The following is a 109,985-nucleotide window of genomic DNA, read 5'->3' as shown; positions in this document are numbered from 1 at the left end:
TTGTCAAATAAACATGCATTCAGTGAATCCAGTGAAGAAAGTGTATTGGCCTGCTGTCCTGGAAACAGGTTTGTGTTTGAATCCTCCAGGCCAATACATATCAAGAGGGAAGTTAAACAGCCCAAACACAGATAATAATAGCCGATTAGGGTTTTTCCTGAAAAGGTCACTCTGTAGACTGAGGAGGAGGAGGAGGACTGTTGATCCACTCCACAGGAGAGAAGACTTTACGTTTACACATCGCTTTTCACACAAACACACACTGGAAACGGCTAAATAAATCCCTCTTTTCTGAAAATGAAAGGAAGACACATATGGACTTTGTTCTTCAGAGAGAGATTTGCACATCTTTTATGAATAAAACATTTTGCCATTTAAAACAGTCTTCAGTAATGCTGCATTAAGTTCCTCCACAGAGAAAAGGTCCAACATGAACAGAGCTGAAAATCATTGACTTCCAGTTGAACGTGTGTATAAACATAGACTCATTCTGGGTTCCCTGAGAGGTCAGAGGTCGTACAGATACAGCGCTCAAATAAAGCTCAGATAAGACATCCAAGCAGAGTCTTGAGAAACTGCAAACTTTTGTAGAGTTTTGCAGCACAGACTCACACATGCGACGCTGGGAAGTACTGGCTCAGGCTGTCATTCGTCATCTTTGGCAGTTCTGATAAGCCCTATACTCTAACATCCTCCTCCAGGCCAATCCTTTTATTTGTACTTGAGCAATACGAGGTTATACGACTCAGTGAGTGTTTCTCAGTGTTTCCAAAAGAAGTCTCTTCTGCTCAATAAAGCTGCATTTATTTGATCAAAAATACAATACAAATATTACAGTTTATTCAAAATTTTTTTCTGATGCTCAAATCTGATTGGCTGATAGGAGTGCGATATTAGAGTGATATCAGAACTTCACAACAGCTGTATTACCGTTTGTAATCGAATCACTCCGCTTGCGTCCTTCTTACAGCGAGTATCACGGCGAATGCCTTAATCCAGGATCATTTTGTAAATATTAATGTTTTTGTGTCACAGAATGTAGTTTTCAGGCGAGAATGTAGCTACTTGTTTATAGTTCAAATATGCAGTTTGTCCATAAAGATAACGTCTACTTGAAAAATTTTCAACGTTTTTGGACTTGCGAGCTCCAGATCATGATCATGAATCCGCACAAGAGCACCTCACCTCAGCCAGATCTTCTGGAATTTACTGCTGGCTCTGAGGGTACAAAAACAACAACTAATAGTTATAATCTTACTTACCCAGTTGATTGATTACATTGATAATTGCAAACATTTTTTGTATTACAAGTTTTCTAAAATGTTAGGTTTAAATATGCAAATGATCCATTATTTAATGAAATATGCGCTAATTTGCATACATTTCTAGTACAAAAATCTAAACACTGGATGAAGTCAGTTTCAAAATTTAAACTTTTGAGTTTAGAGTTAAATGTTTTTACAGAGTGGATTTTGGGTACCTCTTTTTTTACAATTCAGAAAATATTAGAATAGACAGAATAATAAAATATAAAAACAATATATTTATGGGTAACAAAATGTATAAAATCAAGCAAATTATATATGAACAAATCCCTCTGTAAAAACCTTCAGGAGATAGTCAGGAATAAAACTGCTCAGTGTGGTGTGTGTAAGTGCTACTGAAGTGGAGATTTGTGGCTCAGTGTAGGAGAAAAAACTCATTTTGAGAAAATGGCCTTTAAATTTTTTTATTGTAATTCAAATCTATTGACACAAATAGATGAAGTGCCAAAAAAGAAACACTTAAAAGTGTCTTTTGTATGTTTTCTTGCCACTAGTCTGAAATAAACACTTTATGAAAAACCAAAAAGCCCAAAATCTCAAACTTGACAGGTGCATGAAAAAACTGTTTTTGCCTGCAGTGTCTCTCCTTAATCTATTATTTCTTCCAGAGGAAATAGTTATGGAAAAAATCTAATGTTTATGTAAATTCACTGCTGCCTTTGTACTTTTGAACTGAATTGCCTAGCAACTTTTTTGATGGATGTTTTTGTTGTTGTTGTTTATTAAATAGTCTTATTTAATAAAAAATATTTTATATAAACAATATTTTATATAAATAATATATTTAATAATAGTGTTTAGTATTGGGAAACGTTCGTGATGGTGATTTTAGTTACATTGTTCCGCCATTAGACGGCGATAAGAGGCAACTAAAGAATTTTATACTGAAAAGTTGACGCTATAAACAGAAGTTATTTTAGTTTCAACAATAGTTTGACGCAACGAACAAATGCACTGAGAAGCAAAATCACCCTTAACTAATGAAAGGATACTACGACAAAGATAACGCTTTCCTCAGCAGACATTCAAACTAATGTTTGTGGATAAAAGACAAGACCGATCTGAATAATCACACTCAGACCATCTCTCTCATAATACTCTAATACTTTTACTGCAGTAATAAGCTGTTAATGAAGTAAGTCATTTGTTCGTTACTAGTTCTAAAGTGAGGTTTTGTAATTAGTAACAGAGGCTTGAGTTCAGCTGTTCAGCTGTCAAACTGAGATCTGAATTTGTGGCGGAAGGAAGTAGTTCTGCACAAAAGATGACTTTTAAAGACACTGTGGTTATTTTGTTTATGTATTTACACACTTGTGCTGTCGAACTGTTGTATAAACGCATTCTAATATGCTGATTTGCTGCTTATGATTATTATCGATGTTGCACAATAAGAGCAGCATTAATCTGAAACATTAATCTTTTGTCACATTATAAATAATGAAATGACATTATTTATCATCATTGTCAGTGTTGTTCAGTGATGGACTGGTCCAGTGAAACTGTGGATCTGTTCTGTCCAGCAGATCTCCAGTCGTCCCCTTCATTCAGCATGATCTGTGTTCATTTTTCCATGCCGTTCCCAGTGCTGTACTTCCCTTCTGCTGTTACGCTACACGGCCAAAGTATGTGGACACCTGAGCCGTACGCTCTCATGTACACGCCGAATATGTCATTTTGTCAGTGAGATCCGCATTAATGTCTCCCTGCGCTGCTGTAACAGTCACAGTCTGTGGACGGACAGAGATGATGAAGATGCTGGAGCATTGGCTGTGTTCAGGTGATGGGCTCTAGATCAGATTCATCCCAGAGGTGCTCAATGGGCTTCAGCTCAGGGTTTTTCAAGTTCATTTATACCAGACCCAGTCAATTATTTTTAATGGATCTTGCTTATGGTCAGATCGTAATAGTTCTGGCCAAGTAGTGTATCGACACATGAGTCACTGCGGCTAGGAGCCAAACATGCTGGAGGAATTAATGTTGTCATAAAACAATACAAAATCATGAAACGAATGCAGCTAGTTACTTCTGAAAACTGATGTGTAATCATCTGGAAATTGGGTTTTTAAACTAACTGACTCCACCAAAGTATTAAATACTGTATTTCTGCTCCAGTAAATCAAAATGACATGATCTCCGAATGAGGCAAACGAGAGGCATGAATCTATAACAAGATGTTAGGCATATTTAAAAGTATTTTAATTGTTTTGAGAATAGTGCATGAGAAATAGAGCTGTGAGGGTGTGCCGAAGCCTTTATATGTGGCCCTGGAGCACAAACCAGTGTTAAGTAGCAATAGCCAACAATACAGCGTATGGGTCAAAATGATCAATTTTTCTTTTATGCCAAAAATCATTAGGATATTAAATATATATCATGTTCCATGAAGATATTTTGTACATTTCCTACTGTAAATATATCAAAATGTAATTTTTGGTTAGTAATATGCATTGTTAAGAACTTTATTTTGGACAACATTAAATGCAATTTTCTCAATATTTAGATTTTTTTTGCACCCTCAGATTCCAGATTTTCAAATCTCAGCCAACCACGAATGTGTTCAATTTAAAATAACTGTTCTGCGTGATACATGAACATGATACATTTGATTTCTCAGGATTGGCAGATGTATAGAAAGTTCAAAAGAACAGCATTTATTTGAAGTAAAAAAATCTTTTGTAACATTATAAATGTCTTTACTGTCACTTTTGATCTGCCACATGTTTCAATCATACATGAGCCGGTCCTCAGCACAGCAGCAGCTCTTTTGTCCTTAAAAAAACCTTAAATCAATTTTAATACTTCCAGATTCTCATCTGATCTCACTAACCATGAATACCTCACACCAATAACAATGCATTCCAAAAAAACTCACTCTGTGTGTGTGATTCTTCTAGAAGCGTCTGACCCACCTGAGCGTGAGCCGCTGTAAGAGCTCTCAGACTCACAGACTCCTGTGCCAGATTACGCTCGCTGACGCAATGGAATCACACGCGTGTCGTATAAAGGAGTAGCTGGCTCTGTGGAAACATGTAGCTGGACGTGTTTAACCACAGCGAGAGGGAAATACCCAATAACCAAAGGACTCCTTGTCCACAGTTGAAGGTAACTCCCTCACTGCAACACACCGCCATAAACAAAACCAAACACTTCCAGAAGCTTCATCCACAGGGATGTCTAACAATCTCAGAAAAAAGCTTCAATAGCTGTCACTGGAGTGGAACCCATTCAAAGACACCCCCTCTGGACCTTGTTTACCACTAAAGGCTGTATATCAGTACATTTTAAAAGGGATTCCACCCCAGTGGCAGCTGAGAGTGCACAAACACACTTAACCGGAATACTGGAATAAAAAGCATGCTATGAAAGCCTGCGGAATGCAAATTTAGTGTTTTAACTGTACAGGATAACAAGTTATAGCTGTCGAAAGAGCAGATTTACATTAAAAATATTCCAGAGCAAAGCAATTCTGCTTATCGTTATACAAACACATATTGCAAAAACGTCCCACAACCATCTAAACAAAGCAAGACTCTGTGTTTGTGTCACACCCTGTTTTATTCTCACTAAATCACTGATGTAAATGCGTGCACGTTTCTAATCTTTTGAAGTCATTTCATGCAACACTTTGTAATTTTTCCATGTGGATTTAATGGGATTTTTTAAAACTGGTTACAATTAATGAGTTGCACATCTCACCCCATCTTAGAGAGATGAAATAACCACGAAGAATAACAGACTAAACGCTGTCTGAACATCATGAAACCCAACGCACATCAAGAGCTGATCTTTACCTCTGCAAACACATACACTGAGTTCTTATGAATCTATATGTGTTCTGCACTCTCAGTTTATCTCACTCGTACTGTAAATGATGCCAGAAGAAACACAATGAAGCAATTACTTCAGCTAACGAGCTCATGCATTGTGAAACACGCTGGCGTTCAGGTCTGAGATGCAGGTGACGTCAGCGCCGGAGGAACGTTGATCATCGGATCCAGCGAGGCCTTCAGGCACTTTCACATTAATGTACATGTTTCTCATCAGTGATCTGAAATCATCTGGCCTCAATTCAACAGGTTTCACTTAAACATGAATGTGTTATTACTGACCTCTCTCCTCCAAACATTTCTATCATTGAACAGATGACTGGCTCTGAGGGAGGATTCATTTTCTTTATTGTCTTCTCTCCTTGAGAGCAGCAACACAAAAACAACAAACTCCAAACAGTATTGAGCAAGAGATCTCAAATAAATGTTCTAGCTAAGTATTGCAGTTGCTATTGTGACCAAAATAGATGGAGAAAGCTATGAAAAGATATCACAGGCATTATATTTCAGGAACTTGCTCCTATGCATCATATTTTAGGGTCTTCAGCATCAGAGGGTTTGGAAACCTTTGTGCTATGAAATTAGTCTGCAAAATGAGAACATGACCATTCAGTCCAAAACTAAAACATGGCATTCACAAAGCTCTTAGCTTTTAGCTTTCCCTCCATTTTGTTAATATATGCTTAATGAAGTCTTTTATTGTCCGTTCCATGTTTTTGTATGCAATATCTGGCCAGTTGAGGAACAGGTTTTGGCTCAGTGGTCGTCTCTCATGGTCACTCTTTAATTATTCCATGAGGTCCATGAGGATATGCTGCCAAAGAAAGACTTTACAGTCCAACACAGATGAGAGAAGATCAGACTGGGCACATTCATTCACACAAGCATTTGCCCCTGCAGAGGCTTTTAAAGGCGTTTCAGTCATAGTTCCTCACACACGCTGTGGAGAATCACAGTAAGGGTGTATAAACTGCTTTGCGCAGCTTTGTTTTCTCCCATGACGTCATTGTGAGAAGAATGTCTGCCTGGAGCCTTTTAATGCTCCTTCATTAAAGCTTGTTCCCCTTCTAGGGAACTTGTGCTGCGTCCTCTAGAAGACACTATGGGGATTTCTCCCAGCAGGACATCTAACTCCCCATGGAGTTAGTGAGATTGTGGGACAGACCTATTCGGTTCAGATGCATTTTCAGCATGTGGATTATGTTAATGTTGTGAGCGGATACGGAGGAGATGCTCGCGAGCTGTCTCTCCCAGGGTAAGTTCTTTAAAGACTTGTGCCCTGACATCTAGGGAACTTCAGACCACCTTACATCTGAATGGCAGTGCATATGTGGCAGCGGGTAAAGCTGGTGGAGCCTTGCACACTATGGCAGTGTTACAAGCTTACCAAGATGACTTACTCAGAGACCTAGATGAGGGCAAGGGTTTGTCCTCTGAGGAAGTTGAGAAGCTGTGCCGCATCACAGACTTGGCTCTTCGCACCACTATACCATGGTGGCTACAGAGAGGCATTTGTAGTTAAATCTTGCAGATATAGGGAGGAAGGAGAAAGACATACTTCTTTATGCTGCGCTGTTGCCTTCCAGGCTTTTCAGCATCTCCACTGAGCCAGAGACTGAGAAATTCAGGAAGGCGACGGAGCAGCCCGCTGCCTTCTGAAAGTTCATTCCCTGCCATCCCAAGGCTTCCTCTAAAACAGGGAGGTGTCAAACTCAGTTCCTGGAGGGCCGCAGCCCTGCACAGTTTTGTTCCAACCCTGCTGCAACACACATACTATGCAGTTTTCAATTAAACCTGAAAGACAAGCTCATCTGGTTGACATCCACGGCTATTGAAGTCATCTCCAGGTGGTGATCCACGATCTAAGCTGGGTACGGACTGGATCCGGGGGACTGGAGTGACCATCTCATCCGGATACAGGCTGGATCTGGTGGCTACGGTGACCTCAGAATAAGAATGAAACAGACTAATATTAGCGTAGATGCCATTCTTTTTACGATGCATCGAGTGCATCAGGTGTTATGGAAGGTGTTTTCGGTTCCGGCTGACCTAATTAATGCAGCCTAACAATCCTTTAACGGATTTGAATTATAGGAATGTGTTAATGTTTTATGTGTAAGCCAGGTTAAAGAGATGTGTCTTTAATCTAGATTTAAACTGACAGAGTGTGTCTGCCTCCCGAACAGTGTTAGGTAGATTGTTCCAGAGTTTAGGCGCTAGATAAGAAAATGATCTGTCACCCGCAGTTGATTTTGATATTCTAGGTATTATCAAATTGCCAGAATTTTGAGAACGCAGCGGACGTGAGGGACTATAATGCGATAGAAGCTCGCTCAAGTACTGAGGAGCTAAACCATTGAGGGCTTTATAAGCAATTAGCAAGATTTTGAAATCTATACGATGTTTAATAGGGAGAGTATGCAGTGTTGACAGAACCCGGTTCTAATATGGTCATACTTTCTGGTTCTAGTAAGAACTCTAGCTGCTGCATTTTGGACCAGCTGGAGTTTGTTTATTAAGCAGAACAACCACCCAATAAAGCATTACAATAATCTATCCTTGAGGTCATGAACGCATGAATTAACATTTCTGCATTTGACATTAACAGTTTAGGTCGTAAAAGAGGAAGTGAGTGGATCTTATGAAGGTGTTGGATGAGAAGCGTTCCAGTTCTGAATCGCGCTCTGAGTGTAACACTGCTTGATACTTAAAGAGTGTTTTTAGACCGTTAACATTGGGCACTGAGACTGGACTAATGTAGTTCTTGTGTGTTTCACTTGGTGGCAAACCATTGGCTAAAGGTCTGCAGGCTTTTATCAGGTACTCTTATCAGGGTTTTTCGAGTAGACAGCCCCAAGAGTCCTCTAATTTAATAGGGTTTTAAAGGGGTCATCGGATGCAAAACTAACTTTTCCATGTTGTTTGAACATTAATGTGTGTTGGCAGTCTGTGTACACAACCACCACACAATGATCGAAATACACACAATGTTTTTTTTTTTTTTTTTTTTATCTTTAAAAGTAATATCCCCTTTTTAAAATCGGGTCATTCTGAGCTTCTTGTCGGTGTGACGAAACAGTTGATTGACATGAGCGTCTTACCTTAGCCCCGCCCTCACCGAGCTGAAACAGTCCGACTCTGATCACCATTGTGTGACTCAGGTGCAGATGAAGACTCTAATTGAGCGATTGAGGTGTTCTGTTGTTGGATGTAATAATGAACATAGCAGTCATTTACTCCCGACATCTGAGCCGCTGAAGACGCAGAGGATTAACGTTACTTTCATTTTTAAAAGGAAAGCGCTGATCCTGATCTACATATGCGTCTATGTTCGTGTGAATCATTCCTGATGCAGCTTCACCCACAGCAGAAGTGAGTATAAGGGTTTTTGTTCATCTTTGCAAATGGCCTTTCTTAATAATGTGCTTGTTGGCAAGTTTTGCAGAAAAACGCGGCTAAATGCGGTTAAATGCGGCTAAAGTAAACATTACAGCTCCTAATCCCTCAGCAGAGAGGGGCGGGTCGAGCAGAGATCATTTGCATTTAAAGGGCCCATGCGTAAAATAAGCTGATATTTTGCAGAGCTGATTTTGACAAGGTAAAAGGGTGTTTTTTTTTACACTACTATTGAGAATTTTTAACCAAAGTATATTAGAGACTTTTCATTAAGACCCTAAAGAATCATATGAACTTGTGGAAAATGGGCATCCGATGACCCCTTTAAATAGATGGTCTACCTCCCTTTACCCTTCAAGCTTAGTCAGGAATAAGGGGAGGGCTTCCACCCCCTTCCTACTGGGTTTTAAGTGGGCTGTCCCCCTGGGCTCTATGTCCCTGTTTGACTGGGTTCCCTATTTTTCCCAAGGTATGATAGTGGCCCCAGGCACCAGTGGCTTGCTGAGGGAGGATTTGCTGTCTGTTGATGGTTTCATTCATTGATGCTCTTTTTACCAGGTAAACAGGCAACGCTGAGTGGTCTCCGTAGTGTCCGATAGAAGTTGCAGTGCGAGTTCCCTAGAAGGGGAACATCTTGGGTTAAGCATTTAACCATGGGGTCCACCTGTGACGTCACGGGCTAAGTGAGCCAATGGGATTGGAGATGTTTCACAGGTACTTCAGACACCGGCCCTGCTGGTGGCAGTCCCCATAGTGTCTGATAAAGGACATTAGCGTCTCGTTCCCTCTTGGGAAACCATGGTTACATGTGTAACCTAAGACATTTTTGACATTTCTTTTTTACTTGAAATTGCATTCAGAATCCACTTAAACAACCTGATGGAGCAAGAATCATTTTGCTTTTGAGATCTCCTTTTCTTTCTCACGTAATACGAGGCGTTGTTTATGTCATTGTTGATTATACGAGTCCCTTCAGTCTCCTGAGTTCCTCGAGACTGACCACAAACTCCCAAAAGAGCTTCATTGAGCTGTGAGGCCCTGCCCTGTGTGAGAACATATGAAGCTCATGGAATCAAGCGGCCCGCCAACACTCTGACATTTTAGGGAAATGCCTACAAAAATCATTTACTTAGTGGATTAACCTGCCAGCTTCAAACAGCTGCATCATCATCATCAGAGCAACAGGAAGAGGAAATGACCTGCATCTGCTGACCACAGACTCACAGCCATTCCATTACACACGATCATGAACACAGGCACAGCTCATTCCATGCCAGGTTTTCTCCATGTGTTGCTGTATGTGTACATGGTAACCTGTCCGGCACAAATGACAAAACAACAAACACTATAAACTCTTGGAAAACTTGATTTTACTTTAATGTTTTAAATCCAAGGGTTGTACTTTCATAAATGTTAATTACTTTTTAAAGATCATTGCCTTACTGTGTCCAGGTGTCTTATTTAATTTGTTGTTATTTCTGAAAACATATTTCATTACATAAATAAATGACAAAATAAATAACATTCATTATTTTATTTTTTTTACTTTGCAAAGATCCTTGCCTTAACGTGTCCCAGTCACTTATATTCAATTTGCTGTTTTTTTCTTTCTTTCTTTCTATTTATTTATTTCAGTTATTCAATGAATAATATATATGTGTTAATATTACACATAATTGATCTCAACTGGTTTGGGGTGTTTCAGTATTTAAAAATGTTGTAGGCCTACATTTGTAACATTTTTGTAAAGTGTCATCATAAGCTCTTGGGATTGCAGGAAATGTTTTATCTATCATGACGTGATATGATGCAGCTCTATAAAGTTGACATGTGGACTGAGTTACTGTATAACTAACACTCAGGGTCAGGTTAACACATGGACACTAGACCACCAGAGCTGGACACAGCAGAAATAATGATGTCAACTGTGCCCATCATCTCATGAGCGAATATGAAAACACTTCCTCAAATGATTAGTCAGTCCCCAATTATAAAGCACTATTAATGATGTTTTGTATATTAGGATGTCTGACCACATTCACTACAAAATACTACTTGTGTTTTATCAGAAGACAATCAGCGGAGCAAATTATCTAAATTGAATACATTTCACTTTTCTGTAGACACCATTAAATGGGTAGAATTATATTTAACACATTGGACTCAGTTGTTTAAAGTGAAGAATCGTCAGTCAGGTGTTATTTCCTTGTCAGCAGGTGTCTTGCAGGGTTTGATCTTGGGCCTGCTGTTATTTTCTCTGTATGTAAATGATTTGCCAAATGTTTGTCTCAATTCCTACATCCAGATGTACACTGCAAAAAATGCTTTTCTTACTTAGATTTTTTTGTCTTGTTTCCAGCCAAAATATCTGAAAATTCTTAAATCAAGATGGATTTTCTAGACGAGTAAAAATTATTGTCTTGTTTTCAGAAAAAAAAAACAAGTCAAAATGAAGTGCATTTTTGCTTGAAACAAGCAAAATAATCTGCCAATGGGGTAAGAAAAATAATCTTGTTTTCTGTTTGAAATAATATTTTTTTGCTTACCCCATTGGCAGATTATTTTGCTTGTTCTAAGCAAAAACACACTTCATTTTGACTTGTTTTTTCTGAAAACAAGACAATAATTTTTACTCGTCTAGAAAATCCATCTTGATTTAAAAAATTTCAGATATTTTGGCTGGAAACAAAACAAAAAATCTAAGTAAGAAAAGCATTTTTTGCGGTGTATGCTGACGATACAGTAGTTTTTGTACAGCTCAAGCTGCTGATCCGCTAACATGGAATGGTTACAACAAAATTGCCTTTTTCTTCAGAAAAGCATCTTTGTGTGGCGTATTGTGCTTCATCCCAGAACACAAGAACAGGGATGCATTTCCCCAAAAGCAACCATTGTCACAAGTTCCGTCTTTACCAATAGAGTTGAATGGAATTAACAACCATAGTTAACAAACAATGCTTTTGGGAAACACATCCCAGAGCAAGATGTTTGTACTTTGAAACAAGGAGCCTCTCCTCTGCCACTTCCTATATTTGTTAAAAAAATGAATTATTTATTATTCAAAAAATATCTGTAGCACGAATGTGATCCTGGACCACAAAACCAGTCATAAGGGTCAATTTGTTGAAATTGAGAGTTATACATCATCTGAAAGCTGAATAAATGAGCTTCACGTAGGACAATAGGACAATATACAACTATATACGAGACACAACTATTTGAAAATCTGAGGATGCAAAAAAAAATCACCTTTAAAGTTGTCTGAATGAAGTTCTTAGTAATGCATATTACTAATCAAAAATGAAGTTTTGATATATTTACAGAAGGAAATATGAAATTATTATATTTCTGTAAATATGAAATTATTCAAGAGTCCTAATCATGTCATTGCTGTTGTAGTAAAACTGGGTTTACAAATGAACGTTTGTGTATTCATTAATTCATTTGTTTGTTCATTCATTCACCCCGAATGAGGAAAATGTAACGCTGTGACACATTTGCTAAGTTTCAGTGAATTTTTGAGAGTGAAATCCATTCATTCTGCACTACACCACTGACTACATGCACACCTTTATAGAAGTAAATATCAGTGGATGGTTTGGGATGGATGTGGAGTGAAAGCAGCTGCTACTCTAGACCCCTGTTTGACAGACAGACTGGCCCACACACACACACACACACTCTCTCTCTCTCTCTCTCTCTCACACACACACACACACACACACACACACACACACACACACACACACACTCTCTCTCTCTCTCTCTCTCACACACACACACACACACACACACACACACTCTCTCACACACACACACACACACACACACAGACACACTCTCTCTCTCTCTCTCTCTCTCACACACACACACACACACACACACACACACACACACACACACACACTCTCTCTCTCTCTCTCTCTCTCACACACACACACTCTCTCTCACACACACACACACACACACACACACACACACACACTCTCTCTCTCTCTCTCTCTCTCACACACACACACACACACACACACACACACACACACACACACACACACACACACACACACCCCTCAGGGGGCCGATCTGAACTCCCTCAGTGTTTGTTTGAGGATGTAAACATGGGGCCGGACACACACATGCTGAAGACAACAAACCTGCTGAACACATGTGTTGTCTGTAGATTTACATTTGCATTTATTCATCAACAGACGCTTTTATCCAAAGTGACTTACACTGAGGAAAACAGCAAGTGATTCATCATAAAGAGGCAGATAAACACAAGTGGTTCTGGTAATACAAAGTTTCAGCATCATTTACAATAGAACACGCTAAAACATGGAGGGGTTAAATAAAAATCTAAAAGGTTTTTTTTATTATTTTCTATTAAAATGCACTTATGAGTGCTGACAGTAGAGATGAGTTTTGTCACTTGCATGTTGTCAGAGATTCTGGATAAATCATTACAACAGCCAGGAATGGTGAACGAAAATGGAAAGTTATTTTGTGCCTCTCTTTCACTCCTGGAGTCTCATGCCTTAGACTGGCTCACTTTAGTTTAGTTAACAACTGACTATAGCCATCACAATAATGCAATCAAAACCTCAATAGTGCACTATATTTGTCACAGGGGAGAGTCAGAGACGTGCGGATCCATTTGCAGCATTTATTTAGAATCGTCAACAGGCCTGAATAATCACCAGAAAACAGGAACAACGTAGGTAATCCGGGAAACAGTTCAATAGACAGGCAATGGTCGCAATGGCAGGAAGCAGGAATCGTCAACGGGGTACACAGTCCAGAGTCATACACAGATAATCCAACACAGAGAGAAACGCTTAGAATTACGACCATATGGAACGATAAGACTTCGCAAGGTGGCTGTGTGTGTGAGTGGCTTAAATGCATACAGTGTGATGAGGTGCAGCTGTGACCAGTAATCAGTAAAGTGAGAGCAGGTGAATGCAGTGATTAGAGCAGTGGCTTGTGGGAAATGAAGTCCATGATGTGTGGTGCAAGAGTTCATAATGACAGGATAGACCAGATATGTGACAGAGCCCCTCCCCAAGGAGCGGCTTCCAGACGCTCTAACCACCTAATACAACCTGGAGGGTGGTGGAGCGGAGGCGGAACAGGGGGAGGGATGGAGGGCCAGGTCCATGTAGGGGTACTGGAACCAGGAACTGAGGCGGAGCCGACGGAGGGAGAAGCCATGATGGAGGAAGGGTTGGCTCCTGCATGGGGCCGACCGACGGAGGTGGAGCCGGTGGAGCCCGAGGCGGAACCGGAGAGTCGATGGTCCTGGGTGACACAGAGGATCCGGAGGGCCAAGGCGGAACCCAAGGCTCTGGCGACCCCGGCGGAGATGGAGGTCCGGAGGTACGCAGCGGAGCCGGAGTGACAGAGGATCGAGGCTGTGCCCACGGGAGGGAGGAGGTCCACAGAGCCGGCAGGACGGAGTGACGAGGCGCAGCTGGAGGAGTAGAGTCCAGAGGCGAAGGTGGGGCGACGACTGACCGGGGCGGAGCTGGAGAGACGATGGAGCCCGGAGGAGCTGGTGGGCCGACGGCCGACAACGGAGACGAGGGAGCACAGAGCCGGGGTGGAGCCGCAGGGTCGGAGGGCCGAGGTGGAGTCCAGGACTCTGAGACTGGAGGTGATGGTGAGGGGTCCTTCAGTCTGGACACCGATGGAGACTGGCAGTCCCACGGCAAGTCCTCTGCACCGAAGGTGGGATGTGGGTGAGCAGAGGGACTGTCAGGAGACAGAGGTGGCGGAACTGGAGCAGCAGGGAGGGTGGGTGGGAACAGTCCATGCATGAGCTCCGTGACCAGAACCGGGCAGACAGGAATCTCAGGACGACTGGATGGAACCAGCGGAGTCTCTGGAAGGCTGGGCGGAACCAGCGGAGGCTCTGGAAGGCAGGGCTGAACCAGCGGAGTCTCTGGAAGGCAGGGCTGAACCAGCGGAGTCTCTGGAAGGCTGGGCGGAACCAGCGGAGTCTCTGGAAGGCTGGGCGGAACCAGCGGAGTCTCTGGAAGGCTGGGCGGAACCAGCGGAGGCTCTGGAAGGCTGGGCGGAACCAGCGGAGGCTCTGGAAGGCTGGGCGGAACCAGCGGAGGCTCTGGAAGGCTGGGCTGAACCAGCGGAGGCTCTGGAAGGCTGGGCTGACCCAGCGGAGTCTCTGGAAGGCAGGGCTGAACCAGCGGAGTCTCTGGAAGGCTGGGCAGAACCAGCGGAGGCTCTGGAAGGCAGGGCTGAACCAGCGGAGTCTCTGGAAGGCAGGGCTGAACCAGCGGAGTCTCTGGAAGGCTGGGCGGAACCAGCGGAGTCTCTGGAAGGCTGGGCGGAACCAGCGGAGTCTCTGGAAGGCTGGGCGGAACCAGCGGAGTCTCTGGAAGGCTGGGCGGAACCAGCGGAGGCTCTGGAAGGCTGGGCGGAACCAGCGGAGGCTCTGGAAGGCTGGGCGGAACCAGCGGAGGCTCTGGAAGGCTGGGCTGAACCAGCGGAGGCTCTGGAAGGCCGGGCGGGACCAGCGGAGGCTCTGAAAGGCCGGGCGGGACCAGCGGAGACTCTGGAAGGCCGGGCGGAACCAGCGGAGACTCTGGAAGGCCGGGCGGAACCAGCGGAGACTCTGGAAGGCCGGGCGGAACCAGCGGAGGCTCTGAAAGGCCGGGCGGGACCAGCGGAGACTCTGGAAGGCCGGGCGGAACCAGCGGAGACTCTGGAAGGCCGGGCGGAACCAGCGGAGGCTCTGAAAGGCCGGGCGGGACCAGCGGAGACTCGGGAAGGCCGGGCGGAACCAGCGGAGACTCTGGAAGGCCGGGCGGAACCAGCGGAGACTCTGGAAGGCCGGGCGGAACCAGCGGAGACTCTGGAAGGCCGGGCGGAACCAGCGGAGGCTCTGAAAGGCCGGGCGGGACCAGCGGAGACTCTGGAAGGCCGGGCGGAACCAGCGGAGACTCTGGAAGGCCGGGCGGAACCAGCGGAGACTCTGGAAGGCCGGGCGGAACCAGCGGAGACTCTGGAAGGCCGGGCGGAACCAGCGGAGGCTCTGGAAGGCCGGTTGGGAGACCAGCTGCTCGAGCCGACAGCAGCGCTGGGTCCTCCACGCTAGATATTAATCTTTGATAAGTCTTGGGTGCAAATTTGGGCGTGGCGGCTTCCACCTTGGGTGCAGAGTCTGGAAGGGCGGCCGTGTTGTGAACAGGCTCTGGAAGGGCAGACATCTTGTGCTGTGGCTCCTCTAAAACACCCACAGTTAACGGTGAGCCACAAAGCAACAGCGCATACTGCATACAGTCCTGTAGTGAGCAGTTATATTCCCCTCCAGGCAGCATTGACTTGGCAGGTTCATTAAGTCCATAACGAAATAGGCCCCTAAGCCACGCTTCATCGTAAAATGGTAGTTGGTATGAAAACTCACGGAACTGGTGAACATATTCCTCAATGTGTAGATCTCCCTGTCGCAGATTAAGTAGCTGATTGACTGGGTCCATGTTTGCACTGGTGGTGGGATAAGGCTGCTGGATCCTGGTGCGGCGAAGTCTTCTGTCACAGGGGAGAGTCAGAGACGTGCGGATCCATTTGCAGCATTTATTTAGAATCGTCAACAGGCCTGAATAATCACCAGAAAACAGGAACAACGTAGGTAATCCGGGAAACAGTTCAATAGACAGGCAATGGTCGCAATGGCAGGAAGCAGGAATCGTCAACCGGGTACACAGTCCAGAGTCATACACAGATAATCCAACACAGAGAGAAACGCTTAGAATTACGACCATATGGAACGATAAGACTTCGCAAGGTGGCTGTGTGTGTGAGTGGCTTAAATGCATACAGTGTGATGAGGTGCAGCTGTGACCAGTAATCAGTAAAGTGAGAGCAGGTGAATGCAGTGATTAGAGCAGTGGCTTGTGGGAAATGAAGTCCATGATGTGTGGTGCAAGAGTTCATAATGACAGGATAGACCAGATATGTGACAATATTTTTCTACAGCTGTGTTTTTTTTCCCTCCATTTTTTATACTGACCTTTTCAGCGCTGCCTTTATGCTTTCTAAAATCCATGAACCTATTTTTTTTTTGCTCATTATCTCCAAAGTATTTGTACTGAACCACAATGTGCCTGTAGTTAAAAAATTCTCAGAAAATCACATTTATTTTGCGTAACCTGTTTATGTACAATTATTCTAAAAATAATTCTAAGGTTATACAAAAAAAAAAGTAAATTGTACCATTATAGATGACTGCACAAGTAGTGTAGTAATTTAGAAAATGAAGATACTGTGAAATTACATACAAATGGAACGTACAACTGAACGTTGTTTTAAACAATGACACTTTTTTGAACTAAAATAGGCTATTATTGCAACCATATAACCTATGAATGAATGAAAATGCATATTTTTCATTTAAAGAAAACCTATAGAGTGTGTTCTGCTTCTGGTGCTGGGATTTCTACTTTGATATAAAGCGGTCCAAGTTCAAGAATGCGCTAGAAGTCAAAAATTTTGTATTAAATTTCCCCCCTCTATTTAACAGCATTAAAGGAACACTCCAGTTTTTCTGGAAATAGGCTCATTCTCCAACTCCCCCCGAGTTAATAAATTGAGTTTTACCGTTTTGAAATCCATTCAGCCGTTCTCCTGTTCTGGCGATATCACTTTTAGCATAGCTCATTGAATCCTATTAGACCAGTAGCATCACGTTCAAAAATGACCAATGAGTTTCCATATTTGTCCGATTTAAAACTTGACCCTTCTGCAGTTATATTCCGGCGGAAAATGTAAAGCTGTGATTTTATAAGCGGATAAGATTAGGAACTACACTCCCATTCCGGCGTAATAGTCAAGGAAGTTTGCTGCCGTAATATGGCTGAAGCAGGCGCAGTAATATCACGCAGCACATGTGCAAATGCTAAACTAGCTGGAACTAATTTCAGGCGCTGCGTGATATTGCTTCGTTGCTTCGGCCATAATACAAACGGCTACAATCACAAATTAAAAAAAAAAAAAAGAATTTGTGCAAAAAGAACTATCAATTATCAATTGAGAATCTGTTATTCATATGGACCTAAACCTAACCCATATGGCGTATACATGCAAATACAGGACAAACGAGATGCTTCTTTGATGCCTTAAATACGGGCATCCATATTTCAACCGCAGTGGCACAAAAACAAACAAAAAAACAGACCAGCTCACCAGGATTTCTCTCGGTGCTCCCAATTAGCCAATCTGGGCCTGCTTTCTGTGATGGAACCACAAGACATTGGTCACTTGTACGTCTCAGGCTTCTGAAGGAGATGTAGATTCGTAAGAGTGAGTGGAAGTAGGAGGATGCTGAGCCTGAGGCTGTTTTGTATGCAGCACCAATGTCTTGAGCTTGATGTGAGCCTCAACTGGTGGCCAGTGCAGGGAGATCAAGAGAGGTCTGACATTTGGCCTTGTTGAAGACCGGTCATGCCGCTGCATTCTGGATCATTTGTAGGGGTTTGATTGTGCATGATGAAGGTCCAGCCAGAAGAACAGTGCAGTAGTCCAGCCTAGAAATCACAAGGACCTAGACAAAGAGTTGTGCCACATGCTCTGTTTGGAAGGGCCTGATCTTTCTGATGTTGTGAGATGCAAACCTTTTGCTAAGTGGTGTCTGAAGGTCAGCTGGTCATCAGAGATTACTCTCAGATTTCTGATTGTAGATGATCTTGGCTGTATGGTATAATCGTGCTGTAGATCCAGGCTCCACTCGGACCACAATAACAGAAAAAATAAGTTGCAGTGGAAACTTTTAAGGGCTTAAACGATCTCAGATGGAACGACTGGGAAACGTCTAGACCGTCAAATGGCGAAAATGCACTCGCATCAATATTCTTCGATGAAATGAATCTGTCTTGTATTTTGAGGCAGTGTGTGCCATGTAAACACCATACAACTTTCAAAGTCTGCTGAAAAGCCTTGTGGGTAAATAAAACCTTCTCATCTGGGCTCAATTTAAACAGCACTGGTCTGTAGAGGCTGACGCGGGTTACTTCAGGTTTGCTGCACTGCAGGTCACTCTATATCCAGAAGAACATTATTCATTCACAGTAGTCCAGGATTAGGTTTATTCTGAGATTAATGAGGACCACTGGACAACAACTGCAACTTTATGTCTTCAAATTGTGAATTTATATCTGAATACAACATAAAAAAAAAAAAAAAAATTCTGTTATTGAAAGTGTCATAATATCATGTGGTGTGACTGTCCGGCCAGAACTTCTGTTTTGGAAACATTTAAAATGTATTCAGATTAATCTTCTGCACTATTTGGCATGATTTCCAAAGTGTTTTGTAATCCTGTATAAAATTGCTAAGCTTTTTTATTTATATTTCCATTATAATATACAAACAAACTTTGTCTGATGATATGAGTTTATGAAATATCATGTGGTGCGACCATTAAAAAACGACTATTTGGGGAAATTTATGTTGAAATCCATTCAAAGGTAGGACATTGCATCATATACCAATTTGCCAAAGACCCATGGAAGCATTAAGTTTATAACTCGCTTTCAAATATAAACTTTTTAACGACTGGCATGTAGTTAACACATTTGGATATCATGTGGTATGACCTAAAAAAATAAAAAAAATAAAAAATAAATATTAAGTTATTTCTACAAATATTTATTTTTATTATACATTTCATAGTGACCTTTTGCGGGAAGCTAGCTAGTTTTGTTCAGGTGGCCAATTCTGTGCTTGTAAATTTTGACTTAACTTCATTTCTGCAACTTTATATCTTCAAATTGTGAATTTATATCTCAAAATATGACTTATCAGCTTACAATGTGAGTATATATTTTACAATGGCAACTTTGTCTTGTGACTTTGTATCTAGTAATGTGAGTTTATATTTCACAATTACATTTTTTTTCTCATAAATGTGACTTACATCATGGAATGTGACTGTATGTCTCTCAATGTGAGTATATATTAGATTGCAACTTTGTTTCTCATAACTGCAACTTATCTCAATTGCAGTGTTTCTTGTAATTGTTACTTTGTATCTAGTAATGTGGGTAAATATTTTACAGTTGTAATTTTTTCTCATGATTGCTACTTTATTTCTCACAAAGTGAATTTATATCTTCAGAGTAACTTTAGAACTTGCTCAAAGCTCATTTATGAATTGATCAACTCCACCTGACAGCTGAATCTGAACAAACAGGAAGGGATGAAAGTCTTTTCTTCTTTGTCTTCTGAGGAAGATGTGTGCTTCTAAAAGAGCTTCTAAATAGTTTGTGTAATTTAACGTTAACAAGTCACAACTGGGAGTACAAACTCACAAATCACTCTGAGCGATCCGGCATGGAGGAAATGAAAGCGAGTTGTTTGTTCCTGTTAGTTCTGTAGCGTTAGCCATTAAGATGAAAGAGTCTGAGGATCTGCTGAGATGCTGGGAATGATACAAGACACCGGCAAACGCTGGGACATCCTGACCCATCCGCACTACAGAAAACGCCTGCATACGTCTGCAAATGCTTCAACAACAAATACGTGCAAACCATAGCAGCAACTACAATCCTTATTTGGTTAAAGTGCATGTTATATTTAGAAAACCTCCTTTCTCGTGTACCCAAAAGGGTTAAGTGAGTGTGACTGTGAAACGGCCCCTGAAACTCTCACATGTGAATGTAAACAGCAGTTTAACAGGAGCTGGCGCTGCAGATGTTCTCACATTCGAGAGTTGAACCTCTAAATGTGTGTCCTGGAGCGAGGTTATAAATGAAAGTCCATCTAGTTCAAAGACAGATGCAGATTTGTGGGCATAAAGAGCTCCATTCAGCAGCCTGAGATGCAGTTCCTCTCTCCAACACTCACTGTCAACGGGACGAAACACGAGCTTCTCAGAGGTCAAAGGTCAAAGCCAGGTATACAGACACACTGTACTGACACAAAACACGAACAGGTGTACACGGATCTCTGAAAACATCCATCAGTCCTGACAGAAAATGTGCTACAACTCAGAGAAACATACAGACTGATTTTCCAGTAAAATATCAAAACATCCTTTAAACAAAATTATTATTACTTGACAAAAAACAAATAAGACTTACTTCTGAAAATGTACTATAAATATTCTACATTTATAATATATATATAAATTTATATATAATAAATTTATATAATAAATTGTATAAAAAAATCTAAATATTGAGAAAATCCCCTTTAAAGTTGTTCAAATTAAGTTCTTAGCAATGCATATTACTAATCAAAAATTAAGTTTTGATATATTTACAGTAGGAAATGTTCAAAATATTTTAAAGGAACATGATCTTAATATCCTAGTGATTTTTGGCATAAAAGAAAAATCGATAGTTTTGACCCATACAACGTATTTTTGGCTATTGCTACAAATATACCTGTGCTACTTAAAGGGGTCATCGGATGATATATTATTGCATGTTCCTTTAAATGCAAATGAGCCCTGCTCAACCCGCCCCTCTCTGCCTGTGATGATGAGCCGTAATGTTTACTTTAGCCGCGTTTAGCAGCAAAACTTGCCAATAAGCACAGTATTAAGAAAGGCCATTTGCAAAGATGAATAAAAACCCTTATACTCACTTCTGCTGTGGATGAAGCTGCATCAGGAACAATTTGCACAAACATAGAAGCATATGTAGATCGGGATCAGCGCTTTCCTTTTAAAAATGAAAGTAACATTATCCTCTACCTCTTAAGCAGCTCAGATGTTGGGAGTAAATGACTGCTATGTTCATTATTACAGCCAACAACAGAACACCTCAATCGCTCAATTAGAGTCTTCATCTGCACCTGAGTCACACAATGGCGATCAGAGTCGGACTGTTTGAGCTCGGTGAGGGCGGGGCTAAGGTAAGGCGCTCATGTCAATCATCTGTCATGGGAGGGGCCTCTGTCTGTGTGTCGTCACACCCACAAGAAGCTGAGAATCAGCTGATTTTAAAAAGGGGATATTACTTTTAAAGATTAAACAAATAGCACTGGGTGGATTTTGATCATTGTAGGGTGTTCACAAACTGACAACACACATTAATGTTCAAACAACATGGAAAAGTGAGTTTTGCATCCGATGACCCCTTTAAGACTGGTTTTGTGGTCCAGGCTCACACACGTTAAATCTGAACACTGTCTTTTTACTAAATTAAAACTAGCTCATGTAGTTTCTCTCTGCCAGCATGATATTCCTGAGCTCCTCTGGTGTCCTGCAGGAGGATGCTGTCATTCGGTCAGTCTGTGGTGAGTGTGTTTCTCTGGGACTATCAGCGGTCACACGCCGCCAGGATTCATCACACGCTATTATATCATCTCCTGATGACACCCGTTTGATTTGAGGAAATTCCTAAATCACCCCTAAGAAAATAATTGAACTGTAATTATGGTTTTAAACGGCCTACTCTGGGAATGAATCATTTAACTATTCACTGAGGAACATCTCCGTTTTTCTAGCTCACACACCTCCAGACACTCACAGCTTCAGCCTGATGCCATCTTACAGCCAAACATCTCAGTCTGGAGTTCATTCGCCTCAGTGGATCACAAGACTGAAGAGTTTCCAGCAAACGTGTCCCTTGAGATCTTCAGCTCATTCCAGTCCAGGAGGATGACGCTTAATGACTAAATGAATTCAGACCCACTGTGGTGAAAACACTGGCCTCGTATGTGTTTGTCTCTTTCATGCACAAATGTATTTAATCAAAAGGACTCCTCGCGCCAGTTTACAGTGCCCTGCGAAATTATTCATACCCCTTCATTTTTTTCACATTTTGTTATGTTGCTGCCTTATGTTAAACTACTTTAAATTACTTTCCCCACATCAATCTACACTCCCTACTCCATAATGGCAAAGCAAAAAATAGGTTTTTAACATTTGTGCAAATGTATTAGAAATAAAAAACTGAAAAGACCCCGTTGCATAAGTATTCATACCCTTTTCTGGGACACTGTAAATGTATCTCAGGAGCATCATATTGCTTCTAGATGTTCCTACACTTGGAGTGGAGTTAAACTGTGGCAAATTCATTTGAATGAGTCTGATTTAGAAAGACACACACCTCTCAGAAAAGGTCTAACAGCTGAAAATGCAGATCAGAGCAAAAACCAAGATAACTGCCTGTAGAGCTCAGAGACAGACTTGCGTTAAAGCGATGATCTAGAGAAGAGTTCAGAAACAAATCTGCTGCATTGAAGGTTGACAGAAGCATTCTCCATAATGGAAGACGACTGGAACAACTAGGACTCTAGAAAATGTCCAAGCTGACAGAGATGGAGAGGTGAAAAGGTGAGGCAAAGAATGGCAGATAATTGACAAATGCAGATGTGCAAAGATGCTCACATCAGACCCAAAAACACTTGAGGCTGTAAAGCTGCTTCAACTATGGACTGAGTTAAGGGGATGAATACTTATGCAATCTACTTATTTCAGTGTGTTTTTTAATACATTTGTCAAATTTGCAAATCTGGTTTGTGCTTTGTCATTATTATGGTGTATGGAGTGTAGATTGATGTGGGGAAAACTCATTTAAAGCAGTTTAACATGATGCTGCAACAAAACAAAATGTGAAAAAAACAAAGGGGTATGAATACTTTAGCCAGGCACTGTAGATATTACAGGGTCAAAGGTCAGGAGAAATCCTCACATGTGCTTCAAATACTGGATGGCAACAAGCGAAGCAGTGAAAGATGAATTTACAACAACTATGCATCTTTGAGTAGTCACAGATTACTCGTTTTTTCCACATATTAAAGCAAATATGATACAGAATCAAAACAACTGATTCTGCCGTCCATATGTGCACAAACTGACAGATCTGACTAAAGACCAGGAGCACAAGTGGTTGCTGTTTACTCACTTCATCAGAGAACAAAATAAAGCTGCTAACTCTGAGATGAGGCACTGCAGGACAGTTATAGTCATGTGAACCGAAGACTGGAGGAATGACGATGAACATTCAGCTGCGCATCACAGCAATCAATTACAGATGAACAGATATTCACATCCAAAACAGCTGTTTTACATCGTACTAATGCTTCACTGTTTTTACTCTATTTGTAATCAAATAAATTCAGCTTTGGTGAGCAGATCAGACTTCTTTCAGAAACACTGATCTAAATATATAACTATGACAATGAGAATAAGAGGAATAATGAGGAAACACTGAGTCACGCTTCATTGTCAGATGTTTGTGTGTCATAGTGGATCTGATCAGGATGGGAAACACTGAGTCTGTCAAACAGACCAAACAACTAACCAAAGGGATTTCCTTCCTGCAGTAAACAATGGGTCAAACACCAATTCCTGCCATTATGATAATCCAGGATACATGCAGTATTTCTGAATGACCATATTCTCAAACATACTATTAGACAATCAAGACCAAACATGACAGAAGAGAGGATACGAATGCCGTGAATCTATGAATGCTGTGATTTGACCTAAACATGAAATGGAAACAGCAGAACAGGACGAAGGTCAGTCAGTGGCTTAAAAACACATCCTGAATGTCTTCATCTTCCTTCACACCAAGACTGAATGCTAATCAATGTTTCCATCCTCAATCAGCACAAGGTTCATCTGTAAAATCCCTATAAGTTTGACAATGAAATTTAAGCATAATTCCACAAGCATAAAAAGGCTTTCAGTCAGCATGGAAACAGTTCAGATCACTGGATTTTGCCTAAATATATGCTATAAATTGAAAACACTTTGATTAATCCAGTCTAATCAAATCAAAAACTTCCAAACTTGAAATGAAACACAATAATGCGTGTAAACAATATCATTTGTGCACTAAATGCAGCAGAAACTCCTGCACAATCGGCATTATTGTAAACACTCATGTCAGGCGTCACCACCTGAACCTCTGTCTGGTGTATTTTGCTGCTTATTTACATAAAGTTAAACATTTCTCAACTTTCTCCTTCTTTTAACTGGGCTGGTGTCAAAAGCACATCCCGCCACCTGTTTAATATACTATCATCTGTCTTAAAGGCACAATATGTATGATTTTTTCAAGCTAGTGACATGCTTATCATACTAGAAACATGCTAGCAACATGCCAGTAACTTGAGCAACTAATCATGCTAATAACATGTTAATCAAGCTGGAAACCCTGCTTCATACTACAGTGGCCTTAAGAAGTCTTTAATCCACTAACTCATCCATAGACATGATTTTTTCCATAAATCCACACTCAATCACAGCATCATCAATCTACGCCTTTGTTTCTCTGTTTGTTTTGAATATGCACCCTCTAGTGGCGAAAACATACATATTGTGCCTTTTTATCAAAAGTCAAATCAAACATACTGTGCATTTATCCAAAGTCTAACTCCATCAGGACACAGGTGTCAGCTGGTTTTCCCACAGAATTGGGGTACTTTCATACTCTTGCTGTGGGTTGTTTCTCATGTCCATGGGTTGAAGCAACCCCAAATAACATAATAGTTAGCCCATGGAATATGGAAGCAGATTAGTCTCATTAATAATTCACGCACAATACACGATGCACACATGCGTGTCCCAATTCACGTGCACGAAAAAAATATATATATTCACAAAAAAAATTCACGTGCAAAAAATAAGAATATAAATTCATACAATACGTTTCACAAGTTGCAAAACACAATTCACAGATTTACAACTGTGTACAACAATTTTGAATGTTTAAAAATCACGAGTGTATCACGGACTGTGAGTGTGTGAATAGCTTTTTTACGTGTGTATTTTTTAGACTTGCGTGTGTGTTTTTGAGACTCTCCTGGCAGCGAACTCCTCCCATGCGGGTCACTCGTACACTTTAGCCAATCAGATTTGAGCCTGTCGATCGACCAATCATAACCCGCTGTGGGCGTGCCTATCTTACGTTACGTCATCAGCGCGAGTCCAGTTCCAGAATTCAGATACGATTCAGCTGTTTATCGTCTCATTTTGTTTTATACTGCATGCTTACTTAAAAATCGGTCGTTTACACACACTCGTTAACGTGACCAGTGTAAGCCAGCTGCTGCTCAGAGTGTATTATGTTTTAATATTTATCGATTGTTATGTTTATTTAATAAAGAATCATTCACGTGGATACCATACCGCATAAAGATATTAAAATTATAAACTTAATGTAAAGCATAAAATACGTTTTTTACAGATGGGACATGTAAATAAATAGAAAATGAAAATTATCTATTTGGATATTTTCAAGCAGTCTCTTGTGGTTTTGTTTTTTTGATTGAAAACAGGAAAGAGCTGTCAGAGCCAAACTTGTCTTGTGTCTCAAATCCTACGATGGCACGCATTCAGCTGATGACGATTTAATAACACACATTGTAAACCATGTACATTTCATTTAAGTTTGTTTACGCTGCAGCCTGCAGATATTATTTATTTCAGAATTGTGATGCTTATGATGTACAAGTAGCTGCTCCTATTTCAACCTCTGCCACAAATTATGAGGTGATGTGAATCTAGAAGTTTCATTTGGAACTGTAACTCTTTCAAAACAGTCATGCTGCAACCCATCCATTTTAACAGTTTCAACTGATTCAACTCATGCATTATTACTACATTTCTTTTAGAATGGTACCCTATGACTTTGTATTTGTTAAGGCATAAAGCTTTGTTATGCATTGTTAAATGTTCTGGTTGTATGTCAGAATTAAAACATTCAAAACAAGTCGGAACTTGAATGAAGTTTACTGAATAATCTTTGATGCATTCCTTTATGTGATCAGTCTGTCTGACTGACCAGCAAATTCCAGAACTGTTAATACTAAAGCAAATACAATTGCTGCTAACCAACATCATCTTGTGTATTGTAATCTCAAAGATTTTTACATCACTGCTCAACATAAAATTATGTATCACAATAATATAATATTTTAAAAAGTACATGAATGTTGATTACATTAAAAAAATAATGCATAAAGGTGAAGTACATAAAAAGACATAAAGATTAATGTGAACGAAGAGGTCTGTAACTGTCATCCAGATGTTGTTCCAAAGTGTTAAATCCTGAAAAATGCAAGGAAAATGATTAGTGTGTTTTAATTAAACACTGCATCCAGTTGCACAAATGGTTAGTACAAACACACCGTTATTCATACACTGAGTTCTCGTGAGGTATATTCATTATTACATAAAGCTATAATAATAAAGGCAGGGTCAGTGCTAAGTGGGAGCTAGACTGGGCAGAGGACACCCAGCGTTGTTAAACAAAAACATGGCAATGAACAGAATTCTTTCTTCATTTTGGCCAATAAACAGGACATTGTGGCTAACACAAGACAGCATCTTTGGCAACACTATCTGTTTTCATAGCAGCCGCTGGCTTAAACTGGTCACGTTAACGAGTGTGTCTAAACGACCGATTTTACCTTTAGTTTTTAAGCAATCAAAATAAAACAATACACCTTTACTAGGCTAGAGTTACCTTAAATGAGACGATAAACAGCTGAATCGTATCTGAATTCTGGAACTGGACTCGCGCTGATGACGTAACGTAAGATAGGCACGCCCACAGCGGGTTATGATTGGTCGATCGACAGGCTCAAATCTGATTGGCTAAAGTGTACGAGTGACCCGCATGGGAGGAGTTCGCTGCCAGGAGAGTCTCAAAAACACACACGCAAGTCTAAAAAATACACACGTAAAAAAGCTATTCACACACTCACAGTCCGTGATACACTCGTGATTTTTAAACATTCAAAATTGTTGTACACAGTTGTAAATCTGTGAATTGTGTTTTGCAACTTGTGAAACGTATTTTATGAATTTATATTCTTATTTTTTGCACGTGATTTTTTTTTGTGAATATATATATATTTTTTTCGTGCACGTGAATTGGGACACGCATGTGTGCATCTTGTATTGTGCGTGAATTATTAATGAGACTAATCTGCTTCCATAATGGAATGCTAATTTTACCAGAGGAACCCCACCACAAAATGCATATTTTACCCATTGGAATGCGTTTTTACCGGGGGACCCCCTAGAAATGAGATTGGGCTAGTTTTGAGTAGCAATTAAACGGGTTTTGTTGTGAAAACCTGGCAACCCTTGCTTCCGGTCTGCCAGTACGTGGGAAAGTAGACTTTTTTGGAAGTTTATTTTGGAATGGATGTCAATAGAGGAGAGCCTTTACTATGCTGAAATGCTGAATGTTCACACTAAATAATACTTTTGGATTTTACAATTTTTAGAGTTTACCACTGAAAAAAAAAAAAAAGTCACTGACTTTTTTGCGACAGGTGGGATTCAGCCTACGGCACTTGTCTTTTTTTTAATTCCTATGTTATCCGTAAATGGCAACTGAGTGTCGCACAACTCTGCAGGGTTGCCAGGTTTTCACCACAAACCGGCCAATTGCTACTCAAAACTAGCCCAAAATAGCCCAATTGCTTTTCGAGGGGGTCCACCTGTAAAAATCGTATCCCAGGGCGTAAAATGCACATTTTTTTGTCAGGATTCCTCTTGTTAAATGAGCATTCCAAAGGCTAAATATTATGCTATTAGTATCGTCTCAGCCTGTGGATGTGAAAAACAACACTGTTGGCAACACTGCAACCCAATGGCATCAAGGCTGTAATGTGATTGGTTATTAAGGGACACATGAACCAAGTTAGAAGTTTTCTCCAATAGTAAGTAGTACAGACCCTCTCATCTCAAGAACTATCTCTGCTAAAGATGCTTTACATTTCCAGTCTCTAGTGTTTCTAGTCAAATTAACACACAGCTTAACCCTGCACACTATTATGTTAAAAAAAATCAATTCAGTTGACATTTTTACCCATTTTAACACAAGAGCGTCCAAGCAGAAGTTAGAATCCATCATGACGGCTCTCAGTTTCTCAGGAAAAAGGTGGATATTTATGAAAATTCAAAGTGCAAAGAGTTGGTCCTCATGACGAAATTCTAAGAATATTCTTAGAAAAGTGGGCATTTCCCCTTAGAATTAAAGAGAAGATCCTCATAAAGACAGCATCTTAACCCTTAAAAGTGCTGTTAAGGTCAAAAATTGTAAGGGAGGAGAACTTCTAAGAGGTTTAAGAGTTTCTTTAGCAGAGGAAAAAACATCTGAAAGACGAAGAGGGAGAAAAAATGTGTTGCAGACGATGGATGACAGTGACTTAAGATGATCGATTAGACTGTGTGTGAGATAAGGCTAAAATAAGAAGAATTAAACGTGTAAATTCAAAAGTGAATGCTTATAATAGATCCAGTTTAAAACCAGTGTTATTTTCTTCTTGGGCAACCAATGTCAGTCTTGAAAATAATGTGTCATACCTATCAACAGCCTCAGTCCTGCCTCCTCCTCAAAATACACATTTTGGAGTTTCTCTCAGAATGGTCCTCAATCACTCTTAAACAAAGATTCCCAAATGAGGAGCTCTGAGAGGATTCTTTGGGAACACAGGCCCTGATCAGAATGAGTCAGAGCAGGACAGGCTTCAGTGGGCCTTTGAGAATCAGAGGGATATTCCAGCACCTGCAGTGGAGACGGCGGATGTCTGAGGAGGAACAGAGACTGATGTCAGTCAGATGTTATGCTGAACCCTGGGTTTGCCCACTGATGTTTCTGAGCTATTAAAACTGACTACAGAATGACATCAGGCGCTGAACTAAAGCTTCATGATTTCAGTAACATGGGCTTCTGGAAACTAATGCATCATGTCTTTGAGGGAGCAGTAAATATATAGTTCTGTCGCCCTCCTGTGGACATGTGATATAATGCAGACAGTCAGTATAATGCTGAAAACATCCACAAATAAGACTCTTTCATCCGCCTCATTAAACTAGGCTTGAAAAGGCCAACCTACCTATAATGCTATTTAAACTTATTATTCTCTTTCTTCGTCTGAGACTAAGAGTTCTGAGTTCTGCTCCTCCTAAAGCTTTAACTCTACAAACTCCAAACTCAGGCCAGATCTTCAGACTGATCCGATCAAGTCTTCTCTATCTTTTCTAACAGATCAGACTTGTGGTTTTCCTAAAAATGATGATTAAAACTGGGAAAAATCCCATAGACTTACATTGAGGGAATGTTCAAATGATCAACACTATTCAAACTCACACTGAGAACACTCACTAATATTTCTAATCTGTCTATCCATCTGTCTCATGCTAACAATATACGAATCATGCCAGTAACTTGCTAATCACGCTAACTGCATGTTAACCATGAAGCTAGAAACACACTAGCATCTTGCTTATCATTCCAGCAACATGCTAATCAGCAACATACTAATGACATGCTAATCAGGCTAGCAACATGCTACTAACTTGTTAATCATGCTAATAACATGTTAACCATGTTAAAACATGCTAATTATGCTAGAAACATGCTAACATGTTAATCATCCTAACAACATGCTAGAAATGGGCCAACAACATTCAAGTTACATGTTAATCAGGTTGGGGACGCTAACAAAATGCTAGTTATGCTAAAACATGTTAATAATGCTAAAACATGCTAATCATGCTAGAAATGTGCTAAAATACGCTAGTAACATGTTAATCAGGTTGGGGACGCTAACAAAATGCTAGTTATGCTAAAACATGTTAATAATGCTAAAACATGCTAATCATGCTAGAAATGTGCTAAAATACGCTAGTAACATGTTAATCAGGTTGGGGACGCTAACAAAATGCTAGTTATGCTAAAACATGTTAATAATGCTAAAACATGCTAATCATGCTAGAAATGTGCTAAAATATGCTAGTAACATGTTAATCATGCTGGGAAAATGTTAACAATCTGCTAGTCATGCTAACAACAACATGCTAATTATGGTAGAAACATTCTAGTAACATGGTAACCATGCTGGAAAAATGCTAGCAACATGTTAATAAAGCTAAAAAACATGCTAACAACATTCTAGTAACATTAATCACACTGGATAAACGCTAGGAACTTGCTATCTATCTACATTAAGCTTTTAAAACTACTTCAAACATTTGAGACTGAAAACTGTCAAACTTAAAACTTCTTCAGATTTTCTTGTCCAGCTTTCTCAAGCCAGCTTCAGCGTTTGTCTTGACAGACTTGATCTAGTTTAAATATAAAAGCAGGTATGTCTGAGACGAATGTGCTAGTCTTCTGTGTCAGCCGTTCAGTCGATTATCTGGACAAAAACCAGTCTGTTTGTGTAAACTGGTATTCTTATTGGATTATTTGATTATTTTAACCATAAACACTGGTTTGATGGGTTCAGCAGCTCAGAAACCAAAGTGTCACCCAGAAACTGATGTGTTCAAATCAGCAGGAAACTGAAATAAAACCAGACAAAACTATTTTAATGCTTTAGTGAGAAACTCTGAACTTTGGTCAAGGAATGCAAAAGGATTGTGTTTGTTTTTCTTCCCACCAAAAAAATGATAAAAGATCATCATCAATAAGAAAAAGAAAGACCCAAGAGCTGTGGATTCCCTTTTATTCTTAAAATTGTATGTACAAGTGCAACTGATTTACTTCTTTATTAATGTACATTCAATATAGAAAGTTTATGTACGGCATCTTACATTTAACATTCACAATTGCACTAGTCTTTCACACACATCTGTAATCAGGGTCAGTACGATTTGTCCTTTGTCCTTTGAGACGCTCGTGTTCGGTTGGTCTTTAATTATTCAGGTATAAATAGTCGAGTGCTTTCTGGGGAAGGAAGGTTTTCGTGGGTTTACGAGACGAGAGACGAACCGGGACAGATCGCGAGCGGCACAAATTCATGAGCGATAATCACAGTTTCACAGGTTCCTTCTGAGCTTTCTCTTTCCTTCTGTTACCAAGCACTTACTCCAGTACTTCAGAATAAACATAAGAATATAGAGATGCGAGGCTGCGTTTTATAAAACGGAAAGCGTGCGGAGACGGGGACAGATGCGAGTCGAGACGTGAGACGCGGGAAGACGAAGAGACGGGAAAAGACAAGCAATCGGAGCCAACATCAGCTCACCCAAACAAAGAAGAAAAAACAAAAGCATAAAAATATCTCAATACAAAAGTAAACTATTTGACTCTCCATGGAAAGAAATGATTTACGAGATGCGAGTGGATATAAAATGAAGGAGGAAGAAGTGTTAAAACGCAGGAATCATGAAGTACTGTGAGGGAGGATGATCTCTGTCTTTCTCTCTGTCTGTCCGTCTGTCGCTCCATCTTCTCTGCTCAGGATCAGGATGAGGATCAAGAGCCGGTCCGTCTGTGTCCGGTTTGTCTGTGTTGTGTTAGTCTGGTTCAGCCCAGGTCTCCGATGTCGTTGTCTACCGGCGGCGGGACGCTCGGCATGACCGTAGAGCCGCTGCCCGCCGTCAGATAACCTGCCACTCCTGGACCTGAACGTCACACACAGCACAACATCAGCATCACACTAATGACCTGACAAATCTACTATCATTCAGAACATGTGGAAGCTGGATGGAACACTGCATGGTACTTTGATAATGATCTGTAAATAAATCTGGTTTGAAATTAAACAGCTGCAAAAAGATAAATTAAATCAAAAAGAAGTTTCTCTGATAAAAATCACAATTACAACTAAAAATTATATTTTAACAAGAATCCAGGTTTTTTACAGATGGGTGGCGCTGTTATCAAATGTGGTGTGTTTAGTGTGAGGTGACAAAGGCACACACAAATTTTGGTGTCAATATGTCAAAGCTTTGGTTAATGTTGAGACTGTCCTCTATCAGAGAGCCAAATTTCGTAACTTTTAGTCAAAATTACAGAAAAATAATGCTAACGCTAACGGCTAATAATATGATTTAATGGCTTATCACTTTTGACCAACAGGTGGCACTGTTATTAAATCGATGTGTGTTTAGTGTGAGGTGACAAAGGCACACACAAAGTTTGGTGTCAATATGTCAAAGCTTTGCAGAGATAAAGCCTCAGAGTCATTTTGGCATCAAGACTAAAATTTGTAGAGGCGCTGTACGAAAACGTTTTTATCTATCAACACGAAATCTATAACTTTTTGTCAGCACAGTCTGAAGATGATCCGACTCGAGATTGGTGAAAATCGGACGAATGGTCATGGAGTTTGAAAAAGTAGGTTTTCAACATGAAATTTGGCCAACTATGGCATAACTGGAATCTTTGTTGTCGCCATGACCGAAGAAATATTTTTAGACCAGAAATTTCATTAACAATGGTTAATGGATGATTTATTACTTTTGACCAATAGCTGGCGCTGTTCCCACATTTATGTGCTGTGGTCAGTGTGAGGTGACAATGCCACATTCAAAGTTTGGTGTCAATATGTCAAAGCTTTGCAGAGATACAGCTTCAGATGCAGTTTGGCATCTTATCACCAAATTCGTTGATGCACTACATGAAAACCTTTCGTATATCGACACGAAATCCATAACTTTTGGTCAGCATGGTCTGAAGATGATCCGAGTCAAATTTGGTGAAAATCAGACCAATGGCCTAGGAGGAGTTTTCAACATAAATCAAAATGGCGGATAGGAAAGTCAGCAAATTTTGGCATAATGGGCTAAGGCATTGGCATTGATGGCATTTTATTACAATAGCCCAATTTATTTAAACGTTATAAGTATTTTTGGAAATTTCTTGGACCTTTTGAAATTTTTTGGCCAGAAGGTGGCACTGCCCCCAAATTTGAGTACTGAAGGGCATGGTGCTGAAGACATATACAGAGTTTCGTAACGATAAGTCAATGCATTCATAAAATATAGCATTTTTGACAAAATTCAAAATGGTCAATACCCAAAATGGCTGGAAAATTGGGTTTGACTCAACATGCTCCACTGAATCTAAAGAGACCAGTGTTGTGATTTTTGGCCAAACCATTGAGAAGTTACAGGCAAAAATAGCAATTTTTCGTATCTCTTGACCACTAGGTGGCACTGAGCCGAAACACTGCGGGTAGCCTCAGGTCATGCTTCTTATAACACGCACCAAGCTTGGTCTCAACACAACAAACCGTTGCGGAGATATAGCCTCACATCCATTTTTGCATGCTTTTCATGAAAATCGTTCATGTGTTATTTGAGAATGGTTTGACTAATCAACTTGAATTCCATCATTTTTTTACCAGCATGGTCTGAAGATGATCTGAGCCAGTTTTGGTGAAAATCAGACAAACCGTATAGGATGAATTCGAAAAAGTAGGAGGAAAAAAGAAATTTGCTTTGTGCCTTAGGCTTCAAAAGTTATTAACATAAACATAAGTGAAACTTTGGACAAATGGTGGCGCTAGAGAGTTTGAGTTAGAGACTCCAAAATTGCTATGGTGACATTTAAGACTGTCCTCTATCAGTGTGCCAAATTACTCAACTTTCCCGCAAGCGGTTCTATGCGCTGCCATAGACTCAAGAGCGGAAGAAACGGAAGAAGAATAAGAACACCAATGGATACAATAGGTGCCTTTGCACCTTCGGAAGAAAAGTTGATGTGAATCATTTACTGTGACTCGAGTCGCTCATAAGAGCCGAATCATGAGCTGCTCATGTGTAAATAAACACAGATCCATGCTTCACTCTGAAACACAGCCCAGATATTTTATGAATTGAATCATAGGCTTTGCCATTTGATAACCGCACATCAGGATTTCAGCTGTATCTTGATTTATCGCGTAGCTTTTAGTAAATGATGACATTGTGAGGTGTGGATGAAATGTTCTGTACTGATATCTGGATGGGAATGTGGCCTTCACTGGCATCAGCGCTACACATGAAGAGTGGAAACAGATGGAAGCGAGTATGAAATGAAACAGAAAGACAGATGAAGCCATCAGAGGAGAGTCTACCTGCTTTACAGTAATAAAGAGGAGGCTGGAAAAAACCAGGTGAGCTACTAAAGCCCACTGCGCAACGGACTGCTGCCCGCCAGGAGAGACGGAGCGGACACACCTGAGGACGAGAGACAGGACGAGAGACAGCAGAGAGAGAGACAGAGACAGAGAGAGGAAGAGGAGAGTGCAGAGAGAGAGGAAGCAAGCAGATGTCATAACCAGCAGACACAGAAATTGCAGCACCAGACTCAGAGCAGCTACAGTCAGTAGGGGTCAGTATCCCTCACACCAGGAGCTGTGTGCTGGACTCACCCGTCAGGTAACCTGCCACCTGGGAGTCGGAGATGAAGAGGTCGTGTTTCTGGTCTTTGAAGGCACTCCACACAGTGGAACGAGAGAGGATTTCATTCACCTGAAACCAAACACACACACATTTCACATCACGGTTTGAGCTCTGGAATGTTCTATCGTGCCGCTGAACGAGGATGATACCTGTTCTCCGAACTGCAGGCTGCGGGTCATGGACTTAAGTGCTTTGACGATCTGAGCTTTGGTTGCGGACGGGTTATCAAGAGTCTCCAACCCGATTCCCTCCAGCAGCTTCAACAGATACGGCACCAGATCCACACGAAGAGCCTGAACACACCACCATTCAGTTACAAACTATAACAATACTACTACTACATTTATAATACAATTACACAATTAAAAAACACTATTACCTTCGTTAATCAATCATTTATTTACATACCACTGGTAAAATATTTAGTTTTTTCTCTTTTAAAGAAATTAATACTTTTATTCAGCAAAGATGCATTTAATTGACCAAAACTGTCAGTGAAGACTTTGTTACATTGTTACAAATAATTCTATTTCAAATAAATGCTGTTCTTTCAAATTTATATTCAAAGATTCCTTAAAAATGTATCAGGAAAATGTATTTCTGGAGGATCATGTGACACTCAAGACTGCAGTAATGATGCTGAAAATTCAGCTGCGCATCACAGAAATAAATTACATTTTAACAGATATTCACATAGAAAACAGCTGTTTAAAATTTTAATATTTCACAATTATACAGATTGGCTGTATTTTTCAAGAAACACATGCAGCTTTGATGAGCAGGAACCATAGTTTTTTTTTTTTTAAACCATTTAAAACCAAAAAACTAACCATCCACAAACATTTCAATAGTGGTGCATTCAACAAAAGCTAACTTGTGACCATGGACTACAAAACCAGTCATAAGTGTCAATTTTTCAAAATTGAGATTTATACACATCTGAAAGTTGAATAAATAAGCTTTTCATTAATGTATAGTTTGTTAAGATAGGACAATCCTGGAATCTGAGGGTGCAAAAAATCTAAATACTGAGAAAATCACCTTTAAAGTTGTCCAAATGAAGTTTTTAGCAATGAATATTACTAATCAAAAATTATGTTTTGATATATTTACTGTAGGAAATTTACTAAATATCTTCATGGAACATGATCTTTACTTAATATCTTAAAGATTTTTGGCATAAAAATAAAAACCAATAATTTTGACCCATAATACAGTGCTACTTACAACTGGTTTTGTGGTTCAGGGTCATTAAAAAAAAAAAAAAAACTGCTCTAGTGTGTGTGTGTGTGTGTGTGTGTGTGTGTGTGTCACCTGTGCGACGAGTTCGGTCTGCTCGCGCTGGAACATGCGGTTCAGAGCCTCACAGGCCAGTCCTGCCATATCAGCCCTGACCTTCATCCCTGTCATCAGCGGGCCGATGGTCTCCAACGCTGCCATGGAGCGCACACACAGCTACAGGAGACAAACACAGCTCAGACATCACCACACTTCACTTAGAGGTTCACGTCATCACAGAGAGCAGTGTGTGTTTGTGCCGTACCTCATTGTCTGAGAGCACGTGGATGAGTCTGATGGCACTTTTGGGCACGGCGTTGTTCCTGTGGTTGAGGGCGGTCAGGACGCGAGGCAGATGTCCGAGAGGAGGAACCTGATCTGCCAGCTGTGTCTGTGTGCTGAAGAGACACACGGCTGCGGTGGTCACCGTCTCCAGAGCCTCACCCTGATGACAGGAGAACACCACAATCATACAGACAGACACAAATCAATCACTGCTATTAGAGCTGGGGAAAGATTTTCCAAATGCATTGTGATTTTTCACTCAAATCGTTTCTGATCTTAGTTTCAATCTCTTACATGCACTTGAACCTAAAATTATCATTCATAAAGATCAAAAAGGTTGAAGCACATTACAAGGGTGTTTACAATATCTTGCATCATAAAAGCATTGTGAGATTTAGATTACACTAGAGCACCATCTATTGTTAAAAACTAGGCTCAGAATTGATTCCAGAGAGAATCACGATGCATCCATTTATCATCGCAGCTCTATCTGCTATAGTCGCACACTCACGTTGGGGTTGTTCTTCTCCAGCAGAGCGGTCAGTGTGTCCATCAATGACACCAGGAACTCTCTGGGCTTCCGTAAAACCCAACCAGGCTGAGCGATGAAGATCCGCAGAAACACTCCGCCAACCTCCAGCTCTCCCTGACCCGCTCCGTACGCCACACAGAAATCCTCCGGCAGCTGCACAAACACATCTTCATTAGCAAGAACGCATTCAAATGATCAAAAGTGACGAAAAATACAAAAGATTTCAGTTTCAAACAAATACTGAAAAATAAAATGTATCAGTTTCCACAAAAATATTAACACTTGTGTGATATGTGTTTTGAAAAGGGAGAAAAAAGATCGCCAGACAGGGGATTCGAACCCGGATCGGTCGCGTCGAACAGAGTGAAAGGCGTTTTATCCTCTGCGCCACTAGAGCTGACTACTAACAGCTGTCTTTTATAGTGTCGACAATCTCAATCACACATTGCTGGGCGGAATTACTGTAAATAGCCTCTTCCAACAAGGCAGCAAACCATTAATGTTTCAGCTGTAAATCTAAATGGATATCTCTGATTCAGCTCCATCTCACCTTCCAGTTGACGTCAGGATTGTCTTTCTGCAGCTTGAAGTGTCTGTGGGAATGAAAGGAGAGTGAATGAGGAGATAGGAGCTGAGGGAATGACTGATCTGAGGTCAGAGGTCTTACTCCAGCATCATCTCTCTGACGGTGGTGGAGACGGTTTCTCTCGAGCTGTCGTTCCAGATCAGCTCGGGGTTCTCGTGCGTTCCCTCGAATATGTGCACCGCGGCCTCGGGGTTATCACGCATGGCGTCCATGAACACGGCCGGCAGGAAGCGCACCAGCGTCAGACGCACCTGCGTGAGAGAAGAACACAGGCCACGGAGTTATCAAACACATGCAGTGACGTGAAACTGGATTCCTCCTACAACTGAAGGAGTCTTACCTTTGGTCCCACCAGCTTGTCCGAGGTCATTTTGGAGAAGAGTTCAGCCGTCTGTGTGCGCACCTGAGGATGTGTGGAGTTACAGAAGAGATCCAGCAGGTAGATCAGAGCACCTGAGAGAGGGAGAGAGGTCAGAGATGATTGAGACACAAACAGCTGAATCTACTGTGAGATCCGCTACTGAAGACACGGATGAGCTGGTGTCCACACACACCTTTGTTCATGGCCTCAGTGACGATCTTGGTGTTAGAGGTCAGAGGGTAAAGCGTCTCCAGAACCAGCTGACGGCCTGTGGACCACCAGAGACAAGAGCGTCAGACCAGAGACAAACACTCTGGAATAGTATTATATCAATAATGTTGACATATGCATTTGCTTTTAGAGTTTTTTTTATAAATATAAATTATAGCAATAAACTCTGAACTAACTGAACTATTAAAGCCACATTTATTTATATACCACTCACAATAAAAATTCTAAACGTTTTAAATAGGTATAATAAATAAGAGAAACATTATGTAGTTTAAAATGAACAGACAACATCACTAAGAAAGAATATGTGAAATATTATTCAGGACAGTACTAAATAAACAATAAATGCATTTTGTACGATCCCTCTCATTTTGGTAAAATAATTAACCATTTAGGGGAATGTAAACTTTTGACCTCAACTGTATATCAATTTGTTTTCATCAAGGAGACAATATGTACAAATCCATAAATCTGAATATATTAATGCCACTGTAAAAACGCACTGCATTCATAGAGATATATGTGTTTTTGCAACTGGTGTGTTCAGTTGCTCAGAAAAAAAAGGTAATGTGACCTCAGCATATTTTTTTGTTTTCACTGCAATTTTTTTGTTGTTGTAATTTTGCTTATGTGATATTTTAGTAGTTTTTATTAAATATTTGGATTTAGTTATAGCACATCAAGTTAAAGTAAATTAAAATGCAAACTTCTGCGTTGTTTTTTTATATAACATTAATCTTTTTTTCTTTTTTTTTTTTTTAGTAACAATGGTTTTTATGGTTTTAATTTTAGTTTGACTTAACTATAATAACCCTGTGCCACAGCAGTCCCTATGTGGGCTACTCTACCTGTATTGAATGTGTGTGATATATTAGATGAGTCTTACTGGAGGGTAAGGAGTGCAGCAGCACCAGCAGATTGGGCAGAACCAGAGATTCAGCGATGTTGATGACACAGTCCTGGTTTGATGTGACCGTATTCACCACCTACAGCAAACACACAATGTTACAGAGACGATCGTGATGATGTCTGTAAAGACTGCTGGTCTATAATGTACCTCTAGAGCCAGCTGCTGGACTTTGCCGGCGCCGTGGACCCTCAGCAGAGAGAAGAGCAGCTTGAAGTGACCGATGCACTCCGTCTCAGAGCCTACGACACACATTACATCCTGTCATTCAGATATCTCTCACAGACGAGCCTCTACACACATTTATCAGTCTGTAGTGTCTTAATCACCTGGGTTGTTCTTGATGACGTTACGGAGAGCTTCCAGCGCCATCTCAGCCCAGCGCAGTCTGTGAGCGTGCTGCTGCGACTCCACTTTATTAGTCTGCGTCATCGCCAGCAGAGTGTGCAGATACTGAGCCTGAGAGCCCACATAGTCCAGGAGACTGGACGCAAACGCCTTCGGGTACTGACAAACACAGATCAACACAGCTCTCATTAGGGATGCTCATTTTGGTTATGTTTCATAGCGGACGCTCATTAATCGATTATAAACTATTACCTGACAAGATTATTTTAAATTAAAATTTTATCAAATTAGAAAGGATAAGTGTCTGTGACCCGTTAAAAATACAAACATTTGCTTTCCAGGGATTCATTGAACATGCGCAAAAAGGATTCACATCTATATCTATATATATATATATATATATATCTATATATATATATATCTATATCTATATATCTATATATCTATATCTATCTATATATATATCTATCTATCTATCTATCTATCTATCTATCTATCTATATATATATATATACACACACACACACACACACACACACACAACCGTTCAAAAGTTTGGGGTCAGTAAGACTCATAATAGTCTTTAAAGAAGTCTCTTCTGCTCATCAAGGTTGCATTTATTTGATTAAAGGTCCCATACTGTACACATTTCTGGAGGTTTATTTTAGTTGTTGATGTCCTTAAAAATATATATTTGCGGTATAAGTGCCAAAATCCATCTCAATATATTTTTACAACTCTTTTTTTAGGAGCTCTGTCAAGAACAGGTTGATTTTGGCCCATCTAATTAATATTCATGAGCCTCTCTTCTGATTGGCCTGTTGTTTTCTGAGTGACGCACAGCCAGGCCAACCACAGGTAACTACGGTCATGTATGCTTTAGCCGAACCCAGAGCCATAGAGAGAGCCTAGCTTGCTGATACTCAACAGGATATATCAGAATGATCATTAATGTTTTTTCTTTTTCAAACACCGAATGCAGTAAGCTACATAACTGTTGCTTTAGTAAAGCCCCTTTCACAATGCGCGCTGATTCTGGAAAATTACGGGAACGAGCGCTGTGTGAACAAAAGCCAGAACCATAAAGGCAGTGTTGTAGTGATGATGCACTTTATCATGCGACTCTTCACGACGAAAAAATACGTGCAAAGTGGAATGAAGCGGCGATCATCAGGCAGAGCCAGCTCCTCACTATCAGCGCTGAAGCACAGTTTGTTCAGGTTAGTTTCAGTTTAGTGAAACGTACGCGTCGCATTACATCTCACATCCAAACGTCACATGTCTTTATGGGTTGTGTGTAAAGCACGCACAGATTCCGGAAAACAACTGTGAATGAACCAAATCAAACAACTCCGGAACAAATCATGGGACACATTATCCGTGTATTTACCGGAATCGCTGTGTGAAAGAGGCTGAAGTTGACGTGCCTCTGGTCTCTTATATTCACGTTGTTCTGAAGCCTGTGTAATGATGTAGTTTCCACATCTATCGACTGAACAGGGTTTTCTCCACTTGTTTCCGTGTTGTTGTTGCTCAATAACAGCATGGACGCGTTGTTGTCTGGGTTTGACAAAAGGAGGGTGTGACGTGGTTGGTGCTCGGGGCGGTGACTGAGTAGATCGGACGTCACGTTTTTAAGGAAGTCACAGCGGCTCGTGAAAATGAACAGCTACTTTAAGCAGGCTGTGTGCAGTTTACTGTGGATTGACTGTTTTGAAACTCATATGGTAGTTACACCCCTAGACCTCAGTTATCATGAAGAAAGCCAGGAAATTTTGATTTTGACAATATGGGACCTTTAAAAATAAAAATACAGTATTTTTAAGCATGCAGAGTTTTGGTTCATTTTTGTGTTGCACGAAAAAAGACGGGCTTAAAGCGGCATCCTATTTTTCTTTATTTTACAAAAGCACAACCATTTGTTGTTATTGTTAATGTACACAAATAAAAGCAAACCGTTTACAGATTTGATTATCTGTATGACTAGGAGAAGTAGTCTTTTCCATTGTTAGAAAGAAAAATATCAAGTGATTGCGCCACACACAGTTAAGATTGCTAACTTGAGAACGCAGCCTTTCCATTTTCACAATAAAATACAGTCAGCCAAACACATGGACAAAACACTGCTCAGTTTAAATAATCTGTGCTGTTAATCGTTATCACCGTACTGCTGTGATATTATGCCAAATTACTTGTTAAATGTAGATATTGGAATGCGAGTGAAGTAACCTACACAACCAGGTTGACATAATAAATAATATGTTGGCATTCAAATACAGAAACATTTGTATTTGTGTGGAATGAGAGAACTAACATTAGTTTCAGTTTCACTTTAGTCTAAATTAATTAGTTTTGGGTTATTGTTTAAATAGCATAGCTTCTGATATTTTTCATTCTTGTTTATTTCTGAATACTGTTAAATTGAACGGATTTTTTTTGTGGCGTGAGAGGAACTAAAATAGCTTAGCTATGTTTATAGTGTTTGTAAACATTTCACGTCAGCATCAGGCCTATTTCTGAATGTAGCCTAATAAAAAACACAATTTATCCTTTTTTCTCTCTCAAAAATGCAATTTTACTTTATTTTAACCATGCAGCAAAAGTTTAAAAATATTTTGATAAATTACTGAAAAAATAAATAAATAAATGACCGTTAAACTGATTGTATTGATTGGTCAAACTTTTTTCCGTCAGTTAACGGTTAACCAATTAAAATGAGCATCCCTAGCGGTCATACATGTAAAGAAATTAATAGTTTTATTCACACATAAGGACACATTTAATTAGAATAGGAATTAATAATCAAATTATTCTTTAAGGATCATGTAAACTGAAGACTGGAGTAATGATGGTGAAAATTCAGCTTTGATTGCAGAAATAAATTACACTTTAACAGATATTCACATCGAAAATAGCTGTTTTAAATTATAAAAATATTTTACTGTTTTGCTGTGTTTTTAATCAAATAAATGCAGAAGAGACTTCTTGTGTACAGTAGTGAATGTGTCTCTCACCTCCAGAGGAAACGCAGGCTGCTCGTTATAAACCCGAACGAAGATCTCTCCCACGATCAGCTCCTTCCCATGTTCACTGAACAGGAACTCCGATCCAAAGTTCTTGTCACACTCGCCCTACACACACAGAGAGAGAGAGAGATGCTCAGATGCTCCTGAAGCTGCAAAAACACACTAACATAACTAACAACATCCAGAATCAGGAAAATGAAATATCCATTCACAAAATTCATCCCAACCAAATTATAAAAGCACACAAAGAAAATTATCTATCCTATTGGAATGAAACGACAGAAAAACAAAGTAAACTTGAATGTTATTTGGCCCTACATAGAGATTACGCAACTGCAGATTATCTGAGTACAGTGAAAAACTGTAAATTAAGAAGACAAATGACGAGGTACAGACTGAGCAATCATTCTCTGACTATAGAGACGGGCAGATATCGACAGCACTGGCTGCCCAAAGAGAGCCGCATCTGCCCATACTGTAATCATGGGGAAGTGGAGACAGAGCAACACTTCCTCACCAGCTGTCCTAACTACCAAGAAATTAGAACAAAATTTTATCCAAAATTTGAAACACTTTGCCCTGGCTTTAAAATGTTAAACAAGAAAACACAACTTCAATATTTATTAGGTGAAAAACAAGATTGTATCTTACTAGCAGCAAGATACATTGATGCCTGTCACAAAAAGAGGGAGGAGTCAACAAATCAGTGATGCGCCCGCCACATACACACACACGCACACACACACGCACACACACACACACACACACACACACACACACACACACACACACATCACATTGAATTTTAAATTGTTCATAGAATTCTAATGTGTTCATTATTTGTCCTGCTTTTTAAAAATGTATATACATGCATGTTTCTGTTGCATACATACCTGTTTTACATTCAATGTAAACACTCTGCTTTGGCAATACACTGTAATAATTGTCATGCCAATAAAGCACATATTGAATTGAATTGAATTGAGAGAGAGAGAGAGAGAGAGAGAGAGAGAGAGAGAGAGAGAGAGAGAGAGAGAGAGAGAGAGAGAGAGAGAGAGAGAGAGAGAGAGAGAGAGAGAGAGAGAGAGAGAGAGAGAGAGAGAGAGATTACTATTATACTATTATACTATTACTTAATTTAATTAATTTATTTATCTATTTGAATGAATTTATTTTTTATATTTTTGGTTTGTTTGTTTTTGCCTCCAGATAAACAGCAGTACTGCTTAATTGTTGATCATATCAAAATGTTAAATATTAGCTTTTGGAATATTCAGGGTTTGTGCTCCAAAACATTTGGATTAAAAAGCACAAACACAGATTTTTTAAACAGCATCACAAATGTTGACATCCTAATTCTAACAGAAACATGGTGTAGATCAGATGTGTTCACTCAGTGTCCTGCAAGTTACTCTGAAATCATAGTGCCCTCCTGGAAACTCAACTCAATACATCGTGGTAGAGATTCTGGTGGTTTAGTCATTTGGATAAAAAATGACCTTGCTCCTTTTACATCACCAGTACAGCAAGGCAAAAATCACATTTGGTTAAAATTAGATAAAAGCTTTGGAATTCTAGATAGAGACCTTTTTATCTGTGGAATATATATTCCTCCATCAGATTCCCCATACTATAACGATGAAGTGTTTTACATATTACAAGAAGAAATTAATCAATATCAAACTCTGGGGAAAATTTTACTATGTGGAGATTTAAATGCTCGAACTGGTTCAGAATTAGACTATATTGATAATTCAGGAGACAAACATGTGTTCACACATATACCCCAAGATCTCTTCAATACTCTACCTAGAAGAAATAACCAGGATACTGGAGTCAATAGGCATGGGAAAGAGGTAGCCCACCTTTGTCAAACTTTAGGTCTTTATATCCTCAATGGTAGAATCAAAGGAGATTCCTGTGGACAATTTACCTATAGCTCAAATCTCGGGAACAGTGTTGTAGATTATGCCATATCAAATATAAGCCCCTCCCATTTCAATGCATTTACCGTCAAAGCTCAGTCACCCCTGTCTGATCACAGCCAGATAAATATTTTCATTAAAGGTGAAAACATCAGATCAAGAGAAATTCATAAAAAGCCAATTAATCTACATAAACTTAAAACACCGTATAGATGGACTCATAGTGCTGCTGAAACATATTTTAAAGTATTAAAGTCAAATGAAATAGTTAATTCCATAACAATGTTTAACAATTCAACATATGATAATAATTGGAAAGGAATAAATTTAGCAATTAAACATATTAATGAAATTTTTGAAAATATAGCAAAAAAGGCCAATTTAAACGAAACTACTACATATAAACACAAAAATAGAGCTAAACAAAAACCTTCTGAAAAGTGGTTTGACCATGATTGTAAAACAATGAGACAAGAGTTACGATTAATTTCAAACCAAAAACATAAAGATCCAGTCAATTTAGAATTACGCTTAAAGCACTCAGAACTTCTCAAACGATACAAAAACACACTGAGACAAAAGAAATTGGATTATTATAACAACACACTTCAGAAGATTGAAAACACAATTGATCAGGGTCAGTTCTGGAGCACTTGGAACAGTCTAAATAATACAAAGCCACAAGAACTAGCCATACAAGATGGTCAAATTTGGAAAGATTATTTTGAGAAGCTCTATTCACATCAAACTGACCCTCTGAATAATCCCAACCAGTTAAAAGTCCTTGAAAAATTGAATGCTCTTGAATCGTGTATAAAAAACAACCAAAATCCACTAGATTATCCAATAACCCAACAAGAACTTAATGGAAAACTGAAATCCCTCAAATGTAAGAAATCCTGTGGCCCTGACAACATAAAAAATGAGATGCTTAAAAACAGCTCTCCTGAATTTAAGACTGCATTACTCAAACTTTTTAATATGATTTTGAATTCAGGCGTTTTCCCTGAGGTCTGGAATACAGGACTCATCTCTCCTATCTTTAAAAGTGGAGACAAAACCGATCCTAATAACTACAGAGGGATATGTGTTACCAGTAATCTGGGAAAAGTATTTTGCTCTATAATCAACTCTCGAATCTCATCTTTCTTAATGCAGCACAATGTCATCAGCAAATCTCAAATTGGCTTCCTTCCTAAACATCGAACCACTGACCATATCCACACACTACACACATTAATAAATGAACATGTACACCAAAAGAAAGATGGAAAAATATACGCATGCTTCGTAGATTTTAAGAAGGCTTTTGACTCCATTTGGCATAATGGACTGTTTTATAAAATCATTCAAAGTGGCATAGGGGGTAAAATATATGACTTAATTAAAAACATGTATAACCAAAATAAATGTGCAGTAAAAATTGGACAGCAAAGGACTGATTATTTTTCTCAACAGCGAGGAGTAAGACAGGGCTGCTGCCTCAGCCCGACTTTATTTAACATCTATATCAATGAACTGGCAGATCTACTGGACCAATCAAACAGCCCTGGACTACAATTATTTGACACAGAAGTCAAATATTTACTATATGCAGATGACTTGCTAATTTGATCTAAAACACCTGAAGGTCTCCAGAACAACCTTGACATTTTAACTAAATTCTGCCATGATTGGACCTTAGAAGTCAACATCCAAAAAACTAAGATTATGATATTTCAGAAAAAACCCAGAAATCTAGAACATAAACATATATTTACTTTAAACAACACTACTCTACAACATGTTTTACAATACAGCTATCTTGGTCTAGTTTTAACTCCCACAGGAAATTTCAATGTGGCAATAAAAACATTACTTGTAAAAGCCCGCAGAGCACTGCATGCCATACGAACAAAATTATTCAAAATAAATATCCCTATCAGAATTTGGACAAAGATTTTCGATAGTGTCATACTGCCTATTGCCCTGTATGGAAGCGAGATCTGGGGCCCAGCGAGTAACTACAGCCATAAAGATTGGCACAAACACCCTTTAGAAGTTCTGCATGTAGAGTTCTGCAGAAGTATCCTTCACGTCCACAGAAACACGCCTAATAACGCCTGCAGAGCTGAGCTAGGCCGTCTTCCCCTAAATCTAATCATTAAAAAAAGAGTTTTAAAGTTTTGGATCCACTTAAACTCTAGTTCTGAGGATTCTCTTCATTTTAAAGCACTAAAAACACAAAAAATGTGTGCTCAAAAAAGTCATCTTTGTGTAATGGTGTCCAATCTGACTAATAAGGCACTCAATATCACCAAACTTGAGAAACATGGAAGAATCAAAGAAATTCTAAATGAAGAAAAGGAGACATACATACAACATTGGAAAGAACAGACCAAAGACCAAAGTCGTCTCCAATGTTATGTGAAACTCAACAGAGAGTACAGTCTAGCTGAGTATCTGGTCTCAGTCAGGAATATAACACACAGACATTTACTGACCAAATACAGACTGAGTGACCACCAGCTAGCCATAGAAAGAGGACGGCATAAAAAGACATGGTTACCTAAAGAAGAGCGAATCTGTAACGAATGTAGATCAGGAGCAGTTGAGACAGAGGAACACTTTCTCCTCCACTGTGACAAATACACATCCCTAAGAGACTCACTGTACAGTCAAATACAGCAGATTATTCCTGAGTTCCAGTCACTCCATGAAAACAACAAATTAAAAATACTACTTGGTGAAGGACCTACTTCCTCTTTGGTAGCACAACATATTTACAAATGTCATAAAATAAGAAGTAAAGAGTGAACACATCTGTATTAGTAGAACCATTAATGTTTATATAAATATATATATGAATGTATTTTTTATTTTTTATGGATGTATATTATATGTAATTTTGTTTTGATTCTATTCTGATGTATAGAATGCTTTGGCAATATGTATCCAAGTATGTCATGCCAATAAAGCAATATGAATTGAATTGAATTGAATTGAGAGAGAGAGAGAGAGTGAGCTCAGATCAGAAACAGATGAGTGTGTGAAGCAGCAGATGAGTGTGAGGAGCGTCTCACTCTCTTGATGTTGCTCTCCTGCTGCGCCTCCAGGAACTCCATCAGCTCCGCTCTGGTCCCGTTGTTCCAGATCAAATACGGCGTCTCTGAGTTACTATTCAACAGCTTCAGGACCTGTGAGAAACAGATGAACCAGATGAGTAAGATGTTTGTTATTCCGCAGTGTCACCGTTAGATTGTGTCCTCCTTTACCTCCGCAGGCGAGCTGCTGCCCAGTTTGCGTGAGATGTAGGGGGTCAGCATGGCGGCCAGGCTCTTCCTGATGGCGGGGTTCTCTGGAGGGTGTGCTGCGGCTCCTCCGCCGTTGGGTTCTCCGTTGGGTCCGTCCTCCGGGGTCAGAGCGGCGCTGTAACCCGCCAGCCGGCCGAGGGCCACCACGCTCAGCTTGGCCAGACTGTTGGCCACTTCCTGCTGGTTGGTGTCCTGACTGGCCTGAACGCCGCTCTCCTCCAGAGTGTAGTCGTAGTTGAAGAGGCTGAACAGCAGGTGCCACAGAGCTCCGGCCTGGTACAGGTGCGTCTGGAGGAAGAAGTCTATGGCGAAGGAGCTGATGCACTGAACCGCCAGCGACGCCAAACGCGGCAAACCCTGAGAGTCGAGAGAAATGCAGCCTTAGATTCACAAAACACTCACAGACATTAAAACTCTGTTTATGACTTACTTTATAGATTACTTATACACACAAAAGACTAGAGTCTCCAGACCAATCATAGAAATTAAAGGATTACTCCACTTCCAAAACAAAAAAATTATTGATAGCTTAAGATGATCATGTTTTTTCTATCTTCAGTCGCACAGAAAATATTTTTTTTTAGAAAAACATTTCAGGATTTTTCTCCATATTGTGGACTTCAATGGTGCTCAAGGGACTGAAGGTTCAAAATGCACTTTCAAAGCAGCTTCAAAATACTCTAAATGATCCCAGCCGAGGAAGAAGGGTTATCTAGCGAAATGATCGGTTATTAAAAAAAAAAAAAACAGTTTTTAACCACAAATGCTCTGCAATGCGCATACATATTCTATGTATTCCTGTTCAAGACAGTTAGGGTATGTCCAAAAACTCCCATCTAATTTTCTCCTCCAACTTCAAAATTGTCCTACATCACTGCAGAAGTACCGACCCAGTGTTTACAAAGTGAACGTGCAGGGGTCATACACCTATTACCGATTACAAAAAAAGATAAAACAGCGATGTAGGGCGATTTTAAAGTTGGAGGAGAAAATGAGATGGGAGTTTTTGGACATACCCTAACTGTCTTGAACTGGAATACACAGAGTACTCATGCACATTGCAGAGCTAGACAAGATATTCATAGCATTTATGGTTTAAAAGTGTATAAATATAATTTTTCTTAGAAAATGGCAAATTGTTTCGCTAGATAAGACTCTTCTTCCTCGGCTGGGATCATTTAGAGCTCTTTGAAGCTGCATTGAAACTGCATTTTTAACTTTCAATCTGTTTAGCACCATTGAAGTCCACTATATGGAGAGAAATGTTTTCCCCAAAAAACAAATTCTTATCGACTGAAGAAAGAAAGACAAACATCTTGGATGACAAGGGGGTGAGTAAAATTTTAGAAAAGTTTTATTCTGGAAATGGAGTAATCCTTTAAACAAATAATTTATACCAGATCAGATGGAGAGTGCAAAAGATATTAGGTTACAGTTCGTTTTAAAGTGTTCTTGTTATAGTGTAAAAACACAAATAAGCACTGAATAATGTTTATTAACATGTATTTACTATAGCGTAAGGGTTTGATTTAAGGTTATTCGCTTGTATTTATGCATAACCTACTTTTTTATTATAGTAAGTACAAGTGATGTAACAAAGACACTAAACTGCAATATTTTAGGTGATCTTATCTATAATATTTACCTATAACTTTAGAAAGATCAATGAATGAAACTACCAGTGTACAACATGAGCCTTTTAAGGGTTAGTGTCAAGTTTATCTATATGTCCATAGTTATATGAAACAGAGAGTGGTTTTCAGTTCCATTGTGTGTTCTCACCTTGCCGTAGTAGAGGATGTGACACACATCTCTAATAATGTTGGGAAGCTCGACAATCTTCTCTCTGCACTCTTCGAACTGAGCAGCGACGCTATAGCACCTACAGACGTGTCCGCACACCTGAAAACACCCACAATACACTCGATCACTCTCTAATAGCACTGTCAGCTCACTGTAGTTCCTCTATACGACCGTCTGTTGTCATATGTGGCTGTAGAGATGTACCTGTACTGCCATGTCCTCAGGTTTGCAGGAAGCGGTGAGAACAGCCACACAGCGGGACAGAGCCTCCATCAGCATCTGACACAGAACACACAAACCTCATCAACGCCTCACTCAATGCCACAGTGAAGACCAGTGCTGGGGGTAACATTACAAGTAACGCAACTTACACAATAATATTACTTTTTCCAAGTAACTAGTAAAGTAACACATTACTTTTTAATTGACAAGCAAATATCTGAGTTACTTTTCCTCCATTTATTGATTAAAAGCTCTCCTGTCCTCATGTTGAGAGAAATTGTGAGTAAGATGTTCCTTTAGTTCTAGAATAAATGTGAACATGCATTAATTCATCTCACTCACTAAAAAACAGATCCAGTGTTCCTCAAAATGAATAAAAACTGTCAAATTCAACACAAACCTGCTATAATTAAATATGTGAAATAATACAAATATCCTTTATGCATTTAATCCCATTTTATTAACCGATGTCTTTGCTGCCGACCTTCGATGATCCAATTCATCCATACTAATAAAGAAAAATTACTCAAGATAATCTAACATTTGTTTTCCCCTTTTATCGCTAAAGAGTTGACATTTGTTCTTCTGCGGTCTACTGTACAGACGGAGATTTACTTTTCTCTAAACCTGAGGCTTTTGCTGTGAAAAGCTTTTTACATTTGACAAAAATACAACTTTTTATATTAAACACAAACAAGCCCTGCCCAGATTTAAAAAGTAACGCAAAAGTAACGTAACGCATTGCTTTCCATAAAAAGTAACTAGATAACGTAATTAGTTACTTTTTAGGGAGTAACTCAATATTGTAACGCATTACTTTTAAAAGTAACTTTCCCCAACACTGATGAAGACACACAGAGTGGTTTCTGCTGGTTAAGATGAACACATCCTGACCTCGATGCCGTTCTCGCGCCGCAGCTCCTCTGCGTTCAGGGCTGAACAGTTGACGGTGTGGAAGGCCAGCTCAGCGGCGGCCGGTAAGAGCGGAGAGGTCTTGGAGAAGAGCTGATCGTCACTGGTCTCCATCGTGATGGTCTTGATCAGCATGGGATAGCCGGCGTATTTATACGGCTCCAGCTCTGAGGACAGAGAGAGGAGGAGATCACTCACTGACCGTCTGAAGATCAGGAGATATATCTGAGAGGACATCAGTCTCATCTAACCCTGCTTGTGTCTGTTGAACAGGATGCTCTGGGCTTTGAGGATCAGGATGATGTTTTCTGGATCAGGACCGTCCACGATACGAGCTGATTTAGTGCACAAGAACTCATAGGCTTTGTTGACCTTCTCAAACATGTCCTGAACACACACACACACACACACACGCACAGCGAGTTTGGTTTATTATTTATTAAGTTTATTATTCATTCACTAGTAATGAGACTAAAGTGCGTTGATGTACATACCCTGCCCTCTGGATTTTTATCTGGATGGTATTTCTGGGCCAATCTGAAATACGCTTTCCTTATTTTGCTCTCGTCATGCCTTTAAAAAAAAAAGCACACACACACAAATCAAATGACCAAGATCACACTCAATAAGGAGTATTCTCAGACTTTATAGTGTCACATGAGAAGCTGTGAGAATGAGTAAAATTAGATTTTTTTTTAATCTTAAGGGTCAGAATGGGATGAAATGGTCATGTGACACTAAATTGCATGGAAGAAACCCTAACAAGTGTAACAAATAAAGTAATACAAAAGGGAAGTCTTTTGTCTTCGAAGGAGTAGTTCACTTCCAGAACAAAAGTTTACAGATGATGTAGTCACCCCCTTTTTATCCAAGATGTTCATGTCTTTCTTTCTTCAGTTGTACAGAAATTATGTTTTTTGAGGAAAACATTTCAGGAGTGTTCTCTATATAGTGGACTTCTATGGTGCCCTGAGTTTGAACTTCCAAAATGCAGTTTAAATGCAGCTTCAAAGGACTCTAAACGATCCCAGCCGAGGAAGAAGAGTCTTATCTGGCGAAACGATTGGTCATTTTCTGAAAAAAATTATAATTTATATACTTTTTAACCTCAAATGCTTGTCTTGTCTAGCTTTGCCTCAACTCTGTGTATTCCGGTTCAAGACAGTTAGGGTATGTCTAAAAACTCCCATCTCATTTTCTCCTCCAACTTCAGAATCGCCCTACATCGCTCCAGAAGTACTGACCCAGTGTTTACAAAGTTAACATGGAAAAAAGGATCAAACACACTTTACAAAAAAAAGCTAAAACAGAGATGTAGGATGATTTTGAAGTTGGAGGAGAAAATGAGATGGGAGTTTTTAGACATACCCTAACTGTCTTGAACCGCAATACACAGAGCTAGACAAGACGAGCATTTGAGGTTAAAAAGTATATAAATTATAATCTTTTTCAGAAAATGACCAATCATTTCACTACATAAGACCATTTTTTCTTGGCTGGGATCATTTAGAGTCTTTTGAACTGCATTTTGGAAGTTCAAACTCACAGACACCATAGAAGTCCACTATATGGAGAGAAATCCTGAAATGTTTTCCTCAAATAATTTCTTTACGACTGAAGAAAGAAAGACATGAACATCTTGGATGACAAGGGGGTGAGTAAACAGTGAGAGCATGTTGGACTTACTGTCCTTGTCCTTTAGGGAGGTTCAACACCTCATAGGCGTCATCCACAGACATGGAGGGCGGCTTCTTCTCCACTTCTCTCTTCCAGGCGTCCAGAGTGTCCTTCAGCAGCCTCACCTGCAGAGGGCAGAACAATCACAAACAGGATATTGTATTAAACAGAGGGATGAAGGTGATCCATTAGGCAGTGAGTGTGTGTTGTGTACCGGGTCTCGTATGGGCCAGTCCGGGAAGCGGTTGGAGTCACACAGGTGTCGCAGGTAATAGATGTTGCAGAAGAGCTCATTGTCCAGTTGAGGGAAGCTGACCACAGGAATAGGACAGTACTGATAGAGAGCGCGAGTGTTGCTCTGCAGACGAGGACTGAAGTCTGCCAGATGAGCCGCGATCTTCTCGATCATCATACGTCTGTCCACACACACAACACACTCCATCAACAACCAGCAGAGGATGAAGGAGCTCTTCTGTCACATTTACCTCAGGGTTATCATAGTTAACTAAAACTAAAACCATGAAAAACTGTTTGTTATAGGAATTACAAAAAAAGTTAACAAATAAAATAAAATTTAGCACTTTGGCAGCTGCTTTTATCTAAATGAGGACAACAGAAACAAATAAAACCAACAAAAAAGCAATAATGTAAGCGATGTGACAAGTCTAGGTTAGTATAACACAGAACACATAGAAAGGGATTTTAATAAATTAAAAAGAAAACAAGTAGATAGAAAGGAAAAAGAACAGGGAATGCTAATGTTAGAGGCTCTTGTTTTCTTTTTAAAAGAAAATTAGTTGTTAAAATAGTGTTAAAAGTGTTAGAGGGTCAAGTGTTTTTTCATCTCATTTTCATTTTTTTTTTGTCTAAATGTACTCAAATACCAAAAACAGAAATACAAATTATTATAAACTACGTAGACAACTAATAACAAAAAAAAAAAAAATACTAATACTTTGACTAAAATTAACATGAATAAAAAATATTAACTAAAACTCTAGTGTCAAGACAATACCAAAATAACAATTTTAGGAGACAAGAAAAATAAAATGTTAAAAAATATACATCATTAATAAAAAAAAAAAATCAAAATTTTCAATAATGTATTAATTAGTTTTTATTTAAATAATTTAAACTTCATTTTTAAATCATTTAAACCTTATTTTAAAGTGTGTTAAACGTTTAGTGTTCAACATTCATAAAAACAAATTAAAGTGGTACAAAACCAAAAAATCCTAGATCCACAGAAGAGGAAGTCTAGGGAGAGTAACAGGATGTTGACCTCATCTCACTGCTCCAGATGGCTTCAGGTGTGTCAAACTCTCCCAAAAATATCTCCGAGAATCGCTCAGCCTCGTAATTCTCCAGGTAACACACCATGGCCTCCGGCAGCATCGAACCCAACACACTCCTCTGAACGATGTCCATACCTTTAGCCTGCGGGTCATTACACAACACAGATCAGATTGACTTTTATTAGTCATGTATAAATGCAGTGTGTGAGATGAGAGAGGTCAGATCTGACTGCTGTGAAGCGTTACCTCCTCTGATTTAAAGGCCTGTTTCAGGTGAGTGTATTTCAAGAACCTAGAGAGAAATAAGTATGAATGGATATGAAGAGTTGAAAATGAAGCCCATTATGAGGATTTAAATTGTATTTCCAAATGATATAAAGCTGTGGCGCGGTACCGAGCGACAGGCAGCACATTGGAGCCGGTGTACATCATGATGAAGAAGAAGACTCCGGTGAGGTAGAGCCGCTGCAGGTTGGGGTTGTCCTGCATCACCAGGTACAGCAGGTTGGCAACTTTCTCCACCAGGATGGGGTCAAAGGTTAAGAGCAGCTGTGAATGACAGGACAATGAAAACTCAGACAGCAGGCTTCAGAAACACGGCTTTAGAGGAAGACAGAGAGTCAGTCGTCTGTACCTGGACGATGTGCGGCAGGCAGGTGCTGTCACTTATGAGCCTCTTCACCTTCGGTAAAGGCCTGATAATGGCATTATCTTGGTCCCTAAACACACAAACACATGTCTGAATGCCTTCGGAAATCAGCAAATGATTCAAAAACCTTTTATTCAGATACTTTCGCAATTATTTTTAACCAACTCATTCATATAGAACCCCGTTTCTGCCGTGCTAACTTTATAATCTCACAATTTTGACTTTTAATTTCACAACTTGAGTTTAAATCTTGTACATTTGACTGTTATTCGTGTGCTCCTGATCATAAATTCAGAATTGCAAGCTGAGAAGAAAAGTCAGAATTAGGAGTTGAAATCAGGGAAGCACCGAAATTAAAATTTTTGGACAAAATTAAACACTGGGCCACAGGCAGATTACCGAACATGGTTTTTTGTGATTTTCCCCCATGTATTTTGCCAATTTTTCACCATTGCATCAATTAAATAACCAATATTTGCTTTTTACAGTTTTGTCTTGCTTTTCAAAGAAAAAAAATCAATTACAAATAAATGCAGCCTTGCTGAGCAAAGGAGAACGCTACAATAAATGAATTAATAGAGCTGTTGGAATGATTGTTAGCATTATTTTGTCTTACTTTTTATTTATTTGTCAGAACAACAGTAAAATGCCAATACTAACATTTCTGAATGTTGACTTTTATTTAGTGGTAAACCCACAAGAAGAGCTCAGTCCTAGTTTTTGCTGGCAGCAGCAGATTTGTGAATGATTGTCATCTTTGGTCTTTGAACCCTGGCTAAGGAGCTGCTGTCAGAATAAACACAATTGGTGTCTGGTGTATTAGACAACAGAACGTTCTGGAGTTGATTGACTAATGGATGATTTCAGTCATCATACAGTAACCTTTCTCTCCTCATGAAGACATGCGATGCGCTTCTAAACAGTCTCTCGCTGTCGCTGCTTGGAATGATTGTTGTGTCTTTCTCAGACAGTTTTAAATGCTTCCACACTGACCACATGTTTGATCATTAGTGCACGCCATTTATTCTTTACTTATCATTTATTCTGCCTTTTTGCTTATTCTACATGCTTTGCTATTTTCGGACTAATAATTTCAGTTGCTGAACATTCGGTGCATCCCTAGTTAAAATGTTGCAATTAGCTTTTTTATTTTTCATTCTGCGGCAGAAATGGTTGTTAATTTCTTCAAGCACTGAGTGAGAGACGTCTGTACCGGCTGGGGAAGTATGAGCACATGGTGATGAGCATGTTGAGGATGAGCGTGGCCAGATCCGTCTCATTCATCACGGCCTGTCCTCCAGCCAGCAGACACCACTTCAGCTGTGGGATGGCCTGCAGCGGTCTCCATCCGTCCATGCCCTGAGCCCAGCAGCGCGTCTTGGCCGTCAGAGTCCCGGCGCTCCAGAACTCCTGCATCTGATCACACAGAGGAAGAGGTTTAAGCCTGGATCACCTCCACATGCTCCAGCTCCGGTCTACAGATACTCTACCTCCTCATAGCTGAAAGGTCCTCTCCTCTCTTTATCTGCGTTACCGAAGTACCACTCCTTCTCGCTCTCTCTCTTCATGTCCGGCGCTGCCTCTAACACATTACTCTGAAAACAACACACAAACCAATCAACACAGACTCCAACAACTAAATGCATCATAAACATACCACCGTTTAAAAAAAAGCAATGTAAAGGCTACAATTATTTGATCAAAAATACAGTAAAATTATGAAATATTTTAACAATTTAAAGTAGCTGTTTTCTATGTGAATATCTGTTAGAATGTAATTAATTTCTGTGATGCGCAGCTGTATTTTCAGCATCATCAGTCTTCAGTGTCACATGATCCTCCAGAAATCATTCTAATAAACTGATTGGCTGCTCGACAAACATTTCTGATTATTATCAATGTTGAAAACAGTATATTTTTGTGAAAACCGTCATACGTTTTATTTTTCAGGATTAACAGATGAACAGAAAGTTTAAAAGTATGCCATTTATTTGAAATAGAACTCTTTTTTTAACATTATAAATGTCTTTACTGTCACTTTTGATCAATTGAATGCATCCATGATGAATAAAACTATATTTAGAAACACACCTGCAGTGGGACAGTGGCTCTGTTGGTGTGAAGGTGAGCGAGGGTGAGCAGATCCACTAATATACGCACTCCATTAGAGTCCATGATATCCTTCACATTTTTCTGTTTGAACAGAAATAGCAAAATAATGAATGCCTGATAAACCATTTCCAAGACACACATTAACCACTCAAAAGTTTGGGATCAGTAAAGACTAATTTACTAAAAAAGTAATGATTTTTTGAAGAAGTTTCTTCTGCTCATCAAAGCTGCATTTATTTGATCAAAAATACAGAACAAAAACAGTAATATTGCAAAATGTTATTACGATATAAAATCATTTTTATTTTAATATACTTTAAAATATAATTTATTTCTGTGACGCAAAGCTGAATTTTCATCCGCTGTTACTGCAGTCTTCAGTGTCACATGATCCTGCAGAAATCATTCTAATATACTGATTTATTATTAGAATCATCAATGTAGGAAACAGTTGTGCTGACAAATATTTTTTGGAACCTGTGCTTCTCTTTTTTAGAACTCGTTGATGAATAACAAGTTAGAAAGAACTGCATTTATTCAAAATATAAATATTTTCTAACAATGTACATATATTTATGATTTATAATATACTTTTTATTAATTGAACTCATCCTTCCTTGGTGAATAAAAGTATTCATTTCTTTCAAAACAAAGAAAAAACAGTAGTGTATATTATTAGAAAACATTTCTATTTTAAATAAATGCTGTTCTTTTTAACCTTTTATTGATCAAACAATCCTGAAAATAAGTATCACAGGTTCCATAAAATATTAAGCAGCACAACTGTTTCCAACATTGATAATAAATCAGTATATTAGAATGATTTCTGAAGGATCATGTGACACTGAAGACTGGAGTAATGATGCTGAAAGTTCAGCTTTAATTACAGATATAAATTAAATTTTAATGTATATTAATATAGAAACATTGATTTACACCATAATAATATTTCACAATATTACCTTTTTTCTGTCTTTTGATCAAATGAACACAGCCTTCATGAGCAGAAGAAACTTTAGAGCTGCAGTGTTTGTGGAGTTTATCAGCAGTTTTGCGATGATCTGATGCTATTAAAGCCTGACGTGTGACTGACCTTGTTGAGGATGAGTTTGTTGATGAAGAGGATGAGTCTGTCTCTCTCCAGCTTGTCTGTACACTGGAGATATGCAGGAGCAATAAAAGCATGAGATCACAGCAGTGACATGATTATGAGATATCAGTTATCAATCAAACACTCCTGATCTGAACACTGACCCGGTCCAACATGCCCACGATGTACTTGGTGTCAGTAAACGGCCCGATCTCCTCGCAGCACTTCCCGTAGACGATGGTGAGAGCTTGCAGACACAAACACTTCATGGCCACTTTAGGAGTCAGCAGGAAGCGATGGTAGAGCTCATTGAAGAACTCATACCTGGAGAACAACACGGATCAGGATGATCAGAATAATGGACGCGAGATGAACGGCGTTCAGTGTCTGTGCTCAGAAACCTACGATCTCTTGATGGCGCCAGACTCTTCGTTCTCATCTTCCTCCAGCAGCAAACGCAGGTAATAATCCCCGATCTTAATCTCATCAGAAAGACACTCGTACTTCACCTGCAACACAAAACAACAGGCTTTCATTTACTGTTCAGACCTACACTGATGCTCACAAGATTAATAAAGACAATAAAGGCTTTTAAAAGACAATATCAAAATGATCAAGTATCAAAAAATTATACTTTATTACTCTAATATTGTGAAATATTATTTAAACCTTTTTCTATGTGAATATATTTTAAAAATGTAATTTATTCCTGTGATGCAAAGCTGAATTTCCAGTCTTCAGTGTCACATGATCCTTCAGAAATCATTCTAATATTCTGATTTATTATCAATGTTGGAAACAGTTGTGCCGCTTAACATTTTTTTGATCAATAAGAACAATAAAAATGAATGAAAAAGAACAGCATTTATTTAAAATAGAAAGGTTTTCTAACAATATCCCCTACTGTCCAAAAGTTTGGGGTCAGTAATTTTTTTCCTTTTTTTTTTTTAAAGAATTTAATGTTTTTATTCACCAATGATGTGTTAAATTAATAAAAAGTGATAGCATAGATTTACATTGTTAGAAAAGATTTATATTTTGAATAAATGCTGTTCTTTTTAAGAATCCTGAAAAAAAGAATCACAGGTTCCAAAAAAATAACTGTTTCCAACGTTGATAATTCTAATAATACATCAGCATATTAGAATGATTTCTGAAGGATCATGTGACAAAATTCAGCTTTGCATTACAGGAATACATTCTATTTTAAAGTAAAATAAAACCACAATTTTATATTGTAACAACATTTTGCAATATTACAGTTTTTGTTCTGTATTTTGGATCAAATAAATGCAGCCTTGATGAGCAGAAGAGACTTCTTTAAAAAACATTGCAAGTCTTGCAGATCTCAAACTTTTGAGCGGCAGCGTATGTGTTTTTGAATGATCTGTTCTAGCTGTGATTTATATGCAATTCATACTGATCCTGAAATATTTGTATTATGTTGTTCTGGCCTGCCACAGATTTACTTTCTTTATTTATCTGGTGTTTTTAGTGGCTCAGGAACACAGTGTTTGCTGATAGAGCTTTGTATTTACATTCCCAAAATATCCAACATTTTTGTGAACAAATGATTACAGTCAGGGCCTAAAACTAACTTGAAATGTGATTAAAATTGACCGAAAAATATTTTACCGGCCTGATTTTCTTTTTTACCTGGTCATGATTTATTTTTCTGTAATTAATCATGATTAATCGCATATTTATATTGTCATAATTTCACATTGAACCTCCAAGTTAATGAAGAAACTAAATAAATACAGTATATTTTAAATATGTGTTTAATGGCCAATACTGCTACTGGTGTCTCTATTAACTCAGTTTTACATATGAATTATAGCTATTTAAAATTACAGTATAATAGGCTCTGAAATAAATAAAAATGCTTGTAAAAAAGTGATTTTAAAATCTTCACATGAACTATAAACTATACAGATGAATTTTTGTTCAAGCTACTAAAGTTATTCAGCGACTAGAGCAGTCGAGTAATGATTTCTCTTTTTCTTTTGTTCTTTGTTTTCCATCAACGACAGACTTCAGCAGGTTTCACTTTAAAAGCAGCGCTGTCTCTTTAAAACCTGATGCGCATGACGTTTCCTGCCAGAATGAAAAGCTTGAAGGTTCAACTCTTGCAAATGAAGAAAATATGAAGTATCGTATTGATGTGCAAACGCAGACCTCGAACTCCTGGTGGTTCCAGGAGATGACGTTAACGCTGCCCAGCTCCCGGTCCACTCCGAACGAGCGCATCTCTGACTCCAGAGCGTCCCGCAGCTCCTCTCGGGTCTTCAGGTTCCAGATGAGGTTAGGGCGAGCGTGATCCAGCTGAAACCTGCACACAAACACTGAGTCACACACTACAATAACCACAGCCACAGCACTCACTCTGAGAGAAACAGACTCATGTACTTGTAGTAAAACAGCTCCCAGTTGGACTCGATCTTGATCCGCTGCCGTCTCTTCCTCAGGATCACCGGCTTTTGGTTTGCGCTCTACAATCAGGAGCACAGAATGAATGAAGCGCCATTCGGACAGTCTGCACAGAGCGTTATGAATATAATAACGGTTTATGAGACAATTATACAGTAACTATAATGGGACGTAAGGATGATAATGTAGACGACACCAGAGCTGTGAAATTATCAACGTATGATATGAAGTTAGGATCCTGCTCTACAAAACTGAAATGAGACACGGATGCCAACTGATCTAAAACACCACAATAACAACAGAAACACAAACACACATGTGTTACAGGAAACCAAGTGACTGACATGAGAAAGGGAGGGACTAACAGAGAGAGAGGGTCTCTGATTGGATAAAAGTACTCACCAGGTTATTCCTGTCCTGCTGCATTGATTGACAGCAGAACCCACAATAAGAGCCGATGGGAGGGGCAGAGATAAGAGAGGTTATTGGTCCTGAGGTCAACCAATCACAAGTCTGCTGAACACCAGCTGTTTCTGTCAGAATCTCAATGAAGCTGGCTTTTGGTGGCAGGGACGTGAATGTGCGTGATTGGAGGCTCAAGAGCAGAGAAACGCTGATGAAGATGATGATTGTGTGAAACGTGCTCGTGATACCAAAGCTGTGCCTTCATCTGCAGCTCATGCTTCATATCAATAACTCACCACTAAACTCATTTTGATTTAAGATGAAGATCGGATTGGATCGATATATGAAGACGGTGCATTCAAGATAAGATAATTAACTAAAATCAATCATTACAGTGCCTTGCAAAAGTATTCATACCCCGTCATTTTTTCACATTTTGTTTTGTTGCAGCATTATGTTAAACTGCTTTAAATGAGTTTTTCCCCACATCAGTTTACACTCCCTACACCATAATAATGACAAAGCAAAAACCAGATTTGCAAATGTATTACAAACAACACAAATGTTACAAATGTATTAAAAATCAAAATAAGTAGATTGCATAAGTATTCATACCCTTAACTCAGTCCATAGTTGAAGCAGCTTTACAGCCTCAAGTGTTTTTGGGTCTGATGTGAGCATCTTTGCACATCTGCATTTGGCAATTATCTGCCATTCTTTGCCTCACCTTTTCACCTCTCCATCTCTGTCAGCTTGGACATTTTCTAGAGTCCTAGTTGTTCCAGTCGTCTTCCATTATGGAGAATGCTTCTGTCAACCTTCAATGCAGCAGATTTGTTTCTGAACTCTTCTCTAGATCATCGCTTTAACGCAAGTCTGTCTCTGAGCTCTACAGGCAGTTATCTTGGTTTTTGCTCTGATCTGCATTTTCAGCTGTTAGACCTTTTCTGAGAGGTGTGTGTCTTTCTAAATCAGACTCATTCAAATGAATTTGCCACAGTTTAACTCCACTCCAAGTGTAGGAACATCTAGAAGCAATATGAATGCTCCTGAGATACATTTCCAGTGTCCCAGAAAAGGGTATGAATACTTATGCAACGGGATCTTTTCAGTTTTTTATTTTCTAATAAATTTGCACAAATGTTAAAAACCTATTTTTTGCTTTGCCATTATGGAGTAGGGAGTGTAGATTGATGTGGGGAAAGTAATTTAAAGTAGTTTAACATAAGGCAGCAACATAACAAAATGTGAAAAAATGAAGGGGTATGAATAATTTCGCAAGGCACTGTATATCAATTAATATATGGGTATAGAAAGACTAATTAGCATAGATTTATGACACAAATAATTGATCAGTTTAGCATCAGCTAGATTTGTTGTTGTTTTTGGATCAGTGCGCCTCTATTCACTGAAATCTCGAGCAGATCTATCAGATACAGACACAGTGATGGTCTGCAAATGTTTAGTTGGCTAGATTTTAAAGAATTAGATATCGAGCAAGCCATGTTTGAGTGTTTATTAGTAAAGACAACCAGAGACAGAAAATCAGAGAAACCCAAGGGAGCCTGTGTTCAAAATGCATGACACAAACCAAAAAGATCAGCCGCCTGAACGGCATCCGCAACCAGAGCGAAAAAATGAAAACCAGCAGATTCAGAACTGTTAAACAGCCCAGCTCTTGCAGTGTTAACATGCCCAGCATTGAGAGACCCGCTGAAATCATGAGCAGCGGTAGAGACACAGACGCTCACCTCCTTCTGAGCGATGCCCATCTTGTCTCTCCAGTGCATCAGCACGATATCCGCCTTCTCTTTGGCAAACTTCTCCACCTCTTTAGCAGCTTTACCCGCGATACGCTGCCACTCCGGAACTTTATTCCTGCCAAACTGGTCCTGCAAATAAATATATAATTTACGGGTCAATTTCGAGATTTGGGGTTATTTTATGGGCCATAAAATTTTGTTCAAAAGTTTACATCCCCTTGATTCTTAATACTGTGTTGTTCTCTGAATGATCCACAGCTGTGTTTTTTTGTTTAGTGATAGTTGTTCATGAATCTCTTGTTTGTCCTGAACAGTTAAACTGACTGCTGTTCTTCAGAAAAATCCTTCAGCTCGCAAACATTCCTTGGTTTTCCAGCATTTTTGTGTATTTGAACCCTTTCCAACAATGACTGTATGATTTTGAGATCCATCTTTTCACACTGAGGACAACTGAGGGACTCATATGCAACTATTACAGAAGGTTCAAACACTCACTGATGCTCCAGAAGGAAACACCATGCATTAAGAGCCGGGGGTGAAAACTTTTGAACAGAATGGAGATGTGCACATTTTTCTTACTTGCCCTAAATATCACACTTTTTCCATTTAGTAATGCCCTTCGGAAGCTATAGTAGATACCTACGTGTTTCCCAGAAGACAAAATAAATTAAATTTACCCAGATCTTCAAGTTTCAAAAGTTTTCACCCCCGGCTCTTAATGCATGTTCTTTCCTTCTGGAGCATCAGTGAGTGTTTGAACCTTCTGTAATAGTTGCATATGAGTCCCTCAGTTGTCCTCAGTGTGAAAAGATGGATCTCAAAATCATACAGTCATTGCTGGAAAGGGTTCAAATACACAAAAATGCTGGAAAACCAAAGAATTTGTGCGAGCTGAAGGATTTTTCTGAAGAACTCATGAACAACTATCACTAAACTTTTGACCTCAACTGTATATAATGTCTCATGTGTATATTTAAACACCATGTAAAACATTCCTACTGTAATGAATAGATTGGTGAAGTATGGTGAGATCTGTTAGTTCAGTGTTTATTCATCCTACAGCCCTAAAGGAGGATATCTGAGAACAAGATAATCTGTACCGTGGCGATCTTGACGTTGTCGCGTATGTGCATCCTGTCTACGTCTTTCTCAGGCACAGCATCAGAGCTGTCCAGATACGCCAGCAGACCCGTGGGCTAAAACACAGACCATGAGTGAAGATGTCAGTGTTTATTCTAGAAGAATAGCGTAAGTGAACATCTGTTGAGTGTGTGTCAGCTCACCAGGATCCTCTTGAGCAGGTTTAAGGCAGTGGGGTTTTCTGCAGTCCACAAACCCACCAGATGACGACTCAACTGCCTGCACATGATAAAACACTGATCAGCCAGTCACCTTTATGTATGTCCTGCTCTTTACAACACAGATTGGGTCAAAGCAGCTTTAGAGTATCAAACAGGAAAATAGTGTGTCAATCCTGCAAGAGGTAAACAATACTGCCCTCCAAAGGCAAAGTGCAGTAACTACCTGAACACTGAAACTGAGAAAAATGCCTTTAAAGTCTTTTGACAGCTAGTCAAACACTCTCACTTCTCTGAAACGGGACAAAACTGAACCAGGAGACTTTGCCACGAGACAAAACAGTTGTCACCAAGTCCATTTTAAGCTTTAACTCAATTTTGACCAAATGTGTAGTTACTGCACTTTGCCTTTAGAGGGCAGACAGTAAACACTCAGTTTTCATCATTCAGCTGAGTTCAGTTCAAACAGTATCTGTGCAAAAGTCGATGATTAAGTGTCCCCAATGACAGCGGCAAGGAACCAAAACCTTGAGAAGCCAGGCTCAGCGGTGCATTGCTCTGAACAGAACTGACCTGTTGGTGAGCATCCGCTGGTCGGCGCTGATGGTGAACATGGAGGTGTGGAGGTGTCTGGGTAGAGCTCCTTCACTCAGAGCCAGCTCCTGCATCTTAGTGGCGATCTCCTTATCTCCTTCCTGACAGACGACACACGCTCGTTCACACACACCCAGACAAACACATCGAACACAACGGAGGAACAAACGCCAGACTCACCTCAATGATGGCCTTCATGATCAGACCAGCGCCTTTGACGATCGCCATCGACGGATGCTGCGAGAGAAAGACCATACACCATCATTCTCACTAACAAACCAAACCAGCCACGCATTAAACTCATCAGAAGTGACAGAACATGCATTTATACCGTTACAAAAGATTGCTATTTCAAATAAATGCTGCCCTGTTGAAGTTTCTATTGATCAGTGAATCCTGAAAAATACACGGTTTCCACAAAAATACTGGAGAGCACAACGGTTTTAACATTAATCATTAGAAACGCTTCTTCAGCAGTAAATCAGGATATTAGAATGATTTCTGAAGGATCATGTGACTCTGAAGACTGCAGTAATGATGCTGAAAGTTATATACAACGCTGTTGAAAAGTTTGGGATCAGTATGATTTTCAATGTTTTTTAAAGAACTATTTTATGCTCAATAAGACTGCATTTACTTGATCAAAAATACAGAAAAAAAACAGCAATATTGTGAAATATTATTACAGTTTTTAATTTTAAACTGTAATAATATTTCACAATATTACTGTTTTTTTCTGTATTTGTGAGGTTTTCTGTTTTAATATATTTACAAATGTAATTTACTCCTGTGATCAAAGCTGCATTTTCAGCATCATTACTCCAGTCTTCAGTGTCACATGATCCTTCAGAAATCATTCTAATAAACTGATTTATTATTTTTATTATCAATGATGGAAACAGCAGTGCTGCTTAATATTTTTTGGACACAGTGATTTTTAGGATTCTATGATGAATAACAAGTTAAAAAGAACAGCATTAACTCATTTATTAGAAACTTTGTTTTATTTTCTATCACTTTTAATCAATTAAACACATCCTTGCTAAATAAAAATAGGAATTTCTTTCAGAAAAAGAATAAAACATTTACTGAGTGCAAAATTTTAAATGGTAGTTTATATTGTTACAAAACATTTCTATTTTAAATAAATGCTGTTCTTTTAAACTTTGTATTTATCAAAGATTCCTGAAAAAAGTATCACAGGTTCCAACTAAATTTTAAGCAGCACAACTGTTTCCAACATTGATAATAAATCAGTATATTAGAATGATTTCTGAAGGATCATGTGACACTGAAGACTGCAGTAATGATGCTGAAAAAACAGCTTTAAATCACATTTATCATTATTTTACATTGAAATAATATTTCACATTATTACAGTTTTTTTCCGGATTTTTAAACAAATGAAAAACCAAAAAAATCTTACTGATCCCAAACGTTTGAACAGTAGTGTATTCGCATAGAATTTATTTATTTTTGCTGTGTTTCTGATCAAATAAATGCAGTCGTGATGAGCAGAAGAGATTTGAGCAATATCTGAGCCCTGACCTGGAAGAGCTTGAAGAGCGTCCGTCCGTTGGAGGCCACCATCTCCAGCAGCATGTCGAACTGCTGACCCTCAGTGGTCTCGCTGTACGGAGCGCAGAGGGCAAAGGTCAGGAAGTCCAGCAGTGAGCTGATCACTAACGCTCCAGTGCCGTGCTCCTGGTGAAACACAGACAGACAGACTGAGCGATTGATTCTGGGCTCCTTCTCTTCATCAGGCTCATCTACTCACGGGACGCACCACATTAATGATGAACTTCTCCAGCAGGTTCTCCAGGAACTTCTTTGAGGACAGCAGAGAGGCTTTGTTGAGCTGCTCCTGCCGCAGGTCGTAATCGTCGTGCATCGGCTGCAGAAACACACAGGCCATACGTTAATGATGATTATGTGCATCTGGTGATGATCTAGAGAGGGTTATCCTGCTTCACTTACACACATCAGAGCACAGAGCATGTCTATGGCTGCATGCGTCACACCGTTGTGGTTTCTCTTCAGCGCTTTAACAGTTTTAACTCCCAACTTCTCTCTAAACCTGCAACACCAACACAACTGGTATTGTACAAATATGTGTTCTTTGTAATATAAACATGTTATAGAAGAATAAATAAATAAATAAATATAAATTAATAATCATAATAAAAAAAATCACTGTCAAAAAATGCAATTTCTGATAACTCATTCAATATTTGCATGTTTAACACAAATACCAAATGAATCCTAGATGTATAAATAGTGGACAGGAGCACAACTAGTCAATTCATACATCTCAGTGACCCAGAAATAATGAGAGATGACAGAAAGATAACAGAGAGAGCAGATGTAATGCGCTTAAGGTGAGACACTGCAGGTGAATAGAGGAAAAAAACTAATAGTTGTCACCTGTCTTACTCAGTTGATTGATTACACTGATAATTGCAAAAAAATGTTGTATTACAAGGTTTCTAAAATGTTAGGTTTAAATATGCAAATGATCCATTATTTACTGAAATATGCGATAATTTAAAAACATTTCTAGTACAAAAATCTTAACACTGTATGAACTCTGTTTCAAAACTCTTGTTTAATGTTGACATATTAGAGTAAAATGTTTTTACAGAGAGGATTTTTCTCATTTTGTTATTCCATAATTCAGAAAAAAAATCTTTGAACAGACAGAAAATCATGTATTTGTACCATTTTTGGGGGAGTAAAATGTATAAAATCAAGCAAATTATATATGAACAAATCCCTCTGTAAAAACCTTCAGGATATAGACAGGAATAAAACTGCTCAGTGTGGTGTGTGTAAGTGCTGCTGAAGTGGAGATTTATGGCTCAGTGTAGGAGAAAAAACTCATTTTCAGAAAACGGCCTTTAAAAATCTGTATTGTAATTGAAATCTATTGACACAAATAGATAAAGTGCTATAAAAGAAACACTTAGTGTCTTTTGGGTGTTTTCTTCCCACTAGTCTGAAAAAAAAAAACATTTTATTGAAAACCAAAAAGCCCAAAATCTCAAACTTGACAGGTGCATGAAAAACTGCATTTTTGCCTGCAGTGTCCCCCCTTAAACAAAAAAGGAAATGTAAAATATCAAACCAAAAGAAGGTTTCCTTAAAATGGTTTGAGACAGGAAAGCCAATGGAGACACAGATGGACAGAAATGAGAAAGAAAAGGGGGTACACTGAGATATATGGACTAATATTTACATTGCAGGTTCGAGTCCACCCATGGGACCAGACCTTAGAACAACAAAGCGGTTTTATTAAACTCAGACAAAACCTCAAACAGCAGGAGTGTGAACTGGAGTGAATAATAATAAAGGAAGTGTCCAAAGAGTCTCACACTCTCAGCTCAACTCTACATTAATCTCAGGTATGTTTAAGTGTGATATAAAGGTTGAATATATGAGGTGTGTGTTAGGATGGAGTCTGGTACTTTGGCAGCTGTGTGAAGGCCTGGAATCCGGCTTTGGACGCCACCAGACGTCTGAGGGCCTGAAACTGGGCCTCCAGCTCAGGGTTGGGTCCCGGCAGCTCCGCATCTTGAGATAAGAGAGCCAGGATGGCATTGCTGATCAGTTTCTCTTTGTTCTCTGAGAAAAGACCCTAGAAAAAGAAAGAACAGATAATGTGAATTAACATGAAAACCCTGATCCCACAGCAGACAGAAATAAACAGACACTCACGTCTTGAGTGACGGCGTGTAATACTCCACTGTAAGAGATGTTGGCGTTAAATCTGAACACTGCATCCGCAAAATTACCATCTACAAGAAAGAACAAACAGAACCAAGTTACTCGAGTTTCACAAACTAAATCAAAAACACTGATTGGAATCATTTATTGAACGGATCCTTTAAGTTCACTGTGCTGCTCTCTCAGCAGTGGGTTTTATCTGAAAAACATTATACTGAGCAGCGGAGCTGAGAACAGGACATTTATGAGAACTACAAATCTAATTTCCTGCTTCACAGCATTAAAGATCTGACACTATTGACCACAACATTCTTTTAAATAGACTTGAAAATGATGTTGGCATTAGTGGAAGTACATTGGCATGGTTCAAATCTTATCTGAGCTCCATCAGTTTGTGGCAATAAATGAAGAGGTATCATATCAATCACAAGTGCAGTATGGAGTACCTCAAGGCTCAGTACTAGGGCCATTACTGTTTACGCTTTACATGTTACCCTTGGGAGATATCATCAGGAAACATGGTGTTAGCTTTCATTGTTACGCTGATGATACTCAGCTCTAGATTTCTCCACGGCCCAACGAAACATACCAATTTGAAAAACTAACAGAATGCATAGCTGATATTAAAAACTGGATGGCGAGTAACTTCTTACTGTTAAATTCTGAAAAAACAGAGGTATTAATTATTGGACCTAAAACCTCCACAAGTAATGACCTAAAACACAGTCTAATACTAGATGGCTGCTCTGTAAATTCGTCATCATCAGTTAGGAACCTAGGCGTCCTATTCGATAGCAATCTCTCCTTTGAAAGCCACATTTCTAGCATTTGCAAAACCGCATTTTTCCATCTTAAAAGTATATCGAAATTACGACCTATGCTATCAATGTCAAATGCCGAAACATTAATTCATGCGTTCATGACCTCAAGGGTAGATTATTGTAATGCTTTATTGGGTGGTTGTTCTGCACGCTTAATAAACAAACTCCAGCTGGTCCAAAATGCAGCAGCTAGAGTTCTGACTAGAACCAGAAAGTATGACCATATTAGCCCGGTTCTGTCAGCACTGCATTGGCTCCCTATAAAACATTTGATATGAGAAGTGTGATGAGCTGCTGATGAACGTACTGGGAGGAGCAGCGAGGAACCTGAGGTGCAGGCTCTCCACCTCCTCATCCACTGGCATACTGAGGAGACCCCAGCGCTGGCCCCTGCGAGTGGGAGCCATCTTCACACAAACATCCCTGTTCCCCGACGCCCTCACGCTGTCCAGCAGACTCGCCAGCAGAGACTCCCTACAGACACACACGAACACACCAGACGGGAACCATTAGACCCTCATATGATGATCAGGAACGGGACAGGAGCCGTCTGTGATGAGGTACCTCTCTGTGGAGCAGTACTTCCGTATCTGACCGCGGATGAACTCGACGGTGAACACCTGAGGATTGTCTGAATCACAGACCAGAGCAAACACCTGCACAACACAAACACAAACGGCACATTCTGATTACACAGAAATATTATACTTATGTAAAATCTTATTTCTAATGCAATCCTCATGTGATTTTAATATGTGGCTAAAATATACACCAAATTGTCATTATCAATTCATGCTATTGAAAATAAAATAAAAAATGCCATCATATACAGTCTGCCTCCATTCTGGCCTCTAACACCCATTTTTTCACAATCCAAAACTAATTCTATAACTTTTGCCCAATGATTTTTCTCAATGAATATTCTATTTGGCTCTGAAATATATCAGATTACTGAAGTTAAACACATTGCAAATCACCACTCACTATGGAAGTCTGTTTCTACCATAAAATAAAACAATAAAAAAAATATATATTTTATGTCATTATCTTTTTATCTCACAATTCCTACTTTCTATGGAAGCCCGAATTAAAAAAAAGGTAATTACAACTTTCTATCTCAATTCTATTTCACAATTTTTTTACTTTTTTTCTCAGAATTGCAGGACATAATCTCACAATTCAGACTTTTTTCCTTGCAATTGAGAGTTCATATCATGCAATACTGACTTTATTTATCAGAATTGCAAGCTCATATCGTAGTTTATATTTCACAATTCAGAATCGAGATAAATGAGATAAAATGTTGAGATAAATGAGATAAAAAGTTACAATCTTTTTTTTTTATTCAGTGGCAGAAATGGCCTTCCATTCAATTCAGACCTTTCTTCTCAGAATTGCTAGTTTATATCTCGCAATTGAGTTTTAATCTCATAATTCGTGTTCATATCTCATAATTCTGAGTTTATATATCATTATTTGAGTTTACATCTTGCTATTATGAGTTTATATTGATATTTTTACAGAAAAATTTAATGTGATAGTGCAAATGGGTTTCCTTAAATCACTGACTTCCAAAAAAAATGTAGATTTTAAATGTACTTAAAATGAAGTTTCATCAGACCATGTGTTTCTCTAGTGTTGTATTTCAGCTGTACTCAGACAGACCTCTCCAAAGGGCTTGATGGTGACGATGTTGTAAGAGGCAGGGTCTCTCTCCACCAGACAGGTCTCAGTGAGGGCCAGAATCCTCTTCACAGGCTCCTGAGACAAACACAACCAGGAACATCCATCAAATCAGTCCCACACACATGAAAGCACATCATATCTCCTGAGCCGTGCATCTCACCACATGACGCGGCGTGATCTTCTGCACGATGAACTCGGTGAGCGAAGTGATGCATTCGTCAGAACCGTACTTCCCCAGACGCTCCCCGAGGAAGCCCTCGAACGTCAGAGTCTCCTTGCGCATGCGTAACGTGATGCCGATGAAGTTCCCGGCGTGTTCGATCGCGCTGCGGATGATCTCATCACGATGCTCAGACGCAAACAGATGCTACAGTGAGAGAGAAAGCGTGAGTTATGAGTGAATAAGAGGTTACTCCTGGACCAATCAGGACTGATCACGCACCAGTCTGCCGAAGCCTCCGTAGAGGATGCCGAATCCGCCCTGGTAATCAGACAACTCCACGAAGCCCTCGACGCAGCGGTAGTCATACGAGCAGATCACACGGTTGGTCTGAGGATCGATCTGATCTATGCCCCCCGGCGTCACCTCCAAACACACGCCCCTCCGTGTGTCGCTCCAGTGATGTTTAAAGCAGTTATAGCGCTGACAAACACGAGCAGAGACATGGAAACACACATGATCACACACACAGGCATTCACCTTAAACACTCAACTCAACACGAGCCTCAGACACTGAAGAATATGGCCACTAAAGGTCTGGATTAGGGCTGTTTAATATATTTACTGTCATAAGTCATTATTGTGTTAGACATGAAAAACATTGAACGGGCATTATAAAAAAGTAGATTTACAAAGAATTCATCACATAAATAATGATAATAAATAGGTATAATTTTTAAAATATTGAAATATGAAATTATTTTTCAAGAAATGGCCCTGTAAATATGAAATCAAAAGCAGCAGTAGATGGGTCTTAATGAGTGAGGCACTGAATCATTCATTCAAAACCATGGATTGTGTCTAGATTGTAATACAACGTTAAAAGACAAGTTCACTCCCAGAACAGAAATGTACAGATAATGTAGGCACCCCCTTGTCATCCAAGATGTTCATGTCTTTCTTTCTTTTAGTCGTTTTTTTTTTTGAAGAAAATATTTCAGGATTGTTCTCCATATAGTGGACGATACATTGATGTCCTAAAACATGAAACGATCCGTTTTTGTGAGAAACTGAACAGTATTTATATAATTTTTTACCTTTGATACACAGCCACGTCCATCTGTCCTGAGCATGAGTTCATCATCCGGTTCGTTACATGTGAACACGCTCTGGTGTAGTATACGCAAACGCCGTAAAGGAAAATTGGTGAAAAGTCCCGGATGAGTTTGCTCAAGCAAACGTAATCTTTTAGATGTAAATGGGTTTGAACAATCAGGATAAGTGCAAGTAATTACCATTTTGAATAGCCGCTATACCCACAATCTCTGTGCTCTGTGTAAACAATGAGTGTTGTGTTCATGCGACAGATCGCTTCCGGTGTTTGCGTATTCTACACCAGAGCGTGTTCACATGTAATGAACCGGATGATGAACTCATGCTCAGGACAGATGGATGTGGCTGTGTATCAAAGGTAAAAAATGATATAAATATTGTTCAGTTTGTCTCAAAAACCGATCGTTTCGTGTCTTAGGACATCAATGTATCGTCAAGAGTCGCAGGGTGTCATTTGGATTTGTCTGTGTGTGTTTTTGTTTACTTTTAAAGGTCTGGTGCCCATCCACCTCTATTATATGGCTGACAGACTGCACCGCTTTGAGTTAAAAATCTTTGAACTATCCCTTTAAGCTGCATTTTGGAAGTTCAAACTCAGGGGCACCAGAGAAGTCCACTATATGGAGAGAAATCCTGAAATGCTTTACTCAAAAAATAATTTCTTTACGAGTGAATAAAGAAAGACATCTTGGATGACAAGGGGGTGAGTACATTATCAGTATATTTTTATTCTGGGCGTAAACTTCTTGTTTATATCACATGTGCAGATATCGGGGAGAAACTCTTGCTGGTGTGATATTCCTCAACTATATCATATGATATAAATATAAAGAGGGGGATTTTTTTAACTCACTCTTCCGGTGATTTTTCCCTCTGAGAAGTCTGTTCTGAATCTCTGTGGAGAAGAGAGAGACGGTGTCAGAGCAAATCACCGTTAACAGAGACTGCGGGGGTCATTGTGATGAAGACTGTTGTGACCCGATGAAGAGGGACTGAAGGTTGAAGTGGAAGGACCAGAATCACAGAATCTTCTTTAATAAAGCAGGTTACATCATTTCCCAGCATGACATTCTCTAGCATTTGCGTTAGTGTTTATAACAGCAGTATTCCTCACCAGTGCTTCTGTTAGCAGCTCTGTGCGATGCTCAGTGGAAAACTTGAGTGTTTCGGACTTCTTCCCGCTGCCTTTCCGGAAAGTGAGGTTAAACTCGGTGCCTTGGCCTTTACCGACCGGAGTGATGCCACAGATATCACCATAAGGCCACTGAGAGCAATGACAGAACCAATATTACACCGTCTTCAATGCTTAAAGACAACAGCATCTACAACACTTTTAACTGAATTAATGTGACGCTTTGTTAAACTTCATATTCGAGATCCAAAGATGAAGGTCTTACAGGTTTGGAACGATTTAAGGCTGAGTAATTAATGACAGATTTTTTTTCTCGGGTGAACTATTCCTTCATTCAACAATCACACAGATGAAAGAGTGAAGTACCTGGTTAGTAACTTCTAGTGTAGTGGGATTGTATGTGGTGATTCCATGACTTCCCACTGAGAAAACACGCTTGTACCTGCAGAAACACAAACAGAACCAGTGTCAAACTGCACTCAATCAAACACTGAGATTAGATCATGTTGCATATATCACTTTTAGGGATGCACTGAAATTAAAAGTCTTGGCCAAAACTGAACAAAATAAAAGACCGGGCTAAAGGCTGATTTCTGAACACAGTTTTTCATGTATTTTGCCAATTTTTTCACCATTGCATAAATTAAATAGCCAAAATGTGCTTTTTACAGTTTTGCCTTGCTTTTCAAAGAAAACGAAAAACAATTACAAAACAACAATTTGAAACATATTTACTAAACACTGAACATTTTTAACATTAAACATTATAGCCTACCAACAAACCACAATTTAATTTACAATTAATAAGTTAGTAAAATAATATTAATGGATGATTTCAGTCATCATACAGTAACCTTTCTCTTCTCATGAAGACATGCGATGCGCTTCTAAACAGTCTCTCGCTGTCGCTGCTTGGAATGATTTCTGTGTCTTTCTCGGACAGTTTTAAACACTTCCACACTGACCACATGTTTGATCATTAGTGCACGCCTCTATTTGATCACATCACCTCATTGTTCACTATCATTTATTCTGCCGAACACCGAAACAGCTATTTGTGCTTTTTTCAGTCAGATAATTTCAGTTGCCAAACATTCTGTGCATCCCTAATAATTTTGTTAAAAAACTTTTTTCCCAAACTGGACCTCCATCTGATGCATTATCTACTGTCCTGGAGAATAAAGCAGACTTGTTGAGATCAGAGAGGGCCAGCAACATGAAAAACCAGACATGGTCAATAATGACATTGTTTTCAATAATGATGTTTGTGAGAGAGCAGGAGGAGAAAGAGAAGCATAAATGCAGAAGGTTGATCACTGCGTTAATCCACAAACACAGAGCTCATGTCAACACACAGCAGTAATGGAGGAGTGTGTTGAGCTGAGAGAACTGGAGCAGAAGAGACTGATGGAGACGACATGAGACATGAGTGAACTCTGAACACACACAACACTGCTATTCTGTCTGATACACATCCACATGAAGAGTTATTATGAGTGTGTCTGGAGTTACTCCATCAACAAAAACGAGATCCTCAATACACCAGAAACACCAAACGAAAAGCAATGACAGCTTGAAAACTGGTCTTCCACCCACAAACATTACCGTCATTGTGTTATGACAAAAAACAGGACAAAAGACAGAATAACAGGCAGCACTTGTTTAACAGGCAGGAGGAAAACATCAACGCTTTCACAGATTCACACAGAAACAGCCCTGCTTTTCTGATCCATGGACTGAAGTGTCTGACAGTAGAACACAACAGAAGAGAAGTGGTGATGTTCACTTCTCTAGAGGACATCGTATCCTAAACCCTTAACAGAGAAACTAGCTCCGTCAGCGATTCAACCTCCTCCACGTCTCATCAGGGAACTGAACAACACTTCACTAATATGAGTGTGAATGAGCATCAAATCAAACAAAACCGAAAATAAAAGCTAACATTAGTTTTGGAGAACTAACTCCAAACGCTGTGTCCTGTGGTCATGATGTCTGTGTGTTTACACTGACTGAGCGTCCTTTGTGAACGCAGGACAGTCTTCATCAGCATCTCATCTACACAGCTGACAGACACAGATAAAGCACACAGAACGACAGTTCACCGTTTACAACCTTCATGATGACTGACAGCAAACACTGAGATCAACTGACTCATATCTGTGGTGGACACACCGTTATCATTTACACACTCGCTTTACATTTCTCATCCAATTTTGAGTTCAACTGGGAATTGGAAACTTGAGTCATAATATATATATATATATATATAGGGGAGAGTGGGGTGATTCGTGCCAGTGGGGAAGTTGTGCCACCCCTTGTTTCTAGGAAACCATAGAAGAAATTGGTCATGTGATCACATACTTTTGAAGAGCCATCCAATTTACCCATCCCTCTAAGAAAAGAGACATATGGCATGAGGGCTAAGCACATTTTAGCTCAAAAAAATGTTTTTTGCACCCGTGATCTAGACCTAGACCACAGGGGATAATCTGTGTGAAAAGATGAGCGTTTGATTTACCTGCCGTTTGTCAGTTTTTTAAGTGGCAAAAGTCACAATGGGATGTTCAGAAATGTTCATAAGAAAGTAACTTTTTTCCTATATGTTACATAATTGACAGACAGCATTTTGTTAACAGGCAGCGTTCTGATTATTCACAAATATCATATATGTGACCCTGGACCACAAAACCAGTCATAAGGTAAAATTTTACAAAACTGAGATGTATACATCATATGAAAGCTCAATAAATAAGCTTTCTATTGATGTATGGTTTGTTAGGATAGGACAATATTTGGCTGAGATACATCTATTTGAAAATCTGGAATCTGAGGGTGCAAAAAAATCAAAATACTGAGAAAATCACCTTTAAAGTTGTCCAAATTAGGTTCTTTACAATGCATATTACTAATCAAAAATTACATTTTGATATATTTACAGTAGGAATTTTACAAAAAATCTTCACGGAACATGATCTTTACTTAATTCCCTAATGATTTTTGGCATAAAAGAAAAATCGATAATTTTAACCCATGCAATGTATTTTTGGCTATTGCTACAAATATACCCCAGCGACTTAAGACTGGTTTTGTGCTCCAGGGTCACATATTGTGTATTTGAGTTTTTTTTGTGTGTTTTACGAAAAAGTAGAAAATATGACATGCCAATAGTTTAGTAGGGTAACGATATCTAAATAAACCTTAAATTAGCAATTTTGTATTGAATTTGTCTTGATTTTATATAGCATTACAGTTCATGACATTAAAATGTTCTTTTTAACTTAAATAATCACTGGCACAATTTACCCCACTGTATTCTCCCCAAAGGCACAACTTACCCCGCACTGGGGGCAAGTTGTGCCACGAGACCACTTTTTTTCTGAAAGCTATAATTCTGAATCAGTTTATTTCAGATCCAAAGTTATTGTTCCCGGGGATGCAGCAGCACATCCTGAAATATATGTACATGCTTAAATTGGAGGGATTACTGTCACGGCTTCACTATTTGAGTAAAAACTGGCACAACTCACCACACTTTCCCCTACTGCAAATATAGATGACAGTATGACATTATTTCCAGTTAAAGGCCACTCAATTTCTTTCTGTCTCTTTGACCTTGCAGAACAATATACAGACTGCAGAGAGCAGTCACAAGACCGGTTAATTATTCATCATCTGTGGCTTTTAACATCTTCCCTTGAAATATACCACACACACTCTCACTCAAACACACATTCACACACACACACATTCACACACACACACACACACACACACACACACACACACACACACACTCACACTCACACTCACACTCACACTCACACTCACACTCACACTCACACTCACACTCACACACACACACACACACACACACACACACACACACACACACACACACACACACACACACACACACACACGCACACGCGCACACGCGCACACGCGCACACACACACACACACACACACACACTTACACACACTTACACACACTTACACACACACACACACACACACTTACACACACTTACACACACACACACACACACATTCGACAATGTACTTTCAAAAACGTTTTTTGCATAATGTTAACATTTTTATAGCACTATTAAAACTAAAACTAAGCACTATTAAAAATATCAGGCCGTATCCAGTTTATAATGGTGAGTATGCTAGTATTCAATACTAGTACACATACAGCCAATGTATCTGAAGACATTGGATTAAAACAAGAAATGAAATCAGAAACTCAACACTGAGGTCAAGAAGTTCCAATGTTACAATCGAGCCTTGAGTTTTTGGCCAATCTCTGACACAAAGACAGACACGAAATGTGAAATTGAGCCGTTCTGTTTAACGTCTATTATCCAAAAGCCTCATCATCCGCTCAGCTGAGGTGTTAACCCAGGAATGAGATCATCTCTTCAGAGGAATCATTCGTAATCCGTAATCCAGTCAAACACACAGCTGGAGGAAACTCTCTACACGACCAGCGCTGTGAGAAACCACTGTCTACAGCTTTACAACACTAACACAATCAAGACTACAACTCCAGTTTGGTTTTACTGTCTTGTGCGCTATAAAGAGTAATCCAGCACACATATGGACAACACCCAGCTCTCGAATGAAGCTGAGATCAATAGCAGTGTGAGTGACCCTACAGAGCAGGATAATGACCACTGAAAGCATTTCCCAAAGAGCTCAGCTCTCAGTATAACACAGCTGTGTCGTGTCCACATTAGAGAGCAGACGTGTCAGGACTCGTTTCGCTTTCATTTCTGGCCTCTCTTTTCATTTCAGCTTCATCACACACATGTGGTGCTTTCCTTTTATTTGGAAACTGATCGCTAAACATCTGCCCCTAACCACACAACTCTTCACATTTTCTGACAAAGCCAATGAAACTGATGAAAACTTGGCGGATGCATTGACACAGTCAATGGGGTCCAAAATGATTCTAAAACATTTGTTCAAAATACCTACTTCAGTGTTTTTGTTCAATAAAGAAAGTCATGCATGTTCTTAATGAAATGAGGGTGAGCAAATAATGACAGAAGGATTATTTTTGTCTGAACTCTCTTCACGCTATCTATTACTGTCCTTTCTTACCAAAGCAGCCCACCATTTTAGAGTTTCTGTTGTTGCATAATTTACTCCACGTCTGACGGAAATGAAAGCTCTCTGTGCCGTCCACATCGAGCCCAGCAGAGCTGACCAATAACAGGAGACTTCCTGTGTGTACGTGAGCCAACACTGAGAAGCTGTTTAGTAAATCTAATAAACTCATAGTGGCTGCTGTCACATGATTAAGAAAAAACACAGACCTCCCCCCAAACACTGCGAAAACAACCAAGATATTGCGCAGTCTCAATGAAACCAGGATAAAATCATATAATCATACCTATGATATATATACAGTGCCTTGCAAAAGTATTCATACCCCTTCATTTTTCACATTTTGTTATGTTGCTGCCTTATGTTAAACTACTTTAAATTACCTTTTTCCCACATCAATCTACACTCCCTACTCCATAATGGCGAAGCAAAAAATAGGTTTTTAACATTTGTGCAAATGTATTAGAAATAAAAAACTAAAAAGATCCCGTTGCATAAGTATTCACACCCTTTTCTGGGACACTGGAAATGTATCTCAGGAGCATCATATTGCTTCTAGATGTTCCTACACTTGGAGTGGAGTTAAACTGTGGCAAATTCATTTGAATGAGTCTGATTTAGAAAGACACACACCTCTCAGAAAAGGTCTAACAGCTGAAAATGCAGATCAGAGCAAAAACCAAGATAACTGCCTGTAGAGCTCAGTGACAGACTTGCGTTAAGGCGATGATCTAGAGAAGAGTTCAGAAACAAATCTGCTGCATTGAAGGTTGACAGAAGCATTCTCCATAATGGAAGACCATTGGAACAACTAGGACTCTAGAAAATGTCTATGTGTGTATGGAGTGTAAATTAATGTGGGTAAAAACTAATTTAAAGCAGTTTAACATGATGCTGCTGCAACAAAACGTGACAAAAATGAAGGGTATGAATACTTTTGCAAGGCACTGTACATACTAAAATTTTTCAATCAGATCTTACACTCTTAAAAATAAAGGTGCTCTTCAATGCCATAGAAGAACCCTTTTGTTTAAATGGTTCCATAAGGAACCTTTAACATCTGAAGAACCTTTCTGTTTCATAAAAGGTTCTTTGTGGCAAAAGAAGGTTCTTCAGATTATAAAAAGGTAAGAAAGAGATGGTTCTTTAAAGAACCTTTGACTGTATGATTCTTTATGGAACCAAAAATGGTTCTTCAACGGCATCACTGTGAAGAACCTCTTAAAAAAAACTTTAAGAGTATACAAGCACAGCTAATGAGTACAATATGGACAAAACTGAGATCATTTTCATTGGAACCCCAGCACTTACCAGCAACATTTCTACCAGTTTCACCTGTGAGATTGCTGGCTCTCACATCAAAACATCTACTTCTGTCAAATATGTAGGTTTAATCTTCGACTCCACACTCTCCTTTCAGTCTCACATTAAATCTGCCGCTAAATCTGCATTCTTCCATTTACGTCATATTGCCCAACTGCGTCCCTTCATCAGTACCAAAGATGCTGAAACTGTCGTCCATGCATTAGTCTCATCACGCACTGATTTCTGTAATGCCCTTTTCATTGGTCTGCCGGCCAGCTCCATCTCCAGATTACAATATATTCAAAACTCATACAAACGCTCTGCTCATATAACCCCAGTCTTGTATGAGCTATTCTCCTCCTTGCTTTTAAATCCTTAAATGGTCTAGCTCTCTCTTATCTCTGCAATATGCTTGTCCCCTACATCTCTACTCGCTCACTACGTTCCTCCGATTCTGGCCTTCTTGCTGTCCCTCAGTACCGCCTCTCTTCAACGGGGGGCAGATCATTTAGTGTTATCGCACCAACTTTGGAACTCTCTACCTCGCTCACTCTCTTCTAATAAAGATTAATAATAATATATTATTAAATTAATATCTCAGAATGTAAATCTTTACTCAAAACTCACTTGTTTTCTGAATGTTACACCTCTGATTTAATAAACTGACCACTCTGTTTGATCAACCTGTACTCTGCATAGTTGTCTCTTAGGTCTTGTTTTGTATTTCCAGTTTGTTATATTTGACTTGTATGTTTGTTACCTAATGTTTCTCTACTTGATTACTGTTTCTTTCAACATCTGTTCGTACTCTCTCTTCTTTGTTACACTCATTGTAAAGTGTCCTTGAGCTCTGGAAAGGCGCTATATAAATAAAAATTATTATTACAGGTTAAAGACTGAGCCACACATAAGAAGAAAGCAATGGCTTATTGAGATCATGGGTAATTAGTTATTTGGGCTTAGTTACTCAGTTTGTAGTTATTACTCAGATCCAGAAACCTGTGGATCCTCATTGAGCTGGACCTCCACACATCACACATGCATCATTCAGTCATATAGAGTAACATTATCATCTCATCATTCGCCAATCATTGGAAAGTTAGGCCTGTTCTTGCGCTACTTTTTCCTTTCTGTGTCTTTGACTCTCTGCTCTGGATTGAATCCCAGTGTTTTTCCAAGCATTCGTCTTAACTGTAAGTCTTTCTGAGGGGAAATGATGATCTCAATGGCCTTAGTGGAGAGCAGACATGGCCTGTTTGTCGTTTCTAATCTGCGGCTGTTTCTAATGTCCAGACGGACTGGTTTGCATCTCATCTACATCAACACTGACAGACACAGACTTACGACGACAGATTCTCAATTCTCAATCTTAATTTTATCAGGAAAACCACATCTGGAAAGTCGACCTTTAAGGGAATGGTTTACTCTTTTAAATTAAAATTCTATTAGGCACAAAAAGATGCAAAATATTAAAGTGAAAGAGAATGGGTGCCGTCATGGGTGCTTAACAACTGACCCAAAGGACTCATGCATGCTTCAAATCTCTTCAAAAAGAAGAGTGACACCTTTTTAAGGAACAAACCAAAAAAATGTCATTTTTATTCACTGAAATTGCACATTGTGATCAATTAGAACACATGCAGCAGCCAGTGGCATGTAAAATGTTCATGTGCTACATTGGTATGTATGTACCTTTAAATACCTATATTTGTGACCCTGGACCACAAAACCAGTCATAAGGTTAAATTTTACAAAACTGAGATATATACATCATATGAAAGCTCAATAAATAAGCTTTCTATTGATGTATGGTTTGTTAGGATAGGACAATATTTGGCCGAGATACAGCTATTTGAAAATCTGGAATCTGAGGGTGCAAAAAAATCTAAATACTGAGAAAATCACCTTTAAAGTTGTCCAAATTAGGTTCTTAACAATGCATTTTACTAATTTTACAAAAATTACATTTTGATATATTTACAGTAGGAATTTTACAAAAAATCTTCATGGAACATGATGTTTACTTAATTTCGTAATGATTTTTGGCATAAAAGAAAAATCAATAATTTTGACCCATACCATGTATTTTTGGCTATTGCTACAAATATACCCCAGCGACTTAAGACTGGTTTTGTGCTCCAGGGTCACATTTATGTTCCACAGAAGAAAGAAAGTTACACAGGATTGGACAGAAATAAGTGAAAGTGTTTGGAAAGACAGAAGTGAGAGTCAGTGAGAACAGAATGTATTTTGAGGGAACAGGATTGTTGTCTGTGAAGCTCATTATGCTCATAAGTTGAAGCAAGTCCACTGATAGAATGTAAAAGCAGCAAAGAGATGCAAAATGCAAGAGAAGCAAAAAGGTGTTCAATGCAAGTCAATGCATGACCTCCACAGTAAACCTCACTTAAGCCTGAGATCTGAAACACGAAGGTCATGAAACCCAATAAGCGGGTCTGTCTGAATGAAACGTCTCATAGTAACGGAGAGGAATGAGCCACTTACTTCCCCCTCCAGGAGTGTTTGGTTGTGTAGAAACAGGCCAAGTCTTTGTTTTCTTTGAGGACGTTCATCTTCAGGCAGGGCCTGTGAAAAAGAGAAGAGGATCACAGTCAGGAACTCAAAGACGACATAAACCTGATTTACTTCCTGCTCAATGAACACAGCAGGCTATATGATCACATAAGCTGTCATGGGGAACCTGGACATGAACTGAGCAGCTCTTATAGTATGACAACAGCACAGCTATCAGATGTACACTTCTGCTAGACATTACTCAAGCACTCACTTTAAAGTTAAAGGGATAGTTCAAAAATGTAAATGTTGTCATCATTCTAAAACCAGTGACTAGGTGCTCAGTGAATGAGAGTCCAAACAGCTGTTCAAGCAACATTATGGATCATGGATTTGTATTTTGGCCAAAAGCAACGGTTTGAAGATAAAAAACATCTTAATGATGGATTTGTTTCAGCTTTTGTCTTCTCCAGATGTGAACTGATGGACTGGAGTGGTGAGGATTATTGTGATGTTTTTATCAGCTGTTTGGACTCTCATTCTGACGGCACCCATTCACTCCAGAGGATCCATTGGTGAGACAGTGATGGAATCACACGTTTATACAAATCTGATCAACAAACAAACTCATCTACAACTCAAATTTCATAATTCCTAAATAACAATTTTGAAACCACAGCAACTCATACTCGGCTAACTAATGTTATTAAAGGTTGTATCAGCGATTTCTAGCCTAAAACATAAAGTGTCGATTTCAGCTTACCTTTCTTCACGATCCGCTCGCTGCCTGCCCCATAAATTGTCTGTGAAAAAACCGCGTCTCTCTGGTCAGCCTAGGGTCCGAGATATGCCAAAAAAACAATCGGCACTACCAATCTTTCCACACATAAACAAACAGTGTTCCAACCAATCAGCGTCAGGGGTTTGGTGTTGTGGACTTTCCTACTGGTGCAGGGATGTGAGGGAGGCGGAGCGAAAGTCCACAACACCAAACTCCTGACGCTGATTGGTTGGAACACTGTTTGTTTATCTGTGGAAAGGTTGGTAGTGCCGATTGTTTTTTTGGCATATCTCGGACCCTAGGCTGACCAGAGAGACACGGTTTTTTCACAGACAATTTATGGGGCAGGCAGCGAGCGGATCGTGAAGAAAGGTAAGCTGAAATTGACATTTTATGTTTTAGGCTAGAAATCGCTGAAACAACCTTTAAAGGAGAAGTTCACTTCCAGAACAACAATTTACAGATAATTTACTCACCCCCTCGTTATTCAAGATGTTCTCATCTTTCTTTCTTCAGTCGCTAAGAAATTATGTTTTTGAGGAAAATGTTTCAGGAGTTTTATATATAGTGGATATTTCCATATAGTGGACTTCTATGGTGAGTTTGAACTTCCAAAATGCAGTTTAAATGCAGCTTTAAAGGACTCTAAACGATCCCAGCTGAGGAAGAAGAGTCTTATCTAGAGAAACCAGCAAATCCAGCGATTTTGAAGTTGAGGAGAAAATTAGATGATTAAAATTAGAGTTTTTCGACATACCCTAACTGGCTTGAAGCGGAATACACAGAGCTAGACAAGACGAGCATTTGAGGTTAAAATGTAACTTTTTTTTTTTTTGAAAATAACTGCTAGATCAGATCCCACACGTAACGTCCTTTCCTTTCCTTTCTTCCTTGGCTGGGATCGTTTAGAGTCCTTTGAAGCTGCATTTAAACTACATTTTGGAAGTTCAAACTCGGGGCACCATAGAAGTCCACTATATTGAGAACACTCCTGAAATGTTTTCCTCAAAAAACATGATTTCTTTACGACTGAAGAGAGAATACATTAATACAACTGCATTACAATAATACAGTTATTAAAGACAAGAGTCAGTAGCACAATAAGAACAAAAACTAGAGTGAATTATCAACATTAATGATAAAAACAGTGGCAGGTTTATTAGGCTGGCAGAACCCTGGATAATCCAGCCAAACCGCAAATACAAAAAAAAAAAAACTAAAGCTTCCTAAAATGTGAGCAAGCACACTTGACACAGGACGCACAGATTCCACACCTCACTCGCCAGGCCAGAGATTTAGAGACCGGAGCCATGGGAGTGAAGCTTTATGGGTAATACTCACAGAGTTTAGATCATTTACATTACTTTGTGACAACCATAAGAGCAGCCTATAATTAAATATAATACAGAGGACATTTATATTGTATTCAGAGAAAAAACTACACTCAATTTTTCCAGTCTCTCAAACAACAGAAAAAGCAACAGGTAGAAGAGAGACAGGGAAGCTGTAGAAAAGTGGATCAGGTTCACTCAGATATGGGACAAACACACAAAACAATGAACGTTGTGCGAGCAGAGAGTAAAGCAATGCAGAGAGAGCCGAGAGGAGTCAGATCCATGAGCCGGGGTTGAATGTCTCTGTCAGCAGAGCTGAAAACCACTGACTCCATCCTTCCTTCCTTCCTTCCTTTCCACTTCACCTCCATCACAGGAGCTCACACAGCACCCGATCCACTACAGATCATCAGTCATCACACAACACTCAACACTCTGGCTTTCTGACACTGTTAACCCTGGGTCATATTTAACCTTGGAATCCTGGGTTAACTTACTCCTGGTTTAATAGGTTTATACTGCCTAGCCAGGTTTAGGGATTTTACACTGACTGTACATTGGTAAACTCTGAGCTGAGATTGGAATTTTAACCAAATCATTTGGAGAAGTATAGTGCATGATGAGAATGTGATTCATGTTTTAACAACTGCTTGCCCTTCTCTGAAAACATGTCCATGTAAATGTGCTCTCAATGTCTTCAAATTATAATAAAACCAAACTCTTCTTCACTCCGTTCAGTCAAATATATACAATTGCTGATCTAGAGGATTGAATGCACTTTAGAAAATAACTAAAGGGGAAGTGTTCTATAAATTAAACATTAATCAGGTTCAACGTTAAAGAAGTTGTGTATTTAAAATAAATGTCAAACAATAAACAAAAAGGAGAAATTAATAGGGCTTTCACAGTCCACTACACACAACATTTTGGCAAACAGATATTTTTTTCTCTATGGCTTGATCATAAATGCAATAATAATAATCAAGAAGTGCTTATCCATGAATAGTCTCCCCGATTCATTAAGAAAGTTAATTATAGACAGGGGTGCACATAAACGGTCCGCATGCACGACCAAAATGAGAAAAAACGCTTAGTAAATAAGTTCAGAGCGTGCATTTACATACCGACATGGTTGAAGCTGTTAAATTACCATTTTGGATTGACAAACTGTAATACTTTGGTTTTGTATTTGAACTGAAATCATAATTGTAGGCTATTCGCTGCCGTTTTCGAAGCACAATGCAAAAATGTGACGTTTCATTTACTGACGTGTTTCACTGACGCTCTACAATCAGCTGCAAGACTTTGGCTGCAATGAGCCACACCAAACCCAGCAGCACATATACCTACTTCCCGGAAACCAGGTGCTCATTTTAGGTTTGAAAAATAATGAAAATTCATATTTTAAAAAAAGTTCATAGACAAGGTTTAAGACTTGTCCCAGAGTAAAATGTAAGTCTGAGCTGTTTTAACTAAAAGAAACTTGCACAGACTTATCTTAAAATAAATAGTTTCGTCTCAAGATGCACACCAGTAATGTTTTATCTAAGGCATATTTATAAAAAAAAAAAGTACTTAAATGTCCCAATTGAACTATGGCCTAATCCTGGTTTAAACTAAGCCCTGTCTGTGAAACTGACATTATCATTTTATTTTTAGTTTAAGTTTACTCTAAAATTATTGTACTTTTATTTAATACTTTTTTATGTAATAGTATTACCGCATATTATACATTTGTTTATTATTTTATTACCAAAATAAAATTAAATAAATAAAGACCAATTATATTTTTATCACTATTATTAATTTATTTTTTTAAGTTATATTTAATGAGGACCAAACCAAATTCCCTGGTTCTCTTATGAGAACCAGGCTAAAAAAACGTTTGTGCATTCCTGATTATAAATCATTTAAAGGAAGCCCTGGAGGATGATGATACACTCATCTCAATCTATGAAACAGGATAAACAAACAAAGCCCAAATCCCTAATTAAAACAAATGAAATTCATAATAAACATCAAATCCAGACACAATCAGCAGATTCAAATCTCTAATGTCCAGCGTGCTCCTACTGAATATCTAGAATCTACTAGTCTAGTGGAATGACAGTATTGTGCTGTGATGCATTAATAGCTGAGGAAAACTAATTCCAGGATCAGGTCACATGATCAACATTAACAGCTCTTAGTGTAGATCAATACACTCACAGAAAAATACACCGTCCTTCAGCTCTTCTGTCATCTCTGTACAGTCTGTGTCCTACAGTGGAGAAATGACTGAAACTGATCTTTTCTGGAAACATGAAGCCTTTTTGAAAGAAGCCAAAGCTCCAATCTAATGCTGCAATAAAGCTTCTGATAAAGCTGTAGCTGCTGGATCTGCATGCTTTCAATAAAACATAATGACAGGCATGACTGAGCTGCTTGACATTTACACTAACATTACACAACCATCACTACACGCTCCACATCCTACACACACAACTCCATGACTAACCTCATCTCAGCTCATAATGCAACCCAAAAAAAAAACAATAATAAAAATTAATAGTGATACAATGTTTGAAAACTTGCAATGGAAATTTTAAAATAATTTATTAGTGATTATTAATAAATTAGATATTATTATTATTATTTAGAAGGCAGTTTTGCAGGAACTGTTTACCATGGAAAAACCAAATACTATATAATTTTAATGGCTGATATGTAGCAAAAATGAAAGAAAACAAAGTAGGAGCATGAATTATGAGTTGTCAAAATATTAACTGGTTGAGCAGGAAGCCGACGAACTTCAGCCTGTTTCCTGCAGTGAATGTTTTAATGCGAGTGAGCTTTACGACAGCGAGTGTGTCTGTGTCCACAGGCCAGTGTTCAGAGGATGACAGTCACATGATCGGGTCACATGAGCTCAGGGCCCATGTAAATCAGAGCCTCTGAAAACGACACGCAGCTCTGAGTCAACACAACCCTGAGAAACAACGGAGCGGACTTATGTCCTGACACTTCTAAAACTCAGAAATAAAAAGACTGACGATTACAAAACCGAAAAACCAAGCTGACAAAGCAAACTAGAGTACTATTGAAACACTCAACCCTCACTGAGTGCCCTAAACCAGCCCTGCTATGAACCATGTTCAAACCATCACCTAAATGAGGTTTGTGGTCCAAAACTGGGTTTGAACTTTAAATCAGACAGGCTGTGTTTGCTCCAGAACTACATTCATCTGCAGGACAAAAGAAACATGCAGAATTTGTTTTGTCTGTCTTCTGCTGGCGCAAGATTATTAAATTTTTTTTTTTTTTTACATCAGATGACAGAAATGAAATTTAAGAAAATTATAAAATCTAGAACAGATACTTTTTTAATGATATGACAACAATAACATGCATTATATATGCAATATATTTTTTTTTTTACTTTTTTTTTTTTTTGTTTGTTTTGTAAATCAGACAGTCTATGATTGCTCCAGAACTACTTTAATCTGCAGGACCAAATAAACATTTACATAATTTGTTTAATTTGTCTTTTGTTCTGCTGGCGCACGATTATTAACCATTTTTGTACAGAAAACAGACATGAAATTTAACAAAATTATAAATTGTAAAACAGATACTTTTTTTAATTATATAACAAACAATGATATGCATTCATGTTTTTTTGCAAACTACAGTTAATGCACTATTAATATAAACTGTATAAAGCTCTGAGAACAAATTTCCTTGCTTGTGACCATAACGTAATGCTGTGCAAAATAGTAATACTGAAAGATGATTTTATGTAGTAAATGTAAAGTTTCTGATCTTAGAAATCTTTAACATGCTTTTTAAATGTTAGGAGGTTTAAATCATTCAAGCTGCACTTTTTCACAATGACATCTGATCACATTTACACTCAATTCTTCCAGTTTGAGCTGACAGCAGCACACAGCACAGAAGAGCAAAAGTGCATTAATTTCACACGATCAAGCTGAAATAGTGCTTAGATTAATAATGAAAGCGCTCAGGATTCAATCTCATTGAAGTTTCCATTGTGTGGAAAGACGCAGGACTCTAACTATAAGCTATTCATCACATAAACACCTGTCAGTCATCATTTAATAAAGATGTCGACTCATCGTGCTGCTGTTATTAATTACAACACGACTCATATAATAACCTTACTATAAGATGACCACAGTTAGTCAAATACCACAGTTTACTACTAATGAGAGTTTGTCAGCACATCAATGACAGTAGAGATAGTGAACGCTTCTCTTCTGTTTGTAGTGAGTGTCGTGTCGTGTCGTGGTGTTGTAGGCTGCTGAGGTATATCGGTGTAAAGCGCGTTTACTGTGGTATTTTGATGGTAAAGTCGCTGTCAGGCGTCACTGGCCTTCCATCAGAGCTCCGATCGGCCGCTGCAGCACTGAGTCTCTCCGGCGGGGTTTACCTGGATCAGTGATAGCAGAAGCGGCTCGGTTGTGTCCCTCTGCCCCCCTCCCTCCGTTGTGCGCGGCTGCTGCAGCTCAGAGATCCCGAACCGATGCCCAAACTGGCCGACTGCGCTTCCCTCAGTCAGAAAACTCAGGACGCCGCCATCTTCCTTCTGCCACCAGCGGGGCGCTGCGCATGCGCACTACGGCGACTCTCATGCGTCTGTCAGCTGATCGCTCAGACAGGAAGTGCAGCACTCGAGCAGCGGAGGGTTAAAGACATAAACCTACATTTATTTCGCTAATGTCCAGGATGTTTTTCTCTCCTCTGGCATGAGATGTCAAATTTACATTAGCCTTAAAAATATCAACAGATTTAGCCTACAATCACTGTATATATTAATACTTTTAACCCGTTAAATCCCAAATTTATCAAGACATGAAAATATCCAAATGATGTGTCATTACATTAGTAACCCTTTGAAATAATAATTTTTTTTTGAAAAGTGTGTGCACACTCTATTCTAATTATTTTCTTAAAAAAACTCACCTTTTTAGACTTATTAATTTACTTCTTGTTTTCTTAAAAATCTAACTAACAATAGCTTCTCTGTTCTGCCCTCCAAAGGCAAAGCACAGTAACTACACATTTGGTCAAAATGGAGTTAAGGCTTAAAATGGGCTAAAATGGGAAACATGTTTGACTAGCTGGCGTAAAAATTTTAAAGGCATTTTTCTCACTTTCAGTGTTGGCGTAGTTACTGCACTTTGCCTTTGGAGGGCAGTTTTGTATTGTTGTATTCTATATATGTTTAGGCCTCTAACACTAGCTTGCTTTTTTCTTTTTTCTTTATCTATTTTCTTTTTATTTATTATATAATTAAAAAAAACCTTGCTACATGTACCGCATTAGGCTAAACAAGATTTGTCGAAGCACTTGCATGTTATTGTTCTTTTGTTGTTTTTGATTGCTTCCATTGTCCTTTTTTTGTAAGTCGCTTTGGATAAAAGCATCTGCTAAATGTCTAAATGTAAATGTAAATTGTAAAAAACGTGTTTTATAGTGTATACTAAATTAACATACTTCTCCTGTTATAAAAATGGTTATATATCTTAGCCCAGCTATTTGAAACATTTTGATTAAATACTAGGGTTACTATTATGCATAAAAAAACGTACGCAACATTGAAAGGAATACTGAGATAAAAGACAAAAATATACAATCATAAACATATTTCAAAATTGTTACTTTACTGCATTATATATGATCAAATTGTTCTGTTAGTACTACCAGTATTGTAACATCAATTTTGTAACTAATTTGTAACATTTGAACATTTGATTCAGTGCAATATTTAGTCATTGTAACATTTGAGTGCAATGTTCACTAACAACTGCATTGGATTTATATTGTAAACCTAAGTTCACTGTTTACTCCATCTATGACCACACTCAACAAAACTCAGTATATGTGAATTTATATATTAATACTAGACACCTTAGAGATGATGTGCACCAAAAATCTTTGTCATATCTTTATGTTAACATACTTTACTAGCCTTATGTTTTGGAGCTTAGATGCAGTCATCATCGTCTCATGGTGCAAACTGGAAATAAACTGCTCTGGTCATGTGACAGTTTGCACTAATCATGTGAAATTGCACATATTTAATTAAGACCCTTTATTTTTTTTCCATATTTGCAGGAAGTGCACTAAAACATCAGTCAGTAAAGCATTTAGAGCTTTTAAAATGATTTTGTTTTTTTGGTCACCGCTGGGATTAAAAGGGTTATTGTGTTTTTGATATTTGGAAAATTTTATATTCATCAATCAGTGACTCCAGGGGCCTGTATAGAGTTTTGGGGGCCATAAATCAGTGGTTCCTGTGGGGCCCATGCAATTGCATTGTTTGTGTGGTGCCTAAACATGCTACTGAGTGACTCAAAAACCTATTTTGTTCATTTTTGCTATGTATTTTTATTTTTTTTAAACTGTTAAATGTTTTTAAAATATGTTTGTGTGACCCTTTAATTTTTAATTCATTTTATTGTGTTTCATGTAACTATTGCATCCTTGGATCTACGGTGTTTATTTGAAAAAACACAGTACAAACACATATCATGTAAACACAAACATTTTGGATGCGATTAATCAGGATTAATCAATTTGAGAGTACTAGCTATTGGTTTGTATTTTTGAAATTCCATTATTAGCCTGAATGTCCTTATCTTGGTAAAATACAACACCAGAACATGCAAATATCTGCATTAACTGAGGATCAGGCACCTTCCTGCACTGCATTATTCAATAATGTGACCACAATTGTACTGTTTTTCACTTTGATTGATTTTGTCTGATCCTCTTACCCACTAGATAAGCTAACTTAACTTGTTAATGAATGAGTTCTGCATTTGTAACATGAAGCTGTCATTTCAGGTTTGTTCATATTGCACACGCTAACAGTGTAATCAACTATTGTGCAGCTGTGGGTCCCTTTGTCAAGTCAAGTCAAGTCATCTTTATTTATATAGTGCTTTTTACAAAACAGATCGTCTCCTGCACTCTTAAAAATAAAGGTGCTTTAAAAGGTTCTTCACAGCGATGCCACAGAAGAACCATTATTGGTTCCACAAAGAACCATTGAGTCAAAAGTTCTAAGAACCATATCTTTCCTTTTCATGATCTGAAGAACCTTCTTTTGCCACAACGAACCTTTTATGAAACAGAAAGGTTCTTCAGATGTTAAAGGTTGTTTATGGAACCATTTAGACAAAAAAGGTTCTTCTCTGGCATCATTAGTGTAGCTGGGTTTCAGTCTTATAAAGATTAAGAAAATGCTCAGAATGACTTGGATGTGCTTTTTCTTGAAAGGGTTGATGAAAATGCATTAGCACTGATCTCAGCGATCTCTTCTCTCTGAACCTGCATCTCATGTTACTGACACAGACAGTCCTGATGGTGAAGATGAAGCCATGCAGCCTCAGATAGAAGCAGAGTCTCCTAACCTTTCTCCAGTACAGAAACAGTGTGCAGAACAGCATGCTTGAGTTTAAACATCAGATAAACCAGAGCCACGTGCGTCTGTGGTGTTTACAGCACCAACATGCTGAAGAAAACCCAGAATACTTGTAGATCACATCTCACTGGTTCAATGAAGAACACCAGCAGAGCACTGTTAACATTAATCACTGTCAAAAGTGTGTAAAATATCAACATAATGCTAGAAACTGCAGGTAAATGTTCTTAAAAATAGGTAATATAAAGCGATTTTGCAGATAAAGCAAAGGGAAATCACATGAAGGAGCCACCAATGATGACTCAGTGAGTGAAATCAATAAAACACTGGATGCCTTTTCCCACCACATCAAAGACTACAGAGAAAGAACAAGTGTTTTCTCAGTCTCTTCCTCTGTGCATGAGCTTTAGAGACGGATGTTTTGTTGAAGATAAGATTGTTTTAGCTGCAGTCTCATGTTGGTCAGCACTATGTAATTTCTTGAGTCGCATCCGATAAACCAGTAGCAGAAATGCAGCTTGATTAGATTTGATTGTGGTTTTGCTAATATGACTCCATACGGTCTCAGACTAGATCATGCTTTCCTTCAACTTCACTACTGCATCCTGTCAATCAGACTGATGAGAGTTTTCAATCTAATTCTTTTTTTTATTTAATTTCCAATATCTAAAGTTTGCCTTTACATGTGTATGACAACAATAAACATGGACTCAGTTTCTACATGGATTTGGCAACCTTTAATGCAATATTGAGATTTACTGCTGAATTTTCTATTCATAATCAAATGCAGATGACTCTTGTTTTGTTTTTTCTGGTGAGATAGAGCTGGACATAAAGGCTCCTCTGATGATCTGAAGTCATGACCTTTCACATAGTCATACACATGTTCAACTTTGACAATTATTACTGAAATGAGTCAGCATAAGCACTAACTATGGCCATGTTTACCTACAAAATGAAAGCCTTTGATGCATTTTCAGATTCATTTTATTGGTCCTGTCACAATTAATTGATGGTTATTATTTATTATTATTTTATTTTAATTGATGGTTATTTTATTTGAAATAATATGAGTGATATTAGAAGCACAGCCCATGAGATGGCTTAAACGTCAGAGATCACAAACACATTCATCCTATCCACATACTATCATTATCCGTTCATTACACAGGCATAAGGTTTTTCATTTTCTACTGCACAAACTGTATTTTTTGTTTCCTCTAAATTCCTCTAACTTTACACCTAAACTAACCCCTCACACAAAACTACAGGCATTTTACATTTTATAATAAAACACTGTTTATCACTTATGGGGAAAGTTACTTTTAAAAGTAATGCATTACAATATTATGTTACTCCCTGAAAAAGTAACTGATTATGTTACTTAGTACCTTTTTATGGAAAGCAATGCGTTACGTTACTTTTGCGTTACTTTTTAAATCCGATTAGGGCTTGCTACTTTGTTTTTAATATTAAAAGTTTGATTTTTAGCAAATGTAAAAGCCCTTTCAAACCAAAAAGTGAAATTAATAAGCCTAAGGCTGAAGGAAAAGTAAATTTACGTCTGTGTAGTAGAACTGTAGGAGAAGGAAATTCAACTCTTCTTCAGCAAATTAAGCACAAATTCTTATTAGTATGGTTGAACTGGATCAACACAGGTCAGCAGCAAAGACACTAGTTAATCAAATGGGATTAAATACATATAGGAAACTAAATGTAACTTGCGTTACTTTTTTTAAAAAAGTAACAATATTTTCTTATAAATTAAAAAATAATGTGTTACTTTACTAGTACTTCAAAAAAGTAATCTGATGTTACTTGCGTTACTTGTAATGCATGTTTAGTATGTTTTTCAAGCTATTTTAATTCCATAGAAAGGTCCTCATAAAACACATTTATGTTGTTATTCCAGTGTAATATCCATGTCATGTCACTGATAGTTACTTACATTACACATGATTTCACATCTACAGATGTCTATGTATATCTTTTGTTAATTACGGCCAATAGGCTGTACTTATTCATCTCTCTTTCTGTATCTCTGGATCTACAGTAAGACTTGTGAGGATAAGGAGTGTTTTCTTTTGCCAGTCTTTTTCACAATAAATGATAAATCAAACATTCCTGCTTAGAAAAGACAATGGAAATGTTCTTTTGTCAAAATAAAACTGCTGGTAATCCAGGTGAAATCAGCAACACATGGTAATGATTGATAGAATATTTTGAAATGATCATAAATTAAAATAAAAAGCTTAAATCCCCTATATCATTCTAATAGGCCTGTTATTTCAAACTCATTTAGTTAAGAGTGTGTCATTTTCATCATTCAGATACTGACATCAGTAATTCATACAAGACATAACTCATATAACACATAAGAAGAAGATAATTAATGATTAGGTCGAGCTCAAGCGCTGTGATGGTGCTGCTGATGAAGAGTAAGTGTGAGGATCTCACCTGGACTGCAGGTAAAGGGGAAACATCTGTCCGTCTGTGTCTGCTGGACATGAATGCTGGTGTGGGACAGGAACTGAAGTGAAGTGAAGGGTCACGTTATGAAGCATCTGATCCAGAGCTCTAGCATGTGCTGCCTGTTATCCTAATGAAGTTACTGAGCCTCTACAGCCGGAGAAAGAGCACTTCTTCACGCTTTTCCAGACCAGAAACAAAACCCACATTGACAACAGCCTCCTACTGAACTTCCAGCTCTGTGAACTTAGATTACGCTCACATGGAGTCAAACCACATCTCATTTCACACTAAAGACATCACTCTCCTGTCTGAAAATACTAAAGCTAGACTAACAAAGACAAAGGACAAAATAATATGATCATATTTTGGTCTTTAACCCTAAGCACTCGCTTCTCTTGCAGTTCACAAGTGGCCTGTTCTGTAACTACATTCTCTGAGTTAGGAGAAGACAAAAACCCATATACAGTCAAGCCCGAAATTATTCATACCCCTGGCAAATTCTGACTTAAAGTTAGTTTTCTTCAATCAGCAATTTTTTATTTATTTTTTTACCAGAAAAAGGTAAAAAAGGCTTCTCCCAAAAGATAACAAGACGATGTACAAGAGGCGTCATCGTAACAAAACAAAAGTGGCATGTCCAAAATTATTCACACTCTTTGCAAACTGTCACAGTCCATGGGAAAATCCAAAGTTATATACCATTCCAAATAGTCCAAGCTGTTCTGAAGCATCCTAATTACCCTGATTCATTGGGAACAGCTGTTTTAATCAACTCAACAGGTGAAACACAGAAGCTCTCTGCTGTTGGTTTGTGGACAGTCATGGCTAAGACAAAAGAGCTCACTGAGGACCTGCGGCTGCGCATTGAGCTGCTCACAATCAGGAAAGGGCTATAAGACCATATCTAAATGTTTTATAGTTCCAGTGGCTACAGTGCAAAGTATTATTAAAAAATAAAAGACGTTCCGCACTGTGAAAAATCTCAGAGGACTTGGTCGGAAACCAAAAATGACACCTGTGCTGGTCAGGAGGATGGTGAGAGAGGTAAAAAAGAATACTAGGATCATCACCAAGGCCATCCTGATGAATCTGGGCTCTGCTGGTGGAACATCTCAAGGCAGACAGTCCAACAGACACTGAACACCACTGGGATCCACGGACGCAGACCAAGAAGGACACCACTTCTCCAGATAAGGCCTTTGCAAATGCTCATCTGGACAAAGAGGAAGACTTCTGGTCTTCTGTTTTATGGTCAGATCAAACAAAAACTGAATTGTTTGGCCACAATGATGTAGCCTTCATATGGCGTAAAAAAGGAGAAGTCTTCAACCCTAAGAACACCATCCCCACTGTCAAACATGGTGCTGGGAACCTAATGTTTTGGGGGTGTTTTACAGCAAGTGGACCAGGGAACCTCATCACAGTAAACGGCTCCATGACAAAGGAGCAATACATCAAAATTCTCAACAACAACAACATCAGGCAGTCTGCAGAGAAACTTGGCTTTGGGCACCAGTGGACATTTCAGCACAATGACCCAAAACACACAGCAAAAGTGGTGAACAAATGGTTAGCAGACAAAAACATTACCGTTTAGCAGTGGCCCAGCCAGAGTCCTGATTTAAATCCAATTGAGAATCTGTGGAGGAGCTAAAGATCAGGCTGATGGTGAGGAGACCCTCTAACCTGAAAGAGTTGGAGCTCATCGATGAATGGGTGAAAATACCAGTGGAGACATGCAAAAAGATGATCAGCAATTATAGGAAGCGTTTGATTGCTGTAATTGCCAATAAAGGCTTTTCTATTGATTATTGAGAAGGGTATGAACATTTTTGGACATGCCACTTTTTGTTCAAATGTAAATAAAAGACAAGCAATATGTTTTTTCCACAATGATGCCTCTTGTACATCGTCTTATTATCTTCTGGGAGACATCTGTGACATTTCTAATAAAAAAAAAAAAAACTTGCTGGTTGAATAAAAGTAACTTTAAGTCAGAAATTGCCAGGGGTATGAATAGTTTCGGGCTTGACTGTATATATTTGACAGAACTTGTAAAATGACTGTTTCTAAAACACTACTCATCTATCAGACATTTCTGTTTTAGGCTTAAGATCTAAAGTCCTGCATTAATAATAATATACTGAGTATTTCTCATGATCAGCAGGCCTCATTCATTCATCCAGATGTGTTTCCTTCACTCTGATTGAGATCCTCTGCTGTCCAAACCTGCTCTCTGTGTGAGTAACCACTGAACACATGCATCTGTCTCCAGCAGGGGGCGCTTCACATTCACCAACATCACAGTTTCAAATCTTCTTCTCATTCAGAGTTCAGGAAAATGATTCGTCTTTACTGTATAAAACACAATGAAAGAAGAGCAGTCATTAATTTGAGTAGTTAATACGTGATTTTTAGAAAATATGTGAATAAATATAAATTCTTGATTAATTTCAAAATCTTAAATGTCTTTAACTGCACTCCTCCAGATGATATAAGAGAAGCTGTATTGCCCCATAGTTTTGCACACGTCTCTCAAACACTAAACCAGGAAATAACTTCACATTTTCTAGTAAGTGAAAGTGAAAGTGAAGAGCTGTAGACGGTCACTCAGTCTCTATTTCTCTGACACAAACTCACACACAATGGCAGAAGCCAGTATTCCAGTGGCTCAGGACCAGTTCACGTGTCCAGTGTGTCTGGATCTGCTGAAGGACCCAGTGGCGACCGCCTGTGGACACAGTTACTGTAAGAGCTGTATTACAGACTGCTGGAATGAGGAGGATCAGAAGGGAGTCTACAGCTGCCCTCAGTGCAGACAGACCTTCAGTCCCAGACCTGCTTTAGCTACCAATGTACTGCTGGCTGAAATGCTGGAGAACCTGAAGAAGACCAGACTCCAAACCGCCGACGGTGAAGCCGGATCTGGAGACGTGGAGTGTGACGTCTGTACTGAGACCAAACACAAAGCTGTCAAGTCCTGTCTGGTGTGTCTGAACTCTTACTGTCAGAATCACCTGCAACAACATGAGAGTTGGTTCAGAAGTAAGAAACACAAACTGACCGATGCCAGCGGACGACTACGAGAGATGATCTGCTCAAAACACGACGAACAGCTGAAACTCTACTGTCGAACCGACCAGCGCTGCATTTGTTATCTGTGTATGATGGAGGAACACAAGAACCATGAGACTGTGACAGCTGAAGCAGAGAGGACTGACAAACAGGTATGAGCTCAAGCACATTAAAACAATCTGACTCATTATTGTTTAGATCCTAATAACACTGACTTTGGACTGTTTTATCAATCTAAAGACTAAAGAATGTCTGTCATTAGCCGCTGGTTAGCATTTGACAGGAAAGACTGCATATTGTGTAAAGCTGTTATCAGGGCATGAAACGAAATGACAATAAAGTGAGGATGAAGCAAACTGCTTTCAACTTTCAAACTTCAAGCTTTTAAAACTATTTCCAACTTTCAGGCTAGACTTTCTTAAGCCAACCTAAAGTTTGACTTGACAAACTTTTTTATCAAGTTTGTGTAATATTGCTGGTGTATTTGTGTGAATTTTGACAGAGTATTCTGAAAGAGACACAAATGAAATATCGCGAGAGAATCCAGGAGAGACAGAAAGAGCTTGAGGAGCTGAGAAAGACTGTGGACTCTTATAAGGTGAGTTTGTGCAGAAGAACAAGAGCTGATAGACTGAAGAGCCATTCTTAGACTCATTAGACTCATAGATGTATAGACATTAGACTCATATAGAGCTGATAGACTGATGTTGAGTGAGTGAGAGCTGATTGTGCTGTGTTTCTAACAGCGCTCTGCACAGACAGCAGTGGAGGACACTGAGAGGATCTTTACTGAGCTCATTCGCTCCATTGAGAGAAGCCGCTCTGAGCTGATACGGCTGATCAGAGATCAGGAAAAGCGAGCAGTGAGTCGAGCTGAAGGACGACTGGAGCGACTGGAGCAGGAGATCAATGATCTGAGGAGGAGAGACGCTGAGCTGGAGCAGCTTTCACACACACAGGATCACATCCAGTTCCTGCAGGTAACAGACATCTAGAAGAACAGGACCATAGTGGACTTGAGACACATCCTGCTGTGACACAGATCTGACAAACACACTGGAGATTCTCATGTGTTTCAGTGTGTCTGGAATAAACCTGTGTATGGAGCCAATTACTGGAGTATTTACATTATTATTAGACTATAAATAAAAACAAGCTTGTTGTATTTTTGTCTCCTGCAGAGTTTCCAGTCTTTCTCCATCTCTCCTGAATCTACAGAGCAGTCCATCAGCATCAGTTCTCAGTTCTCTTTCAATGATATGGAGAAATCAGTTTCTAAACTGAAAGAAAAACTGGAGGATTTCTGCAAAGAAGAGATTGAACAGATATCTGGCAGAGGTAATGTGTCATATCACACAGAAGAAACTATTAAAAACAATATGGGAGAGATTCCTGTTTCACATGAGAATCACAATAATGATGTGTCTTTATGTCCACAGTAACATGCAGTGAAATTATTCCCATCAAAGAACTGAAGTCCAGGCCAGAGTTTCTGCAATGTAAGACACTATGAAACACACACAGAGTGACTAAAATGACTATAATTTGACACTGGAGTAAACTAAACTACACAGACACAGTGCTATTAAAAACACTGTGAACGTATATAAATTGAAATGTATGTATTTGGAAAGAGTATGTTTGTGTGAAGTTCATGAAATAAGTCTTATTTTATCTTCATCAGATTTCAGGTTTCTGACTCTGGATCCAAACACAGTGAATAAACACATCTGTCTGTCTGAGAGAAACAGAGCAGCTACTGTCACTAAAACAGTCCAGCCGTATCCTGATCATCCAGACAGATTTGAGGCTAAGCGTCAGGTGTTGTGTAGAGAGAGTGTGTGTGGACGCTGTTACTGGGAGCTGGAGTGGAGTGGAGATGTTGTGTTTATATCAGTGTCATATAAGAGCATCAGCAGAAAGGGACGGAGTATTGAGTGTGTGTTTGGATTTAATGATCAGTCCTGGAGTTTGTACTGCACTCCCTCCAGATACTCATTCGGACACAATAAGATAGTGACAGCTCTCCCTGTGAAGCCCATCATTGGTAGAATAGGAGTGAATGATGTCTGTAGAGTAGGAGTGTTTGTGGATCACGGAGCAGGAACTCTGTCCTTCTACAGCGTCTCTAGAAACACAATGAGCCTCATCCACACAGAACACACCACATTCACTCAGCCGCTCTATCCTGGGTTTGGGATTGCTGTAGACTCAGGAGTGAAACTGTGTGATCTAACAGCAGAGATGGAAACTTGAGTAAAAAACAAGCAAACAAAACAAACAAACTCTGACTACAGTTAGTCTGTCATATAGGGTCAGACCTCAGTCCTGATAGCTGTCTTGATAGCAGGTGAACAATCCTCAAATGCAAACTCTGTGTGTTGCATCAAGAAAGTAATCATTTACAATTGTGTTGTCTTTATTTTTCTTGTTTTAATTCATTTATAATAATTTAATCATCAATTAAAAAAAATTGGCCATATAATTAATAAATTATATATTTTTATCATTCATATAATTTTAATTATTTGATAATTTATTATTATTATTTTTTTCATATTAGATATTTCTTATTATTTTTGTTGCCTATGCATTTACATTATTGTTTACTCTTATAATTGTGTGGTTTTATGAACTGTTTTGTCTGTATGAATAAAATGGGAATGTTAATGGAAACTCTAGGTTTATGGGATGTTGTTGTGAATCAGTTTGGTATAGCACTACTTGTTAAATTTGTGTTCATCGGACAAAGTCTGAGCAGTGAAACATATGCAAATACAAAGTTCTGGCATGAAACTCTAGATGGCGGAGTCTGATAGGTATAACCAAAGACTTTATATATATATAGGAAGACTGTGCACTCCTATTATATATAAAGGGGAGAAAGGCCAATATGGTGAAAGAGGCAATCGTTGATTAGTTAAAATCATCGCGTCACTACAGCTGCCGTTTGAAGTCCCGCAAACTTGCGCTCATGACTGCACATTGGCTGCTCTAGCATCAAAAACTGCTCTAGCATCAAAAACAACCAATTTTATCACTACTGGACCTTAAGGAACAACATTTATGAGACAGTTGTTGTCAGATTTCATTGGTGATTTCAAATATGAAATTTAATTGTAAGCTTGGTGAACAGTTTTGGAGAATTTGATGTTTCAAATATATATGAATAGTGCTTGCTGTAGCAGTTGGCCACTTCAGAAACCCTCCACCTTCCCCAGCTCCACCTGTATAGATCTGCTATGGGGATTTGTGTATGCTACATAGGGGATATTTCATGTATGTTATATGTGCAGCAGCAGTATTTCTCACGTGATCACAGCAGCATGTTATGGATGTATTGTCAGTAGTAAGTCTCAGTACTTGCTCTACAGCAGCAGCAGATCTATTCCACCAAGACCAAACACATTAACATTGTCATACATTACTATGCCAATCCCTCTGAGAGTTAACTAAGATACCATAAAACTCATCATTATACAATAAAATCACTTTGTCTCCTGCTTCTGCTCTTCTCTGGCTTTTCTCAGTCAAACTCTTGGTTGATAGAAGACTCTTAGTACAGTTTTGGGTACCAGACACGTCTTGATGTTCATGGGTTTTGGGTATCGATAACCCAGCTGACTAGTTGTTCAGATACCAGACAAAACAGATATTTCTGACATGATCCAGGTGGATCTGGATTTGTTCATTGTGTCACTCTCATGTGAAAGAGAAGTTATCAACTGATTGATATTAGGACAGCAGGAAAGTGAGTCTATTTCTGATTGCATTAGATGCCAATTATACTATTTAAGTTTTCTTTTCTCTTTTTTTTTGACATATTTGCTCATTTTAGATGCTAATGTTTAGATCCATTTTGCTGTTGTATCATTCTTGTGTCAGGGAAATTGATCCACATTTATAATCTTAGTTTGTCATTATTTTATGTTAGTGTTAGTTCACCCAAAAATGAAAATTCTTTCATTAATTACTCACCCTCATGTCGTTCCAAACCTGTTAGACCTTTGTTTATCTTCAGAACACAAATTAATTTATTTTTGATGAACTCTGCATGACAGCAACACAACTGAGAAACATAGTTCGGACATCAATAAAACAGTCCGTGTGACGATTCTTCTCTTGTGTGTGGTGCTGCTGACATAGAACACACTTCCGCTGCGCCATGTTCACAAGCAGAAGAAATGCGTCACAGTGCTCTTGATAATAGCGGAGGACGGTGATGCGGAAGAGAAGAATTTACTGGAATGACAAAAACACATTTTGTATTTCCAAAGCATTAAAAACATATAAATACATCCTCCATTACTGTATAGCACACCTCTTATGTTCCTGTTTTTTTCAGAGACCAGTTTAATCGGTCTCTATATTAGATAAGTTTTTTATTTATGGATGGCTCATGATACAAACAATTCATTCTTAAAATTAATTTTAATGGAAAGATTGTATGCTCTCATTGTTACTCAATTAGACATAACTGTCTGGTACTCAAAAAAATCAAAGTTAACGTGCTATTGTGAATATATGGATTAATAAACATATGTTTATGTACATATGGGCATCTAACACTTCAAACACTCTGATAGTAGAACTGTTCACCGATGACGTCAAGACGCCTTCAGATTGCCACATTCAACACATTTCTTTTTTTGTATTTTGCTGTGTTTAATAATTCTGAATAGATCTGTGTCTTTATGCTGTGGTTAAGGCAGCTAGTATAGTGGTATAGAAGCTCTAAACAAATGTATCATTCATTTATTTCATCACAGTTTTTGCTGATGCACAGTGTACATAAATTATGAATGATAGAAAAAAATGAAAAAGTATTTTTAATTTACCTTGAAAAAAGCTTGAAGAACCATACTCAAACTCAATCTGGAACTTATTAAAATATGTTTCAAGCTTTCAAAATATTTTAAGTTTTATGTTTTCCTTCTGTTAACTTGTTTTTTTCTTTAACTGTTTAAGATTAAATCATATTGGGATGTTTGTTCAAATTGTTGTATGTGGCACAACCCTAATTACAGAACATCACTGTCTTAATACCATGATTCCAGCATCTTGCTACTAAACATCTTGTCTACAGCAAATGTGAAAGTAAATAGACCATTAGCACCATCTGCTGGAAGAAAGTTCAACTGCAATTCTGCACAGATCTCAAAGTCTCACAAACATATCAGTCTGGATATGCATTTGCATGCACAGGATTCAGCGTTTGTTCCGAGGTTATATGCAGTTTGTAGAACAGATGGAGATTGCACCAGCTCTGGTTTGGTTTGGTCTCATTTGTGGATGATGCAATTAAAGACTTCAGTGATGCCAACTTTAGATGGACATTCTATAAGGCAGAATATTATCCTTATGTTGTAATCATTACAATCACAAACTGTAATAACACATAGAAGCTTAAAATACATTACTTTAACTGCCCATGTGATTTATATGATCTTAGAGTTGTATATTATTGAGGTAAAGTTTCCCTGATGAGTTTGGAGAAAGAGCCAGGCATTTATTAATTTTAATCCAATACATCATTACCAGTTTTTCTTGTGAGAAAGAGCACTTCTTCACGCTTTTCCAAAACCCTCATTGACAACAGCCTCCGACTGAACTTCCAGCTCTGTGAACTTATATTACGCTCACATGGAGTCAAACCACATCTCATTTCACACTAAAGACATCACTCTCCTGTCTGAAAATACTAAAGCTAGACTAACAAAGGCAAGCGGCCTGTTCTGTAACTACATTCTCACAGTGTTAGGAGAAACAGACGAAAATCATACATATTTGACAGAACTTGTTTCTAAAACTCTACTCACCTATCAGACATTTCTGTTTTAGGCTTAAGAACTAAAGTCCTGCTTTAATAATATTATTCTGAGTCTGTAGTTCTCATGATCAGCAGGCCTCATTCATTCATCCAGATGTGTTTCCTTCACTCTGATTGAGATCCTCTGCTGTCCAAACCTGCTCTCTGTGTGAGTAACCACTGAACACATGCATCTGTCTCCAGCAGGGGGCGCTTCACATAATAATGAAAATGATTCATCTTTTCTGTATAAAACACAATGAAAGAAAAGCAGTAATTAATAAATATAAATTCTGATCTTGAATGTCTTTTACTACACTCCTCCAGATGATGGAAGAGAAGCTGTATTGCCCCATAGTTTTGCACACGTCTCTCAAACACTAAACCAGGAAATAACTTCACATTTTCTAGTAAGTGAAAGTGAAAGTGAAGAGCTGTAGACGGTCCCTCAGTCTCTGTTTCTCTGACACAAACTCACACACAATGGCAGAAGCCAGTATTCCAGTGGCTCAGGACCAGTTCACGTGTCCAGTGTGTCTGGATCTGCTGAAGGATCCAGTGACGACCGCCTGTGGACACAGTTACTGTAAGAGCTGTATTACAGACTGCTGGAATGAGGAGGATCAGAAGGGAGTCTACAGCTGCCCTCAGTGCAGACAGACCTTCAGTCCCAGACCTGCTTTAGCTACCAATGTACTGCTGGCTGAAATGCTGGAGAACCTGAAGAAGACCAGACTCCAAACCGCCGACGGTGAAGCCGGATCTGGAGACGTGGAGTGTGACGTCTGTACTGAGACCAAACACAAAGCTGTCAAGTCCTGTCTGGTGTGTCTGAACTCTTACTGTCAGAATCACCTGCAACAACATGAGAGTTGGTTCAGAAGTAAGAAACACAAACTGACCGATGCCAGCGGACGACTACGAGAGATGATCTGCTCAAAACACGACGAACAGCTGAAACTCTACTGTCGAACCGACCAGCGCTGCATTTGTTATCTGTGTATGATGGAGGAACACAAGAACCATGAGACTGTGACAGCTGAAGCAGAGAGGACTGACAAACAGGTATGAGCTCAAGCACATTAAAACAATCTGACTCATTATTCAGATCCTGATAACACTGAGACTGTTTTCATCAATCTACATTTGACAGAGTATTCTGAAAGAGACACAAATGAAATATCGCAAGAGAATCCAGGAGAGACAGAAAGAGCTTGAGGAGCTGAGAAAGACTGTGGACTCTTATAAGGTGAGTTTGTGCAGAAGAACAAGAGCTGATAGACTGAAGAGCCATTCTTAGACTCATTAGACTCATAGATGTGTAGACATTAGACTCATAGATGTGTAGACATTAGACTCATAGAGCTGATAGACTGATGTTGAGTGAGTGAGAGCTGATTGTGCTGTGTTTCTAACAGCGCTCTGCACAGACAGCAGTGGAGGACACTGAGAGGATCTTTACTGAGCTCATTCGCTCCATTGAGAGAAGCCGCTCTGAGCTGATACGGCTGATCAGAGATCAGGAAAAGCGAGCAGTGAGTCGAGCTGAAGGACGACTGGAGCGACTGGAGCAGGAGATCAATGATCTGAGGAGGAGAGACGCTGAGCTGGAGCAGCTTTCACACACACAGGATCACATCCAGTTCCTGCAGGTAACAGACATCTAGAAGAACAGGACCATAGTGGACTTGAGACACATCCTGCTGTGACACAGATCTGACAAACAGACTGGAGTTCCCTTCCGGGAACTCGGCTGAGTCATTCAAACGCTATGGGGAACGCCATTGGCGAGCCTCTCTCTGAACGTAGTCTACCAACCAATCAGATGACGGGAGTGACGTCATCGACCGGGAAGTATAAAGCACGTGCGTTTCAAGCCGGCTTCAGCTTTTGTCATTCAGCGAAGCGCTCTCTGTTTGTCTGTCTGTTGCATGTCTGCTGATTTTTGTGCCAGTTTGCACAGCTTTATTTTGAGTAGACATGTCAACCAAAGGGGGAAAGAGTTTATCTAAGAAAGTGGTTGAGCAGCCTCACAGAGCGTGTGTTCCTCCCTGCCAACGTTTCATTGTTGGTGGGGATACACAAGTTCTGTGTGTAGTCTGCTTGGGTGCGGAGCATGCACAGTCAGCCCTCGAGGGGGCTTGCTGTCCGCAGTGTGAACGCCTTCAACTGCGGGTGCTTCGCTCCCGGAGGGCTCTTTTTGAGGAGGGAGCCCTCAACAGCGTTCCCCGCGGGTCCGGCCCCGCTTCCGCCGAGGCGGAACGGCAGCTGCACTCGTGGGGTTCGCAGCTCGATCTGTTAGAGGGTATGGAGACGGGTGATCCCCTATCTCCCTCCTCACCTAACAGATCGGATGACCTTCTACTGGATGAGGAAGCCTGCGCTGCGGTTCCTTCCTACCAGGAAGAGGTCTCAGCACTTCTCCTATCTTCCGAGGAGGAGGTTGATGTGGAGAGCATTGACGAAAGTGCACAACCGCTCCCCCGGTTCCCACAGTATGAGGAGCTTTTGGAGGTGGTGACACGTGCAGTTGACAAATTAAACATCAATTGGCCTGCACAACATACTAATGAGCCACAGCGAAGCAAACTAGACGAACGCTTCCTGCGGACAAAGTCACCACTCCAAAAAAGGAGCCTTCCAAAACCCTTTTCAGCCCACCTTTTCGTTCCCTCCTCCAACTATTATGGAAATGTCGGGGGGATGGAAGAGTGTGGCTATAAGATGATGCCGCAGGTTGAACAGATGCTTGCGGGCTATCTGTCACCTGGCCTGGCATCATCTCTGAAGGCTCCTTCCTTGCCCTCCAGGCCTCTTAAAATAACATTGGGCTTGTTGGGCAAGGGGTACACGTCGGCAGGTCAGGCTGGAGCATGCTTGCACACAATGTCTATTTTGCAAGCCTACCAGGCTGACCTGCTGAAGGAATTAGATGACAGTCAGGAGGTTAATGTATCGGAGTTGCGCCACACAGCCGATCTTGCTCTGGCGGCGGAGGGGCACTTGTGGCTGACCCTGTCCGATATGAAGGAAAAGGACAGGGTCCTCCTCCTGGACGCCCCGCTGCAGCCTTCTGGTCTGTTCGGCAACTCAGTCAATGAAGTGCAAGCTGGCGTACCATATCCTCCCGTGGTCACAGGGAAAACTTCACTCGCTCAGAGCTGTTCACATCCCTGGACACCTCAATGCAGGAGCAGACGTCCTGTCAAGGCAGGGGCCAAGGCCCGGGGATTGGATGCTCCACCCAGAGGTGGTGCAACAGATTTGGAGAGTGTTTGGCCAGGCTCAAGTGGACCTCTTTGCAACTTGAGAGACATCGCAATGTCCCCTCTGGTTCTCCTTAGTGCCTCCTGCTCCTCTGGGTCTGGATGCGATGGTACAGACGTGGCCGAGGCTACATCTGTACACCTTTCCCCTGATCGCTCTGCTCCCCGGAGTTCTGTAAAGAGTACACCGGTATGGAGTACGGCTGCTACTAGTAGTCCCGTACTGGCCGGCCCGAGTATGGTTCTCGGACATAATCACCCTCCTCGATGGCTCTCCATGGGAGATTCCCGTCAGGAGGGACCTCCTCTCGCAGGCCGGGGGCTTAATCTTTCACCCCCGCCCCAAGATTTGGAAACTATGGGTGTGGCTCCTGAGGGGGCACAACTCATAGAGGCTGGTCTCTCAACCGAAGTTGCTGAGACAATCCTTCATTCCAGAGCTCCCTCTACAAGGAAACTCTATGGCCTTAAATGGAAGTTGTTCACTGCATGGTGCAACCAACACCAATTAGACCCAGTTCACTGCCCGATAGGTACAGTACTGGAGTTTTTGCAGTCTCGCTAATCTACAGGGCTAACCCACTCCACCCTGAAGGAGTACGTGGCGGCGTTATCGCTTGAAGACCTCCATTTGAGCCTATAGAGGAGATTTCGGATCGTTGTCTTACAATTAAGACTGCGCTGCTGCTCGCGCTTACCTCACTAAAGAGAGTAGGAGACCTTCAGGCCTTTTCAGTGGCCCCCTCTTATATTGACTTTGCGCCTGGTCTGGCCAAAGCCTTTTTGTACCCGAGAGCCGGGTATGTCCCGAAGGTCCCGACAGCAATACAACAGCCGGTTACACTCCAGGCCTTTTACCCTCCTCTATTCGTGGAGCCCGACCATCGGAAGTATAAGTGTATGTGTCCAGTGCGAGCACTAGACACATATGTCCACAGAGCTGCCATGTGGCGTAAATCAGAGCAACTTTTGGTTTGTTACAGCCCCCCTAAGAGTGGGTGCCCTGCTTCAAAACCTACTATCAGTAGATGGATTGTAGATGCCATTTCTACTGCGTACGAGTCATCTGGCCTGCCATCACCCTTGGGGGTCAAGGCTCACTCTACTCAAGGCTTGGCTGCCTCCAAAGCTCTGGCAGCAGGTGTCCCTATACAGGACATCTGCAGTGCTGCGGGTTGGTCCTCACCTTTAACATTTGTCAGCCTCTACGAGCTATACCTGAGAGCCGCTCCAGGCTCTTCTGTCCTTGAGTGACAGACAAGGATTTCCCTCATGTCCTGGCAGTTTCCCAGGCTGAGGTGTATTTATCTCCCTCTTGTTCTGGCAGTTCCCCAGACAGAGGTGTATTACCACTCTTGTCCTAGTAATTTCCCTAAGCAGATTTTCTTCATCCCTCGCGTCCTGGCAATTTCCCCTGGCCAAGGTACATTTATTTCCCTCTTGTTCTGGCTGTTTCCCAGACAGAGGTGTATTACCACTCGCGTCCTGGCAATTTCCCCAGGCAGAGACTGTTCCTGTGTTCTGGCATGATTCACCAGACACAACTCTTTCCACCCTTGTCCTAGCAGACACTAGGCAGGGATTTGGAATTATGGAGCACCCCATAGCGTTTGAATGACGCAGCCGAGTTCCCGGAAGGGAACGTCTCGGGTTACGTATGTAATCCTGGTTCCCTGAGGGAACGAGACGCTGCATCATTGACCATAATTTCCGCATTCCTGCCGCGCATCGCTTCATTCCTGGAAGTTGAAGCCGGCTTCAAACGCACATGCTTTATACTTTCCGGTCGATGACGTCACCACTCCGGTGACGTCACTCCTGTCCTTTGATTGGTTGGTAGACTACATTCAGAGAGAGGCTTGCCAATGGCATTCCCCATAGCATTTGAATGACGCAGCGTCTCATTCCCTCGGGGAACGAGGGTTACATACGTAACCCGAGACGATTCTCATGTGTTTCAGTGTGTCTGGAAAACTTGTGTATGGAGCTAATTACTGGAGTATTTACATTAGTATTAGATTAGGCCTAAGTGCATTACACACAAGATTTTAAAATTGAGGGGGAAAAAATACAGGCTTGTTGTATTTTTGTCTCCTGCAGAGTTTCTCCATCTCTCCTGAATCTACAGATCAGCCCAACTCCATCAGTTCTCAGTTCTCTTTCAGTGATATAGGAGAATTAGTTTCTAAACTGAAAGAAAAACTGGAGAATTTCTGCAAAGAAGAGATTAAACAGATATCTGGCAGAGGTAATGTGTCACATCACACAGAAGAAACTATTAAAAACAATATGGGAGAGATTCCTGTTTCACATGGGAATCACAATAATGATGTGTCTTTATGTCCACAGTAACATGCAGCGAAATTATTGCCCTCAAAGAACCCAAGTCTAGGCCAGAGTTGCTGCAATGTAAGACACTATGAAACACACACAGAGTGACTAAAATGACTGTATAATTTCACACTGGAGTTAACCTAACTACACAGACACAGTGCTATTAAAAAGACTGTAAACATATCACATGTATTTGGAAAGAGTACGTTTGTGGGAAATTCATGAAATAAGTCTTATTTTATCTTCATCAGATTTCAGGTTTCTGACTCTGGATCCAAACACAGTGAGTAAACACATCCGTCTGTCTGAGGGAGACAGAATGGCTATTTACACTAAAACAGTCCAGCCGTATCCTGATCATCCAGACAGATTTATTCATTATTGCCAGGTGTTGTGTAGAGAGAGTGTGTGTGGATGCTGTTACTGGGAGCTGGAGTGGAGTGGAGATGATGGTGTGTTTATATCAGTGTCATATAAGAGCATCAGCGGGAAGGGATCGGGTGATGAGTGTGTGTTTGGATACAATGGTCAGTCCTGGACTTTGTTCTGCACTCCCTCCAGTTACTCATTCTGGCACAATAAGAGAAAGACTGCTCTCCCTGTGAAGCCCATCATCAGTAGAGTAGGAGTGAATGATGTCTGTAGAATAGGAGTGTATGTGGATCACAGAGCAGGAACTCTGTCCTTCTACAGTGTCTCTGACACAATGAGCCTCATCCACACAGAACACACCACATTCACTCAGCCGCTCTATCCTGGGTTTGGGATTGTTCCTGGATCATCTGTGAAACTGTGTGATCTAACAGCAGAGATGGAAACTTGAGTCTGTGACTTGGACTTGATTCACACATAAGTCATAAAAACTAATCACTACAGACTCTGACCTCAATCCTGTCAGTCAGTTTAAAGTAAGACAGGATAAAAGTGTTTTCTGGAAACTTGCAGTTTCTCTAGCTGTCCTGATAGCAGATGAAGGATCCTCAAATACAAACTGTGTGTGTGTTGCATCAAGAGAACAATCATACATTTGTGTTGTGTTCTTATTTTTCATTTTAATTAGTTTATAATCATTTAATCATATAATCATTTATAGTCATTAGTCATTTATATAATTTATCATTTAATTGTTTTTATAATTTATCATTTACATAATTTTACTTATTTAATCATTTATTCACTTGTTATTTTTAATATGCATTTATATTTATATTTCTGCATTTATATTATTGTTCAATCTCATGATTATAGGGTTTCATGAACTGTTTTGTCTGTATGAATAAGAGATAAGAGAGAATGGTGATGGAAGTTCATGGTTTATGGGATGTTGTGAATCAGTTTGATATCATTATTTGCTGGATTTTTGTTTATCAGATGAAGTCTGAGCACTGAAACATACACAACTAAGATTATGCAATAAACTATTTTTATCATCACGTTGTCTCCTGCTTCTGCTGTTCTCTGACTTTTCTCAGTCAAACTCTTGGCTGATAGACAACTGTTCATTCAGTTTTGGGTACCAGATAAGACTTACTGTTAATGTCCAAACCAGATAAGCAGTCCAAATCAGTCACCATACAGAGGGATGATCCGAAGAGATTAGTCAAAGGGCAGGCTGAGAGTCCGTACACGAATATCAGTCCAATCAGGCAAACTTGGCAAAAGGGGCAAATCCAAGAGACGTAAAACGATCATCAACAGGCAGAGTTATACACAGGTAAGCAGTCAGAATGGCAATCAGAAAACGCTTGGGAAGGCAGGTGAAACTGGCAATACTTCGTGAGGAGTAACTGCACATGTGTAGCGACTCCTGGAGCTCTACGAGGCCGTCCCCGTGGTCGTGGTGCTGGTCGGTCAGGTCTGGCTCTATGGAACTCCTCGATGAGTGAAGGATCAAGGATGTCTGGGGCGGCTACCCACGATCTCTCCTCAGGCCCGTAGCCCTCCCAGTCCACCAGATATTGGAGCTGACCCCTTCTCCTTCTTGAGTCCAGCAACATATTCACCTTGTATGCGGGGTTATCATCAATGTCCATGGGTGGGGGTGGCTCTGGGACCTCAGATCCAGGCTCAGCATCCGGGTGGACCGGTTTCAGGAGAGACACATGAAAGGAGGGAGAGATACGATAGTTAGCAGGAAGCTCAAGCTGGTAGGTGACATCATTAATCTGTCTTATGATTTTGAATGGTCCGACATACCTTGGGCTGAGCTTCCTGCTGGGCAGCCGCAGCTTGATGTC

At 39.4% G+C, this 109,985-nt stretch overlaps 3 protein-coding genes across 5 annotated transcripts; 2 read left to right on the top strand and 1 right to left on the bottom strand.

The window, feature by feature from the left end:
* Nucleotides 1–30,977: 30,977 nt before the first annotated feature.
* Nucleotides 30,978–87,946, bottom strand: LOC141300083 (dnaJ homolog subfamily C member 13). Of its 3 annotated transcripts, XM_073830390.1 has the most exons (57): nucleotides 87,793–87,946; nucleotides 81,240–81,320; nucleotides 72,682–72,757; nucleotides 72,298–72,447; nucleotides 72,037–72,078; nucleotides 70,353–70,553; nucleotides 70,071–70,277; nucleotides 69,890–69,985; nucleotides 68,789–68,880; nucleotides 68,532–68,698; nucleotides 67,395–67,474; nucleotides 67,145–67,314; nucleotides 65,658–65,757; nucleotides 65,467–65,574; nucleotides 65,229–65,384; nucleotides 63,861–63,917; nucleotides 63,660–63,781; nucleotides 63,072–63,147; nucleotides 62,889–62,984; nucleotides 61,777–61,917; nucleotides 60,023–60,040; nucleotides 59,600–59,682; nucleotides 59,369–59,522; nucleotides 57,596–57,699; nucleotides 57,355–57,514; nucleotides 57,194–57,256; nucleotides 56,080–56,181; nucleotides 55,479–55,583; nucleotides 55,202–55,404; nucleotides 53,974–54,058; nucleotides 53,734–53,888; nucleotides 53,586–53,631; nucleotides 53,327–53,481; nucleotides 52,259–52,460; nucleotides 52,054–52,169; nucleotides 50,862–50,940; nucleotides 50,619–50,754; nucleotides 50,350–50,534; nucleotides 49,438–49,512; nucleotides 49,213–49,332; nucleotides 47,392–47,787; nucleotides 47,200–47,313; nucleotides 42,201–42,317; nucleotides 39,168–39,345; nucleotides 38,989–39,080; nucleotides 38,818–38,917; nucleotides 37,894–37,968; nucleotides 37,680–37,792; nucleotides 37,421–37,590; nucleotides 37,304–37,346; nucleotides 36,733–36,906; nucleotides 36,202–36,381; nucleotides 35,973–36,113; nucleotides 34,808–34,951; nucleotides 34,628–34,727; nucleotides 34,331–34,433; nucleotides 30,978–31,892 (listed from the first exon to the last, which is right to left on the bottom strand). In XM_073830390.1, the coding sequence occupies exons 2-56, from the start codon at nucleotides 81,305–81,307 to the stop codon at nucleotides 34,378–34,380; spliced, it is 6,744 nt and encodes a 2,247-aa protein (XP_073686491.1). In that variant the 5' UTR covers nucleotides 81,308–81,320; nucleotides 87,793–87,946; the 3' UTR covers nucleotides 30,978–31,892; nucleotides 34,331–34,377. The 3 variants fall into 3 exon arrangements, with proteins under 3 accessions (XP_073686491.1, XP_073686489.1, XP_073686490.1); XM_073830388.1 differs by lacking the exon at nucleotides 34,331–34,433; XM_073830389.1 differs by lacking the exons at nucleotides 34,331–34,433; nucleotides 60,023–60,040.
* A 7,962-nt stretch (nucleotides 87,947–95,908) lies between these two features.
* LOC141300893 (tripartite motif-containing protein 16-like protein) lies at nucleotides 95,909–99,731 on the top strand. The gene is made up of 6 exons (XM_073831176.1): nucleotides 95,909–96,491; nucleotides 96,842–96,937; nucleotides 97,086–97,319; nucleotides 97,521–97,677; nucleotides 97,779–97,838; nucleotides 98,024–99,731. The coding sequence occupies exons 1-6, from the start codon at nucleotides 95,910–95,912 to the stop codon at nucleotides 98,593–98,595; spliced, it is 1,701 nt and encodes a 566-aa protein (XP_073687277.1). The 5' UTR covers nucleotide 95,909; the 3' UTR covers nucleotides 98,596–99,731.
* A 2,900-nt stretch (nucleotides 99,732–102,631) lies between these two features.
* LOC141300960 (tripartite motif-containing protein 16-like) lies at nucleotides 102,632–108,754 on the top strand. Its single transcript, XM_073831234.1, has 7 exons — nucleotides 102,632–103,213; nucleotides 103,302–103,397; nucleotides 103,567–103,800; nucleotides 104,654–104,662; nucleotides 107,515–107,662; nucleotides 107,764–107,823; nucleotides 108,000–108,754. The coding sequence occupies exons 1-7, from the start codon at nucleotides 102,632–102,634 to the stop codon at nucleotides 108,569–108,571; spliced, it is 1,701 nt and encodes a 566-aa protein (XP_073687335.1). The 3' UTR covers nucleotides 108,572–108,754.
* The last annotated feature ends 1,231 nt before the right edge of the window (nucleotides 108,755–109,985 follow it).

This window comes from Garra rufa, chromosome 24, assembly GCF_049309525.1.
Source record: "Garra rufa chromosome 24, GarRuf1.0, whole genome shotgun sequence".
Lineage (NCBI taxonomy): Eukaryota > Metazoa > Chordata > Actinopteri > Cypriniformes > Cyprinidae > Garra > Garra rufa.
This window is presented reverse-complemented; position numbering and strand designations above follow the sequence as displayed.

Coding starts and splice junctions, on each gene's coding strand:
- LOC141300960 (XM_073831234.1), top strand. CDS start 102,632: ATGGCAGAAGCCAGTATTCCAGTGGCTCAGGACCAGTTCACGTGTCCA. Junction 103,214..103,301: donor CAGAGAGGACTGACAAACAG/GTATGAGCTCAA, acceptor TACATTTGACAG/AGTATTCTGAAAGAGACACA. Junction 103,398..103,566: donor AGACTGTGGACTCTTATAAG/GTGAGTTTGTGC, acceptor TGTTTCTAACAG/CGCTCTGCACAGACAGCAGT.
- LOC141300083 (XM_073830388.1), bottom strand. CDS start 81,307: ATGAACGTCCTCAAAGAAAACAAAGACTTGGCCTGTTTCTACACAACC. Junction 72,758..81,239: donor AAACACTCCTGGAGGGGGAA/GTAAGTGGCTCA, acceptor GTGTTTCTGCAG/GTACAAGCGTGTTTTCTCAG. Junction 31,893..34,627: donor GGTGGCAGGTTACCTGACGG/GTGAGTCCAGCA, acceptor TGTGACGTTCAG/GTCCAGGAGTGGCAGGTTAT.
- LOC141300893 (XM_073831176.1), top strand. CDS start 95,910: ATGGCAGAAGCCAGTATTCCAGTGGCTCAGGACCAGTTCACGTGTCCA. Junction 96,492..96,841: donor CAGAGAGGACTGACAAACAG/GTATGAGCTCAA, acceptor GAATTTTGACAG/AGTATTCTGAAAGAGACACA. Junction 97,320..97,520: donor ATCACATCCAGTTCCTGCAG/GTAACAGACATC, acceptor TGTCTCCTGCAG/AGTTTCCAGTCTTTCTCCAT.